The 108717-nt window shown below is 38.4% G+C and overlaps 4 protein-coding genes across 4 annotated transcripts; 2 read left to right on the forward strand and 2 right to left on the reverse strand.

Annotated features, from left to right (window-relative positions):
• Window positions 1-6267: 6267 nt before the first annotated feature.
• LOC138871789 (uncharacterized) lies at window positions 6268-8590 on the reverse strand. The gene is made up of 6 exons (XM_070149690.1): window positions 8428-8590; window positions 8310-8377; window positions 8064-8150; window positions 6995-7347; window positions 6751-6883; window positions 6268-6633 (listed from the first exon to the last, which is right to left on the reverse strand). The coding sequence occupies exons 1-6, from the start codon at window positions 8588-8590 to the stop codon at window positions 6268-6270; spliced, it is 1170 nt and encodes a 389-aa protein (XP_070005791.1).
• Window positions 8591-24759: 16169 nt separating this feature from the next.
• Window positions 24760-26903, forward strand: LOC138871790 (uncharacterized). Its single transcript, XM_070149691.1, has 5 exons — window positions 24760-24936; window positions 25032-25086; window positions 25235-25457; window positions 25542-25914; window positions 26424-26903. Exons 1-5 carry the CDS (start codon window positions 24760-24762, stop codon window positions 26901-26903), a joined length of 1308 nt encoding a protein of 435 aa, XP_070005792.1.
• A 6011-nt stretch (window positions 26904-32914) lies between these two features.
• On the reverse strand, window positions 32915-36057 carry LOC138871791 (uncharacterized). The gene is made up of 8 exons (XM_070149692.1): window positions 35368-36057; window positions 34983-35282; window positions 34750-34875; window positions 34088-34655; window positions 33549-33755; window positions 33346-33441; window positions 33192-33262; window positions 32915-33094 (listed from the first exon to the last, which is right to left on the reverse strand). The coding sequence occupies exons 1-8, from the start codon at window positions 36055-36057 to the stop codon at window positions 32915-32917; spliced, it is 2238 nt and encodes a 745-aa protein (XP_070005793.1).
• Window positions 36058-69463: 33406 nt separating this feature from the next.
• On the forward strand, window positions 69464-73250 carry LOC138871793 (uncharacterized). The gene is made up of 2 exons (XM_070149694.1): window positions 69464-70805; window positions 72718-73250. Exons 1-2 carry the CDS (start codon window positions 69464-69466, stop codon window positions 73248-73250), a joined length of 1875 nt encoding a protein of 624 aa, XP_070005795.1.
• Window positions 73251-108717: the final 35467 nt, after the last annotated feature.

Below are 108717 nucleotides of genomic sequence, written 5' to 3' on the forward strand. Positions count from 1 at the left end.
ATACCATGTTGTCATGACCCAAATTCCATATTAGGCCGTGATTGCGCCCAACACCGTTGTTAGGCAAGCCAACACTAATCAACTAGTGAATTCCCCTTTTTAATAATTAGCAAGTGATGACTTCTTCTTATTTGATGAAAATTCAGGAGTTTAAAATATAAGCATAAATAACTGGAATCAATAAATACGAATCGTAATCATGAAAGTAAACAAAAATCATAGGTCTACTAGCGTGTGTGCCAAGACCTGGTGTCACAAGTATGTGGGCAATCTAGTAGAATATACAAAACAATTATATCATACTGTCTGGAAAGGAATAGATAGGAAAATAAAGACATAAGAGAGAGACTCCAGCTACTGCAGAACGGCTCAAAAGGGCAGCTCATCGGGAAATCTCAAGCTGAGGAGTCAAGTTTACACGCCAGATTGATGGCCAGATGCACCTGCCTCAAATCATGTACAATCATATACAATCAAGTACAAAAGTATAGCGTGAGTACATAAAAATATGTACCCAGTAAGTATCTCGTCTAACCTCGAAGAAGTAGTGATGAGGGGTCGACTCCAACACTTACTAGGGCCAACAATATAATAATATGAAGTTCAAATTCTAAAATCATAATGTATGTAGATAACAAAAAGTTCAAACAAGGATAATAACTAAAAAATCCTTCCATCATATTTACGAAGTCAAGGCACTATCTTTATTTAAAACACGTGACTTCTCAAGCAACAATTCATACAAATTATAAAAAGTTCCAATTTTATTATCGCACACAAATACCACCGAGGACGTTCGGCCCGATCCAACATAAAAGTAAATTGTGCACTGCCGAGGGTCGAATGGCGCGAACCATAGATGCATTAATTCACCCCGCTCGCGAATCATATATGTGATGCGGTCAAAACATAATCCCCCATCGCGAATCATACATGCGACGCGGGCAAACATAATTTTATCATTTAAAACATAACCCTTTTCTTGATTATTTTTAAAATAAATGAAGACAATTCAACTTGAAGCCTTTAAATCATTGGGAATCCTCAACTTAAATCCTTTCGTTACAATTAGCACATATAATCATATAATGGTGTCCACAAAGCATGGTGTAAATCTAAAACTACCCGGACACAACAAAAATAGTAGCCACATACGGACTCTAGTCACTTCGTGCGTACGTAGACCCCCCCCCCCAACAAATAATCCATATATTAATTAAGTTCTCCTATGGGGAAATTTTCCTCTTACAAGGTAAGAAAAGAGATTTACATTGCTTCAAATCCTACTTCTAAACTCAAGAATGCGCTCAAACCCTCAAACCGGAGCCGAACAATCCAAAATAATAAAATAGTGTAAAAATCAATCATTATAGGTTCAAAAGTTTATATTCTAACTATTAAAGTGATTACCCAACCCCAAAGGCAAGATTCCTAAAATTCACCCCCAGGCCCATGTGCCTGGATTCCGAAAATTTTCAAAGGAAGTCGTTACTCATAACCTAAGGAACATAAATATATTATTATCTTTATGTTTCATGGTAAATTTTGTGGTAAAAATCTCATTGTTGTCAAACCCTAGGTTTTTCATCTAACCCGTGATTTTTACTAATTTTCATGTTGGAATCTACCGAAAATTTATGTATTGAACTCACAATAGGTAGGAATTACTTACCTCCAAAAGCTAGGTGGAAATCCCTCTCAAAATGCTCCATTAATCACCCAAAGAGTGAGAGAAAATGAGTGAAAAAGGCTTGAGTGCTGTATTAAATGAACTCACTGCCTTCTGCGATTTCTGCACCTGCGGTGCGTTGACCGCATCACAGGTATCCGCTTCTGCGGACGATTGTCTAATTCTGCGGAAATGGGCTGGGCTAGCTGGGGCCGCACCTGCGGACAGGTATCCGCTTCTGCGGTCCGCTTTTGCAGGAAAAAGGGCCGCATCTGCGAAGCCTGGCCTCTCTCCTTGGGCCGCATTTGCGAGGCTCCAACCGCACCTGCAAGCTCGCACCTACGGCTGACCAACCGCAGGTGCGGTTATGACAGCAGCTGGAGCTTCAGCTCTTGCTAAATTTTCCAACTTGATCCAAGCCTCATTTGATTGACACTCGGGGCCCCGTCCGAACATACCAACAAGTTTGGAACCATAAAACGAACCCTCTCGAACCCTCAGAATGCCCGAAACAACATTAAAACTAAGAATCACACCCTAAAACCAATTGAATCAAACTTATAAACTTCAAGTTCTTCAATCTACTTCCAATGTGCCGAAACATACTTATACCACTCGGAATAATACCAAATTTTGCGTGCTAGTCTTAAATGACATTGCAGAACTATTCCCAATCTTGGAATTCCATTTAGACCTCGATATCACAAAAACCCGCTCTAAACCAAATTTAAAGAACTTCTAAAAACCTTCAAGAACCAACTTTCACTATTAGGTGCAAATGCTCCTGGGTCATCCAAAATCCAATCCGAGCATACCCCCAAGTCCGAAATCATCATACAAACCTACTGGAACCATCAAATATTAATTTCGAGGTCGTTTACTCAAAATGTTGACTGAAGTCAAACTTGACCTTTAATCCAACCTTAAGGAACCAAGTGTTCTGATTTCAACCCAAACTCTTCCAAATCCCGAACCAACCATACCCGCAAGTCATAAATCAAAAAAAGCAAGTACGGGAAGTCTTATTTAGGGGAATGAGGTTCTAGAACGCAAAACGAACAGTCGGGTCGTTACAGGCACTTTTGAGGATGAATAAAGAGTTGAAACACTTTGGAATTAAGCTCGAGTACAATTCACTCTAGAATAGTCATACCCATGGAGGTTAAGGATATCTAACTTTTTGCGTTGTGAAGATCAGGTTTGAGGAAGAATCAATTGAAGATTGGGGGAAAGTTTGACATTAATGGATGAAAAGTTTCTTTCGACCACGACACATCATGATCCAACTGTTCAAATTGCATTAGACAAGACCAAGAAGGCAGACATGTTCATCAATGTTGTGATCGCAAAAGTATACTATGTTTGGTGTTCTCGAGGCTGGGAGGCCCTTTTTCGGCTATCCAACCACTTCATACCATTCGGTCCCCCTTTGGAGCCTGTGTTACTTTTTTTAACCACCCTCTTTTGGAATCAAGTTTTGAGTTAAAAGTCAAAAAATGATGAAATGAAAAAATTGAAAAGAAAAGTTCATGCCCAAAGAGTACAAACTGGGGAAACTCTTAGAAAGTTTAAGTGAAAAAAGAAGAAGAAAAGAACAGTCAAAAGTCCATGCCTCCAGAAAGTAAAAGCAGGGGCAACTTGTTTGGAGAAAAAAGAAAAATAAAGGAAAAAAAAAAGAAACAGAAAGAAAGATGTAAAAATAGTTAGGTCAGATGTTTGAACTACGTTTGATCTGATTCCTTTAAAAAGGGATACGTCGATAGGCTTACATGGTTCGGTCTGACCAAATAAGAATTAAAAAAAAAGCCCCAGTATCTAAAATTAGGGCAAAGATTTTATTTCACTTTTGTCACGACCCAATTCCATTATAGGCCGTGATAGCGCCCAATACCGTTGTTAGGTAAGCCAACACCGATCAACTAGTGGTTTCCCGTTTCAATAAATTATTAAGTAGTAACATTTCCTTATCTGTTAAAAAGATTAAGAAATTCGTGAATGTGACATAAATAAGCGGAAGCAATAAGTACTAATCAGAATCATGTAGCCAACCCAAAATCATAAGTCTACTAGTGAGTATGCAAAGACCTGGTGTCACAAGTGTGTGGGCAATATAGTAGAATATACGAAAGAATACTGCCAGCCTACTGTCTGAGAGGAAATAGACAGAAAGGTAAAACATAAGGAAGACTCCAGCTTCTACAGAAGGGCTCGGAAGGCAGCTCACCGTGAAGTCTCAATGTAGGGATCAACCACGTGCGCCAGACGGGTAACTAGTTGCACCTGCCTTAGATCGTTTATAATTAAGTACAGAAGTGTAGTATGAGTACATAAACAACATGTACCCAGTAAGTATCCAGTCTAACCTCGAAAAAGTAGTGACGAGGGGTCGACTTAGACACTTACTATGGACTATCAATAATATAATTAACGAGTTATGCTAAGCATGGATATCATGAATAATACTGAAAGCTCAATAACAGAAAGTGATAAGTTCTTCTTTCGCAATTATGATTTCAATTTTAGTCATATCATTTAACAGCTTACGCTTCAAGGCATTTAAGCAGCATAAATCATGGAGAGTACCAAATAATTATCATGCGCAAATTATGTCGAGGTCGTACGACTCGATCCAACATAATATTTAAACTCTGCACTGTCGGAGGGCCGAACGGCACGAACCATAGACGCATATATTTACTACCGAGGCACTCGGCCCGATCCACAAATAATAATTATTTTTAAGAAAACACAAATTTCTCATTTATAGTCAAGTATCTCATACAAACCCTCAAGTAGGTGAATTTAACCTTATACAATTCTTTTTATCAATTTCTAATAGGACTTAAGTGATTATATTAGCAAGTATGAACGCAAACATTTCAAAGATAGCATGATAACGCTCCTAAACAACACGGACAATAGCATAATAGTAGCTACGTACGGACTCTCGTCACCCCTTACGTATGTAACCCCCACAAATAGGTACAAACATTTATTTAATTCACCTATGGGGTTAAATCCCTCTTACAAGGTTAGAAAGGAGACTTACCTCGTCTCAACGCCTACTTCACAATTCACGAATGCGCTCAAACCTCCAAATTTGATGCCAAACGACTCGAAACTAGTCAAACATTTCATAAACTAATCAATTTATGCTCAAAAGTTCATATCTCCACTATTAAAGTAATTACCCACCCCAAATTGCAAGATTTCTAAAATTCACCCCTAGGCCCACGTACCCAGATTCCAAAAATCAATCCATAATCTATGTATTTAACTCATGTTGTGTACAAATTACTTACCTCAAAGTGCTAGGTGAAAACCCTCTTCCAAAAGCTCCAAAAATCGCCTAAGAGATGAAGTGAAATGAAATAAATGGCCTATGTCCCACAATAAAAGAGCAGGACACAGCCTTCTGATGTTGCATTTGCGACACCAGGTTCGCAAATGCGAAGCCTAGGCTTCAGCTACTGGGGTCGCAAATGGGACCAAAGTGTCGCAAATGCGACTTCTGCTAGGATCACAAATACGGCATAGGTGTCGCAAATGCGAACACTTCCTGGGTCGGACACCTTCAAAATTGCGAAGCCCTCATCGCAAATGCGAGGTTCGCATTTGCGAATAATCACTCGTATTTGTGAGACCTGCAGCTGTTCCCAAGAGCACCAGAAATCTGGTGTGTTTTCAACTCCTTCCACACGTCCCAAACTCACCCGAGCCCTGGAGGCTCCACACCATATATTCACACAAGTCTAACAACATCATACAAACTTAATCGCGCGATCGGAACACCGAAGTAACATCAAAAACCATGAATTGGATGCCAAAACACATGAATTTACTCATGAACTCTAAAAACTTCTAAAAAACTTCCGTGCGTATGATTCCTAGAGAATCAACTCGGAATGACGCCAAACTTAGCGTGCAAGTCTTAGATGATATTATGGACCTACTCCATCTTCCGCAACTGAAATCCGAACCCGATATCAAAATATCCGCTCTCGATCAAACTTTCCAAAAACTTCAAGTTCTAACTTTCGCCAAATGACTTTGAAATACCTACGGACCTCTGAATCCACTTTCGGATGCACTCCTAAGTCTAGAATCACCATACGGAGCTATTTCCGGGATCAGAATCCCAAACAGACACCTATAATGTAAAAATCCATTTTAACCCAAACTTATGAAATTTGCTCAAATTGCCATTTCACTATTAGGCGCCGAAACGCCCCCGGTTCATCCAAAATCCAATCCAAACATACACCCAAGTTTGAGATCATCATATGAACCTATTGGAACTGTCAGAACCGATTCTGAGGTCGTTTACTCAAAATGGTGACCGAAGTCAAACTTGGCCTTTTAAGCCATCCTTAAGGAACCAAGTGTTCTGATTTCAACCCAAACTCTTCCAAATTCCGAACTACCCATTCCCGCAAGTCATAAATTAGTAAAAGCAACTACGGGAGGTCTTATTTAGGGGAAAGGGTTCTAAAAAAGCGAAATGACCGGTCGGGTCGTTACGTTCTCCACCTCTTAAACAAATGTTCATCCTAAAAAGGGGTTAGATTCATACCTGAAGTGCTGAATAAGTGTGGATATCAGTTCCACAAGTCCTCCTCGGACTCCCATGTCGCCTCCTCGACTTGTTGGCCCCTCCATTGAACCTTTACCGTGAAAATCCTCTTGGACCTTAACTGGCGATCCTGCCTAGCAATAATGGCAATTGGCTCCTCCTCATAACCCAAGCTCTCATCTAGCTGAATAGTGCTAAAGTCTAGCATATGTGACAAGTCGGCGTGATACCTCCAGAACATAGATACGTGAAAAACCGGATGAACCCCTGATAGGCTGGGAGGTAAAGCAAGCTCATAAGAAACCTCCCAACTCGCCTCAACACAAAATGGGCATATGAACCTAGGGCTTAGCTTGCCCTTCTTCCCAAATCTCAAAATACCCTTTATCGTCTAGACTTTTAAGAGAACCTTCCCACCAACCATAAATGATACATCACGCACCTTCTAATCTACGTAACGCTTCTCTCTCGACTGTGCTATGCGAAGTCGCTCCTGGATCAACTTTACCCTTTCCAAGGCATCCTTCACCAAGTCAGTACCATAAAACTTAGCCTCACTAGGCTCAAACCATCCGATGGGAGAACGACATCGGCAACCATATAAATCCTCAAATGGAGCCATCTCAATATTGGACAGATAACTGTTATTGTAAGCAAACTCGGCCAAGGGTAAGAACTGATCCCACCATCCCCCAAAGTCAATCACACATGCTATGAGCATGTCCTCCAATATCTGAACTATCTGCTCTGACTATCCGTCGGTCTGTGGGTGGAATGTTGTGCTGAGCTCTACACAGGTCCCCAACTCACTTTGTACGGCTCTCCAGAAATGTGAAGTGAACAGAGGTCCTCTATTTGATATGATGGAAACAGGCACGCCGTGCAATCGAACTATCTCCTGAATATAAATCTGGGCCAACTTCTCTGAAGTATATGTAGTCACAACTAGAATGAAGTGTGCCGACTTGGTCAACCTGTCGACAATGACCCAAACTACATTAAACTTCTGTAAGGTCCGCGGCAACTTGACTACGAAATCCATAGTGATGCGGTCCCATTTCCACTCAGGTATAGTCATCTGCTGAAGTAGGTGCTCGTACTTAACCTGCTGGCAATTCAGGCACTTAGACACATACTCAACTATGCCTTTCTTCATTCGCCGCCACCAATAATTTTGTCTTAGGCCACCAAATGACTTTGAAACGACCTACGAACCTTCGAATCCACTTCTAGACGCACTCCTAAGTCCAGAATCACCATACGGAGCTCTTTTTGGGATCGGAATCCCAAACGGATGCCTAGAATGTAAAAATCCATTTTAACCCAAACTTATGGAATTTGCTCAAATTGCCAACTTTTGCTAGTAGGCGCCGAAACGCCCCCAGGTCATCCAAAACCCAATCTGAACATACATCCAAGTCTGAAATCATATTATGAACCTATTGGAATTGTCAATTCCCGATTCTAAGGTCGTTTACTCAAAATATTGAACGAAGTCAAACTTGGCCTTTTAAACCATCCTTAAGGAACCAAGTGTTCTGATTTCAACCCAAACTCTTCCAAATTTCGAACTACCTATCCCCACAAGTCATAAATCAATAAAAGCAAGTACGGGAGGTCTTATTTAGGGGAATAGAGTTCTAGAAAACGAAATGACCGGTCGGGTTGTTACGTTCTCCACCTCTTAAACAAACATTCGTCCGCGAAAGGGTTTAGATTCATACCTAAAGTGCTGAATAAGTGTGGATATCAGCTCCGCATGTCCTCCTCGGACTCCCAGGTCTCCTCCTTGACTGGTTGGCCCCTCTATTGAACCTTTACCGCGAAAATCCTCTTGGACCTCAACTGGAGGTCCTGTCTAGCAATAATGGCAACTAGCTCATCCTCATAACCCAAGCTCTCATCAAGCTAAATATTGATAAAGTCTATCATATGTGACAAGTCGACGTGATACCTCCAGAGTATAGATACATGAAAAAATGGATGAACCCCTTATAAGCTGGGAGGTAAAGCAAGCTTATAAGCAACCTCCCAACTTACCTCAACACCTCAAATGGGCCTATGAACCTGGGGCTTAGCTTTCCCTTCTTCCCGAATCTCATAATACCCTTCATCGGCTAGACGTTTAAGAGAACCTTCACACCGACCATAAATTATACATCATGCACTTTCAAATCCGCGTAACTCTTCTGTCTGGACTGTGTTGTGCGAAGTTGCTCCTGGTTCAACTTTACCTTTTCCATGGCATCCTTCACCAAGTCAGTAACATATAACTTAGCCTTGCCATGCTCAAACCATGCGATGGGAAAACGACATCGGCGACCATATACAGCCTCAAACGGAGCCATCTCAATATTGGACTGATAACTATTGTTGTAAGCAAACCCGGCCAAGGGTAAGAACTGATACCATTGTCCCCCGAAGTATGTCATACATGCTCTGAGCATGTCCTCCAATATCTGAACTGTCCGCTCTGATTGCCCGTCGGTCTGTGGGTGGAATGTTGTGCTGAGCTCTACATAGGTCCCCAACTTACTTTGTACGGCTCTCCAGAAATGTGAAGTGAACTAAGGTCTTCTATCTAATATGATAGAAACAGGCACGCCGTGCAAACGAACTATCTCCCCAATATAAATCTGGGCCAACTTCTCTGAAGTATATGTAGTCATAACTGGAATTAAGTATACTGACTTTGTCAACCTATCGACAATGACCCAAACTACATCAAACTTCCGCAAGGTCCACGGCAACCTGACTACGAAATCCATAGTGATGTGATCCCATTTCCACTCAGGTATAGTCATCTGCTGAAGTAGGCCACCTGGCCTATGGAGCTCGTACTTGACCTGCTGGTAATTCAGGCACTTAGCCACATACTCAACTATGTCTTTCTTCATTCGCCACCACCAATAATGTTTTCTTAGGTCACGATACATCTTTGTAGCACTTGGATGAATGGAATACTGAGAACTGTGTGTCTCCTCTAGAATTCTTTCCCTAAGCCATCAGCATTAGGAACACATAGAGGACCCTGGAGTCGCAGAACACCATCCTCGCCAATAAAAACCTCTTTGGCACCACTCTATAGTACCGTCTCTCTAAGGACTGCCAAATACGGATCATCAAACTGTCGAGCCTTAATCTACTCCGATAGTGAAGACTGGGCAACAACACATGCAAGAACTCAATTGGGCTCTGAAATAGTCTATTAGCCAAGGACTGAATGTCCAAAGCTAGAGGCCTCTCCTCTGCTGAAATGATTGCCAAGCTACCCATACTCTCTGCCTTCCTGCTTAAGGCATCCACGACCACATTTGCCTTGCCCGGATGATAAAGAATAGTGATGTCATAATCCTTTAGTAACTCAAGCCACCTACGCTGCCTCAGATTAAGATCCCTCTACTTGAACAAATGTTGTATGTTGTGATGATCAGTATAAACCTCACATGACACCCCATACAGATAATGCCTCCATATCTTAAGAGCATAAACAATTGCGACCAACTCTATATCGTATACAGGATAATTCTTCTCATGAATCTTCAGCTGAAGCAAAGCATAAGCAATAACTCGCCCCTCCTACATCAACAGATAACCCAAGCCTACGCGTGAAATGTCGCAATACACCGTATATATCCCAGAATCGGAAGGCAACAATAGAACCGGTGTTGTAGTCAAAGCTGTCTTAAGCTTTTGAAAGCTCGCCTCACAATCATCGGACCAATGGAATAAAGCACCCTTTTGGGTCAATCTAGTCAGAGGTGCTGCAATGGATGAAAAACCTGCACAAACCGGCGATAATAACCTGTTAACCCCAGGAAACTCCTGATCTCAGTCATCAAAGAGGGACGAGGCCAACTCTGAACTACCTCAATCTTCTTGGGATCTACCTTAATACCCTCACCTGGGATAACATGTCCCAAGAATGCCACAGACTCTAGCCAAAACTTACACTTGGAGAACTCAGCATTCAACTTCTCTTCCCTCAAAGTCTGAAGCATCACTCTCAAATGTTGTTCGTGCTCCCCCAAGCTACGTGAGTAAATCAAAATGTCATCAATGAAGATAATGATGAACGAATCAATATAAAGCCTAAACACCTTGTTCATCAAATCCATAGACGTCGATGGGGCATTAGTCACACCAAAGGACATCACCAGAAACTCATAATGGCCATATCTAGTATGGAAGGTAGTCTTAGGGACATCTGAGTCCTGACACCTGATGATACCATGATCTCAAGATGATCTTAGAGAACACTATAGCACCATGCAACTAGTCAAACAAATCATCAATACGCGGCATTGTGTACTTGTTCTTGATGGTATCTTTGTTCAACTAGCGGTAATCAATACACATCCGTATAGTGCCATCTTTCTTCTTCACAAATAACACTTGTGCACCTCAAGGTGATACACTTGGTTGCACAAACCCCTTTGCTAACAATTCCTCAAGCTACTCCTTCAACCCTTTCGGAGCCATGCGGTACAGTAGGATAGATATAGGCTGGGTACCTGGAGCTAAGTCAATATAGAAATTAATATCACAATCTGGTGGCATGCCTGAGAGGTCAGAAGTAAACACATCGGCAAATTCCCGAACTACTGCATTTAATCAATTATCGGAGTCTCTGCTGTAGTGTCCCGAACATAAGCTAGATAAGCCAAACAACCCTTCTTGACCATATGTCGAGCCTTTAGAAAAGAGATGACCTGATTCATTGTACTAACGGGAGAACCCTTACACTCCAATCTTGGCAACTATGGCATTGCTAAAGTAATAGTCTTGGTATGGCAATCGAGGATGGCGTGATATGGGGATAACCAGTCCATGCCCAGGATGACCTCAAAGTCAGTCATATCGAGTAACAGAAGGTTCGCTCTGGTCTCATAACCACAGAATGTGACCACATAGGACCGAGAGATCCAATCTACAACCACAGAATCGCCTACATGAGTGGACACATAAACAAGAGTATCTAAGGAATCACGAGGAATATCTAGGAAATGAGAAAACAAAGAGGATATATATTAATAGGTAGATCCTGGATCAAATTACACTGAAGCATCCCTACTGAAGGCAAAAATAATACCTGTGACCACGGCATCTGAGGCTAATGCATTTGGTTTGGCCGGAAAAGCATAGAATCTGGTTGGAGTGCCGGTTGGCTAGCCTGCCTGATTAAACAGTAGCTGGCTGAATCCCCCTGCCTGGCCTCCACCTCTAGTACAGCCCCTACCAGCCTGCCCTCCGCCTCTGGGCAGCCTGACAGTCAGTACCGTAATTATGGGTTGCTGGCCCTGCTGCACTGCCTTTCCCCGAAGTCTGGGACAGAATCTCCTCATGTGACTAACATCTCCGCACTCAAAATAGCCCCTCGCTACGGTGATCTGCTGCCCTGATGCTTGACCCTGATGGCTTGTAGACCCATTGGAAGAAGCTTGAATAGCCGATGGGCGGTATGAACTCTCCGGCATGGCATGGAAATAAGAGCTAGAAGAACTCAAGTAGTTTGAGTACCCACTGGAAGAACCCTGGATGGCTGGTGGGCGGTAAGAACTCTCTAGTATAACGCTAAAATAGGGTTGCTCTGGAACACCCTGAGGAGGTGGCTGTGCTGAATATATGGTCCTGCTAGGATGACCCCTCCCAAACTTATCTCTGCCCCTAGCCGGGGCAAACGAGCCCTCTTGTCCTGCTACATTTGCTCTCTACCCCTCTGATGATAACCTTTAATCGTCCGAGCTATCTCCACTACCAACTGATAAGAAGTCCCCATCTCAACCCCTCGGGCTATATTAGCCCTAATACCAGAGTGCAACCCCGCAACAAACCTCTGCACTCTCTACGTCAGTAGGAAGCATCATAAATGTATGGCGAGACAACTCAAAAAACCTCGCCTCATAATTGGTCATTGACATCTGACCCTACTCGAGCTGCTCAAACTGATACTACAACTCTTCTCTCTCGAAGGGTGGAACATACCTATCCAAGAAAAGCTGTGTGAACTAGCCCCAAGTCATGGGAGAAGAACATGCTGGTTTGCTAAGAAGATAAGACTACTACCATCTACGGGCCCTGCCCTCCAACTAGAAAGTAGTGAAATACACTCCATGAGACTCTAATATCCTCATGTTGTGCAGTTTGTCCCTACACCTATCAATGAAGTCCTAGGCATCCTCATGACAATCGCCTCCGAAGATAGGATGGTGTAGCCTAGTCCATCTGTTCAATAACTTCTATGGCTCGCCGTCCGCAGATGGTCTAGGCTCAGGCACAACCGCTACAACTGGCTGGGGCTCGTCTGCGGGTAGTGTACCCGGAGTCTGATACACTGAAGTTGCATGCCCAAGAGCCTGAGTAGTAGGGGTCTGTGTTCCCCCTCCCGCCTGGATGTGGTTGGTTCTACTGGAAATAAACTAGCGTGGGTCATAAAATCCATGAACCGCATCATATGGCCCATGAGCTCCTGAAAGCCTTGTGCTATCATGAAATCTACCGGGGAAGGCTCTGCTACGGGCACCTCGCCCTGCTCCTCATTGATGGGATCCTCTACTGGATCCGCTGGTGGTGCAACCGGGGCAACTCTGGAACGTCCTTGTCCCCTACCTCGGGCCAGTGCCATCCCCTGGCCTCTGCCTCAGCCTCTAGCAATGGGGGGAACTGCTCATCTTGGGTCCAGAACATCTATTGCACGTGTTCTCACCATCTGTTAGAGAATAAGAGAGAGTATTTAGTATATCATTAGCTGCACGATAGAAGATTAATAAAGAGTAGTTTCTTAATGCCGCATAGCCTCTCGAAGATAAGTACAGACGTCTCCGTATCGATCTCAAAGTTTCTATTAGCTCTGCCTATAACTTGTGAGACCTACGTGAACCTAGTTCTCTTATACCATGTTGTCACGACCCAAATCCATTATAGGCCGTGATGGCGCCCAACACCATTGTTAGGCAAGCCAACACCAATCAACTAGTGGTTTCCCATTTAAATAAATTATTAAGTAGTAACATTTCCTTATTTGTTGAAAAGATTAAGAAATTTGCAGATGTAACATAAATAAGCGGAAGCAATAAGTACTAATCAGAATCATTAGGCCAACCCAAAATCATAAGTCTACTAGTGAGTGTGCTAAGACCTGGTGTCACAAATGTATAGGAAATCTAGTAGAATATACAAAAGAATATTGCTAACCTACTGTCTGAGAGGAAATAGATAGAAAGGTAAAACATAAGGAAGATTTCATCTGCAATAGAACTGCTCGGAAGGCAACTCACCGTGAAGTCTCGATGTGGGGATCAACTACGCGCATCGGACGCATAACTAGATGCACCTGCCTCAGATCCTGTACAATTAAGTATAGAAGTATAGTATGAGTACATAAACAACATGTACCCAGTAAGTATCCAGTCTGACCTCAAAGAAGTAGTGACGAGGGGTCAACTTAGACACTTACTATGGGCTATCAATAATATAATTAAAGAGTTATGATAAGCATGGATATCATGAATAATACTGAAAGCTCAATAACAGAAAGTAATAAGTTCTTTCGCAATTATGATCTCAACTTCAGTCATATCATTTAACAGCTTACATTTCAAGGCATTTAAGCAGCATAAATCATCGAGACTTCCAAATAATTATCATGTGCATATTATGTCGAGGTTGTACGGCTAGATTCGACATAATATTTAAACTGTGCACTGGTCGAGGGTCAAACAGCGCGATTCATAGATGCATCTATTTATTACCGAGGCTCTCGGCCCGATCCATAAATAACTATTATTTTTAAGAAAACAAAAATTTCTCATTTACAGTCAAGTATCTCATATAAACCTTCAAGTAGGTGAATTTAACCTTATACAATTCTTTTTATCAATTTCTAACAGGACTTAAGTGATTATATTAGCAAGTAAGGACGCAAACATTTCAAAGATAGTATGATAACACTCCTAAACAACCTGGACAATAGCATAATAGTAGCTACGTACGGACTCTCGTCACCTCGTACGTATGTAGCCCCCACAAATAGGTACAAACACTTATATTATTCATCTATGGAGTTAATTCCCTCTTACAAGGTTAGAAAGGAGACTTACCTCATCTCAACGCCTACTTCCCAATTTACGAATGCGCTCAAACCTCCAAATTCGATGCCAAACGACTTGAAACTAGTCAAACATTTCATAAACTAATCAATTTATGCTCAAAAGTTCATATCTCCACTATTAAAGTAAGTACCCACCCCAAATTGCAAGATTTCTAAAATTCACCCCAGGCCCACATGCCCAGATTCCAAAAATCAATCCATAATCTATGTATTTAACTCATGTTGTGTACAAATTACTTACCTCAAAGTGCTAGGTGAAAATCCTCTTCCAAAAGCTCCAAAAATCGCCTAAGAGATGAAGTGAAATGAAATAAATGGCCTAAGTCCCGCATCACAAAAGCTGGACACAGTTCTCTGATGTCGCATTTGCAACACCAGGTTTGCAAATGCGAGGGTCACAAATTCGTAAAAACCTCGCAAATGCGAAGCCTGGGCTTCAGCTGTTGGGGTCGCAAATGCGACTTCTGCTAGGATCGCAGTTGCGGCATAAGTGTCACAAATGCGAACACTGTCTGGGTTGGGCTCCTTCAAAATTGCGAAGCCCTCGTGGCAAATGTGAGGTTCGTATTTGCGAACAATCACTCATATTTACGAGACCTGCAGTTGTTGCCAAGAACACCAGAAATCTGGTGTCTTTTCAACTTTTTCCACAGGTCTGAAACTCACCCGAGCCCTCAGGGCTCCGCACCAAATACTCACACAAGTCTAATCACATCATACAAACCTGCTTGCGCAATTGGAACACCGAAGTAACATCAAAAACCACAAATTTGACGCCAAAACCCATGAATTTACTCATGAACTCTAAAAACATCTAAAACACTTCAGCGGGTCCAATTCCTATCAAATCAACTCGTAACGACGCCAAACTTAGCATGCAAGTCTTAAAATGAACCTACTCCAATTTCCACAACTGAAATCCGAACCTGATATCAAAAAGTCCACCCTCGGTCAAACTTTTCAAAAACTTCAAGTTCTAACTTTCTCCAAATGACTCGAAACAACGTACGGACCTCCAAATCCACTTACGGATGCGATCCTAAGTCCAGAATCATCATACGGAGATATTTCCAGGATCAAAATCCCAAACGGATGCCTAAAATGTAAAAAATCTATTTTAACCCAAACTTATGGAATTTGCTCAAATTGCCAACTTTCACTATTAGGCGTCGAACCCCCCCCCCTCCCCAGGTCATCCAAAACCCAATCCGAACATACGCCCAAGTTTGAAATTATCATACAAACTTATTGGAACCTTCAAATTTCGATTCCTAGGTCGTTTACTCAAAATATTGACCGAAGTCAAACTTGGCCTTTTAAGTCATCCTTATAGAACCAAGTGTTCCGATTTCAACCCAAACTCTTCCAAATTCTGAACCACCCATCCCCGCAAGTCATAAATCAGTAAAAGAAAGTAGGGGAGGTCTTATTTAGGGGAACAAGGCTCTAGAAAGCAAAACGATCGGTCGGGTCGTTACAACTTTTGAAAGAGTCGATTCTAAGAGTTATAAGTCTACAACCCCCCTCAGTTTGAGTCTATTTTGAGCCTTCATGTCATCCCTTATTTCCAACCCTATCCAAAAACCTTCCAAATAAAGACCTCCCGGTATGCCTTCAAGAATGCCAAGAGAAAAGCATGCAATGAGAAACGATGTCACGTGACATAGAACACTATCAATTTTCTCACACAAGAAAGCAAAAGAAAAAGAAAATAAATGAAAAATGGAGATTCTAACTAGTGAAAACCCTCACGGGCACTGTAAGGAGACGGCAAATAGAGATAAATAAATGAGAGAGGTTTGTTGGTGAAAATCCTCGGGGCACCATTAGTCGAAAGTAAGTCGTGAGGCTGATGCAAAGAATTGGCATAAAAAAGCCCGACTTCAAAGGTCATAAGAATGGTAAAAGGGAAGATTGGATTAGTTTGATAGATCGGTTATTAAGTCTAAAATGCATGTCATGATCATTAAGGCTAGTTATTAAAACAAAAGGAGAAAAACTTTTCCCTCTTTCGTTCCCGACAGGGGCATTTCTTGTTGATACTGTTTCATAAACTAATCAATTTATGCTCAAAAGTTCATATCTCCACTATTAAAGTAAGTACCCACCCCAAATTGCAAGATTTCTAAAATTCACCCCAGGCCCACATGCCCAGATTCCAAAAATCAATCCATAATCTATGTATTTAACTCATGTTGTGTACAAATTACTTACCTCAAAGTGCTAGGTGAAAATCCTCTTCCAAAAGCTCCAAAACTCGCCTAAGAGATGAAGTGAAATGAAATAAATGGCCTAAGTCCCGCATCACAAAAGCTGGACACAGTTCTCTGATGTCGCATTTGCAACACCAGGTTTGCAAATGCGAGGGTCACAAATTCGTAAAAACCTCGCAAATGCGAAGCCTGGGCTTCAGCTGCTGGGGTCGCAAATGCGACTTCTGCTAGGATCGCAAATGCGGCATAAGTGTCACAAATGCGAACACTGTCTGGGTTGGGCTCCTTCAAAATTGCGAAGCCCTCGTGGCAAATGTGAGGTTCGTATTTGCGAACAATCACTCATATTTACGAGACCTGCAGTTGTTGCCAAGAACACCAGAAATCTGGTGTCTTTTCAACTTTTTCCACAGGTCTGAAACTCACCCGAGCCCTCAGGGCTCTGCACCAAATACTCACACAAGTCTAATCACATCATACAAACCTGCTTGCGCAATTGGAACACCGAAGTAACATCAAAAACCACAAATTTGACGCCAAAACCCATGAATTTACTCATGAACTCTAAAAACATCTAAAACACTTCAGCGGGTCCAATTCCTATCAAATCAACTCGGAACGACGCCAAACTTAGCATGCAAGTCTTAAAATGAACCTACTCCAATTTCCACAACTGAAATCCGAACCTGATATCAAAAAGTCCACCCTCGGTCAAACTTTTCAAAAACTTCAAGTTCTAACTTTCTCCAAATGACTCGAAACAACGTACGGACCTCCAAATCCACTTACGGATGCGATCCTAAGTCCAGAATCATCATACGGAGATATTTCTAGGATCAAAATCCCAAACGGATGCCTAAAATGTAAAAAATCTATTTTAACCCAAACTTATGGAATTTGCTCAAATTGCCAACTTTCACTATTAGGCGTCGAACCCCCCCCCCTCCCCAGGTCATCCAAAACCCAATCCGAACATACGCCCAAGTTTGAAATTATCATACGAACTTATTGGAACCTTCAAATTCCGATTCCTAGGTCGTTTACTCAAAATATTGACCGAAGTCAAACTTGGCCTTTTAAGTCATCCTTATAGAACCAAGTGTTCCGATTTCAACCCAAACTCTTCCAAATTCTGAACCACCCATCCCCGCAAGTCATAAATCAGTAAAAGCAAGTAGGGGAGGTCTTATTTAGGGGAACAAGGCTCTAGAAAGCAAAACGATCGGTCGGGTCGTTACAACTTTTGAAAGAGTCGATTCCAAGAGTTATAAGTCTACAACCCCCCTCAGTTTGAGTCTATTTTGAGCCTTCATGTCATCCCTTATTTCCAACCCTATCCAAAAACCTTCCAAATAAAGACCTCCCGGTATGCCTTCAAGAATGCCAAGAGAAAAGCATGCAATGAGAAACGATGTCATGTGACATAGAACACTGTCAATTTTCTCACACAAGAAAGCAAAAGAAAAAGAAAATAAATGAAAAATGGAGATTCTAACTAGTGAAAACCCTCACGGGCACTGTAAGGAGACGGCAAATAGAGATAAATAAATGAGAGAGGTTTGTTGGTGAAAATCCTCGGGGCACCATTAGTCGAAAGTAAGTCGTGAGGCTGATGCAAAGAATTGGCATAAAAAAGCCCGACTTCAAAGGTCATAAGAATGGTAAAAGGGAAGATTGGATTAGTTTGATAGATCGGTTATTAAGTCTAAAATGCATGTCATGATCATTAAGGCTAGTTATTAAAACAAAAGGAGAAAAACTTTTCCCTCTTTCGTTCCCGACAGGGGCATTTCTTGTTGATACTGTTTATTTTTTTGCATCATTGTGTCCCTTCACTCTGAGTCAGTCCTTGTCAAAACAAGCAAGAAAAGATTTCAAAACCTTCTACCAGCTTTTCAGTTGCACAAAGTAATTTGGCCAGCACATTTAGATGTTACAGTCAACATGCCTTGAGGATTCATGCGAAGGCTTCCCCCAAAAGACCCTTGTCAGCCTACTTGGCTAAAGCAAGCAAAGATAACCTCTATAGTACTAAACAGAGACTATAAAATGTACACATCATGCAAAAGGTGCATACCCAATTGTGACATCTCTCTGATAAATAAATTACTCAAAAAGCAAGAAACCACTTAAGATATCAGAAAAGGTTATCCAAGAAAAGAACTCTCTTTTTTGAGATAAAGCTGATTGAGCCATAAAAGACAAATGGAACCGTGAGCGAAACAATCAGGGTTGATACAGAAAGTAAAAGTCCCTTGAAATCAACAACAGAGTCTCCCAGCAGTGCAACCAACTACCAATATAGTCGGTCTTCCAAAGGCTGGATGATCACAGAACCAAGATGCCCAAGACTCAAGGCCACAAACCGACCACCACTTTTAAAAACTGACAAAATTTTCTTTGTTTGAAATAGGAAAAAAGCAATGCAAGGAAAATGGTTCAAAAAAAAAGAGAAAAAGAAGAGAAGGGAAAAGCCGACAAAGGGAAGTTTCTCGAATTTTTCCTATATTTGTCTTGCTAGTGTGCATAAAATATTGTCATTGCTCTTCACATTTTTTCCTCCTAGGGTAATACATCTTAGTGTGATGGATATTTCCTTCCAATAGAAGTCTTAGTCTAATAAATCTTTCTCCTAAGATAAAACAACCTAGTCTAATGAATTTTCTCCTAGGATACAAAGTCTTAGTCTGATGAATATTTCTCCTAAGATAAAAAATGTCTTAGTCTCATGAATCTTTCTCCTAAGATAAGAAAACCTAGTCTGATGAATTTTCTCCTAGGATAGAAATCTTAGTCTGGTGAATCTTTCTCCTAAGATAATGAAAAAAAACCTAGTCTGATGAATTTTCTCCTAGGATAGAAATCTTAGTCTGATGAATCTTTCTCCTAAGATAAAAAGCCCTAGTCTGACGAATTTTCGCACAAGATAAACTTCTTAGTCTGATGAATCTTTCAACTAAGATAAAAAGCCCTAGTCTGATAAATTTTCACCTAGGATAAACGTCTTAGTCTGACGAATATTTCTCCTAAGATGAAAAGCCCCAGTCTAACAAATTTTCTTCTAGGATAAATGTCTTAGTCTGGTGAATCTTTCTCCTAATATAAAAAGCCCTAGTTTGACGAACTTTCTCCTAGGATAAACGTCTTAGTCTAATGAATCTTTCTCCTAAGATAAAAAACCCTCGTCTGACGAATTTTCTTCTAGGATAGACGTCTTAGTCTGATGAATCTTTCTCCTAAGATAAAAATCTTAGTCTGATAAATTTTCTCCTATGATAATTTTAAAAAAAAAAGTCTAGAAAAAAATGGTCAGTTGTTAGTTTCCTTAAGTTTTTAATCTCTAGTTTTTCTTAAGTTCAGGGGTCACGCCGGGAAAATATTGTCAGTTTTAGTTTCCATAAGTCATTAATCTTTAGTTTTCCTTAAGTTCAAGGGTTCCCCCTAGAAAATAGGGTCAGTTTTAGTTTTCTTAAGTCGTTAATCTTTAGTTTTTCTTAAGTTCAGGGGTCCCACTTGAAAAATAGGGTCAGTTTTAGTTTCCTTAAGTCGTTAATCTTTAGTTTTCCTTAAGTTCAAGGGTCCCGCCTGGAAAATAGGGTAAATTTTAGTTTTCTCAAGTTGTTAGTCTACTGTGTTACTTAATTTCAAGGGTACCTCTTGGAGAATAGGGTCAATTTTTAGTTTAGACAAGTTCAGTTTATAGTTTTCCTTAGTCTTACTTAAGTTCAAGGGTCCCGTCTGGAGAATAGGGTCAATTTTTAGTTTAGAAAAGTTCTGTTTATAGTTTTCCTTAAGCTCAATCTCATAAAAGACGCACATCCTAGTCGAATCTTTAGTTTTACTCTCATTATTGCATAAGTAGCATAGGTGATCTATAATTTTGCTAATAACTCATGAAATTTTCCTAGTGAAAACTGTAGCAGAAAAATTTCGTTCGTTTGTTTTAGTGTCTGAGCAGGTTTTTACCTCGAGGCACAAGGTTCGAGATGACCAAAAAGAAGTCTCAATCCAGAATAAAAGAAAAGAAAAAAAGTGAATCCAAAATGCAGAAGCAGATGAAAGATGTGAACTACTCAAGACCTGGTTGAAGTCACGGGCACTACATTCCCCGTTTTTATCAAAAGAAGGCGTAGAAGAATAAACTACCACATGTGGCTAGCAAGCATCAAGGTTCAAATCAAAAGTCTGCATGAACAATCATTCAAGACTCAAGATCAAGCTTCAGAAGACTTATAGATAGGAATCAACTCATAGATGATAGGCTTGTTTAGTTCTTTTAGATTTTGATTTTGATGTAATAACAGGACCACAAACCGGAGCCTCGACGGTACCTCACTCGACTCTCTCGTCCTCTCTACATGCTCTATCACTTCATTCACTTCCGAACTACATGTGGCCCAAGGATATGTAGGCAGCACAGATACTAGGGCTCGGTCACAATTTTCTATCCATCTTTCTTTTCTATTGAATAAGTGTCAGGTCAGAAATCAATTACATCGCTTACTTGATTCTTTGCTCAAAAGCAGTTTGTGTTTTCAAGCAAAGAAGGGCAGCTATAAGCACGTAATTTTTGACCCATCATATTTTTTGGCTATTTTTAGTGTTTAAAATATTTATTTAACTTAACTTTAATTTTTATGGAGTTTTAGTCAATTTTTACTACAAATTACAATTTAAAAACACAAAAATATTTTCATCTTTAGTTTAAGGTCAATTAGTATATTTATGTCTATAGTACTTTAATTTTACCATGACTTTAACCTATTTTCTCTACTTTTTACTTTATTATAACATTTGAAAATAAAAAACTAGTTTCACTTTTAATATTTAGTTTTATTTTAGTAGTTTATTTTTAATTAATTAAGAGTGATTTTTATATTTTTATAGATACATTATATTATTTTAGTCTTCTTAGTCCAAATCTAAACCAAACAAGAAATGGACCCAACACAATTTTTCCTAAATCCAAACCCAAATCCCTTAACCCTAAAAATCTTATTTGGATAACTCTTTTGAAGTTTTGATTCCCTCATACACAAAAAAAGTAAGAGAGAACGGCAGACCACTCCCCTCTCAAAAAAAAGCCAGCAACACTCACAAGAGAAAACGGCAGACCCCTCATTTACTTTAACCTTCAACACACACAAGAGAACGGCGTTGTTACACGCCTAAACTCGTGCCAAGAACCCAGCTAAAAAAATAGCAAAAACGATGCTGAAAAGAGCTCCGATCGTCGATTTTGGTCAAATGCATCTTTGTCCATTATGCGAGCTTCAAAATAGTCTTATAAAGGTCCACTTCTCCCATTATTGTTTTTGTTAAGATATTATGATTGAATATATAATTTGATATATTCTGCTTCATGAAGATTGAAAATGTTTTTCCTGTATTAATTGTTAGGTCTCATTTAACTTTGTTAAATTTTGTTACTTTCTGATTAACATGAAGATTGAGGAAAACGTGATTTTTGGACACATAATGAATATTTGAACTTTGGGATAAAATCCATGCCTATTAGTTGAAATTGGAAAATGAGGTTTTGATTTAAAAAAATATTGGGATGGCTGTTGGGCTTCATCACGACTATGGGTACGGTTTTCGTGGCATAATCGTGATATATAATTCCTAATTCGGGTGTGCATTTTATGCGACTCGACCTTACAACTTCGAATGGTAATAATAAACATGTTGTAAATTGTAGGTGCATTTCACGTGATGCGATTAGCAATGTGTACAAAAACAATAACGAGCACGCGATATAGCGATATGTTCAAATAAATTTCATAAATGCTAAAAGGCGAATAATTAATTAAGAGCGGTTAGAATATAAAAATGAACAATATGTTTTAAATATGTAATTAATCAGATAATTAGGACAATTATTAATAGCTGAGCGACCGTGATAAAACCATGGAACTCGAGAGTGTCTCACACCTTCTCCCGAATTAACAAAATTCTTTACCCGGTCTTCTGTGTTCGTATACCATAAAAATGGAGTCAAATTTCCTCAATTTGGAATTTAAAATACATCGGTGACTTGGGACACCATTAATTCTTTCAAGTGGCGACACTGAATTAAATAAATAATCTTATTCGATTAATGTCAGTTTAATTGGAAAAATTCCAGATTCCTTCGAAAAAAGGAGGTGTGACAATGAGTTAAACTAAGGTCCATTTTTTTATCATGATACCAGAGGCCATTTCCAATTTATTGCTTATATAATGTAGGACCCCCATATTATATTGTTCATGTTCTAGATGTCCATTCTTGAGATTGGACTCCTTATATGATCTTACACAATTTTCATCATTTGAGTTAGTTTTTGGTGTATTAGGCAGAAAGTCCGATTTTTATCAAATGCTAGTGCTTGAGTAGTATAATAAAAAGTAGGCCAAATACCTAGATAGCCACTTCAACTTGGGCCGGTACCCATTAAAAACAGGCGATTTGCAGTCGTACCCTATTTTTATGCCACCTTTTAACATATACCCTATTTTTAAAAACTATTGATTTCGTAACCAACTAACAAAAAATACGTAATAATATGACCATTATACCCCTTCCAAAACATATAATAGTTGCATCAAGCATACCCAGATTCAAATTCCAGATCTCCTCCGTATCTCCTTCATCAGTCTGTCTCTCCTGAGATCGCCTCTCGCGACCAGATTCAAATTCCAAATTCAAATTCAAATACATTGTAAGTATTCAAATTCATCTCCAGAATTCAAAATAGTTTTTGAATTATATGTTTTCTGATTGATTGATTGAAGTTGTTTGACGAACTTCACGAATATGCTGAATTTGCATTCTAAATTTGTTTGACGATGAATTCTAACATTCTAATCCAACAAATATGCTAAAAATTATATTAAAACATTATATGAGTGTTTTAATATTTAAAACACCTATGCATAAAAAACTTAGGCATAGGTGCTGAAGTTTTTTTGTTATTATTTAAAAGCTGATGTTTTCCTATTACACTAGGTAAAAAAAATAAAACATCAATTAAAATTTTATATTCCACAAAAAACTTCGGCACAGGTGCTGAAGTTTTTTAGTTAATCTGTAAATACTTCGGCTAATGGAGCTGAAGTTTTTCTCATGCACTATATATTTTATTATTATTTTTTGGAAAAACTTCATACCAAAAAAATAAAACATCAATTAAAATTTCATAATGCACAAAAAACTTTGGCATAAGTGCTGAAGTTTTTTAGTTAATATTTAAAAACTTCAGCAAGAGGAGCTGAAGTTTTCCTCCTGCATTGTCTATTTTCCTCCTGCTGAAGTTATTTAGTACGTTTCTAAAATCTTCAGCACTTAAGAGCTGAAGTTGTTGTCCATGTATTCATGAATCCCTGTTATACAGCTTTTTCAAAAAAACTTCAGCTGATATGCTGAAGTTATTAAGCTTATTTCTAAAAATTTCTGCACTTAATAAGCTAAACTTTTTTGTGCAGCATTCATTAATTATGTCATACATCTTTTTCCAAAAAAATTCAGCAGAAGATGTCTAAGTGATTTAGTTCATTTGTAAAAACTTCAGCACAAACAACCTAAAAATTCTTCCGTTCACTTTCCTAATACTTGCCACTAAAAATGAATCTGCAGGATGAGTGCGATTTGCATTGTTATAACTTTCAATGGGAGTTGGACTCCTGATTTCAAATACTTGGATCATGATACAAAGCTTGTTCTACTTAATAAGTACATATCATTCAATACTTTCCTGAAGAAAATTAGTGAAGTTGCAAATATTGATTCAACCAGATATGCAATAAAAGTATGGTTTGATATCAAACTATATACAAGCAAAGGAATGCTTGTAACTTCAGATGAAGAACTCAGTACCTGTATACATTTGCTTACAACTGATTCACCCTACAAGAATTGCCATTTCATCATTGAAAAAATACAACCTTCAGAATCTGCAGCATTCAAACAATCTCTTGGATATGTGATAGATTCAGAACCTTTTGAACATGAAGTAGGATAGCCAATAATAGAAGTAGACAACGAGCTACAACCTTCTAACATTACAGCTGCTTCAGAATATATAATGCTGCAACAATTACCCCCTCCTCCAATAAATTCAAACCAGTTTGTCGATGACCAAGAAGAAGAAGGACAGCTAATAATGCAAATTGACAACCAACACACAATCCAACAAACCTTTTTGTTACCTTTGCAATGATAAGCAACAATGAAGATGAAGTAAACATGGAGAATATACCGATAACATCAGATAGAATTGAAGAAATTGCTGAAAGTTCTTGTGCTTCTCAGAAATCAAGAAAAAGAGTGAGGAAACAGCTGAAAGAATCTCCACCATGTAAAATACTTAGGCACGATGCGTTGCTTGAGAAAGTAAGAGTTGGATCAATTTTTGAGAACAAACAAAACATGACTAAATTTTTCTGCATCTTGGAGATAAACTAGAAAGTTGAATTCACTGTTGTTAGATCATGTTCAAAGAGATACGAGCTAAAATGCATCGTGGACAAATGTGGTTGGAATGTACGTGCTACCAGAATAAAAAATTCTACACTATTCAGGGTGATAAAATATCATAACATCCATGAATGCTCGGTTGATGCAAGAAAATCAAATCAGAAGCATGCTACATCAAATTTTATAAGTGAACAAATTATAGAACATGTTCAAGACAAAAAGATAGAGGTTACACCAGCCTTTGTAGAAAATGAAATGAAAAAGAAATTTGGAATTGACATTGGTTATCACAAGGCATGGCATGCTATTCAAAAAGTTGTTGCTTGCATAAGGGGGTCACCTGAAGAGAACTACCAGATTCTTCCTTCATACCTACACATGATGGTGTGCAAAAACCCAGGAACGTACACAAGCATAAAAAGAGATGCGCAGAATAGGTAACCATCAGCCTGAAGTTTCAAATGTTCCTATTTGAAAAACTTCACACCTTATGATTTGTTTTTTTGTGTTTCATTGTACAGATTTTCTTACATGTTCTTTGCTCATGCAACATCAGTAGCTGGTTGGTCCTACTGTAGACCCGCTATTGCAGTAGATGCAATGCTTTTAAAGTTTGAATATCGTGGTGTTCTATTTGTTGTTGAATCAAAGGATGCAAACAATCAAATCTTTCCTCTATGTTTTGGTGTAGCAGAATCAAAAAACAATGAGGCATATATTTGGTTCTTCGGGGAAATGATAAAAGCAATTCAAGTCCATCGTGAATTGGTTTTCTTGTCAGATAGAAACCAATCAATTGCAAATGGGATTAGAAAAGTTTTTTCTGAAGCTCACCATAGTTTCTGCCTCTATCACTTTGAGAAAAATTTAAAGCAAAGACATGCAAAACCCATGGTAATAAATCTTTTTTAAAGTATTGCAAGGTCATACAAACGTGAAGATTTTAATCAGTTAATGTTCCAACTCAAAAGTATTGACAAGAAAACATACAATTACATAATGGAAGAGCCTCCAGAGAGATGGGCTCGATCGTGGTTCCCACGGCGACGTTATGATATGCTAACAATAAACATGGTAGAATCAATGAATTCCATTTTACTAAAAGGGAGAGAAATGCCTATTTTAAGAATATTAGATTTCATCCAAGAAAAGTTAGGAGAGTGGTTTTACGAATGGAGAAAAAAGGCAAATGAAACTTTTCACAGAGTATCAGTATGGGCAGAATAAGAGATGACTAAGAAGATGGACTTGGCGTGTAAAATGTTTGTGAGTATATTTATTAACTTTAGCTTTTTATATCTATTGCAGTGATTTACTGCTTACATTTAAAAAATTTCATACTTTTTCTTTTTGAAACAACAATACATTAATATAGTTTGTCTTAATTTTTTATTCCTTGTTAGGTGTTCAACCTTGATTCAATGTTGTTTAGAATAAATAGTGAAGGAATCGAATTCATTGTGGACTTAAAGAAGAGAACTTGTGACTGCCTGGAATTCCAACTTGATGAATTGCCATGTCCACATGCAATTGCTGCTATTAATAAGAGATATCTGCAGAAATCTGATTACTGCTCAAATTGGTATTCAAAGGAAACATGGTTGAAAACATATGAAGGACATGTGAATACCGTGGGAGATCAAAAATTATGGGATATACCACAAAATGTACAATCTAAGATCACAAAACCACCCGATGTAGAGATTTTACAAGGAAGAAGACAAAAGAAGAGGCATATACCTATGACTGAATCAGTATCATTCAAGTCTACCAAATGCAGTCAATGTAAACAAGTTGGGCATAACAGAACAACTTGCTTGTCTTCTCCAGCACCTCGTCCATATTCAAAGAAACACACTGAAAAATACTCCAACCTTCAATAATCCTTGGTCTGAATTTAGACTTTCATTATTGTATGACATATTTGAAATGTAATTTTTTTCATAGGAATAAAAAAAAGCTCTTGGACTATTTTATATACTGCTAAAGTACAAATCACTCATTTTTGTTGCACATGCTTACAGGTTTGGTTGCATTTTAAAAAAGTACGCAATGACTTCTGCGAGAAAAAACTTCAGGTTACAGTATGTGAAATACATATCCTTAACACAAACACACACACATATACACACACTCACACACACACACATACACGTACAGCACACAAAAGAAAGGCATGTACAAACAAAATCTTCGGCATCTCTAAGCTGAAGTTATAGAAAATGAACTTAATAACTTCAGTGAATATGCTGAAGTAAACGAAAAAGCACAGCATAAAAACATAAAAAAAATACAAAAACTAAACATAAAAACCAACTAAGAAGTATAAAGCAAATACCAACAAATAACAAGAATAATGCAATAGAAAGCTAAGAAGAAAGAGGATGAGAATTACATTGATACAAAAAAAGATGAGAACAACACACAAAGTACAAACAAAAACATCAGCTCTCAGGGCTGAAGTTATACAAAATGAACTTAAAAACTTCAGCTCTCTAGGCTGAAGTAAACAAAAAAATACAGCATTAAAACATAAAAAGGGATTACAAACACTAACAATCATCACCACCATCATCATCATCATCACAATACTCCTCAATTTCTCTAAATATCTCATCATCATCAGTATCGGAGATAACTATAGGGTAGTCGGGCAAAAGACCACTGAATCCAAGGAGATCAATCTTTAACTTGTCGAATTCATCACGCAGCTGACTTTGTTCGATGATTACTCTGTCCATAAGAGAAAGAAGAGTTTTCAGGTTGTTTTGTAGCTTGGAATAGTCGTTCCAGCTGGGAAACTGAAAACTATCAAACTGTTGTACAACCTTGTCGAACGAGGTTGAATAACCTCCACAACTACATTCCAGGTTAAGCCTGTTCTGGAATGATTCATTGGCAAAGAACTGTGGCCTGATTCTCTCCCAATCAGCCTTTATTTGATCCCACAAAAGCATAAGATTAGCCATCAGTTTGTTATTGTACGACTCACACTTCAAAGTCTCCCACTTCTACATGATTTCATCAAAATTAGGCTTCCTACTTCTACTTCCACCAGACATTCTTTCTATAACAAAAGCTGAAAGACTAAGGATGAATATAAATTTAAAGAAATATGATGAAAGTTTATGAATGACTATGAAATTTTCAAGTGAATAGATTGTTAATATAGACAAAGAGTTCACCTAATCAATTTAATATCTATAAATATAAAAGTAACTTTTCAGGTGTTTTTACTATTTTACGTTCAGAGAAATTGAATGAAACAAGATAAGTAAGTGGTAAAATAAGTATGTGGTAAATGCAAAAAGAAATGTAACTTCAGCCCTAATAAGCACACAGTTTTTCTATAGTAAATAAATAACTTCAGCCTGAAAAATAACTTTTCGGATCATTTACTATATGGTCAAATAAATTTAAATGAAAGATGAAGTAGGTGACAAAAGACAAAAAGTATAGTAAATGCAAAAAAGATAAGTATCAACTTAAAAAAATGCCAAAACATGCTGAAGTTTTTGTCATAAGCTTTTTCAAAAACTTCAGCCCAATGTGCTGAAGTAATTTAGTTCATTTATAAAACTTCAGCACATAATAAGCTGAAGTTTTTCATTGTGCATTCAATAGTTTTGTTGTAAATGCTTTTTCAACAACTTCAGCTCAATGTGCTGAAGTTAGTTAGTTCATTTCTGAAAACTTCAGCACTTGATGAGCTGAAGTTTTTCTCCTGGACTCGATAGTTTTTGTCGTAAAGCTTTTTCAAATAACTTCAGCTCCATGTGTTGAAGTTATTTAGTTCATTTCTAAAACCTTCAGAACTTGATAAGCTGAATTTTTTATCCTGGACTCGATAATTTTTGTTGTAAAGCTTTTTCAAATAACTTACACAGAAAAAGCTTAAGTTTTTGTCCTACATTTGACATTTTTGTTATGACTTTTAACCAAAACTTCATCTTAAAAAGAAGAAGTTATTTACTTCATACTGAAGTTTAGCGTATTTGAATCAATCCAAGTATACTAAAAAACTAATTAGTGCGAATAGAACAAAAATTTAAAAGACATCACATAAATCACATAAAATAATGTATATTCACACAATCCAATTTTGTTTTCGCTTACATCCTTGAAAGAAAAAAAGAAAAAATTAGTTTTTTGTTTACAAGTTATTCTCTATTCAAAAAATTGAGAGAGTGTCTTCATATTCGCCATAGTCATGTCCTAATTGCTCTTATTGGGTTTCTTAACAAAATTCCATGAACCTTCACTATGTCTTCAACGGATTCACAAAAACGGCAATACGAGCACTTTTCTTTACCACCTTGTACGGACCTCTGAATCAAAATTGCCATATTATTGCATTTTCCACATATGTGCATTTGTGAGCGCTCACTAAGTGTGAAAAGTCGTTCATGCAAATTCGCTGCAGCACCATGAGCTATAAGACAGTCACCCTCCATTTCACCAAATTTAATTCCACCAAAGCATTTTCTGTCACACACAGGTTGACAAAGTTTAGTACTATGATTCTTTTAGCAACTCTCGTCTTCTTTCATAAGAAAAAAATAAGAAAATATTGGCAAAGACATGCTTACTAGTGTGCAGCTAGGAATTCGTGGGAAGCAAAGATAATGAAGGAGAAGTCCAAAAAACTTCATATGTGACGGAGAGTGGCCACATCAAATATTCGAGCCCCAGGACAATTTTACTAAAAGTTAGATTTATCAACTAGTGAAAAGAGCAAATTGTCCAGAAGCTCGAGTGTTTGATCTGGCCACTCTCCTTCACATATGAAGTATTTAGACTTTTCCTTCATTATCTTTGCTTCCCATGAATTCCCTGCTACACCCAATAAGCATGTCTCTGCCAACATTTTCTTGTTTTTCTTTGAATATAAATTTAAAGAAATATGATAGAAGTCTATAGATGACAATGAAAATTTTCAAGTGAAGAGATCATTAATATAGCCAAAGAGTGCACCTAATCAATTTAATATCTATAAATGCTGAAGATATTGTTAACTGTTTTTTGTTCAGAGAAATTGAATGTAACAATATAAATAGTTGGCAAAACAAGTAAGAGATAAATGCTAGTAGTTGGTAAATGCAATAAAAAAATAGTAAAAAATAAGGCCACAAAAAGTAGGTGATATAGGTGATAAATGACAAAAGGTAGCTAGAAAATGCAAAAAAGATAAGTATCAAGTTAAAAATATAGCAAAACAAGCTAAAGTCGTACAGCTTTTTCAAAACACTTCAGCCCAATGTGCTGAAGATTTTTAGTGTATTTCTAAAAACTTCAGCCCTTGATAAAGCTGAAGTTTTTGTATTTGATTCAATAGTTTTTGTCGTACAGCTTTTTCAAAACACTTTAGCCCTGAAGTTGTTTAGTGTATTTCTAAAAACTTCAGCTCTTGATAAAGCTGAAGTTTTTGTATTGGATTCAATAGTTTTTGTCGTACAGCTTTTTCAAAACACTTTAGCCCTGAAGTTGTTTAGTGTATTTCTAAAAACTTCAGCGCTGGAAAAAGCTGAAGTTTTTGTATTGGATTCAATGTCGTACAGCTTTTTCAAAACACTTCAGCCCAATGTGCTGAAGTTGTTTAGTGTATTTCTAAAAACTTCAGCGCTGGATAAAGCTGAAGTTTTTGTATTGGATTCAATAGTTTTTGTCGTACAGCTTTTTCAAAACACTTCAGCCCAATGTGCTGAAGTTGTTTAGTGTATTTCTAAAAACTTCAGCGCTGGATAAAGCTGAAGTTTTTGTATTTGATTCAATAGTTTTTGCCATACAACTTTTTCAAAAAACTTCAGCCCAATGTGCTAAACTTATTTATTGTATTTCTAAAAAACTTCAGCTCCCCTAAGCTGAAGTTTTTTGTTGGATTCAATAGTTTTTTCGTACAGCTTTTTTAAAAAAACTTTAGCTCAACGTGTTGAGGTTTTTTAGTGTATTTCTAAAAACATTAGCATTTGATAAGCGGAAGTTTTTGTCCTTCAGTCTACACTTTTGTTATGACTTTTAACCAAAACTTCAGCTTAAAAAGCAGAAGTCATTTACTTCATGCTTAAGTTTTTTCAACAAAAATGTACTTAAAATTCATAATAAAAGACGGAAACATATTTGTATGAACAAAAGTGAAATAAAAAAATACTTAATGTATATTCACAAAATATAAATTATGTGCAACCAATCCTCTAATCAAAAAATTCACACACAGTCTCTTCAAAATATCCATAATCATGTCCTTGTTGTTCTTCTGGAGTTTCATAGCCGCTATCTTTTTTCCACTTTCCATGAGCCCAAAGATTGGCAGCCAATTCTCTCCTGAAGGTCAATGACTGACTTTGATCGAAATTGAAGACATCTTCTTTATTCAACCGCATATCAATTAACTTAAGAGCAAATACAACACAATCAACACTACAAGAAGAACATGAAAAATAGTTAACACAACGGCAAAAAATAATAAACATAAGATGCATGGTAAAACATATGTGAAACACGTACTTGTTAGTCTGATGCGGTGAGCTCATCCACTTAATTTGAAATTTTTTCACGGGACTAGCCGCATAAAATTTATTGTGTGCCCCAAATTCCAAGCATTTGAGACAGTGTGGGATCAACCGGGCATAATTTCTGACATGTTAAACCGCACGCTTATATGTTACACTGCCCATGGAATCATACACATATATAATTTTATCTTTAAAGTCCAGAATTCCAAAAAAGTAGTGCGTAGATCTCTGGCCCGTCATTGGCTTAAGTCGAAATGGAAAGAATACTTTTTTGGCAAATGCCCATGAGATACCACAGGAAAGGTCGAGGCCTTTTACGTAGTTCGCCACCTTTTCATTCGTTTATTCTTCCTCAAACCAACTAAAGTCCGTAAGTGGCCGAATAACCGCTTCTTCTTCTTCTTCTTGAGCCTGTTGTTTGGATATCCTCTTTCTCTTTGATTTGCTCTTTTTTTATCCTCCATTCTCTTTTGCTTCCTTTTTCTAATTTTATCCATCTGTTCTTCTGAAGGATGAATACCAGCCAGCTTAGTCATATACTGATCAAAAATTAAATCAGTTACTGCAAATCTTGATTTTGGATAAGCTAGAAGGTGATAGCAATATTTTTGCGCAAGTAATATATGCCCACTTCCATATGCTGCAAATGAACAACAACAAATGATAACATATGAAAAAACTACAAACAGCATGACAAAAACTTAAGCATATTCAGTTTGAAGTGTTAGAAAATAATCTAAAAAATTTCAGCATGTTTGATTTAAAAGTTTTGAAAAAAACTAGAGAATGCATGTCAAAAACTTCAGCACGGATAGGCTGAAGTGTTAGCAAATAAGCTAAAAACTTCAGTATTTTAGTATGAATAAAGCTGAAGTTTTCCAAATTATAGTACAAAAACTTTACTATAAAAAATAAGCTAAAGTTTTGGGAAATACAGTTGAAAACCAATTCAAAAAACAAACTTAATAACTTACTTCATCCGCAAGATCAGAGTTAGGATCCATAAGCTCGGTAAAGAATGATTTTCGAATATCAATTCCAGCTAATCTGAATGGATTGGAATCATATTCACTGGCATCCATCTCCAACCACTCTGTAAATCTTTGCATCAATCCACTGTCTTGATTAACATAATGGAAGGGACACCATCGTATATTCTTTCCTACTTTCCAATCTTGCCCCCTTTCCTTTCGTTTATGAACTACGTAAGGAGATCTCAACCAAATACTCTCATATGAATCCTTTTCCCTTTTTTCTGGTTTTCCTTTTGCTTGCTCTTCCTGCTGTTCCATCACAACTAACTGTTGTTGTTCACCAGCACGGGGAGAAACCACAGCCATAGTGGCAGATACTTGACCAACTCCCTATTGTTCACGATGTTCTTATCTCTCTTCACGAACAACAATAGCAGCAGAATTACCTTCTGAATCAGTCCATTGTGTACTACCAAGTGAAAATGAACATAAATTGAAGTTGGAGATATCACTGGTGTCACACATAGGAGAACTGGAAATCTTCCTTCTCTGAGGATTTGGAAGAAGTTGTGATGCATCAGATGATATCTGCAAAAGCAAGGAAAATATAAACATAAATAAAACTGATACAAAACACACATTAGGCAAAACAATAGCTTGTAATCGAATTGCAAAAAATAACTACCTGGTCTAAGTGTTGAGACACAGATGGTGTTTGCATTCCAACAGATCCATTTCCTTTACCTTCAGATCTGCCTGTATCTTCATGCGAAAAAATAAAAAATATATATAAATAATACTGACTAAATTTTATAAAATAATACCAACACACTTCACACCTGTCTGTGAGCCAACATGTGTGAATAAATGTATTTCTTCTTTTTGATATAGCTGCATAAGCTCACCAAATTCTTTTTGAGCTGCCTCGAGTCTTTCTGAAAAATCATTCAAAAACATAACAAAGAAAATAAAATATGTAAAGTTTCAAACTGTAAAAAATATACTTCGATCAAATGTAATAAATTCATGATCTATAGAATACCTTGACGTTTGTCTTCCGCTGTGGTTTCCCCAGGCTGCATGCCTTTCTCGATATCAGCATTTCCAGCTTCATTCAATTGTGCATCAACATCGAGGAGCATTGGAGTATTCTCTGGAAGGTTTTTCTCAACTCTACCTTCATTTAATTTAGCATCATCATAGACTTTTTGAGTTGTGTCAATTGAAGCACAACTAGTTTCAACTTCCACTACATATTCATAAAGAGGGGGAATAGGTCAACTAGTTTTTCTATATATATAACATAGTAAAAATTTATACCTGTAGTGAAAATTTCACTACAGGACATTATCAAAAAGATCAGTTAAAACTTCAATCTCTAAGAAGGCTAAAGTTCGACAGTTACAAAAACAAAAACTTCAGCTCTAGAGCTGAAGTTCGACAGTTACAAAACAAAAACTTCAGCTCTAGAGCTGATGTTTGACAGGTATAAAACAAAATCTTCAGCTGAAGTTTTGTTTCATATTTTGTGTTTTTTTGTTATATATTTTTATGAACTATTATAAACTTCACACTTTATACCTGTAGTGACAATTTCCTGCGTATCACCACCTAAAATTTCCTTGCAAATAGCTAGTGCTCCATCAAACAAATTGCCCTGTACAATATCGCTTTCCAAAGAACAACTCGATGTATGTTTTTCAGTACCAACAACTTGATCATCTGCACCTTGTTGTTGAACAAGTTCATCGCATTCACCAGCCGCTTCCTTACGTGTAGCATTAGCATCTGCGACTTTACGTGATCTATCATGAGCAGCATGTTCTTCAACTTGATTATATGCACATTGCTTGCTACCAACATTCTCAGTTGCTAACTGTTCTTCATCATTTCCATCTCTGCTCAATATATCAGCACTGGAACGTTCCTCTTCAACTTGTTTCTGAACATGTTGATCGCCTTCAAAAGTCGCTTCCTCACATGTAGCATTTACATCTGTAACTTTATCTGATGAATCATCAACAGCATTAATATCCGATGGAAGTTCATAACAGTCGATCACCCTATCATATTCTCGATGGTTACTCAAATCAAAATTGCCATCGTCCATTTCATTTGATTTACTGACAATCTTAAAGAAATGTTCAAACTTCTCATCGAAATATTCATAGAAAAAAATTTACTAACAATGATTAATCTGAATAACATCAACAGAATAAAGATTTCTCTATTAATTAGATTACCTTCACTTTTTCAAAAACCGCATCAACAATAGCAGATCGCTCATCCTTTTTAAACTTATCGAAAACTTCATTCACGATCGTGCTTCTTTCTTTTTCTGCATGCCTTTGAACCACCGTCGTTAATCTCTAGAATAGATGTACAACAAAAATTCAGATATAGAAGAAAACTTCAACTCAGAAACATGTTGTACTTTTACAAAAACAAAACCAAAAAACTTCAGATCAAAACTTACAGAACATATTGTCTCAAGTAATTCATTGTCATCAAAGTCAGATGTAGAACGGGTAGAATGACTCTGGGTACGAGATGATTCGCCAATAAAAGTAGTTCGATTGGGTTCTTTTGATCGACTCCGACTACGTGGTGATTCACCAATTACAGGAATTCGATTCGCTTCTTTTGATCGACTCAGAGTACGTGGTGATTCACCAGTTGAAGGAACTGCATTAACTACCTTTGAATGAATTAAAGGCATTGAATTCAATTCTTCTTCTGTAGGAATTATATCCAATACCCTAAAGTCGCGATATCTCTGTTTAATACAAAAAAGTATATTATGAGGAGAAAAAAACTAATACATCAACATATTAACACAAAGACAAAAAAAAGTAACTTACTTCATGAGTATTGAATATATGATAAAGTTCAGGAAATTTAGGCTCTCCCACACATACATAACATAACATCCTGGGAACCTGAGGAGTATCAAGGTACTCATCCTCTCTTATACACCTCTCCCGAACATCTGGGAAGCGCTCATAGAACCAAGCACATAACGGATATGGAAATCCACCAATTTTATACTCAGTTGTATGTAATTTGTTCTGCTTGTCCAATGCATGTTTCAGTGAATAAATAAGCTTCTCATAAGCCACATTACCCCAAGGATATTCAGCACAATCCTTATCATCTTCAACAATAGATGCATACTCCTCCATCACACATGACTCGGTATTTTTCCCAAACAAAATAGAATCTACAACAAGAATTTCCATAAGCTTAACAGCATCATCATTACTCTCACATACGTGTACGTGATTCACAACATTCTTTGGAATTTCATTGCGAGTCATAAAACTTCGAATATCCTTCAAAGTCACACCCTTGGACTTACCAAAATACCGCTTCAGAAAATTGCTCTCTCGATTAATTGGTTTTTCAACATTATGTCTTGTGATCCGCAAACCACACATTATGTGAAAGTCTTCAAGGGTGAAGGAAACATCATGACCAAAAATCTTGAAACTAATGGAGTCTCGATCATTGGTGAATATTCGAGAAAGGCACAGACAATGAACCAACTTCATGCTGCATTGGAAATTCTCCACAGCCTTAATGTATCGAAATGTACCCGTTTTAAGCTTATCCCATTGTGTAGGAGTCAAGCAAGTTGCAATTAATTTCTTCAAATCGTGGTTCCCCTTCCAGTAACCCTTACAGTTAAATCAATCTCCAAACTCAAAATATCTTTGCCCTGGTCTTGTAGGTGGAGGAGCAGGGACATAAGGACCTGGGGGTATTATAGGTTGTCTAAGTGCTTTAGGTGCTTTGCCTACTTTAGCTGCATTAGGATCTTTAGGTGCTTTAGGAGCCATCTGTTCAAAAAAAGTAAAAGTTACAAAAAATAACATCAGGATATTATCAAAAAGATCAGTTAAAACTTCAATATCTAAGAAGGCTGAAGTTCAACAGTTACAAAGATAAAAACTTTAGCCCTAGAGCTGAAGTTCGCCAGTTATAAAACAAAAACTTCAGCTCTAGAGCTGAAGTTCACCAGTAACAAACACAAAAACTTCAGCTCTAGAGCTGAAGTTCGACAGTTATAAAACAAAAACTTCAGCTCTAGAGCTGAAATTCACCAGTAACAAACACAAAAACTTCAGCTCCTTAAGCTGGACTTCACCAGTTACAAACACAAAAACTTCAGCTCCTAAAGCTGAACTTCACCAGTTACAAACACAAAACATTCAGCAAAAAAACATGTTGTAGTTTTGACAAAAAACAAAACACAAATTCTGTTTATCTAAGGTATCATTTAACTATTTTAAAATAAATAATACTACAACCCCTATAAAGTATCATATATTTAACTCTCAAAAATTTTAAGTACTCGTTCAAAAAAACTAAATATAGAATTTTCATCAACAACATAAACACTCGCTCAAAAAACCTAAAAACACAATCGTAAAAGTAAAACTAATGCACTTATCAAACTAAACCCTAAGAAAATATTTTATCATAAATACATGACTATCAAAACCAAAATCAGAAATTAAATCGTAAAACAAAACCCAGAAAGTTATTGTAATGTACATGTGATTAAATCGTAATGTGGGAACAACGACGACTAGCAGTTGAAAAATCAAAACAACAACGAAAACCGTTTGATTTCAGAAAAGAACAAATCAACAAACGCGAATAACGGGAGTGAGAGACAGAGACAGTAGAGAACTAGCGTATACTTGGAGAGAAAGTAGTTTTTTAATAAAGAAGGGCAAAATAGTCTTTTCAAATGGCTTTTAACAAAAAAACGGGTATGGGTGCAAACAAAAAAATAAAACGGCTACAGATTAAAAAGGGGTGTCCAAATATGGCACCTCATATAATTTTTACATTAAAAACTTCAACTTCATCCCAAATGTGCCTATTAAATACACACAACTCTAAACATACACAAGTGTGTGGGTGCAACTTGTTGTTGACCCTGCTAATAAGCCCAATAAGAAAATGACAAGTCAGCAAAAGAAAAAAAGAAAAAAGAAAAACAGAGACAAACATTATTTTTCCTCCCAACAACCCTCCCCCCCCCCCCGGGTCTTCTTCCCTGATCTCTCTCCACCTTTCATCGTCTCCTTTTTCCCAAAAAAGTATCATATCAAATACTTCATAGTCAACGAACTAATATGTTAAGATTCCACTTCACTTATTATCCCCCCAATTTCTAAAGTCCTCCATTTCTTCTGCAATTCATCTTTAATGTCTACCCAATTTTATGGCCAGTAAAAATAACAAGAAAATTCATAACCTGCTATATCCACCGTTATGACACCACCGCAAGTCGATAAACATTTGATTACTTTTTTAAGGAGAAAACGAAAAAATATTGGAAGATAAATCTATTTTTTTTCGTTTCCAATCAATCGATCTCATTGGAGGAATAATGGAAAAAAGAAATGTTTTGAAACAAATTTTAAAAAAAATGATGAACATTATTTCACGCGTCTAATTTAGGTGCAGCTCACACAAATGTGCCATGTCATCATTTGTATTTAATAGATACACTTTTGTTTGAGTTAGAGTGTTTATTAGGCATTGCCGTTAGTTGAAGTATCTAAAAGAAAACTGAGACCAAATTTAAGGGGCCGCATAGGTATTTACTATAAAAACTCTATTATGACCTTACGGATCTAAATATCTTAAATGGAATAATGAGGGAGTAAATTTGATTGAATAAGTTTGTATAGTGGATACATTTGAAAGAGCAGCAGAGCCTATTATATTTGGCTTCTTTTGCCAAATAAGATGCAGCTCTTATCTGGTGGCTGGTAAAAGAGCTTTGTTGCTCTATATAGAGTCCGGAACCTAATTGTGGTTCTTTTGGACTCAAAATACACAAATAAGTGGGGGGGAAAAAGTTACATTTTTATATATAGCGCCACAATACCTGGCGCTATACATTAACAGTAACGGCACTGTTAATGTATAGCGCCAGGTATTGTGGCGCTATACTGTAAAATCTGACATGCCCAGGTATAGAGCCACAATACCTGACGCTATACATACATCATTAATGTATAGCGCCAGGTATTGTGGCGCTATACTCCTTTTTTTGGCCCCACCAACAATTCCTGACTTCAATCATTCAAAAGCATATAGTGCCAACTTTTTGGGCGCTATATATATATATATATAAATTCCGGCTGGCCATTTTCTATATAAAGAGGTTAAGATTGTATAGAAATTCATTCAAAAAAAATTTTAACTCTTGTTGAACGTTTATTATTGTTAAATTCTCCAACATTTTTTCATTATATCTGAAGAGCATAGAATAAGAGTTTCATTGTATTGGGGGGGTTAGGTTGTGATGGAGAATAACTCCGTGGGCTACAGTTTACCTGCTCAGTGTCATGTTAAATTGCCACTTACAATAGAGTACGATAAATTGATATCGTTGTTATGCAAAAAAATGAGTGTGAGGAAACGTTCAGTGATACTTAAAGTAACTGGAAGATATCCGTATTCCGTCACTCCGCAAGGGGTTGCTTTTTACTCGGAGTTTAACATCGACGATGATGAAACTTTGAGTGATTTTCTGGGGACTCTGGACGAATGCCAGGAATTTCTTGTAATCACAATGTTGGAGATGTACGTGAAGGTTGAAGCCGTTCCAAAAAATGAGGTTGTGCGTAGTAGAGATAACCCTCAGTCATCGGGTGGTTATTCTGGAGCAGTTTTTGCCGGACAGTTTCCAGATGAAAGAGTTTTCCTTGATTTAAACTTATCACCGTCGGCGAATGAGCAGCGAGAAAATAATTTATACCCTGCTTTCCATAATTCACAAGACGAGTGGTAAACTTCAATTTTCATTTGTGTTAATTATGTATATTTTTGGCGTATTGAATTTGTATTAACGCTCATATATTTAATAGGGGGTACCGGCCGGATATGAATTTTACAAGTGGCCCATCCGGTAGTCATCACCTAATTGAAAACGTCAATCATGGAATTTCATCACATTACGACTTGTAAGTGAAGTGATATAGCCATATGGAAAGCATTTATTAATTCAGTAGCTTATATTTTTGTTGGTTGTGCAGTGAAAACGAGCAAGTTGAACCACCCGTACTCACTCAATTGACCGAAAATGATGTATTATATCGGGATCTGGCAGATGCACAGAGTGAGGAACAGAACAGTGATTACGATAACAATGCCGATGAATTTGGAGACGAGACACCCTTTTTCGTGAGGATGGTGATGAGCAGGATGAGGAGGAAGGACCTGATTTGAAGAGAGACCCCCTAGACGAAGAGTGTACGAGTCCGAAGTGTCGTTTCATTCAAAGGAGATTCCTTACATTGATAACTTGCCAACCGTGCCGGATGTGGAAGCTCTCACAAGGGATTTTGATGAAATCCGAACAGCAATGTGGGATGAGTCTAGACCAACGGTGCTTGCAAAGAGGATGCTTTTCCCCGATAAAGCGCGCTTAAGCAGGGCTTGTAAAATGAACAACGTAAAAGAGTGTCGTGAGATGCAGGTATGGGAGTCAAGTCCGGTGGTATACAAAGTTGTTTTCCGCATGTGGTTTTGGCCATGTAATTGGATGTTGCGTGCGACCAAGAAGAAGACAGGTATGTGGAAAGTGGGTAAATACATTCTCACCCACACATGCGAAATGGACACATTCAACGGGAATCACTTTAACTTGGATATTGACTTGATTTCTCTTGTACTTATTCTGCACCTCGAAGCGTCCATAAGGTATACAATCAAAGAGTGCATTACATCAGTCCACCAGGAATATGGCCATACCATTACGAAAAGAAAGGCATTTCTCGGGCGCAAACGAGCGTTGAAATTGTGTACGGTAATTGGGATAAGTCATTTGCATCTTTGCCAAAGTACATGGCCGCACTGCAGCACTTGAACCCCGAGACAGTTGTTGAATGGAAGCTTGAGCAGAGTTCAGGAACACCATAATACATATTCAATTACGTGTTCTGGGCCTTTAAGCCAGCAATTGATGGTTTTTCGCATTGCCAACCCGTAATATCAATAGACGGAACTCATGTCTATGGAAAGTACGATATCAAGCTATTGATAGCCATGGCAGTGGATACTAATGGACAGATATTTCCTCTAGCTTTTGTTGTTTGTGCCAATGAAAGCACGGAGACATGGATGCTGTTTTTGAACCACCTGAAAGAGCACATTGTCAAACAGCGTTCAGGTATTTGTCTAATATCTGATCCGCACGGTGGTATATTAAGTTCTATGGAGAACTTGCCTGCATGGCAAGAACCTTATGCATACCATTATTACTGTGTGAGGCACTTTAAGGCCAATTCTAGAAGGCACATCCCAACAAGGATCTATATGATTTGATGTGGATGGAAGCAACAGACCACCAACAGCATAAATTCCGGAGGCATATGGATTCTATCAGGCAAGAAGATGAGGCAGCCTATCGTTGGTTAATGCGACATGACCCTGAAAAGTGGACGTTGCATGCGGATGGTGGCAGACGATGGGGAATTCTTACTACAAACGTGTCAGAGTCCTTCAACAGGTTGTTGAAGTCGGCAAGAGGATTGCCTGTCATAGCCATGGTGCGGATGTCGTTCAAGCAGATGGTAGAAAGGTTTGTTGAACGGTCTGCAGCTGCAACGGAATTGATGGAGAGGGGTGTTGAATTTATACCAGTGCCGATGCAGAGATTTGAGAAATATAGACGGCGAGCACATTGGCATTCATTTTTGCAGTATGATAACAAAAGAGGTTTTTTGAAGTTCGCACCGCTATCCATAATAATCGAGGTAATAATGTACATACCCTAAATAAATCATCAAGGTTATGCTCCTGTGGGTAATGGTCCATCTACCACATGCCTTGCTCACATGCCATCAAGTGTTTTCAACGTGTTGGTTATGCGGAGACCAACTATGTTGATCAACAATATAGTGTTTCCAAGTACCTAAACACATATAGTGGTCAGTTGCAGCCAGTGGGTGCTGAGCATTATTGGCCTCCGGAACCATTTAAAATGGTGTGTAACAAGTTCTATTTGCGTAAAAGACAGGTGCAGAAGAGAACGTGTATATGGAACCAAATGGATGTTAGTGATACCGTTTATGCGCGCAAATGTGGTATATGCTCGCAAACAGGACACGACCGTCGTAAATGTACTTCAGCTGGTTTGGGTGGCAAAACTAATCAAGCTCATGGTGGGTATTCTTCTAGTGTACCTAACTACCCATGAGTTGATGTTGTAATAATTAGTTGTTATGTCTATGTTGCAAGATTTATGAAATAAAATTATGCTTGTTAACTATGATTTGTACTTTCTCATTTTACCTATTTAAATAATAATTTAAAAAAATTATCTGTATATTTATTATGTGTGTTGTCTTGTCGAACTGAAAAAGCTGACCAGCTGACATAAAGTAGTCTTGTCAACATCATGATATTTAACACGCAAAGTATAGCGCCATTAGATAGTACGTTATGTGTGTGTTGTCTTGTCGAACTAAAAAAGTTGACCAGCTGACATAAAGTTGTCTTGTCAACATCATGATATTTAACACGCAAAATATAGCGCCATTAGATAGTACGTTATGTGTGTGTTGTCTTGTCGAACTGAAAAAGATGACCAACTGACATAAAGTTGTCTTGTCAACATCATGATATTTAACACGCAAAGTATAGCGCCATTAGATAGTACGTTATGTGTGTGTTGTCTCGCCTATAAATAATGGGCTCATTGTAGTTATGTTGTGTGCTCAAAATTTACTAAAAGCAAATATTTTATTAAAAGTAAGGTTTTTTTTACTAAAAGCAAATATTACACAAATGGCTCAACCTCTTCGTCCACCAAAGTGCAACTGTGGAAAAGCATGTTTGATGCAAAATATTTGGGACGGTGGTGAAGTTGGACGCCGCTACTGGCACTGTATGAACCAGTTTTACAAGGTTCCCGGCGAACCTATTTGTGATTTTAAGGAATGGGTTGATGAACCATGTTATCAGGAATGTTACAGAGAACAACTGCAGTTTCTTCATAATATGTGTTTAAGACAACGGGAACATGAAAAAGAAAGTCAAAAGAATTATTGCAGACTTGAGGGCGAACCTGAAGGAGGTGGGAGAAGAAAAATGGAAAACACAATGGAATTGTGAAGCACAAAAGGATCATAAAAAAATATAAACTGGAACTTGCAGAGGTGAAGGCGAAACTGAAAGAGGTAGAAGAAGAAAAAGAACAGCTGGAAGAACGATTTAAGTGGTTGGAGCGGAGAATAAATAGCAACCGGGACTAAACATTGGCATGTATGTGTTTGGTGTATTTTTCATATTTCATGTATTTTTATTATGTTGGCCTGCTATATTTGTGTTTGTGATTGTGTTTGTGTTGTAGTAATGTTTTCCTTGTTTGTTGTACTAAATTTTATTTTAATTGAAGTAGAAGTTAAGTTTAAGTGCTTGTGTTTTACTACATTTTATTATAATTGAAGTGGAAGTTAAGTTTAAGTGCTTGTGTTGTACTAAATTTTATTTTATGAAACTATCAAACGAATGGAGAACTAAAAAAAGTAATGCGCATATTCGATTAAATATTGTTGTTAATGTATACAAAAATATTATTTACACCATGTCAATGTGTCCCGCATCCGGTGCATCTCAATGCAGCCGCTGGCCTGAGGCGCATCCCCTTCCGCCCGGGTACGCTATCAGGATCATCATCATCAAGTTGTCTCCTTATAGTCGGATGCGGCGCATGATGACATGTATCGGTGGTGTTGTCAGCTCCAGTAGAAGGCTACATAATAATATGAAACTTAGTATAGAAAACTACATAACAATTCACAACAATTTATATTGTCTTACCATCATCGTCTCTAGATCCTGAATGTAGTCATCTGTCGCTACATCGCATGAAGCCTTAAAAAGGAAATTAATAAAGTTAAAGAAAATAAATAAGTTAAAGTTAAAACAAATTCAAATCAAATACTAATAAACTCATACCTGCACATGTGATGTGGAGCCATAACTCAGTCGGCGCCCACTATAAAAATCTCGGGTCGGTCGATCCTCAACAGTGGTAGACGGGCCTGGAAAGTATCTACCCCAATCCACTCCTTGAATATCCGAGCCCGTGATCAATAATTGACCCGATGGGGTCACCTGCGATGGCACTGGAGTGCGATAAATTCCATGGCTGTAAGACGGCATGTCCGTCTCATGCATGCCACCTGCCATATCAGCAGCAACATCATCAGCAGGAGCCTCAACGCCCCCTTGCTGGGGACCACCTCCTCTCCGCCCACGACCACGTCGTCCGGCACCACCAGCTTGTCGGCCACCACCAGCTCGTGGGATACCACGACCTCGATGGTACTACTCTGGGTCCATATAATCAGCCTCGTGTGCCAAACGCTAATCCGATCGGGCTCGCTGCAGTGTCTAGACAGCCACATCCATGAATCGACGACTATACTCTGCATCTGCTGCCCCATATGATAAACGGTATGCAATCCAATCGCTTGCACAAAGTAAAAAATATAAATTACATATTTGGCACTAAATTATAGGTATATAACTAATAATAACAGAAACTATACCAGGGTCTCGTGTCTCCCGGCGTATGGGACGTACCGACCGTGTGCCTGATGAATTGGGTTCCTGATAAAAAGTCAGAAAATAGTGCGGTACCATGCCATATAACGTTGAATAGGAAAGTGCTACGGAGGTAGGGTCAAGTCCCCTCGCCTGTCCCAAGTACCCAACTGCTCATTAAGCCATGCCATAAATGTGTCGTCCGCCCTGGACCAATCATCCCTCTCATAATGTAAAGCATGCCATGCAGGCGGAGTCAGTATAGGTTGCGGCAGGCCAAACTGACGAAATACCCGCTCGGAGGCATGGTGCTTGACAATATCGAGGCATATGAGCGGGACAGAAGCCCTCCAAATATGTCGGCCGAACGTGCAATACGCTGGCAAAGTACCTATCACCTCATCGTTGTACGGCGTCCAGATGAACTATCAAATAAGATCACAAACCGTTAGTATGCACAATACTAAGTTAATCTATAACAAGTAAGTTTAGTTAGATATTCACCTATGCGTCCTCCGGCAGATCCAACACATCCCTGCAAAGGGGGAGATTATGATGGGCATCATACTCTCATGCAAGAGTACGACGCATAACCCACCTACAGGCTAGAGGGAGTTGCGGAATTTCTATACTAGCCGGTAGCTGTGGTAGAGGTGGCTGAAACTGCAGAAATCGCTCCTAGACCCAAACCTAACATACAAAGTTGACGTAAAGTATAAGCTTAACTATAACTAGGTAGAATTGTAACTAATGGACATATTATTTGAATATGTTGTCATCTGTAGAAGCAGCAGAAAGCCACCAACGTCTCTGTGTGCCGATGCAAGCCCGGCACATCTGCCTGTACAGATATGAGATGACAGCACCACCTCAGTTGTAGATGGCTGTATCCTCGAACCAGGCAATATGATGCAGAAAACGGAGGCTCACTAGGTTCCCCGAAGTGTTCGGGAACAAGACCGCCCCCCCCTCCCAAATAGAAGAAGCAACAGCAGCCTCGTATATCGCTGTACATCCACATCCGCTGACTCATCGGTGATAGTATGGTGGATCTGCACCAGGTGGTCTCTAATGGGGACCAACTGTATACGACTGGACCCAGACGCTACCACCTCGTCCTCCGGCACGAAACCCGTGAGCATGTGCAGCATATCCCAATATGCCTGCCGCAAATAATATCTCATGGTCGCAGGTAGTAAAACTGGCAAGCCATCAGCGGACAGGTCATATAAAATCTCAGCGTCGTGGAGTGTGATGGTGGCCTCGCCGATAGGCAAATGGAAAGTGTGTGTCTCCGGTCGCCACCGCTCAATCAAGGCCGTGATCAAAGCATAGTCGAGTTGTATCCGACCAATCCTAATAATCCTATATAATCCCATCTCCTCCAGGTAATGGACCACGCGGGGATGTAGAACGCAGGGAGGACTCAAAAACTCCTACAATAGATCCACTCTCCTAGCCCGGAAAGTCTGCGTAAGCAACTGTCCGTCCCATATATACTCGGATCTATGCTGGGGCTGTAGGGTTAATAGATCCAACATCTGAGGGCCGGGATGTATAGTCGCGTCCATGTCGTCAACTGTAAATTCATATTTTTTAATAACTTAATTGTACAAATATATATATATATATATATGGGTTCAGGGCTCGATATTTTGAGGACCAGTGACACCAAACTATCATTAATAATTATGTGTTTTTATTATAATTTAAATTCATATTTTTTAATAACTTAATTGTACAAATTATATATATATATATATATATATATATATATAATTATTAACTTAATTGTACAAAGTTTGCATTTTCAACAATCAATATAAGATACTTAAACAAAAGGAATTCTAAGCTAAAATACTACACATTACTACGCTACAAGGCTCTAAATTTTACTACGCTAAAAGGGTCTACGTTTTACTACGCTTAAAAGGTCTAGATTTTACTACGCTACAAAATAATCTAAACTAACCATAAACAACAAATAAATTTAATTGCAAATAAAACACAAAACGGCATGAAAACACATATATATATATAAAATAGGATATTAACAGACAAATTTATTTTACAAATTTATATTTTATTAGAAAAACTAATATTAAATCCGGATAAATTTAACATGCTAGTTTCGAAAAAAACACAAACCGAAATAGAACACATACAAATCAAATAATATGCATTATTATAAATGTTTCAACTTAAAATAAATCGAAATACCTCGATTTAGAATTTTCGGAAAGCAAAAAGATTGAAATTTTGACTCCGGAAGTGTGAATCAACAATAACACGAAGCTCTCCTCGAATGTGGGACCTACGTTCTTCAAGTTTTATGTGTCGGGGGGACCCAAAAAAAATTTTAAAAAAAAAATGAAGGCAGAAGCGGGTATGGGGTGGGGGGCCGAGAAGAGAGGGGAAGGTTAAAATAATAGAGGAGGAGTCGACGAAGAAGACGGAGGGTTTAAAAAATGTATGTATAGCGCCACAATACCTGGCGCTATACATTAATGATGTATGTATAGCGCCAGGTATTGTGGCGCTATATCTGGGCGTGTTAGATTTTACAGTATAGCATTACAATACCTGGCGCTATACATTAACGGTGTCGTTACTGTTAATGTATAGCGCCAAGTATTGTGGCGCTATATATAAAAATATAACCTTTTTTACCACCTATTTGTGTACTTTGAGTCCAAAAGAACCACATTTTGGTTCCGGTCTCCTCTATATACCTACTGCTCAATATTCGACAATATATGGCAGGCAGAGTGATTAAAAGATAGCGCATCAAAAATAAGATCAGAGTGAAAATCAGTTAGATCAAAAGTCAAAACATTGAGATATTGTTTCCCATTTGGGACAAGCAAGGGTCAATTCTATTAGACAAGACATCTCAAAACTCCATTCTCACCTGCTTCGACTTGCTTTTACATCATCGTCTACTCCTATTACTAGTTAGCAAGTCGATCGATCAAACCAAAATTTCAAGCTTATAGGTTCATGATTCTAATCGTTTTAAATTATTGGGTTCTAAATTAATAATTTATATGTATTCAATTAAATTATTAAAGACAAATACAGGACTCGAACTAAAACTATTGGATTCGGCCGAACCCGCTTTCCGTACTCCAGCTCCACCCCTGCTAGTAGCATCAAAATAAAATCATCCAAAAAAATGATGGGACTGATAGTAGGAGTATTAAATGGGATAATTGGGAGGTTAAGATGAGTTGAATTAAACCCAAAAATCGCTTGAATCAAGATGAGCGAGTCAATTTGAGCTAAATAATAAAACTTAACCCTGCCAACTAAAAATCAATTTTCATTTAGTTATTAATTGTTCTTTTTATCATTGTTAATTACCAAATAAAGCAGCACAAACACAAAAAGAAAAAACTCTTTCCTTTATATATGACTATATTTAACCAACCAAATCAAAGCTTAAAAAAGTTAACGTAACTAACCAAATCCAAAAGGTTTAATGTTCCATTTTTTGGTGGCTCAAACTTTTAGATGGACTTGGATCATAATCAAATTATACGTTAATGAATATATGCTCCCTCTCACCTAGATCCTAGTTAAACTGGAGTATATTATATTTTTATGGGTTAAATTTGACACCTTTAATTAGACATCATGAGAAATTGTTTTGTTTTAATTAGTTTAGAGAAAGCAGAAGAGGTAGAAGAACTAGGATCAGATGAGATTTTCTTTAAATACAAAAAGAAGAGCCATACTGCAGGAGGTGGCCGGGGCGGATTTAGGGGTGGAAGGGTTTCCGAACCCCCTTCGCTAAAAAGTTATATTGTATATATAAGGTAAAATCTATTTTTTAGCCTTATATATTATATTTTGAATTTGCTTGACACGACCAAAGAACATAGCTTAATGGTCAAGGAGGTTTAAAATATTTATAAGGTTATTGGTTTAATTTTCACTAATTATAATTTTTTTGAACTCACTTAGCAAAAATCATGCCTCGGTCACTGTGAGGTGGAAGAAAGATTTAAAAGCATGAGAAAGCTCAATGTCAGAAAACAATTAACAGCTTGTTGGGATGGTTGTTACCTATTATATTGTATCATATTGTTACTTTAAATACAATGTTTGTTTTGATTGTTACTTAAATTTTATTGTATCGTATCGTTAAATCCATCGCTATGTAACAACGAAAAGTGCCACTTTATAGAACGACGGATTTGGTATGGCGGCATCGTTACCTAGCTTTTTTCTCTCATCTTGCCCTTCCTTATTATTAAATAATTATATTTTATCATTTACCATACTCTTTTATATAATAATTCCACTATGTATTCTATTTTTTCTTAGTAACATTGCAAGTTTATTTTTTGTATTGTTGGTGCATGACATCATGGAAATGACAACAAACGATACAATCTATCCAAACGTTGTATTTATCAAACAATACAATACAATATATTACAATATAATACGATACATTATGAAACGATACGTAACAACAATCCAAACAAGCATGAGAAAAAGTTCAAAAGGAAAAGCAAAGTGAATGGCCCTGCTTTTGTTTTGGAAGTTGTATGCAAACAGCAAACCCATTGTAGTAAAATCTTCTCCACCACAACTATATATATGATTGTCAGGTTCATATATATTCGAACGTGAAGTCACCTCTGAAACTAATGTCCATTAGAATTCTGTCGTCTAAATATGCACCCCACTTCCACTAATGGGAAAAGCAACTCAATTATATTCCTTAGCCTATTGCGGCCCTTTTGGTGTCTATTCAAAAGCTAGGGTGTTCAAACCGAATCGGTAAAATCGTACCAAATCGAAAAACCAAACCAAACTAATTAAAAAATTCGATTAGGTTTGGTTTGACTTGATTTGGTATTGAATAAAAAAATTCGAATCAAACCGACATATAAATATATAAATTTTATTTTATATTTTTAAGACTTTATAGTGAATTTTCTTTAGAAAATGTAGAAATATTTGGGATCCTCTCATGTATTAACCTTGAAAGCGTAAATTAACGAAAAATTATTGTTAGACGACTAAGAAAATAACTATCATGTGTTACTAAAAAAATTCTCCCATTAGAATATTTTAATAGATCATATGTTTGTCAATTTTTTCCATATTTACTAAACATATATTCACTTATCAAAGCTTTGTCTATAATTTTAACAAAGTAAGATTGAAATAATATTCATGTAACAAAAGATCCGAAAAACCCGACAAAACCGAAACAATCCAAACCGATATAATTGGTTTGGTTTGATTTTAATAAAATCGAACCAACCCGATTCATGTACACCCCTATCAAAGGCATTCAACATTTTAATCGGCGGTTACTTAAGTGTTATTGCATGTATTAGTACCACTACTTTGTGGTGATGGTGCAAAGCAGTGGTGGCAGAATGGATATAAAGAACAGCTAGGTTGGATAATAAACTTTTAAAAAATGGGTCAAGTATGAATAAGAACCATATTATTCACTTAGAAAATGGATAACTAATGATTTAACTTTTACATTTGTAGATTTAAATTGGGGGTTCCTCAAACTTGGGATACTAAGAATTTTCATAGAAGTGATCATATTCAAAAAGCCATAGATAATATGTTTACCTATATTATCCGTCAGTTAACTTATTTTCTATCAGAATTAAATATGGATCGAGTTGGATAATTTATTCTTTTTCGCATTACTCATTTTCGACTTGTCCATCGACCCGATAACCCGCCCGTTTGTCACCCCGGCACAATACTTAGTTAAGTATTCTTGTTAAAGGAAAAACTACTAGTACTATTCAAGTCAAGAGCAGCATGCTCATACACGTTTGTCCATTCATAAATCACTCTTACGATAAAGAATGTGATTTTCCTCTTTTGTCCACCGAAGAATGAGGAGAGAAAAAGAAAAGGATGAGGACTATGGAATTAGAGTACTACTTGCTAAAGAACATTTATCGAGAACCAAGCTGGACACGGGTGGGATAAAAAATAACAACATAAGGAAAATTGCTATAAATATATTGTATTGTGGATTAGTACTCCGTTGTAAATAAGTTTCTTGAAGAAACTTATCTATATTGAATTCCATCGTAAATATATTTATGTATTTAGTGTTTCATTTGAAATAAACCTCTTGAAAAAGCTTGTCATTTCGAAACTCCGTTGGGAATAAATATTACTCCTGTAGAAGATTATCTATAGTTGGTACCATAGCAACTTACAAGCAGTTTGCAGTAGCAGCATACAAGCAACTTACACAGCAGCTTACAGTAGCATAGCTTACACAACATCTTCCTTTCTTCTATAAATAGAAGAGATTTCAATTGATTTTGTACATCAGTTTGAAGTTGAATAATATATCAGTCTCTCTCTATACTTGTCTTTGGTTAATTTACTTTATATAGTCTTTATTTTATAACAAAAATAAAAATTAATGTATGAGCGAATGAATACCTAACTCGTATTAAAATATGATATATTTTCAGAAATTATCTTCTGTGTGGTTTGCGGGCTATTACATAGTGAGAGGTTTACCCAATGCGCAAGAGAGTGCTCACTCGAAAGACAGAGACGATAGCGGCTGCGAATTTTCCAAGTTCCAAAAAAAAAAAAGGAATAACATGTATGTTCCCTAATATTATATGAAACTAGAGTTCTTTAAACTTTATGCCGCAAAAGGCACCTTCCTTAACATGCAAAAATAGATAGAGCAGTCGACCAACAATAGTTTCTAAATACCAAAGACAATGAAGTCCTGCCATAAACTGGCCCTAACACACAAGATGCTCCTAAAGTCACAGCAAATATAAAGGTCTGAAATTCTTGCACTAATTGTTCCTCAATATCTAATGATTAATAAACCAAGAGGTCCAACTCAACAAACATATGTTTCCACATTTCGGTCCTCTTCAAGGGATAAGAGCCTTGACTCATCATCAAGAGATTTCAAACTAACATACCTCATCTCAAAAAGGCAGCGACGAAAGTAGAATTTTCATCAAAAAAATTTAAATAATAAAAAAATAAACGTTTGAAGAAGCTAACAGGATTTAACTATATATACACTGTATAATTTTTTTGTAAAAGGGGTCCTCCCCCTCCCCCCAGCTCCACCCTTGAGAAGGGGTAAGAACGGGACTCATGGAAGTAACATATACATGAGCCGATTCAAACTTACATCACCATACAAAGAATTTTTACACTATTAGTATAATTTAACATGTTATAACTGTTAGAACTCTGTATTCAAAAACCAGAAAACTAAAAACGTAGTTTAAAAAACGAAAGCAGAAAAAATTCCGAGGCCACAAGTTTCTTGTGTTTCCTTAAGGAATTTAATCCTCTCACAATGCCCAAGGTTGCGGATTAATTCCTCCCAGAATAGAACGGAATAACTATTCTGTGATAGCGGCACTTCAAATCACAGAATTTCGACGAACTCAAATGGCGGAAAAAATCACACAAAATGCTTACGTTTTGTTGTTGGAAAACAATGCAGAATGCAGAAGTTTGGGGGGAGTGATTTCAGATTTTTTCGGTAGTGGAAATTGAGGCTAAGCCCCTCTATTTATAGCCAGCAAGGTTGAGTCTCAACAGGTGCAAAGGTGCATGTTCAATGATAAGGTGTCTCTTCAGCTATTGAATGGAACGTTTCAACTGTTGATCGCGAAATAATTCCGCGATCTTCCAATGCGCGAAAATGATTCCACGATCTTCCAACGCAAAAAATATTAGAAAAGAAAATGTTAAATAACAGAATAGGAAATAAATTTGGTCCAAAAAATTATCAATTAAATCAATTGACCAAATTCGAAGCCGAAGCCGAGCGAGCGAGCGAGCGACGACGGCGCGAGGCACCACTTCTTCTTAACTCTTTAAGAGCTAGAAGATGAGCTTCTATATATATACACAAAGATTTTCTTTCCTTCTTCCAATGAGGGATAAAGTGCATTAGTAAAGTTTCTAATTCAAAATTTCACTTTCCTCCATTTTTTTCCCCACTATTTTCCATTCACACCTCTTTTGTTATTAATAACAAAACCCAACAATCCCCCACATGAATGAAGAATGGCTATCCGAAAAAATATGCATAAAAAATTGTGTGTGATTCGCAAGTAAGGATTAATCGCATTTGGATAAGTAGGTTTCCTTTTGAATTTTCCGTAGTGAACATATGTCAGATATACTCGATCAATCGGTAGATTTGATATCTTTGAACCGTCGAACTTTAGTGTATACCTAGACAGTCATATATCACACAATCAACCCTTGACCGTCTCTGGTTCTCATTGTTGTGTTCATTTCAGCCATGAACACCGCCTGATTTCTTAAGTGCGTAGAGAACTGGCCTTACAACATTCTCCTTGAAGCGGCTTACACTTCACACTTATATAGGTGATTTCTAAACGGGTTATCCCGTAGATACACTATTTGATATACCCCGTATCAAACTTAGAAACTATTTTAAAAGTCCTAACGCTTTATCCTTGGTACTGAACATTGTCTGCATCATGAGAATTGACCAAAATTTTATTTGACAATGTTGAACTGTCACTAATGACTTTGTTTGATCTCTTTGAACCTAGATCTTGGGATATCTAGTCTTCTAGGTAGAGTTACCGCCATAGTGACTTTTCCTCAGCCATAGTCCCATTCCCTTTGATGACTTCTCAACTGCCTCTCTAGGTAGGCCTTTTGTAAGCAGATCCGATACATTCTCTTTTGACTTTACATAGTCAATTGTGATAATTCTACTAGAGAGTCGTTGTCTAACGGTATTATGCCTTCGTCGAATGTGACGAGCTTTCCCGTTATACATAACGCTCCTAGCCCTTCCTATTGTTGCTTGACTGTCGCAATGTATGCATACAGGTGCCAAAGGTTTGGGCCAAAAAGGAATGTCTTCTAAGAAATTCCGGAGCCATTCAGCTTCTTCACTGGCCTTATCTAAAGCTATAAACTCAGACTCCATTGTAGAGCGAGCGATTCTTGTCTATTTGGACGACTTCCAAGACACTGCTCCTCCACCAATGGTAAAAATATATCCACTTGTGGATTTTATTTCCGTTGATCCAGTTATTCAATTTGCATCACTATATCCCTCAATAATGGTGGGATAATTATTGTAATGCAATGCATAGTCTTGAGTATATTTCAAATATCTCAAAACTTGTTTCATTGCTATCCAATGAGCTTGGCTGGGATTTGTGTATCGACTAAGCTTGCTTATTGCACAAGCTATATCAGGTCGTGTACAATTCATAATATACATCAAACTTTCCAACACTCAAGCATATTCCAATTGAGATTTACTTTGACTTTTATTCTTTACAAGAGTATGATTTAAATAAATTGGTGTTTTTGCTTCTTTAAAGTCCAAATAGTTGAACTTTTCAAGAACCATTTTAATATAATGAGATTGATACAAAGCTAGACCTTGAGGAGTCTGTAGGATCTTAATTCCCAAAATTAAATCGGCAACTCCTAAGTCTTTCATATCAAACTTACTAGTAAGCATGCGCTTAGTAGCATTTATGTTAGCAACGTCGTTACTCATTATCAGCATATCAACCACATATAAACAAACAATGACTATTTGATGTCACACTCATTGATCTTGAAACCATTTGACAACATTATTTGGTCAAATTTCGCATGTCATTGTTTTGGTGTTTGTTTTAGTCCGTAAAGTGACTTAACAAGTCAACACACTTTCTTTTCTTTTTCGGGAACTACAAACCCTTCAGGTTGTTCCATATAGATTTCTTCCTCTAAAACTCCATTTAAGAAGGTTGTCTTTACATCAATCTGATGGATTTGAAGGCCATACACGGCGGCTAACGCTATTAACACCCGGATAGATGTAATCCTTGTTACCGGCGAGTATGTGTCAAAGTAATCAAGACCGTCTTGTTGTTTAAATCCTTTAACAACTAATCTTGCCTTGTATTTGTCAATAGTACCATCGGCTTTCATTTTCCTTTTGAAAATCCATTTAGAGCCCAAAGGTTTATTTCCCGGAGGAAGATCAACCAATCCCCAGGTGTGATTACTTAATGTGAATTCTATCTCACTATTGACTGCCTCTTTCCAATATTGTGCTTCTGAGGAAGACATTGCTTCTTTGAACGTTTGAGGCTCATTTTCCAATAAGAATGCCAGAAAATCTGGTCCAAAGAAAGTGGTTGTCCTTTGACGTTTACTATGTCTTGGATTTTCCTCGTCAAACGTACTTTCCTTTGCTTCTTCTCGAGGTCGCTTAGATTTTTCATTAGACTACTCACATTCCATTTTATACGGATAAATATTCTCAAAGAATTCAGCATTATCCGATTCAATTACCGTATTAATATGAATGTCGGAATTTTGTGATTTATGAACCAGAAAATGATATGCCTTACTATTTGTTGCATATCCTACGAAAACGCAATCAACGGTTTTTGGTCCAATTTTTACCCTTTTGGGTTTAGGAACTTGTACTTTAGCCAAACACTCCCACACTTTAAAATATTTTAAGTTGGGTTTCCTTCCTTTCCATTTTTCATATGGAATGGATTGCATTTTGTTATGGGGAACTCGATTTAGTATTCGATTAGCTGTAAGAATAGCTTCCCCCCACAAGTTCTGAGGTAAACCAGAACTTATTAACAAGGCGTTCATCAGCTCCCTTAACGTTCTATTCTTTCTTTCCGCAACCATTAGATTGCGGTGAGTAAAGGGCAGTTGTTTGGTGAATAATGCCATTTTTCAAACATATTTCTTCAAAAGGAGATTCATATTCGCCGCCTCTATCACTTTTTATCATTTTGATCTTTTTGTTTAATTGCATTTCAACTTCATTTTTGTATTACTTGAATGCGTCTATTGCTTCATTTTTACTATTAAGTAAGTAAATATAGCAATATCTAGTACAGTCGTCAATGAAAGTTATGAAATACTTTTTCTCATCGCGAGATGGTATTGACTTCATGTTGCAAATATCCATGTGAATTAAGTCTAAAGGATTTGAATTCCTTTCAACTGACTTATAAGGATGCTTAACATACTTTGATTCCACATATATTTAACATTTCGAATTATTGCATTCAAACTTAGGCAATACTTCCAAATTAATCATTTTTCGCAAAGTTTTGAAGTTGACATGGCCTAAACGTTCATGCCATAAATTATTTGACTCAAGCAAGTAAGAAGAAGCTGAAATTTTATTCATATCAATGGCAATTACATTGAGTTTGAAAAGGCCCTCGGTCAGGTAACCTTTTCCTACATACATTTCATTCTTACTAACTACAACCTTGTCGGAAACAAAAATACACTTAAAGTCATTCTTGACTAGAAGTGATATCGAGACTAAATTCTTCTGCATTTCAGGAACATGAAGAACATCTTTTAGAGTCACAATCTTTCCAGAAGTCATCTTCAAAGCTATCTTGCTCGTTCCTTCAATTTTTGTAGCAGCGGAATTTTCCATAAACACTGTCTCGTTAGGTCCAACGGGAGCATAAGAAGTAAACAACTCCTTGTTAGCACAAACATGTCGAGTTGCTCCTGAATCAATCCACCATTCTCTAGGATTTCTGACTAGGTTGCATTGTGAAAGCATGGCACATAAGTCGTCTATCATTCTTCTCAATCATGTTTGCTTGACTTTTCTTCTTATCCTTCTTTGGTGCACGACATTCAGTAGCCTTGTGTCCAACCTTTCCACCATTGTGGCAATTACCTTTGAACTTCTTCTTGCTTGGATAATTCTTTGGTCCAGACGGCTTCTTTCTCTTTTTACTCGTTGAAGCTTCCTCAACAATATTTGCACTCATTATTGTTGAATTTCCACGATATTTCTTCTCAACAACCTTGTTGTCCTCTTCAATCCATAGACGAACACTAAGGTATTCAAGCGTCATCTCATTGCGCTTATGTTTCAAGTAATTCTTAAAGTCCTTCCACAGCAGAGGCAGTTTTTCAATAAATGCCGCAACTTGAAACGCTTCATATATGACCATACCTTCAATCATAAATTTATTATTAGTACAATAATCAATATCTTGAATAAAAATATTGACTCGTTTTATACCTTCAGCAAGGAGGTCATGAACAATTACTTGAAATTCTTGGACTTGCGTTATGACAGATTTACTGTCAACCATTTTGAAATCCAGAAATTTGGCAGCCACAAACTTCTTTAGTCCAGCATCTTCAGTCTTGTACTTCTTTTCAAGAGCATTCCATAATTCTCTTGATATTTTCATGACGCTATAAACATTGTACAAGCCGTCTTCCAAGCAACTTAAAATATAATTTTTGCGTAAAAAGTCAGAATGCTTCCATGCCTCAGTGACATCAAATCGTTCATTTTCAGGAGTTTCTTCTCCCAGAACTGGAATGTCTTCGCTGATAAAGCACTGTAAACTGAGTGTGGTCAGGCAGAAGAACATTTTATGTTGCCAACGCTTAAATTCCATACCGGAAAACTTTTTGTGTTTTTCTGCCGGTGCCATCGTCGGTGCAGGAGTTGTGCGACTTGAAGACGCATTTGTCATTGCAGCAATAGTCCCAACAGAACCATTCTGTTGTTCCGCACTCATTGTCATCTTTCTGTAAAAGAAAATGATAAACAGAATTAGTATCTCGGTAAAGTTTTTATATCTTCAAACCAAATACAAACAACCGAGTTTTTATATCTTGGATTGAGTAGAAAGTCACAAAGACTTTAATCTCAAATTGGAGTAGAAAATTAGAAGATTTTAATCACCAAAACAGGAGTAGAAAATCAATAAGATTTTAGTCTCCCAAAGCAGAAAGTAAGATTGAATACAGAAATAAAACGTTAAATTCCTTAAGCTTGTTAGAACTTTGTATTCAAAAACCAGAAAATTAGAAACGTTAGTTTAAAAAACGAAAGCAGAAAAAATTCCGAGCCCACAAGTTTCTTGTGTTTCCTTAAGGAATCTAATCCCCTCACAATGCCCAAGGTTGCGGATTAATTCCTCCCAGGATAGAATGAAATAACTATTCTGTGATAGCGGCACTTCAAATCACAGAATTTCGGCGAACTCAAATGGCGGAGAAAATCACACAAAATGCTTACGTTTTGGTGTTGGAAAACAATGCAGAATATAGAAGTTTGAGGGGAGTGATTTCAGATTTTTCGGGGGTGGAAATTGAGGCTAAGCCCCTCTATTTATAGCCAGCAAGGTTAAGTCTCAATAGGTGCAAAGGTGCATGTTCAATGATAAGGTGTCTCTTCAGCTATTGAATGGAATGTTTCAATTGTTGGTCACGAAATAATTCCGTGATCTTCCAATGCGCGAAAATGATTCCACGATCCTCCAACACAAAAAATATTTAGAAAAGAAAATGTTAAATGATGGAAATGGAAATAAATTTGGTCTAAAAAATTATCAATCAAATCAATTGACCAAATTCGAAGCCGAAGCTGAGCGAGCGAGCGACGACGACGGCGCGAGGCACCACTTCTTCTTAACTCTTTAAGAGCTAGAAGATGAGCTTCTATATATATACACACAAAGATTTTCTTTCCTTCTTCCAACGAAGGACAAAATGCATTAGTAAAGTGAACTAATTCAAAATTTCACTTTCCCCCATTTCTTTTCCCATCATTTTCCATTCACACCTCTTTTGTTATTAATAACAAAACCCAACAATAACAAGTTTTTTATTTTATTTTTTAGGTAACTAGTTAAACTCATACATTCAAGCTAATTTCGATCGTGCAACAGTTAACTGATCTGCCTAACTCAGCTTCTTGAAAGATTCTACACAACAATGGTTCATTTCCTCTCATACATCTGTACTGCTTCAGAATTTGATGATCTCACAAATAGGTGGAAAATTTGCTTGAAATGGGGTTTAGCATTTGGGCGAGAAAGCTTGTTGTTCCTACATTAACTTTTGAAATAAACACTTTCCTATTTTAGTAAATTTAACAGATGTAACTATATTTTGGACCTTTATGATGGTTGTATACGCCGACGTCCACCCAAATTGATGTATTAAAAACTAATCCAAGAATATCTTTTTCTGTTATAAAATAAAAACTATAAAGTAAATAAATTGAAGACAAGTATAGAGATTGATATGTTATTCAATATCAAACTGATATATATAATAAACTGAAATCTCCTCTATTTATAGAAGAAAGGAATCTTATGCGTAAGCTGCTACTGTAAGCTGTTGTGTAAGTTGGTTGTAAGTTGCTACAGCAAGCTGCTTGTAAGCTCCTACTGTAAGTTATTATTATACCAGAATATTTATCCATAACGGAATACCGAAATGATAAGATTTTTCAGAAGGCTTATTTCCAATAACACCAATTTATTTAAATCATACTCTTGTAAAGAATAAAAGTCAAAGCAAATCTCAATTGGAATATGCTTGAGTGTTGGAAAGTTTGATGTATATTATGAATTGTACACGACCTGATATAGCTTGTGCAATAAGCAAGCTTAGTCGATACACAAATCTCAGCCAAGCTCATTGGATAGCAATGAAACAAGTTTTGAGATATTTGAAATATACTCAAAACTATGCATTGCATTACAATAATTATCCCGCCATTATTGAGGGATATAGTGATGCAAATTAAATAACCGGATCAACGGAAATAAAATCCACAAGTGGATATATTTTTGCCATTGGTGGAGGAGCAGTGTCTTGGAAGTCGTCCAAATAGACAAGAATCGCTCGCTCTATAATGGAGTCTGAGTTTATAGCTTTAGACAAGGCCAGTGAAGAAGCTGAATGGCTCCGGAATTTCTTAGAAGACATTCCTTTTTGGCCCAAACCTTTGGCACATGTATGCATACATTGCGACAGTCAAGCAACAATAGGAAGGCTGTGAGCGTTATGTATAACGGGAAATCTCGTCACATTCGACGAAGGCATAATACTGTTAGACAACTACTCTCTAGTGAAATTATCACAATTGACTATGTAAAGTCAAAAGAGAATGTATCGGATCCGCTTACAAAAGGCCTACCTAGAGAGGCAGTTGAGAAGTCATCAAAGGGAATGGGACTATGGCTGAGGAAAAGTCACTATGGCGGTAACTCTACCTAGAAGACTAGATATCCCAAGATCTAGGTTCAAAGAGATCAAACAAAGTTATTAGTGACAGTTGAAATACAACAAAAACAGAGCAATTTGAATACATATATACATCTGAATACATAAATTATATTAATTAATAAAATATATGAATACATTCATGGAATAGAACGAGACAGTGAATACAATGAAATACATGGAATATAGCGAGATACATTGAAATACAATGAAAAAAAAGATAATAAATACAATGAAACACGTGGAAACACAGTGAGATACATTGAAATACATTGATATATATTAACAGAAAATTCAAGTTGCTCAGCCCCAAACTTCGTCGTCTTTGTTCAAGAACAACCCTAATGTCGTCTCGTCGGGAGGGCCGCGATTCTGACTTGAAACGCCATTGTTCCTGTTACCATAATACCCTCGCGTGCGCTTGAAAAAACCTATTCTTTACAATTGAATTTGAATGGCTCTTGTGGATTGGGACGGAAAACCCCGAATTGGGCAGAACCCTAGAACGACGAATAGAAGAGGAAGGCGGAGATTTATTTAGAGTTTTGTTTCTAAATTCCGGATTGGTAATATAATCTGAAGAGAAGGAAGACGTAGACCCTAGAACCCTCACGTTTCGATCTGAGCATCAAACAATTTTCTGGCATTACAATGCTTTCCTCAATTTTTCTCTCTCATTCCCGTTTCGATCTGTATTTGGGAGAATTGTGTTTGGGAGAATTATGGTTGTATTCATGGAGAAAGACTGGAGTTGAGAGAGAGGGTGGAGAAAAATCTAAAAGAATGAGAGAGAAAAATAATACAATACGTATTTTATGGCTTAAGAGTAGGAGGTGACCATAAATAGATATTTGGCTATAAAAATCAAAAGGTAGCTATGGAAAATAATTTTTTAAAATAAATAAGGTATCAACCTTTGCTATATGAGGTAAAAATTCTAAAAATTAACCCTAGTAGTCGTCCACCCAATCACTTAAAATAGAAATAGCCGATAGAGGTGTATGTGTGTGTGTGTGTATATATATATATATATATATATATATATTTGTATATAATCAATATTTAATCTATGAATATGATTAGAAAAAATAAAAAATGAATATAGCAAGCTATTTGCGTAAAGATCCTTAATAACATTGTGGACACTCATGGCTAGGCCCTATTTATCAGCTTTACAACTTTATTTCTCACAACGTAAAGCAAAAAGTGAATATTGGTTAAATTATATTTGAGAAATCATTTAATTACACTGTTTTAGTATTATGGATACATAAATGAATGACATAAAATAAGTGATCAATTTGTTTTTTTTTTTGTCCAAAATAAGTGTCCATTTATATAATCAAGAAAAAATTAAATTTGTTTTTTCAAAATTACCCCTATGTACGTATCTCTAAAAAGTCATTTACTCCTCACATTTGAGGAAAAAAAATAAGTGCTATTATAACTATGCTGCAATATTTAATTAAGGGTAGTTTAGTTACACTAACTATTTTTATCTAGAATTTAGTATTTCTTTAATGGATGTGCCGAAGGTAATTGATCACTTATTATGGACCGAAAAAAATACCATAATAAAAGCTAGTAATATAAGAGAACACAATTCTGATCTCAGAGTTATAAATTTAGATTTTTCTACTGTTATCTCTATTATTTATGCAAAAAGGTAAAAGACAAAAAGAGTTAAAACACTATCAAATCTACGCGTACACAATCTTATTTGAACAAAAATTCAAAAGGAGAAGGGATATAATATATGTACCAAACACTTAGAGAAATTGACCTTCTATAGCTCCTCAAAATTTTAACAGCACATATTTTCTCCATTGACACAAAATATAATTTTGGCCCAAACATATTACATTTAATAGTCCGAAATATCTATTTGTATTTTTTATATACTGACAGTCTATTTTGTATATTTTTTGTATAATGATAGTCTATTTTGTATATTGTTTGTATAGCGATAGTTTATTTTGTATATATTTTGTATTGTGACAGTCTATTTAGTATATTTTTTTATAGTGACAGTCTATTTTGTATATATTTTGTATAATGACAATCTATTGTATATAAATTGTATGGTGACAAGCTATTTAATATATTTTTTGTATAGTGCAGTCTATTTTGTATATATTTTGTACAGTAACAATCTATTTAATATTTTTTTTGTATAATGACTGTTTATTTTGTATATATTTTATATAGTGACAATCCATTGTATATATTTTGTATAGTGAAAAGAGAAATAAGTGTTACTATAACTATGCTGCAATATTTAATTAAGGGTAGTTTAGTCACACTAACTGTTTTTATCTAGAATTTAATATTTTCTTAATGGATGTGCCAAAGACAAATTGATCATTTATTATGGACCGGAGGAAGTACATAATAAAAGCTAGTAATATAAGAGAACACAATTCTGATCTCAAGAGTTATAAATTTAGATTTGTCTACTTTTATCTCTATTATTTATGCAAAAAGGTAAAAGACAAAAAGAGTAAAAACACTATCAAATCTACGCGTACACAATCTTATTTGAACAAAAATTCAAAAGGAGAAGGAATATAATATATGTACCAAACTATTTAGGGATGGCAATGAGGCGGTGCGGGTACGGGGCGGGACGGGTTGGAACCTATGCAGGGCAATGCGGGTTTTAATTTTTGCGGGTGCGGGGTGGGGCGGTTTGATTTTTTTTTTTTTTAAATATTCTTGCGGGTTGCGGGTCTTCACTCTCAAACATCGATTTATTAACTGTTAATGTATCCTCTCGGACACATATGATCACTACAATTGACATAAAGAAAGCACAGGTGATAAAGATATGAAGTAAGCCTCTTCGTAATGTGAGACAACAAAAGAAAGCAACAAACTACCCGTATATTATAATTTTTCCCTTCTTTATCTTTTCGAATTCCTTTTCTCGTTTTCAGAATAATTACAGTATATTAGACAAATAGAAATGTCTAGCATGAAAATTCAACAACTATCCTTCTTCTTGTAATTTAATTATAATACACGGTATTAAATTTGTAATAAACATTTTCTTTTGACTTCTACACCACCCATCGAATAAAAAAATTATTTTGTTTATAATATGTGACGGCAGTGGCTCATTATGGATTAAGCAAGCTTTTTCAACCATAACAGCTGCAATTATTAAGTGAAACCACCTAGGTTAGACATAAAATATTCCAGCAAAAAAAAAAAGTAATTTAAGTGAAACCACCCAGCTTTTTATAGTGATAGTCTATTGTTTATAAATTGTATATTGAAAATCTATTTAGTATTTTTTATATATATAGTGACAGTCTATTTTGTATATATTTTGTATAGTGACAGTCTATTTAGTATATTTTTTGTATAATGACAGTCTATTTTGTATATATTTTGTATAGTGACAATCCATTGTATATATTTTGTATAGTGACAGTATATTGTATATAAATTGTATAGTGACAGTCTATTTTATACATATTTTGTATAATGTAATCTATTTTGTATGTATTTTGTATCCCGAGCACTTTTATCTATCCAGCGTGTATAGATTGTATTTTGACGCCACTATGTGTGTTCTTAATGGTGGCAACATTTCTATCCTTTTCAGTTGCTAGCCCTTACTCTTGTTTTTAGGCTATGACTTGTATGGGGTCATTTTGTGATTATCGGGTGATATCAGTTTGGCCCGAGTGACTATATATGAATTTTGCTCAACTACTTATACACATGTCCGATTTTCATATTTCTCACTTACAACATTTAAAAATATGAATCTTTATCTCTAGCGTTTAATGTTCGTAACAAATATTCAATTAATTTAAATTTGCTTCACATAAAAGAAAAGCACTCCATAATAATAAAATAAATCTCACCGTAATAATTACTTCTTCCGTCTCAATTTAGATGGCACACTTTCTTTATTAGTCCGTTCCAAAAAGAATGTCTCATTTCTATAATTAAAAATAATTTAATTTATTTTACTTATTTACCCTTACTGATCTTTTATAACTGCATAAATGGCCTCACAAAACTTTTACCCATTAAGTTTTTAAGATCATAAATTTTAAAAGTCTTTCTCTTTTTTCTTAAACCTTGTATCGAGTCAAACTAGTTCATCTAATTTGAAACGTAATACTATTTTCAACATATTCGATTCTCTCAATTATTTATTCCATCATCACTAGGGATGTTCAAAATCGAACCAAAACTGAAAATCGAACCGAAACCGAAGATAATGGCTTATTGGTATGGGGTTAACGGTTTAACGGACGGGGAACAGATTGAAATTTTTTTATTAACGGCTTATCAGTTTGAGGACGGATTATTCAATTTTCTTAACGGATAATCTGTTAACCCGTTAGGAATATATATATATACATATAAAATTTATTTTATCCATATATATATTAAATAATCAAAAACTCTTCGTCCTCCGGTACTCTATCAAAGTGAATTAGAATAAAAGAAAGCCAAATAAAAGGAGTCACCTAACTGTGACAAAAGACAGAATTTGCTATCTGAAACAAGATAACAACACCAGTTACACCACTGCTTCATCAACTTTTCCTGGGTTTTAAGGCTGTGACGACCCGGCCAATCGTCTCATGAGTTACCGCTCCGTTTTTTTCCATTTCTGCTTCTTTATGCTTTGTTATCCGTGTTTTGTGGTATCGGATTGGTGAGATCGAATTCAGAATAATTTTTGGTAAGGTTTGAGACACTTAGTCTCTTTTAAGGAAGTTTAAGTTGAAAAGGTCAACCAGATGTTGACTTATATGTTAGAGGGCTCAGATGTGAGTTCTGATGGTTCGGGTATCCTCGGGAGGTGATTTGGAACTTAGGAGTGTGATCGGAATGAGTTTTGGAGGTTCAGAGTAGATTTAGGCTTGAATTGGCGAAGTTGATATTTTGGCGATTTCCGGTTGGTATGTGAGATTTTGATATAGGGGTTATAATGGAATTCCGGAAGTTACAATAGCTTCATTGTGTTATTTGTGATGTGTGTGCAAAATTTCAGGTCATTCGGACGTGGTTTGGTTGGGTTTTTTATCAAAAATGGAATTCGAAAGATTTTGGAAAGTTAGGCTTGAATCCGATGTATTTTTGGTTGATTTGGTGTTGTTTGAAGTATTTTGAAGATTGGAATAAGTTTGAATAAGTTTTAGGATATGTTGGTGCTTTTGGTTGAGGTTCTGGGGGCCTCGAGTGAGTTTCGGGTGGTTAAACGGATCAAATTTGCATATTAAAGGTTGCAGGTTTTAGCTTCAGATCTGTTGCAGGTTTTTTTTCATCGCGATCGCGTGAGGAGGCTCGCGATCGCGTAGAGCTGTCTCAGGGGGCATCCAGGTTATTCTTCGCGTTCGCGTATATAGGGTTGCGATCGCGTAAGTGTATGTTTCTATGAATCGTGGTCGCGTGGTCTCATTCGCGATCGTGTAGTTGTGAGACTTTGAGCATCGTGTTCGCGTGGGTATATACGTGATCGCGTAGAGTAAAATTTTGGGCCAGCGGTGTTTGTGCTTCGCGATCGCGATTAAGTAAAAATAAGAGCTGGGCAGAATATTTTAAAAGCTCATTTCCGCGAATTTGAGGCTAAGTTCCTCCATTATTGGTCGATTTCGAAGCTTTTTGAAGGGGATTGAAGAGGGATTCAAGGGGAATCACTTGGAGGAAATATTCTTGGACTTAAAACTCGATTCTAATGTGAATTCCATTTAAATAATCATGGAAATTAAGCCAAAAATTGAAGAACTAGGGCTTGGAAATTTAGACCTTTAATTGAGGATTTGAAGGACCATTAGGGGTCGGATTTGAGAACTTTTGATATGTATGAACTCGTGGGGAGATAAGAAATCTATTTATGTAAAAATTATTGAATTCTAAGATGTGGGCCCGAGGGTCGGGTTTTGGTAATTTCGGGATTTGTGTCATATTTTGATTGTTTTCGCTTGGGCTTCGTTCCCTTAGCATATTTTGACGTCCTCATTCTGATTTTGGTTAGATTTGACGCGAGTGGAGGCCGATTCGAGGGGCAAAGGCGTCGCGAGCTAGAGATTTGATCGGTTCGAGGTGAGTAATGATTGTAAATGATGTTCTGAGGTTTAAAACCCCGAATTGCACATTGTAGTGCTATATTAAGGTGAGGCACACGCTTGATGACGAGCGTGGGGACGTTCACTATTGGGGATTGTGACTTGGTCCGTCCCGATTGATGTTTTTACCGCATATTTAACTGAAATCTATTTGTTATCATCATTATTTGGGTTGAATGCCATATTTGGGCCTTGTGCCAACTATTTGAACCCTTCGAGGACTTTTACTGGTATATCCTCACTGTTTTGACTTTATACTTAAACTCAGTCATGTTATATTTCACGGTTTTTCGTACTCAGCCAGGTTTACTCTGTTTTAACACTTAAATGATCTTTTAAATGATATTTTGTGCTGAGAAACATGTTTTACTACTGCCTGATTGGCTTGTGAGGATTTTTGACTAAGTAAGGCCGAGGGCCTATGTTGTGAGGAAACATTTGATACTGATTATGAGGCCGAGGGCCTGAGATATGTACGCCACGAGGTGGCTTGATTGATATGAGGCCGAGGGTCTAGTGATGATGCCACGAAATGGTTTGATATTGCGCTTGGGCCGTAAGGGGCTCCTCCAGGAGTCTGTACACCCCCAGTGAGTGCGGGTACCCATTGTGATGTGAGATTGAGCCCGAGGGGCTGGTATTATTCTATGTGATTGCTCGAGGGACTGGTACTGTTCTAAGATGTTGCCCAAGAGGCGGATTTGTTGATACTGTGCCCGAGGGTCGAGCCTTTAGTGTGTACTTTTCATAATTTGACTGTCAATTACCTGCTTAAACATTTAAAAAGGCTTTTCATGAAACTACATTTGAGTTAAAGAATTCTACCTATCTTTCACTGATTTACTGTTTTTACATGGCTTTACTGCTTCATTATAGAATGTTTTGTGTCTTACGTATTTTCTTACTTTCAATCGTTATTTACATTTGTTAATCACTGAGTTGGAGTACTCACTTTACTCCTTGCACCCTCTATGCAGATTCAGGCGTAGCTGGTCCTGCTCCCGAGTGCTGATCATCTCCAGCTTCAGGCGGACATTCGGAGTTCACGAGGTAGTTGTTTGGCATCTGTAGCCCCGTGCATCTACTCCTTTATCACTTCTATTTCTTTTCAGACAGTTGTACTAGTTTATAGACTTAGTGGGTTTGTATTATGACTTATAGATGCTCATGACTAGTGACACCCTGGTTAGGGCTGTGTATGGGTGTTCTTCCGCGTATTTATGTTATCATCTGTTATTTCAAATTTATTTTATCATGTTTCGATAGTTCTTAATGCTTAACTGTAAAAAAAAATTGGGAAATGGGAAGTGTGGGTTGGCCTTGTCTTCAGGAGAGGCTCCATCACGACCGGGTCGGGGTTTAGGGTCATGACAAGTTGGTATCAAAGTCTAGGTTACATAGGTCTCATGAGTCATGAGCAGGTTTAGTAGAGTCTCGTGAATCGGTATGGAGACGTCTGTATTTATCCTCGAGAGGTTGCAAAACCTTTAGGAAAAACTTCATATTCTTGAAATTCTTGTCGTGCAAATTTGTTGATCTGAGTACTAAACTTCTCTTATTCTATTCTCTCACAGATGGTGAGAACACGCACTACTAGTCAGGATGGAAGACCACCAGTACCATCAGATATGGCCACCAGAGGCCGAGGACGCGGCCGTAGTCGTGGTAGGGATAGGGCAGCTAGGGCAACACCTGCAGATCCACCAGCTGCCCCAGTTCAGGATCAGGTCCCAGTTATGGACGCTCCAGCAGCATCAGCCCTGGCACCAGTTGTGCCCATTGTGATTCCGGGTCTTCAGGAGGCCTTGGCTCAGATCTTATCAGTTTGCACTGGCCTAGCTCAAGCGGTTTCAGCCACTACAGTCGCAGCTACTTCTCAGGCCAGGGGAGGCAATCAAACTCCCGCAGCTCGCACACCTGAGCAGGTCGTGCAGGGACTTCAGACACCGGGGGCACATCTAGTCCAGTTGGTTGCAGCTGCTCAAGACTATATAGTTCCTGCCATGCCGGAGGACGAGCAGCGTAGGTTGGAGAGATTTGGTAGAATTCAGCCTCCGACCTTCAGTGGAGCAGATAGTAAGGATGCCTAGGGCTTTTTGGACAAGTGTCAGAGGATGCTTCGTACAGCAGGTATTCTGGAGACCAGCGGGGTCGGTTTCACTACTTATCAATTTTCAGGAGTTGTTTTTACTTGGTGGGAGGATTTTGAGAGGCTTAGGCCTGTTGGTGCAGCACCCCTTTCTTGGCAGCAGTTCTCTGTTCTCTTTCTAGAGAAGTATGTGCTGCAGTCTTGTAGAGAGGAGCTGCGTAGGTAGTTTGAGTGGTTGCATCAGGGGGAGATGACCGTGTCGCAGTATGAGTTGAGGTTCTCTGAGTTGGCTCGTCATGCCATCTGGTTGGTTCCGACAGATAGAGAGAGGATTAAGAGGTTTGTTGATGGTCTCACTTATCTGCTCCGTATTCTCATGACCAGGGAGAGGGTGACTGGTGCTACTTTTAAAGAGGTTGTGGATATCTTCCGAGAGATTGAGTCTGTTCGTCGCTAGGAGCGAGAGGAGAGGAAGGCCAAGAGGCCTCGAGGATCTGGTAGTTATAGTGGTGCTCATTCGAGGGGTCAGTTTCATCACGGCAGGGGCCATCCATTCCGGTCTACTCAGCTAGGTCGCCCAGGTTATTGTGAGGCGTCTTCGGGTCATGGTCATCACAGTTTTCAGTAGGGCCAGTCATCACTTAGTGCCCTTCCAGCTCAAAGTTCGACCCGTGCTCCATCAGTTCAGTGCTCTTCCATGCCGAATGCATTTGCTAGTTACTCCGGTGCGAGTGGTTCCCTTCAGTCCCCTTCCCCAACACCTGGGAGTTGTTGTGAGTGTGAAGAGATGGGCCACATGTGGAGGCAGTGTCCTTGTCGTTTTGCTAGTTCATTCCAGCAGAGGGGTCAGTCATCGGCTTCAGCACCAGTTGCTTCATCACCACCCACCCAGCCATCTAGGGGTGGGGGTCAGTCAGCTAGAGGCCTTCCCAAAGGGGGAGGTCGATCAAGAGGCGGTCAGGCCCATTTCTATGCACTTCCAGGTAGAACCGATGTTATTGCTTCAGATGTTGTCATTACAGGTATTGTTTCACTCTGCCACAGAGATGCCTCTGTATTATTTGATCCCGGTTCCACCTTTTCTTATGTGTCATCATACTTTGCTCGTTATTTGGGTACGCCTCATGAGTTTCTTGCTTTACCTATTTATGTATCTACCCCAATGGGCGATACTGTTGTTGTAGACAGTGTGTACCGGTCGTATGTGGTGACTATTGGGGGTCTGGAGACCCGAGTGGATCTGTTATTATTGAGCATGGTGGATTTTGATGTCATTTTAGGCATGTATTGGTTATCTCCGTGTCGTGCTATTCTGGACTGTCATGCTAAGACAGTCATATTGGCTATACCGGGTGTGCCACGGATCGAGCGGTGAGGTGTGACTGATTATGTTCCTGTTGGCCCAAGTTCAAGTGAAGTTTTGAAGAATGACAAATGAACTCAGTCATGGACCAGGTTCATCATGTGAGGCATAGTATTTATCAACCTAGACATGTGAGATACACGTGAAGGAGATAAGTCTCAGTAATCAAGCAGCAATATCTCTTGAACTGATCAAAAAGGTTGCATATTGGATGAGGAGAGAAAGTCTCCTTATGGGAAGAGGACACAATCACACAATTCGGATAAATGATAGGGTTGGAGTTTGTATTGAACAAGGACTCAACTTCGATGGAAGATCAGCAATTGAGTCTCAATCAAACTCTGATTACTAACTTATTAAATAACAGTGATTGTTCTCTTTTACAAGTGTTGCACATACGCAGAAGTTAAACGTGAATAGGGAGCAAAATAGCAACGCTTTTTGTAAGCAGTTCGTGTGTAATTCAAGTGTGCAAACCTGAAGCTACTTGAACGAGATAGAAGAACCAGTTCTGTTGTGTTTATTCTTATTATAGTTCAATTGTAGTAGGTGGTTTAAAGTTGTACCTTTTCAGCTTTCATAGAAGTATTTGTAATGGGTACTTTGATTGTTCAAGTTATAGGCTAACTTGAAGGTGTCACAATAGTGCTATGTGCTACACAGGGATTAGAGTTAATCCTTAGGTTTACAAAGAGTTTTGTAAATGCTATTTTGGCTCAGTGATTTTAGTGGATGTTTGGGAAAAGATTAATATGAGTGCACCACCTGGGAACTGGGAAGGGCAATCCACTGCGAGGACACCACTGTTCAATGGACAGTACTACTCTTGGTGGAAGAACAGGATGAAGGATCACATCATAGGAGAAGACTATGAACTCTGGGACATAGTCACTGATGGTCCTTTGGCAACTACAATGAAAAATGAGGAAGGAGTGGTTGTGCCAAAGACAAGGGCTGACTGCACTGCTGAAGACCTAAAAAGGTGGGAGAAAAATGCTAAGGCCAAGAAATGTCTTGTGTGTGGACTAGGTCCAAATGCGTACAATAGGATCCAAAGTTGTACTACTGCCAAGGAGATATGGGACACTTTGCAAGTGGCTCATGGAGGAACACCTCAAGTGAAAAGATCCAAAGGAACACTGTTGTATTCTCAATATGAGAATTTTACTATGAAGGAAGGAGAAACTATCCAAGAGATGTATACTAGGTTCACTATACTGGCAAATGAACTTAAGTCCCTTGGAAGGATTATTCTTGAAGAAGACAAGGTTGAGAAAATCCTGACAAGGGTTCTGCCAGTCTCATGGGAAAGTAAAATCACGGCCATTCAGGAATCCAAGAATATTGCTACTCTCAGACTGGATGAACTGATTGGAAATCTTACTGCTTATGAACTGAGAAGGCAAACCGTGAAGATGGATACACCCAAGAAGGAGAGAAGCCTAGCTCTCAGAATTGCTGAAGGTTCATATCTGGAAGATGATGAGATGGCTATGATCACTAGAGAATTCAAAAAGTACCTGATAAGAGGAAAGGGTTCTTTAAGAGGTACAACTTTCAACAAGTCAAGAGCTCCTGAGAAACAGACTAATGAGGGTTGCTACAAGTGTGGTAAGACTGATCACATGATCAAGAACTGCCCTCAATGGAAAATTGAGTGGAAGAAAGAAAGGGCTGAACGAAGGAATAGGAAGAAGGAACAGGTTCAACCAAAAAGGAATAAAGGTTCAACCAAGGCTATGGTTGTTGCTTGGGGAGAAACTTCAGATGAAGATTCAGAAGATAAAGCAGAAGAAGAGCAAGCACTGATGGCCATCGGAGAATCAGATGATGAACAAGAGGTCCAAGTGAAAGGGAGGAGCCAAATATGGTATATGGATAGTGGCTGCTCAAAACATATGACTGGGAACAAGGACCAGTTCCTTTCACTTGAGGACTTAAAAGGAGGTAATGTCTCCTTTGGTAATGGAAAGAAAGGTGAGATCATTGGGGTTGGAAAGTTGGGCAAAACAGATTCTCATTCCATAGAGAATATCTACCTGATAGATGGCTTGAAATATAGCCTAATAAGTGTGTCACAATTGTGTGACAGAGGTAATCTTGTAGCTTTTACCTCTACCAAATGCTTTGTGATTAACCTTACCACTGACAAGATTGTTTTGCATGAAAAAATATTTAACAATATTTATATTGTAGATTGTCTACTCTCTCAGAAAATGAACTCACTTGCTTAAGTGTGTTGGCTAATGATCCCCTCCTGTGGCACAAAAGACTTGGTCATGCAAGTCTAAATCAGCTAAACAAATTAGTCTCTAAAGACTTGGTGATAGGGTTACCTAATATCAAGTTCAAGGAAGACAAAGTTTGTGAGGCAAGTGCAAGGGGGAAGCAGGTAAGATCATCCTTCAAAAGCATGAAAATGGTAACTACACCAAGTCGTTGGAACTGGTCCATATGGATCTATGTGGCCCAATGAGAACCATGAGCAGAGGTGGAAAGAAATATGTAATGGTGCTTGTCGATGATTATTCTAGATTTACCTGGGTTCTATTTCTAACCTCCAAAGATGAAACATTCGACATATTTATTGCATTTGTTAGAAAAACTCAGTAACAATTAGGAAATCAACTTACATCAATTAGGTCTGATCATGGAACTGAATTTGAAAATTCCAAGTTTGTTGAATTCTGTGATGAAAATGGTATAGATCATAATTTCTCTGCCCCTAGGACCCCTCAACAAAATGGATTAGTTGAAAAGAAGAATAGAACTCTGGAGGACATGGCTAGAACCATGCTGCATTCTAGTAAATTGCCCCACAGCTTCTGGGCAAAGGCCGTAAACACTGCATGTTACATAATTAATAGATGCATGAATAGACCTCTGGTAGAGAAGACTCCCTATGAGTTACTTAAAGGGAGAAAACCAAACATATCCCATCTTAGGGCATTTGGTTGCAAGTGCTATGTGCACAATAATGGAAAAGACTCCCTAGGTAAGTTTGATCCCAGAAGTGATGAGGGAGTATTCTTGGGATATTCTTCACATAGCAAAGCATATAAAGTGTTTAATAAAAGAACTCTGTGTGTAGAAGAAAGTGTACATGTAGTATTTGATGAAGCTAACATTCTTTCTGAGAGACATGAACATGAAGATGAAGCCATTGGATTGGTAAAGGAATTGACTGAATCCCCAGAACAAGTCAAAGTGGCATCAAAATAAGGAACAAGTAATGAAACAGATCCTTCAAATCAGGGCAACCTGATGGGGGAACTAATCAAGGAGAAATTGAATCAAACCCCCTAGAGGAACTTGTTCATGAAACCTGTTCCTTAGCAACATAACATGGGAGAGACATCTAGCAGAAACCAGTTGGTTGTGAAACCTCACAAGTATCAAAGTTCTTATCCCATTGAGAACATTATTACTGATCCAACATCTGGAGTCAAAACTAGATCACAGCTAAAGAATCTGTGTGCTTTTGATGCTTTCTTATCTCTTATTGAACCTAAAAATGTTGTTGAGGCTTTGCAGGATGCATATTGGGTGAATGCAATGCAATATGAACTCAACCAATTTGAAAGAAGTCAAGTTTGGCATCTAGTTTCGAGACCCAAGGACAGATCAGTCATTGGTACAAAATGGGTCTTCAGAAACAAACTTGATAAAGATGGAACAGTTACAAGAAACAAAGCAAGACTGGTGGTACAAGGATATAGCCAAGATGAGGGCATAGACTATGATGAGACATTTGCTCCAGTTGCAAGACTATAGGCAATCAGATTCCTCATAGCCTTTGCAGCACACATGGAATTCACTCTTCATCAGATAAATGTCAAAAGTGCCTTCCTGAATGGCTACCTAAAGGAAGAAGTGTTTGTGAAACAACCTCCAGGGTTTGAGAGCAAGGAATGTCCTGAGCATGTGTACAAGTTAGACAAGGCTCTCTATGGGCTCAAGCAGGCCCCAAGAGCTTGGTATGAACGACTATCCAAATTCCTACTAGAGCATGGTTACAAAAGAGGTAAAATTGACAGTACTTTATTTTTAAGGGAAAAAGGTAAAGATCTCCTTGTTGTGCAAATATATGTGGATGACATCATATTTGGGGCTACCACCGATTGGATGAGTAAGGACTTTGCAAAACTAATGGGCAGTGAGTTTGAAATGAGCATGATGGGTGAGCTTAACTTCTTTTTAGGCTTGCAGATCAAACAAAGTCCAAATGGAACCATGATCCATAACCAAAAGTATACAAAAGAGATAATCAAAAAGTTTAAAATGGAGGAATCTAAAGAAATAGACACACCCATTGCAACTGCCACCAAATTAGATATTGATGAACCTGGTTCATCAGTCGATCAAAAGTTGTATAGGGGTATGATTGGTTCACTCTTGTATCTTACTGCAAGCAGATCTGACATCATTTTCAGTGTAGGGCTTTGTGCTCGTTTTCAGGCAAATCCAAAAGAGTCCCCCTTGACTGTGGTAAAGAGGATACTGAGATATCTAAAAGGCACCACTGATCTGTGTCTCTAGTATCCTAAAGGTAGTAATTTTGATCTAGTTGGATATGCTGATGCTGATTATGCAAGTTTCTTAGTGGACAAAAAAAGCACCTCAGGTATGGCACATTTCCTTGGTTCATGTCTTGTGTCATGGGCTAACAAAAAGTAAAATTTTGTGGCCCTATCTACTACTGAAGTTGAGTATGTTGTTGTTGCTTCCTGTTGTGCTCATGTTATGGATCAAACAACAGCTGGTAGATTTTGGAATTGAAGTAGGATGTATTCCAATATTCTGTGATAACACTAGTGCTATAAGTATGACAAAGAACTATGTTCATCATAAGAGGACTAAGCACATAGATGTTAGACACCACTTCTTAAGAGATAACTATAAGAAAGGATTGATTTCAATAGAATTATGTGCTACTGATAAAAAAATAGCTGACATCTTCACTAAAGCACTGAGTAGAGAAAACTTTGAGAGGAACAGGTTGGAGTTAGGGATGATTAAGATCACCTAATAGGTCCAGTTCAGAATGCACAATGAGAAAAAAAAAGGAAAAATATATTTTTGGTTAGGAGTTCTAACTTTGTGTAAATATCTAGATCAATTCTTACTCAGTTTCATACTTTAATTAGTATACTCCTGTGACATGTGTATGACTCACTAATCTCTTACAAAGTTTCTTCTATTTTGGCATTTGAGGCATGTTCAAGAGAGTTCTATATAAAGAACTTGGTTCATCAGTATGTGTTCATATGAAAAGCTCAGGTATGTTTTCTATACTATGTACAATTAGAAAGATTATTTTTTCAATCATGAGCAGAAGTCCTACATTCATCAAATTCCCAGAAATTCTATCCGTTGAGCATTGAACCAGTTTCGTTCCCCTAGAACTCTAAAAACCGAGATTTTTGCCTAAAATCTAGCGATGCCTAATAATCACTAAGAGACCGGAATTACATCTTGATTAGACTTCTAATTGACCTCTGAAAAAGTTGTCGTTACTGCATTTAAGTCTAATCATCTTTAAATACACGCCACACCTCTTCATAATTAGTCCATAACCGTCAAAACTCTTCTCAAGTTCTGATCGCCCTTCTTCTCTCCAAAATTCCCAAATTTTTCTTAAGAAACAATCCACCATGACTAACCCCCAAGATAATCCCGGCACTCCCCCACCGGTATCCCATTTGAAAACATCCTCATGTACACCCCCTAGTGAAACCCCAAAACCTAGGTTTCGTAGGCAGAAAATGTTGGCCAGAAAAACTGTAGCTTCTGGAACTCTAAGAAAAGTTCTAAATGAGAAATTGAAGGCAAGCCATAGGAAGGAAAGTCCTACTCAAGAATCGGACTCAAGCTCTGAGTCTGAAGCTTTTATTTCTGCCAACGAAAGAGAAGAACATGGGTCTTCTGACACTGCCAAAATTTAAGAAACCCCTAGTGAGGTAAGTTCTTGTGTGGTACTCTCTACTGTGGTTGAAAATATAGAAAATAGGTTTGTCTTGGTTGGTCCTGTCAAAGATGTAAAGGGGGCTGTGTGAGCACGTGATTTTTGCCCTATATGAATTACTCCCGTAAATTCAAAACAAAGCAATTTCTTCCATTGTTTACAATTTTGTGGATTTTTGTGGCATTTTCTGTTAATTGTTTGCATATTGCCTGGGCATGTTTATTTTTATTTAATTATGAAAATACAAAAATAGGCTGCATTTGTATTTAGGATTTAACTTTGCATTTTAAGAATTAATTAGTAATTAAGTTACTTTACAAAAATGGAAAATCACAAAATAGTTTATTTTGCTCTTTAGTTTTGATTTTTGAATTTTGGTAGTTTTTCTTTAATTTGGTATTTAATTAGTCATGGTAATTATTATCTAGAGTTAGTTAATTCAATTTGACGGGATAATTTATTTAGGAATTAATTTAGGTTTATGTTTAATTTTCATTTTAATTTAAAAGGAATTAGAAAAAAAACTAAAACTAATTTGAAAAATAAAGAAAAAGAATTGAATAAGAAGCCTGGGTTTGGGCGATTCTTATTTAAAAATCCATAGGCCTAAATATTTTGCCCTGAAACCCGTCCCGTTTTTCAGCCCAGACCTGCCCCAATCCGGTCCGCCCCACCTCAAAATTAAAAAGACACCATTTAGTCAAGATAGATCTGAGCCGTCGAGGTTAACCGATCTAACGGCTCAGAAGTGAGAGATACTTAATATATAAAGGTCTGAACCAGCCACCCCCCCTCAGACCCCTACCCTCTCTAATCTCCTTCTCCGAACCCTCATCACCTCCGTCGAGAACATGTGACGGCCCAAATCCCGGTCGTGATGGTGCCCAGCACACTACTAGGCAAGCCCGACCATTATTCAACACTTAAGCCAATTTATCAAAAATAGCGGAAAGAATTATCAATTAAGCAAGACTAAAGTACTGAAGAATTTAACAAAATACACAATATAATCTCACTAGGACCCGGTGTCACGAATCTGAGCCTCTAGAATACAGAATATCATCCTAATACATGGTATATCCAAAGTCTGATAATGCGGAAATAAAGAGATAGGATAGGAGGGAGAAGATCAATGGTTGCGAACGCCGTGCAGCTACCTCGATACTCCCAGAGGCTGGATCTGCTGATCAACTGGATCTACTGAGCCTGAGACTGCCCTGGATCTGCACACAAGGTGCAGGGAGTAAAGTGAGTACTCCGACCCAGTGAGTAATAAAAGTAACTACAGTCCGAAGATAAGAAAATCCAGTAAATACACAAAGTAAGCTACAATCCGAATATACAGCAACATATGGAACTGAGCAGCTAAACACCAGTATAAATACAAATACATGAATGCAATGCAATGCATATGATGGTACATTCCAGTACCCACTGCGGCGTGCAGCCCGAGCCATCCATATTTATTTATCGTCGACGGCGCTCACTAGGGGTGTGTACAGACTCCGGAGGGGCTCCTACAGCCCAAGCGCAATATCTTGGTCAGTCATTGTTACCTGACCGGTCAGCCATTGTTACCTGACCAATTTATATCATACAATGTCATTGTTACCACTGTTCAAGTATATCATCCAGAGTCATTGTTACCACTACTTCAAGTATATCACAAAGTGTCATTGTTACTACCATTGTTTCAAGTATATCACACAGTGTCATTGTTACAACTGTTTCAAGTCACTTTATAATCAGTCCAGAAAATAATATAATAAGCCCCTTGGGCATTTACAAAATAGAAGTTCCCAGCCCGGAATACATTTAAAAATATCATTTATGTTTTCAACACTTAGAATTATGGCTGAGTTTGCAAAATAGCATTTAAAACCTTGGACTGAAATTAAATGATACGCAAATCATGCTAAGCAGTAATATCAATCCTCGAAGGATTTTACAAATCGGCACAAGTCCCCAAACATGGCATCAAGCCCAGTAATATCAATGAAGTATGTGTATCAATCACCAGTATAGTATAAACATCACACGGAATGGACCAAGTCACAATCCCCAATAGTATCTGACCCCGCACTCGCCATGGAGTGCGGGTCACGCCTCAATATAGCGTTACAATGTGAAAGTCCGGGGTTTCAAACCCTCAGAACAACATTTACAACTATTACTCACCTCAAGATGGCCAAAAGTCTACTCCGCGATGCCCTTTCCTTTCGAATCGACCTTCTCGCGTGTTGAATCTTGCCAAAACCACAAGGAATATATTACAATAGGCTAAGGGAATATAACTCAATCGAAAAGACTAGAAAAAATATCGAAAATCACGAAATTTGCAAAACCCGAGCCCCGGGCCCACTTCTCGAAAAATTACGAAAGTCACATCACCGAATTCCTCGTCTCTCCACGAGTCCGTACATATAAAATTTACCAAAATCGGAGTTCAAATGACCCCTCAAATCTTCATTTTAGAATTTCAATCTCAAGCCCTAATTTCTTATAATTTGGCTATATTTTCATGGATTTCAAGGATGATTCTTCAATAAAATCATGTATTTAACTTATAAAACTTACCTCCAATCGATCTCAGTTGAAACTCCCTTCAATCCCCGTCCAAAAGCTCTCAAAATGACTGAAAATGGTGGGAAAATGACCCAAAATCGGATATAAACTCACTACCTAGATTTTCGCAATTACTGTTCACCCGTGCGGTACTGTTCACGCGCGGGTTACTGTTCACTGCTGCTAAAAAAATGCACCAACAGCCAATTTAAATTGCAACATAGCCATTTTTCACTAAAATGGCTCTAACTACATCATACGAACTCGGAATTAGACGATTCTTATTCCTATGAGTCACAAATAATAATACAAACACAACCCTTCAATCGAAACTCAATTAGGAGCTCATTTGCCCAGTGCGATATCCATTTCGCTCGTTAAACAATTACTCATGTTTCGCGTTAAAAACATAATCGCGACTTGATGAAATTAGACCAAAATTTCCAGATCAGTCCTATAATTCATTATCAAAATTTCGGAAGTCTCATAATCAAATTTGGATCTCTAGAACTAAAAATGAACCTTTAGATCATTACATTTATGCTCAAAACGGCAAAAATCTTCCAAAATTTGTCCGAGCCTCATGGGATCCCAACAAAGTATACTAACAAGTCCCATAATATGACACAAACTTAGTTGTTCCTTCGAATCACCAAAAACAACGCAAAAATACTAAATTCACCACGGATTCAAGCCTATGAACTTTGAAACTTCAAATTTTCACATCCGATGTCGAAACACGTCAAAACTAGTCCGAATGATCTCAAATTTTGCAGACAAGTCCAAAATGACATAACGAAGCTACATCAACTCTCGGAATTCCATTCCGAGCCTCGGATCAAAATCTTACCTATCAACCGGAATTCGCCAAAATACTAACTTTGCCGATTCAAGCTTAATTCTACACCGGTCATCACAAAAATATTCCGGACACACTCCTAAGTCCCAAATCACCTAACAAAGCTATCCGAACCATAAAATTCACATTTCGAGCGCTCTAACACATAAGTCAATATCCGGTTGACTTTTCCAACTTAAGCTTCCTTAAAAGAGACTAAGTGTCTCAAACCTTACCAAAATCATTCAGGAATGACTTCAAATTTTGCACACAAGTTACATTCGACATTACGGACTTGCCCCAACTTTCGGAATCACATTCCGACCCCGATATCAAAATTTCCACTTTCGGTCGAATTTTCTCAAAAACCTTCAAATTTCTATATTTAGCCAAACGGCTCCAAAATGACCTACGGATCTCCGAATTCACTTCCGATCGCGCTCCCAAATCCAGAATCACCATACAGAGCTACTCCTAGTCTCGGAATTCCAAACGGACATCAATAACACTGAAATGCATTTTAAGCCAAACTGAAGCAATTTCTTCTAAAATTCTATCTTCCACAATAGGCGCCAAAACGCTCCCGGGTTATCCAAAATCCGATCCGAGCATACGCCCAAGTACGAAATCATCATACGAACCTGCTGGAACCTTCGGATCCCAATTCCGAGGTCTTTTACTCAAAATTCCAATCCTAGTTCATTTCTTCAATTTTAAGCTTTCAAAATGAGAATTTCCATTTAGATTTGACTCCAAACTTCCTGAATTTTAATTCTGACCATACACTCAAGTCAATATACCTGAGATGAAGTTGCTCATGGCCTCAAACTGCTGAATGACGCGCCGGAGCTCAAAACGACCGGTCGGGTCGTTACAATCTCCCCCCACTTAAACATACGTTCGCCCTCGAACCTGCTGAGAACTACACTAAAGTAGTCTAAAATCACTTGTTTAACACCTCATGCACCTTCCCGTGCTACCACCACTCAGTTGAGCACATTAGCTCGACAACTCTGTATGTATACTCCCTTATTCAAGCAAATAAGCCATTAAGTCCAATTCCAACATCCTGAATTTCCTACCAAGCCTGTTTCCATCATACGACCACCATATCAATCTCCACACGCTGTACCCAACATGGCTGCATAACTTTGTTGAATTCACACTTTGCATCACTTTACTCATAGGACCATAATAACATTCTTTAAACATAATAGTCGAAATTCCACAAATCTGATGCTCCCATTGCATCTCATGACCTACATAGGTCTTGCTCTAGTTTTTACAACACTGATACGACTGAAGAGATGTGCCGAAATTCATAATCAACTGTTGAATCAACAATTCATTGGATCTATACTCCTGACAAGTTCCATTACCTTGTCTCAAACCAAAGAATGATCTTTGCTCTATAATATACTTCATATAATCAGTTTGCACTGACCCCAAATCTAGTAACCTCGTCTCACCCAGTATGAACTGCTCAAGCAATAAGTCACCTCGGACATAATCAAAAATCCCACAAGATGCCACAATGTGCCAGTGGGCTACCAATTCAAACGCGATACAAAAGGAAGGCGAGCTCTGGGAGGAACTACTCAACTCGCACACTAACATGGACTTTCTCAGAAAATAGGGAAACAGAACACATAAAAGCAAATATGGGCAATGAACTGAACATCACACTATTACGGCGTGCAACCCGATCCAAACAACATACCCATGGCGGCGTGCCACCCAATCCACATATAGGACTCACATAAGGAGATATACGTCGAGCTGAATAGCTCATCACATCAAAATACCGAATATCGGTCATAAACACACTAAGGTGCATAATATCATTCCCAAGGAAACATATAGCGCTATAGGCTACAAACTCAAGCACAACTGAGGTGCGATACATGATCTAAGTCTCATCCTGCTCATATAACATCACCGCTGAGCGGAACCTCAACACATAAGGAATTTACCAAGCCGTCTCACAACTCATACGGTGCAATATATCTTTACATGAATTAACTGACCACGAAATAAGACTGCGACTATCCTTCCATAAAGAGCGCATTGCTGAAATAAACACAACTGGCCTGACGTAAGGCTCACTTCCACATTTAAATCTATCCACCGACCTCAAGTCGATCCTGATCGTGCCAAGCTAGGCCAATAATCTTTCACAGGTCCATAACCCAATAAACAGAGTGCCCTCCAGGCATAAATTCTCAAATGGATGATATTACCAAAATCCTCATACTTGGTTTAAATTTCTAATTAATCAAGTGACTACATGTCACACTTATACAATATTCCTGTGGGACAAGCTCCCACCATCTTCCGAAATAATTAACGGGTCTGCACATCCAAACCACCGGCTGCACTAACGCTGAAAAGCGATCAAGAATCCCTAACCAGGATGCAAAGCCTTTCTCACAGAACACCGACCTCAGGTGATACTGACGTCAATACCCATCTTACTCAAAACACTGAAACTCATATACTGCTCATCCGAGATCGTGACATCACAGTCATTGACCAAACTGCAACCTTGGTCCTTACTTCAAATTCCATACCACTCACTGCACCTCACGTGCCAATATACGATAGACGCGATTTCCATCACAACTCTGGAACCGCCGATAGGCTAATACTTCATCACATAAGACTTTCCATTTAACTCACTTCAGGAGAACTATAGCAGCATACAGGCGAATCCTCATAATCGTCGAATATGCCAATCTCTAAGTAGTTGTCCAAGCCACCATAACACTTTCTGGGATCCGCCTACTCATAATAGGCCCTAACAAAAGAATGCTTCAGAATAACATCAATCACTGCGGCCGACAAGCCTCACATGCATAACTCGATCACGCTGAACGAACCGATCACTGACACCAGTATACCAACTCAACTATGGCTAATCAATCTACTTCCTTCCAATTTATCCTTGATTGCCTTAGAAATAATAATATCTCCCTTTAACACCTAACTTATTTCAACCAAACTCACCCCGAGTGACCTTAAATCACGAGACCATGCTGTCTCAAATACCATGACCATTTCATGTCTCTCAAATGCTACACCGCAAGTCAAAACATCATAGAACATTCTGTGCCTTTCTTCATAAGCTGCTTCAAAAGCTTGACTCTTAACCGTACTTATAGACTCAAAATCATTAGGCACCACACTTTACCTCTTGAATTAACTAGGACCGCTATTGAGAGCCACCCAGCTCTGACTTGGCCCCGAATGCAACCAACTCTACTGAATTTTATAACATATGAATACCCTCTCGATAAAGCACCTAGAGGGATCACTTCCCTCGAAGCCTGCACCTATACGAGGCATAAATCATGAATCTTCCCTCAAGTCTGAACATGAGCCAATAAGGCTAACCATAGCATGCATCCAACAATTCATTTACTCAAATTACCACTCATGGTCCTTTTCCGTAGCTGCAATAACCCACCAATACGCCAATAACCAGAATTCACGCAGGTAATAAACCGTGCAATCAGCTAATCAACAGCAAGCTCCCCAACTTGGCTCGAAGCCATAGATCACAACACATATACTCTATTGCTGTCGTAATATCATGGTGAGATTAAACTCACTCCATCATAAGCTCGTGGAAACACGAATCATCTAGAATTTTAACTCTTCTGCAATTCTTGCATTTACTCACACAACAGTTAAGCCCACTCTCTAGGCGAGCAATTTTTTTTTTTACTAAGTCCTAAATTTTTCAAAAGTTTCGGCAGAGCCTCCTTTGTAATTGGTCCTATCCACCTGCCAGAGAATCACCAAAACCATCCTAACAACACATCCACAACTTGACAAAGCATCACAATGCATATCAATTACATAAATCTAAATTGATACATGGACATGCGTTGCACCTATTTGAATCATAACACATAGAAAATACCCTTCAACCCTCCATTATTGGGCTATTCAACCAAGTAGGAACATATTATTTCTTTAATATTTTCGACCTTCAAGGTGGTCTCCTTGACTCAATGATTTCATCATTATACATTTACGGAAGCGATCTCAGCTCCCAGACTTATCTAACTAGGAGACACGAAAAATATTCTTCATGCGCCCATAACTCGGGCTACTCAACAGATCACAATAAGAAACGAATCACTTAACAGTTCATCTACTATCCAGTAGGCTTCTTCGCCACTACCAAGTCGTACAAATACACCTCGCAACACTAACATACTCATCACGTGGATATCCAACTGCCATTCCAGCTAACAAGGACAATAATGAACATATGAGTTCAAAACACTTGCTCACAAAATTAGCACCTCGGTGCTCAAGCCATTGGCAAAGATTTGGCCTCAAGTCCTCCAGACTGGTCTAACTTCAAACTCACAGAGATTACACCTCGCCCCTCGATCAGGGAATCAAAGCCATCGAGACACATCTGATACTGAGCGCCCGTTGGTGCATACGATCACGCAGAAAGAATTTCAAAAGTTTCTTTTCAAGCTGAATCAAGGACGTACGATAAGAATTCAAGAATGTGAAGTTTTTCTAAAGGTTCGGCAGCCTCTCGAGGATAAATACAGACGTCTCCGTACCGATCCGCAAGACTCTACTAAAACTGCTCATGACTCGCGAGACCAAGTAACCTAGGCTCTGATACCAACTTGTCACGACCCAAATCCCGATCGTGATGGCGCCCAGCACACTACTAGGCAAGCCCGACCATTATTCAACACTTAACCTAATTTATCAAAAATAGCGGAAAGAATTATCAATTAAGCAAGACTAAAGTACTGAAGAATTTAACAAAATACACAATATATCTCACTAGGACCCGGTGTCACGAATCTGAGCCTCTAGAATACAGAATATCATCCTAATACATGGTATATCCAAAGTCTGATAATGCGGAAATAAAGAGATAGGATAGGAGGGAGAAGATCAATGGCTGTGAACGCCGTGCAGCTACCTCGATACTCCCAGAGGCTGGATCTGCTGATCAACTGGATCTACTGAGCCTGAGACTGCCCTGGATCTGCACACAAGGTGCAGGGAGTAAAGTGAGTACTCCGACCCAGTGAGTAATAAAAGTAACTACAGTCCGAAGATAAGAAAATCCAGTAAATACACAAAGTAAGCTACAATCCGAATATACAGCAACATATGGAACTGAGCAGCTAAACACCAGTATAAATACAAATACATGAATGCAATGCAATGCATATGATGGTACATTCCAGTACCCACTGCGGCGTGCAGCCCGAGCCATCCATATTTATTTATCGTCGACGGCGCTCACTAGGGGTGTGTACAGACTCCGGAGGGGCTCCTACAGCCCAAGCGCAATATCTTGGTCAGTCATTGTTACCTGACCGGTCAGCCATTATTACCTGACCAATTTATATCATGCAGTGTCATTGTTACCACTGTTCAAGTATATCATCCAGTGTCATTGTTACCACTACTTCAAGTATATCACACGGTGTCATTGTTACCACTGTTTCAAGTATATCACATAGTGTCATTGTTACCACTGTTTCAAGTACTTTATAATCAGTCCAGAAAATAATATAATAAGCCCCTTGGGCATTTACAAAACAGAAGTTCCCAGCCCGGAATACATTTAAAAATATCATTTAAGTTTTCAACACTTAGAATTATGGCTGAGTTTGCAAAACAGCATTTAAAACCTTGGACTGAAATTAAATGATATGCAAATCATGCTAAGCAGTAATATCAATCCTCGAAGGATTTTACAAATCGGCACAAGGCCCCAAACATGGCATCAAGCCCAGTAATATCAATGAAGTATGTGTATCAATCACCAGTATAGTATAAACATCACACGGGATGGACCAAGTCACAATCCCCAATAGTATCTGACCCCGCACTCGCCATGGAGTGCGTGTCACGCCTCAATATAGCGTTACGATGTGAAAGTCCGGGGTTTCAAACCCTCAGAACAACATTTACATCTATTACTCACCTCAAGACGGCCAAAAGTCTACTCCGCGATGCCCTTTCCTTTCGAATCGACCTCCTCGCGCGTCGAATCTTGCCAAAACCACAAGGAATATATTACAATAGGCTAAGGGAATATAACTCAATCGAAAAGACTCGAAAAAATATCGAAAATCACGAAATTTGCAAAACCCGAGCCCCGGGCCCACTTCTCGAAAAATTACAAAAGTCACATCACCAAATTCCTCGTCTCTCCACGAGTCCGTACATATAAAATTTACCAAAATCAGAGTTTAAATGACCCCTCAAATCTTCATTTTAGAATTTCAATCTCAAGCCCTAATTTCTTATAATTTGGCTATATTTTCATGGATTTCAAGGATGATTCTTCAATAAAATCATGTATTTAACTCATAAAACTTACCTCCAATCGATCTCAGTTGAAACTCAATTCAATCCCCGTCCAAAAGCTCTCAAAATGACTGAAAATGGTGGAAAAATGACTCAAAATCGGATATAAACTCACTGCCTAGATTTTTGCAATTACTGTTCACCCGTGCGGTACTGTTCATGCACGGGTTACTGTTCACTGCTGCTAAACAAATGCACCAGCAGCCAATTTAAATTGCAACATAGCCATTTTTCACTAAAATGGCTCTAACTACATCATACGAACTCGGAATTAGACGATTCTTATTCCTATGAGTCACAAATAATAATATGAACACAACCCTTCAATCGAAACTCAATTCGGAGCTTATTTGCCTAGTGCGATATCCATTTCGCTCGTTAAACAATTACTCATGTTTCGCGTCAAAAACCTAATCGCGACTTGATAAAATTAGACCAAAATTTCCAGATCAGTCCTATAATTCATTATCAAAATTTCGGAAGTCTCAGAATCAAATTTGGATCTCTAGAACTAAAAATGAACCTTTAGATCATTACATTTATGCTCAAAACGGCAAAAATCTTCCAAAATTTGTCCGAGCCTCATGGGATCCCAACAAAGTATACTAACAAGTCCCATAATATGACACAAACTTAGTTGTTCCTTCGAATCACCAAAAACAACGCAAAAATACTAAATTCACCACGGATTCAAGCCTATGAACTTTGAAACTTCAAATTTTCACATACGATGTCGAAACACGTCAAAACTAGTCCGAATGATCTCAAATTTTGCAGACAAGTCCAAAATGACATAACGAAGCTACAGCAACTCTCGTAATTCCATTCTGAACCTCGGATCAAAATCTTACCTATCAACCGGAATTCGCCAAAATACTAACTTTGCCGATTCAAGCTTAATTCCACACCGGTCATCACAAAAATATTCCGCACACACTCCAAAGTCCCAAATCACCTAACAAAGCTATCCGAACCATAAAATTCGTATTTCGAGCGCTCTAACACATAAGTCAATATCCGGTTGACTTTTCCAACTTAAGCTTCCTTAAAAGAGACTAAGTGTCTCAAACCTTACCAAAATCATTCAGGAATGACTTCAAATTTTGCACACAAGTCACATTCGACATTACGGACTTGCCCCAACTTTCGGAATCACATTCCGACCCCGATATCAAAATTTCCACTTCCACAATAGGCGCCAAAACGCTCCCGGGTTATCCAAAACCCGATCCGGGCATACGCCCATCTACGAAATCATCATACGAACCTGCTGGAACCTTCGGATCCCAATTCCAAGGTCTTTTACTCAAAATTCCAATCCTAGTTCATTTCTTCAATTTTAAGCTTTCAAAATGAGAATTTCCATTTAGATTTGACTCCAAACTTCCTGAATTTTAATTCTGACCATACACTCAAGTCAATATACCTGAGATGAAGCTGCTCATGGCCTCAAACTGCTGAATGATGCGCCGGAGCTCAAAACGACCGGTCGGGTCGTTACAGAACCGCCTGCCGGAAATCGTCTCTGCTGCCGGCGGTACTCCAATCGACCCCAAATTAACACTATAGATTCCTCTCCTTCTCCTCTTCCCAAATCTCCAAAACCACTCCCTCGAATCCTACTAGAACTCTTCGAATCTTGAATCGAAGAGAACGACCAAAACCTTAACTCGTCCAATCGGCCCCAAAATTACACCCTATAACCATCTCGTTCCCCTCATCTCAAATCCCCACTCCATTCCCCTCAAATACTGTCGGAGCGTCTCGAATCTTGAATCTGAAAATCGAATCCTAGAAGCCAAATCCCACACCTGTGCATGCAGGGTTATTGCCCCATTCCTCTGAGTTCTTTGGGTTGGTTTTGTCTCATAATAACGTTGTTCGCTTGTTCTTGACAAAGAACAAACGATTGACGTTATTTGGGGATGAAATCAGAAGGTCGAGTCCCGGTTTTACGCTTTTGATCGGTAAGTTCTCCTTTCTTTCTTCATTCATGTTTGGTGTCATTTTAATCTCCGTGCCTCCTCATCTCTTTTTCTTTTTTTTCTTCTTCTTCTTTTCTTTCTCTGGTCACTCCAACTGAAATTTGACCGAATCTTCTGGTTAAAGGATAAGTTATGCGCTCTTATTCCTCGTTTGCTTTATTGTCCCAAATTTGCTTCTCTGATTTCTGTAGTTTGTTAAGCGCGGCTTAATTTCTGGTTGTTATTCTGTTCAATCACCTAGTTTAATTAAATTAGGCCCATAACCTGGTTATTTTCCTTTTATGTAGCTAGGGTAATTGGTTTATTCACATTTGCCTTGGTTTGGGCTGCATTTTTCGGGTTTCTTTCTTTTGGGAAGACTGGGTCAGCTTCTTTAAATGTTGAATCTGTGGTTAACCTAAATTAGGCTATAAAAAGCCTAAGAGGGGAATTAATGGTAATCTGCAGACCTATGGGGCTTGGAACTAGGTAAATTTGACCCATGTATTGGTCTGGTTTTTTTATATAACAGAATTTTTAAAGGGTAGTGTAGGAATTGTAAATAAAGGAATCTGCAGTAACTGAATATAAAGCTTCTAGGAAACTGGGGTGGATGGGCTATCTTGAATTCTGAAAATTAAACTAAGGGCACCTAGGCTAAAATGGAAATTGGAGAAGGACCTAAGTGTAGAAATTATTTCCTTAAGGCTGCCTTACTTGCCTTGCCTATAAAGGCATCTTTTCTTGCCATTCAAGGCAGAGTTTGAGAGCTGGAAATCCAGAAAAATACAGAAGCTGCATAAATTTTACTATTTCATAGACTTCAAGAGCTAAAGTTCTGAGAAAAAAAGACAAAGGGCTGAAAAACTTTAGAACAACACTGTTTCATTTATTTCTTTTTAGTGATTTTTGAGGTTTTCTTGGTGCTAAAACAATTTTTTGGTTAGCTGGTTTTAAGATGGGTTAAAGTCGAGTTTGTCTTGAGGTTTTCTGGTTCATCGAGTGACTGAAATTAGTGTTTGGATTATTGTATCTAATCTACTGGTTTAAAAATTGGTCTGTTGGTTCACTTTCTGTTTTGATGGGCTCTACTGTTGTTGTTGTTGTCGATCCCTGTTGTTAACACTGCTGATCCCTCTTTATTTCTTTATTCTCTCAATCTCAGGTATACTTCTGCATTCCCTCTAAGTGTAAAGTTGATTTGGAATCAAGAAATGGAGATCTGGAACTTTGAGTCATATTCTTCAATAAGTTTGGTCGTAGATTAGCTTATTTGCCCGTTTTATTTTATTTAGAGAATTGCATTTACTGCCATTCAAACTATAATCTGTAATTCAAATCTGAGTTCTGAACATCATATGTTAGATAATGTCTGCCTTAGTTTGGCCGTCAAATGTAGTTGTTGATATTACTTGTTTGTTTTAAGGTTAGTATATGGGTTTGATTGAGTGTAGTGGATTCGATTTTGGGCCATATGCTAAAGAAAATTTCTGTAGCTTTTAAATGAATGACTCAATGTCATAGTTTTGCTGGATTGGGGTAGCAAGTCTCCATATTATTAATGTTTTGTTTGCCTTTGGCAATTGTTAAGATGTGATTTAGCTTAAATAGGTTTAATTTTAGCTTAGTTCTGCCTTCAAAATTTGAACATTTTGTCACAAACTCCTGGTGTTTTGTTTTGTGGAGTTCACGTGTGACATTTGCGTTTTTTTAAGAATTGTGATCTAAATGATGAGTATGGTTCAACAAATCACAAAGCTTGTGTAATGGTGTGAGGTTTTGTTATTAGCTCTGTTTAATTGTCATTGACTAAGTTTCATGTAATGCTAACAATTCAGTTTGTTCGAAAATGGGCTCAGACTCCTTCCATGATCAGGGTTTCGGTCTTTTAATTCAAAACAAGCATTTGTTTCAATTCAATCCTTTATTCCATGTTGTGTACATTAACTAGCACTCTTGGTCAGTAAGTAGGGGCATAAGATTGGGCCTAACGCAGGCCCAAACGAGAATGTGGTCACATCCCTACCTCTTTTCTCATCATGAATTAGGCTCTTTAAGCCTAAAGCCCGGGGACTTCCCAAGTTGGAATGCTCGTTTGTTTATTTTGAAGAGATGTTTTTGGGCTTGTGAATCTTTAGCACATTGTTCAGTCTATCTCGTAAGGCCAAGTCTTCAAATCAAAACAATTAGAATCCTTTTAACTTCCCTTAGTTAATTGTTGGTATGCCATGATATAGTACAAATAGGCTATGGCCCTCGCTTGGTTAATATTTAAATCCTTAGAATTTGAGGTGTGCCATTTAGTGGATTTTCCGTGGCCCTCGCAAAGCTGCAAATGCGTTAGTTTCTTTAGGCGCGCATTTTAATAATTTACCTTCCTAAACTCGAGTGTGCATTTCATGTGACCCAAATCAAATCTTAAAATGTTGAATAAATTATGTTTAGGATTGCGGGTGCATTTCATGTGGCGCGATCCAAAGACGTGTTTTAAACGACGTTCAATCTTCTTTAAAAATTGAATAAAAGCGGCTAAAAGTTAAAATTGCACATAGGTTAAAACATGTATTAAAATCATATGATAGGTCAATTTTAACAGTTGAGCGACCGTGCTAGAACTACGGAACACGGGAATGCCTAACACCTTCTCCCGGATTAACAGAATTTCTTACCTGGATTTCTGGTTCGCAGACTGTAATACAGAGTCACTCTTTTCCTTGATTTAGGATTTTAAACCGGTGACTTGGGAAACCATAAATCTCCCAAGTGGCGACTCTGAAACTCTTAATAATAAATGCCATTTCGATTGTCACTTTAAGTTGGAAAAAACTCCCTATATGCCCCTCTCGGGGTGTAGGTAAAAAGGAGGTGTGACAGCTCTGGCGACTCTGCTGGGGATCGAACCCAGAATCTCTGGTTTAGGGTTCAAGAATTCGATCTTAGAATAATTGTTATAGTTGGCTTTATCCATTATCTGATTTTGTTACATGATTTGGGCCTAATGTGCTAATTGATTGGTTTTACCGCTTTGATATTCCGTGAACTGTATATAAACTGTGGCGAAATCCCTCTTTTCTCTGAGTCTTCTAAATCATGAAGAAGTGTGCACTTTGTGTGACTTCTTTTCTGTTAGACTCATATTCCAAAATTAGAACGAGGTTCGGACAAGTTGCAAAGCCGATGAAGCTTCTGTATTCCCGGTACGCTGCCCCCCCCCTGCTCGAGCTGTCCGCTCGGGTAAGCCAAGTCTAGAACAAATAAACCCAGATTTTTAAACCTAGTATAACAATACCTCATGCCGGATCCCTAGTAGGAACGTTTGTTTGCATCATGTGCATTTTGACTTTGGAGACTCAACACAGGGGTTGGGTCTGTCTAGGACAGGTGCACCCGAAATAAAAAGACCATCCTGATGCATCTTACTTGCTACTTGTGCATTTATTTGCTTCGGATTTGCATGCTGACCGGCTTTTGAATAAAAGGAGAGAATTTGGAAAAGAAAATAGCAGTGTGAGGTAATTATGTTATACCCCAGGTTTTCGTGCGTGAAGTACGCCATAAGTAAAATGATGAAAGTATGAAAATGAGATATTATATGTCGCATTTTCGTACATTAAAGCGTCATCATACGATAAAGCTTCATCGTAAGATTAATCGACGCAAATTCGGGAATGAGATTTATTTTGGGATAAAATATGGGTCGAGCGATAATATCCGATAATTATAAACTAGTACCATGCAAGGTGCCATATGACCACGGTATTGTAATATATATAAAGTATACATGAAGTAATTTGTGATAATTTTAAAATTATGCGGGTAATTGGTTAATTACCGGGTAACCGGACATTACCCGGTCAACTAATAAGTGGAAGATAAAATCCCTTCTCCCAAGAAAAACGTGGCAAAAAGGCCATTACTTAAGCATGAGTCATATTAATTTGTATATAGGTAACATAAGCCAACTCTTATCAAAATTAGACTTAATATCATTTTAGTCTTGGGGTTCAAAAAGACATTTTTGTCTTTGACATCCATTATTAAAAGTCATTTTGGTCTTTTGGGTTCAAATAGAAAACGCTAAAGTTAGCTTCAGTCAGGGAATAATTCATCCATCAATTCAATTTTAGCCAATATTTTAATTTCAAAGAGCTATAAATTCTGTTTCTGAAATTCGAGAGCTTCAAAGCAGAATTTCGTCCATATTTCGCAAAAGCAGATTCGTTCAAATAATTTCGGGAACAGGTATGTTAAGGCTATCCCTTCTTTCTTTTGGCATGATCCATACGACACGAACGAAACGTGCAAATGCACAAATTCCATGAATGACTCCATTCATAGAAGTATTAGAGATATCTGTGTTCTTGAATTTCCGTGTGTTATAATATCTTATCATTTGTTCATGGGTCTCAGAAAAAAACGAAAGTTGAAAAGAGTTTACTTTATGATATTACTCAGAGGCAAAATGGTCTTATGCCATTCCGAATGATTTTATTGACGTACTTTTTATGCATTGCATTCATGTGCATTGACCCATGATCAGATGGCGTTATATACGCGTATATATGTAAATATATGTATATGGGATATGGGAAAAGGTTACGGCGTTATATACGCACCACCACCTAATCAGTCGGTATATGATGATGATGTTGCCCACAGTGGCTGAAATATGATTCAAACGGCGTTATATACGCGTATATATGTATGTATCCAAATGGCGTTATATACATATATATATGTATGTATTCAAACGGCGTTATATACGCGTATATATGTATATATATATATATATGTATATGGGATATAGGAAAGGTTATGGCGTTATATACGCACCACCACCTGATCAGCTGGTATACGATGATGATTTTGCCCACAGTGGCCGATATGATATGATGGGATGCCCTCAGAGGCTGATAATGTTGTGAAACATGTACATATGCACGACATGACATTCATACGCACATGCATGACGCTAAAAGTAATTTATGATTTACAAAGTTATTCAGACTTGCAGGTTGAGTCATGTACTTTATATTTCTTCCATGTCTCTGATGTACTTACTTATATGCCTTACATACTCGGTACATTATTCGTACTGACGTCCCTTTTACCTAGGGACGCTGCGTTTCATACCCGCAGGTCCCGATAGACAGGTCGAGAGCCCTCCAAGTAGGCTATCAGCTCAGCAGAAGATGTTGGTGCGCTCCATTTGCTTCGGAGTTGCTTGTTTGGTTAGTATAATTTAGACGTGTATTGTTTGATATAGCGGGACTCTATCCTGACCTCTATGACATTTATGTATTCTTAGAGGCTTGTAGATATATGTCGTATACGTGAAAGATTATACGACCTTGTCGGCCTATATTTGAGTTTATAAATGATTATGTTGGCCTACTAGGCCCGTATGTCACGTGTATATAATGATGTAATAAGAAAGATATGTTACGTTGGTACTCGGTTGAGTAAGGTACCGGGTGCCGATCGCAGCCCATCGGTTCGGGTCGTGACAAATTACCTGTGGTTAAAACCAATGTCCCTAAAGTATACTGAAACTCTGCCGAAATTTTGAAAAAAAAGGGGGAATTTTGTGGATTTTAAAGAAAAAAAAATATCTTTGTGTTTTTGGGAAAAGGAAAAAGAAGTTGGGTTTATTTTCTTAAAAAATTTTCCCCGAACTACGCCAGTTTGATTCTCACAGGGTGTGAGATACGTAGGCAACCCCCATCAGGTCCAACTTCCTTTTTGCAAAAATAACCCAAAAGAACAAAAAATTTACTTTAATTTGAAAATAATTAGGGTGATATAGCTGAATGTCCCTAAAAGGTCGCCGGAAGACTGTTTTTGCAAGAACAACCACTTTTAGTCACTTTTAAAGGTTTTGGCTAGTTAGCCGACATAACCTTAAAATCTTCGTTTTCGAAGTGCTGAAAGGCCGTATTGGCAAAGCCGGATATTTGTGTGAAAATTTTGGAAAAAAGATGGTCATTTTTCTTGAGTCAAAACGAGTCATAGTTTCCTTTTAATTAAAATTACCTTAATAAATGTGCAGGATGAGCACAATTCAAAATGAACCTTTCTCAGTCCGTGAAGAGATCCCTTTGGAGCTACATATGTGGTGGCATGATTTGGGGGAAGATAGCAGAAAGGTTGTGACAAAAGCATTGGGTGGTCTTATCGGGCTCTTGAAGGTTAAGCCAAGAAAATACGTGATTGAGGCCTTGATACCATTCTGGGACCCAGCGCATAATGTATTTCACTTTACTAATTTCGAGTTAACTCCTACACTGGAAGAGATAGCAGTCTATGCCGGTTTCGAAGGGAATCTTAGAAGTCAATACCCAGTGGCACCGAGAACAGTAACCCCTCATAAATTTTTGGACTTGTTAAGCATCAGTCGTGACATCCGAGATGGAAATTTGGCCAAAGGATTTTGTACCTTCTACTTTCTATATCGACATTACGGGAATCCTCGTGGCTTCGAAACGCCAGATACCAGTCTCACTCACACGGGAAACCAAGACAAGTGGGAAGCTCGGAGAGGATTAGCTTTCATAGCGGCGTTCTTGGGTATTTTGGTTTGCCCTAGAAAAGACGGGAACATAGAGTTGGGACTTGTAGGGATATCCGACTTTATGATGAAAAAGGCAAATGGGACTATAGTGCCACTGATCTTGGCGGAAATTTACCGAGCTCTGACCCATTGTCGAGAAGGAGGGAAGTTCTTTGAAGGGTGCAATGTGCTGTTACAACTATGGATGGAGGAACACCTTTGCCACCGTCCCAGATACTTGAATTGTGGTATGACTGGCCTTGAATGCATCGAAAAACATGAAAAAAGGGTAGAGAGTTATGGGTTCCCGGATGGTACAGAAGCATGGCATGCTCATTTGAGATCTCTGACTGCAAACGAGATCGAATGGATGATCAGGTGGCTCTCGATCAATGAAGTAATCTATATGTCGGCTGAGGCATGTTTTTTGCTATTGATGGGTCTTCGGAGTATCCAGCCTTATGCTCCACACAGAGCCCTACGTTAGTTAGGCCGATACCAGACCATCCCACACGATGAAGATTTAAGTCGGCAGGTCATTGAGTTAGAGCCAAAAGCTGCCTTCTCAGAAGAAAAAGTGCGTCAGATTTGGCATCAGTGCAGATTCTTAGGGCCTAATACTCAAGTACGAGATCTATTCAGAGGCGAGGTGGAGCCCAGTTATACTGCTTGGTATGGTAAAAGATCCCGAGTTCAACATGAGCCCGAAAGGCCCGCAAAGAGACCCCATGTCCAACAGTTCACCGACGGAGCACGGGTGCAATGGGATTGGTTGGCCAAAGAAAACGAATACAGGGCTACCATAAGCAAATTGGAAAAACAAGTCAGGGACCTTCAGTTTGAAAATAGCTTGCAAGCCGTGGCGGACGAAGGAGAAAAGAAAAATCTAGCCATAGAAAATGAGGCCCATCGAGCCCAGATTCAGAAAATGAAAATAGCGGCAGAAAACCCAGCCCCAAGTGCCAAAGATGAGAAACGCATAGCTAACTTGAGGCAGAAAGTGAGTGACTATAGTTTTGATTTAAACAAAGTAGAAAGTGAACTAGCCAAGGCTCGAAAACAGTTGGCTAAAAATGCAGATGAACGAGCACGCCTAGTTAAGCAGTTGAAAGAAAAGTACGATGGTGAGGTCGCGGGATTAAAGAAAGGGTCATCGCCACGGAAAACAAAATGATCAAACAGGCGAAAGACTTCAAGGTTGAAAGAGAACATTGTTATACATCATTGGCACAATTAGAAATAGATTTGCAACAACTTCAGGAGCAGAATCTTGTGGCCGAGCAAACTTTGGAAGCCAAGGCCCAGCAAATCGGGCGGTTGCTACAAGAAAAAGGTGTCATAAGAGAGAGAATTAGAAACATCGCTGATTACATCGTTATGAAGTGTCAAGTCTGTGAGGATATGACTCGCACTACCTTCTTCGCGACAGTGATGACATTCGTTAAGCAGATAATGAGTGACTTGGACCGACTTCAAAGGGATCTTGCATATAGGCCCGCGGCGAGACCGAATGATATCCCGCGGTCACCAGGAGCATTGATGTATTCATGATTTTTCATTTGAGTTTGTATTTTCTTTTTCGTCAGAGTCAGTTGTGTTGAGTCTGTATTTTCTTTCTGCTGGTGTCTGTCATTTGTTGTCGAGTCTACATTTTCTTCTGTCAGAGTATGATATTTTATTTTTGGAGTCTGTATTTCATCTTTTCATCAGCATCTGTTAGTTTCTCTTGGAGTCTGTTAGTGTCGAGTCTTTGTAATCAAAGCATTTGTTTTTTATGAAATTGAAAATCCCAAAAATTATTTTATTATTTACTTTCGTACTTATCTCCCAGAACTACGCTCGGTCTTATTCATGCGGGGTCATGATATGTAGGCAATCTCCATAGGATTCGAACATAACCAAAAGAGAAAAAAAGAAGAAGAAAAAAGAAGAAGTTGCAAACGGAAAAGTTGGGATGACGCAAGCAGCCGATCAAATGCATAATAGAAACGGTTAACTGCTTAGGTGCATTCATTCCTCAAAATGTGCAGTTACCAATTTGTTAAAATCCTAATCGCTAACAAGGTTGTTGCTGATGTATTGAGTTCAGGCAGGTGGTTAGTTGATTGGCATTCTGGCAACTCACTCATACAATACCCGATCAAAAGATAAGCTGAACATGGCCAACCAAGAATTGGAGGCAAGTATTGTCGACCCGTCAAAAGAGGTGGAAGAATTAAATGTTAATGCAATGAAGGAAGAGATGTATAAGTTAAAGTAGCAAATGGCTTAAATGTACCAGGCCTAGGCAAAGGGTCATCCACCACCGGTTTATCCCGCCAACCCTGCTTATATGCCACCATTGGCTCAACCTCAGGAATCTCCCACTGTGAACTCATCTCCAGCTTTTCCCCTCTACCAACAATGCCACGGCACCACTTCCCATACATCACAAGCTCCTCCACCCAGACAAGTCCCGCACCCTCCTCCACCAATCACATCTATTTTTGTGGCACCTCCACCTACTGCATTACACCGATCTTCCAGTGAACCTCTGTTCCAAACTCACGACAACCAGTATATCCCCCTGAACCCACCTTCAAAGTTCTGGAACCATATTCTTACACCCCTCATCTTGATCTCCCGGCAGAGACCGAGAAGCCACCCAAAAATCCCGAGCATGAAGAGATGATCAGAAAGGTCAAAATCTTAGAACAATCGTTCAAAGATATGAGGGGGTTGGGAGGTCAAGTAAGTGTGGCCTATAAAGATTTATGTTTGTTCCCAGATGTTCAGTTACCAGCAGGGTTCAAAATGCCCAAGTTTGATCTGTACGACGGGCATGGTGACCTAGTAGCACACTTAAGAGGATTTTGTAGCAAGATGAGAGGAGCAGGCGGAAGAGATGAATTGTTGATGGCATATTTCAGCCAAAGTTTGAGTGGATCGACATTAGAATGGTATACCAGACAAGATCACAGCAGGTGGTACACATGGGACGATTTGGCCCAAGCCTTCACATGCCATTTTCAGTACAATCTTGAAACTATCCTAGACTGTCTGTCATTAACAAAGATTGAGAAAAAGCCCGGTGAGAGTTTCAGAAAGTATGGATTCCGTTGGAGGGAACAAGCAGCGAGAGTTGACCCTCCGATGAAAGAAAGTGAGATGGTTGATTATTTCTTGCAGGCTTTGGAACCCACTTATTTTGGTTACTTGGTGTCAGCAGTGGGTAAGTCCTTTAATGAGGTTGTAAAAATGGGAGGCATGGTTGAGGAGGGACTCAAGTCCAACAAGATCATGAGTTATTTAGCAATCAAAGCGACCACCCAAGCCATTCAAAACGGTACTGGAGGTGTACTCGGGAAGAAGAAAAAAGAGGATGTTGCAACAATCGAGTCAGGAGCTTGGGTCGGGTCCAGGGGCCCTTCACGTTACTACAACTAGCCTCGACCCTATCATCAAACTTACCCCCACATTCCATATAGCCCACCACAACACTACTACCCACCGCCCGATCCCCATTTTTTCGTCCATCACGTACAAACCTATACCCAACCACCTACTCATACACAATGGCATGCACCAGCTCCACAAAATCCATACACAGCTCCCCAAAATACCTATCCACCCCCAAAAGCCTATAGAAATCCCCCTGGAATAGGTTTTCGGCCCAATCAAGCCTTTAAGAATGAGAGGTTGCAGAAACATAAGACTTTCTCTCCTTTGGGAGAATCATATACTAGCCTATTCCACAGATTGAGACAGTTGGGAATGTTGAATCTGATCGAGGCTAAACTGTCAAATCCCCCTCCCAGAAATCTTGACCGCTCGGTGAGTTGTGAGTATTGTTCAGGGACCCCGAGTGATGACACAGAGAAGTGCTAGAAATTGAAAACAGCTATTCAAGAGCTCATTGATACTAATCAGATTGAGGTCCAAGCCCCGGAGGCACCCAACATCAACCAGAACCCGTTGTCGGCCCATCATGAGACAAATATGATTAAGATAGTGCATAAGGGAGGGGAGCCTAAGAAGACTTCGCAAACCGTTATGATGATTCGGGCTAGTGAAGCCAAGCCGTTTGAAAAGTCAACAAGTGAGAAGTCTGTGATCAAGTTGAACGGGGCAAATAATGAACCATCTGTGGAGGTCAAGAAGGGGTCCTCAAGTGACATTGCAGGAAAACATGAAAGAGCAAAAGTGTTTGTGCCAGGAGTGACGAACAAGTCTGTGGTAATTATGAAGGGCGCCCACACATATCCTGTCATTATCAAACCGGTAACTCAATTACCGATAGTCAATAGCAAGGCAGTCCCATGGAATTATGAACGGGTGACAGTGACTTACAAGGGGAAAGAGGTTAAAGAAGAAGTGTGTGAGACCCAGGGTTTGACTCGATCGGGGAGTTGCTTTGCCCCCGAAGAGTTGAGGAAAGCTAAGACCTCCAAAGATAACCCAGTGTTGGTGAAGAAAGCTATGACCAGGAAGAAGCAGAGGAATTTTTGAGAAATATGAAAGTGCAGGACTATTCCATTGTGGAGCAGTTAAGGAAGACATCGGCTCAGATCTCGCTATTGTCATTATTGATCCATTCAGAAGAACACCGTCGGGCTTTGAAGAAGATCTTGAATGAAGCCCACGTTCCTGAAAAAATCTCAGTAAACCACTTGGAAAAGATAGCTAACAAGATATTTGAGGTAAATAGAGTCACTTTTTCTGATGATGAGTTGCCCGTGGAGGGAACTGAGCACAATAGAGACCTCTATCTGACGGTGAAATGTGAAGATTCCGTGGTTACTTGGGTACTAATTGACAATGGTTCCAGTGCAAATATTTGCCCTCATTCCACTCTGAACAAGTTGAAGGTGGATGATGAAAGAATTCACAAGAATAATATCTGCGTTCGGGGATTCGACGGTAGAGGGAAAAATCCAGTTGGGGACATAGTGCTCGAGCTTACAATAGGGCCAGTTGAATTTACTATGGAATTCCAGGTGCTCGATGTGGCTGTTTCTTACAATCTGTTGTTAGGTCGACCCTGGATTCATGCTGCCAAAGCGGTCCCGTCCACTCTGCATCAAATGGTTAAGTTTGAATGGGATAGACAGGAAATTGTTGTGCATGGCAAAGATAATTTGTGTGTTCCCAGTGATGCCATTATTCCATTCATAGAGTTTGAAGATGACAAGGGGCCATGGGTTTATCAGGTTTTTGACACGGTATCAGTAGAGAAATTTTCTGAAGGGAAGTGTGTGCCGACTCCAAGGGTAGTTGTTGCATCAGTCATGGTAACCTTTGAAATGTTGAAAAATGGTTTTGTACCGGGCAAGGTTTGGGTGCATCTCTGCAAGGTATCGTACAGCTAGTTTCTCTTCCTAAAAACTTGGATACATTTGGTCTGGGGTTCAAGCCCACATTCGTAGATGTGAGAAGAGCCAAAAAAATAAAACAGAGAGAATGGGCCCTTCCAAAGCCAGTCCCGCGTCTTTCCAGATCATTTGTCAGGCCCGGTACTAGAAAGCGCCCAGTGACGACGGTTCCCAGTTCGGTGGTTGATATGGATGGAGATTTGATGGAAAAGTTCGAGAGGATATTCGACGAAGTGAACACGGTGGAAGCTGGAGAGGGTTCTAGCAAGGCAGATATGCAATTTGTTGGGCCCAGTGCAAAGATTAACAATTGGGAAGCTACTCATCTCCCTACCAGGAAGGAGTTTTGGTAGTTTGCTTTGATTTTCTTTCAGTTTATCTAGATTATCCCAGGGTTGTAGTTCAGATTCTATGTTATCCCAGGGTTGTAGTTCAGATTCTATGTTCCGTCTGTTTGGATGTATAAGTCATGTTATCTCTAATTTCAATGAAATGGAATTTCCCTTTTTCTCCCTTCTTAATAGTTTTATTTTTGTTTTTCTTTTCTTCCTTGTACAGTTCTTTTTATGCTAGCTTCAATGATATGACATGCATGCAGAATCTCCGGCCCAGTCTTAAAAGCCAATCTAATTCTGAAATAGTAATTCAAGAAATAGAGTGTGATGTTGAATCGGAATATGACGAGGATAAAGCCTTTGAAGAGATTAGTAAAGAATTAAGCCATTTTGAAGAAAAACCCAAGCCTAACCTGAGTGATACATAAGTAATCAATTTAGGGGACCAAGGTAATGTCCGAAAAACTAAAATAAGTGTCCATCTTGAACCACAACTCAGAGAGGAGATAATTAAAACATTGTTCGAGTATAAAGATGCTTTTGCATGGTCCTATGACGACATGCCAAGTCTAAGCACTGGCTTGGTGGTTCACAAATTGCCCACTGATCCGGCATTCCCCCTGTCAAGCAGAAGCTGAGGAAATTTAAAACTGATATGAGTGTGAAAATTAAGGAAGAGGTCACCAAACAGTTTGAGGCCAAAGTCATTCGGGTCACCCGGTATCCCACCTGGTTAGCTAATATTGTGCCTGTACCGAAGAAGGATGGTAAGACCAGGGTGTGTGTTGATTATCGAGATTTCAACAAGGCAAGTCCCAAGGATAACTTCCCATTGCCGAACATCCATATATTGATCGACAATTGTGCCAAACATGAAATTGGTTCTTTTGTGGATTGTTATGCGGGTTACCACCAGATCTTAATGGATAAGGAGGATGCAAAAAAGACAGCATTCATCACATCATGGGGAACGTACTGCTATCGAGTCATGCCATTTGGTTTGAAAAATGCTGGGGAAACCTACATGAGGGAAATGACGACCATATTCCACGACATGATACACAGTGAGATCGAGGTTTATGTGGATGATGTGATTGTAAAGTCTAGAAAGCAGTTTGATCATGTCATAGATCTGAGAAAGTTCTTCCAAAGGCTTTGCAGGTACAATCTCAAGCTCAACCCTGCAAAATGCGCATTCGGTGTCCCGTCTGGAAAGTTGTTGGGATTCACAGTCAGCCGCTGAGGTATTGAATTAGACCCATCAAAGATCAAAGCTATCCATGAGCTGCCACCCAAAGAACAAGACTGAGGTGATGAGTCTGTTGGGGAGATTGAATTACATTAGCAGGTTTATTGCTCAGCTCACAACAACTTGTGAGCCCATCTTCAAACTGTTAAAGAAAGATGTTACGGTTAAGTGGACAGATGAATGTCAGGAAGCATTTGATAGGATAAAAGGGTACTTGTCAAACCCACCTGTGTTAGTCCCTCCAGAACCAGGGAGACCTTTGATTCTGTATTTGACAGTCTTGGACAATTCATTTGGATGTGTGTTGGGATAGCATGACATCACTGGCAGGAGGAGCAGGTCATATATTATCTCAGCAAGAAGTTCATATCTTACGAGGTTAAGTACACTCATCTTGAGAGGACGTGTTGCGCCGTAACTTGGGTAGCCCAGAAGCTGAAACATTATTTGTCATCTTATACTACTTACCTCATCTCTCGCTTGGATTTGTTGAAGTATATCTTCTAGAAGTCTATGCCCACGGGAAGGCTCACAAAGTGGCAGATCTTTCTCACATAATTTGACATTGTCTACGTGACCCGGACTGCGATGAAAGCACAAGCATTGGCCGACCATTTGGTTGAGAATCGGGTGGATGAAGAATACGAACCTTTGAAGACGTATTTCCCTGATGAAGAGGTAATGCACATTAAAGATTTGGAACAGAGTGAAAGGCCAGGATGGAAACTTTTCTTTGATGAGGCCGCCAATATGAAAGGCGTTGGGATAAGAGCGTTACTTGTTTCTGAAACAGGTCATCATTACCCTGTTACGGCTCAGCTTTGGTTCTACTATACTAACAACATGGCTGAGTACGAGGCATGCATTTTGGGTTTGAGAATGGTTGTGGATATGAGTGTCCAGGAAGTCTTGGTCTTGGGTGACTCGAACCTTCTGGTCCACCAGATTCAGGAAGAGTGGGAAACACGGGATTTAAAACTCATACCGTATCGACAATGTTTACATGATCTTTGTCAGCGATTCCAATCAATAGAGTTCAGGCATATTCCGAGGATTCATAATGAGGTCGTTGATGCTTTGGCTACTCTGGCGTCAATGTTATATCACCCAGATAAGACTTATATGGACCCTTTGCATATTCAAGTCCACGATCACCGTGCTTATTGTAATGTGGTAGAAGAAGATCTCGATGGGGAGCCTTGGTTTCACGACATCAAGGAGTACATCATAATGGGAGTGTATCCCATACAAACCACAGGTGATCAAAAGAGAACAATTTGGCGGCTGGCAAGTGGATTTTTCTTTAGTGGAGGAGTATTGTACAAAAGAACTCCAGATCTTGGATTGTTGAGATGCATAGATGCTAGGCAGACCACAACTATTATGACTGAAGTACATTCTGGAGTCTGTGGACCACACATGAGTGGGTATGTGCTGGCAAAGAAGATTCTCCTGGTAGGTTATTATTGGCTCACTATGGAGCGAGATTGTATCAGTTTCGTGCGTAAATGTCATCAGTGCCAAGTGCATGGAGATTTGATTCATTCTCCGCCATCTGAATTACACACGATGTCTGCACCGTGGTCTTTTGTTGCGTGGGGCATAGATGTCATTGGGCCAATTGAGCCGTCAGCATCAAATGGACACAGATTCATCCTAGTGGCCATAGATTATTTCACCAAGTGGGTTGAGGCTAAAACATTCAAGTCTATAACCAAGAAGGCGGTGGTTGATTTTGTGCACTCAAATATCATTTGCCGGTTCGGGATACCGAAGGTAATCATCACAGATAACGGTGCTAATCTCAATAGTCATCTGATGAAAGAGGTGTGTCAATAGTTTAAGATTACACATTGCAATTCCACCCCATACCGCCCCAAGGCGAATGGAGCAGTCGAGGCAGCCAACAAGAACATAAAGAAGATACTTCGAAAAATGGTGGAGGGTTCTAGGCAGTGGCATGAAAAGCTGTCATTTGCATTGATGGGTTATCGCACTACTATCCGTACTTTAGTAAGGGCGACTCCTTATTTGTTGGTGTATGGCACCGAAGCAGTGATACCCGCAGAAGTGAAAATTCCATCCCTTCGAATTGTCGCGGAGGTTGAGATCGATGATGATGAGTGGGTCAAAACCCGCTTAGAACAATTGAGTTTGATCAACGAGAAAAGATTAGCAGCAGTGTGTCATGGCCAGTTGTATCAATAGAGATGGCAAGATCATACAATAAGAAGGTACGTCCATGGAAGTTTGAAGTGGGTTAGTTAGTATTGAAACGCGTTCTTCCACATCAGGTTGAAGCAAAAGGCAAGTTTGCCCCAAACTGACAGGGGCCGTTCATTGTAACTAGAGTGTTGTCCAATGGTGCATTGTATTTGACAGATGTAGAAGGCAAATGTGTAGAAATGGCTATCAACTCTGATGCAGTCAAAAGATACTATGTATGATTCCTTTGTTTAATTGTACTTGTTTGTATTTGGCATGTTTTGAATATTGAAATGACGAAGGCATTTTGTTCTGCTATTTAAACACTTTATCCTTTGTTACCCCCTTTGAGCTTTATTTATTTTTCTTTCATATGCCTCTTTCGGAATCAGTAGAGAATATCGGGAACACAAGCGTGAAAGATAAGTAAAGGAAGAAGAGAAAAAGAGAAAGAAAAGAATGAAAAGAGAAAGAAAAAAATGAAAAGAGAAAAAAAAGAATGAAAAGAAAAGAAAGAGAAAATAGAAAATCACAACAACAAAGCAATTCCTATGTCATGAACTACGTTCGACCTGACTCCTCTTAAGGATACGTAGGCAGCCTCACGGTTCGGTCCCATCAAAGTAAAAATCCAAAAAGTCCCCAAACAAAAAATTGGGTCAAAAGTTGTGGTTGTTATCAGAAATCTAATTCCGAAAGTTGTAATTTTGAACCCATTCGAATTGTTTTGAGCTTTTTATACCCTTTCTTTCTAAACCCATCCAAAAGCCACATTACGGTCCAAAGAAGGACCTTCTGATCAGTCTTCGAGAAATGTCAAGTCAAGCAGGTAGAGGTGATTCATATCAGGGGCAACACTCTAGTCCAAATAGGGAAAAAGAAATAAAAAATGAGAGAGTCTTATTGGTTAAAACCCTCACGGGCACCGTAAGGCGACGGGAGCTGAGAGAAATAAAAATGAGAGAGTCTTATTGGTGAAAACCCTCATGGGCACTGTAAGGCGGCGGGAGCTGAGAGAAATAAAAATGAGAGTTTTATTGATAAAAACCCTCACGGGTACCTTAAGGCGAAAGTGAGTTGACGGATGGACGAGTGAGAGAGGTCTGCTGGTGAAAACCTTTCAAGGCACCGCAGGATGAACAAGGTCAGGATTTGGGTGAAGAAATCAGGTTATGGAAATTTTGGGGCAACAATGTATGGCAATTGAAAGTTGATTGGTTGGACAGATTGGGCCGATTAATCCGAAATGCATGTCATGATCATTGGTACCAGCTGCTCCACTCAGATAAGTTTCTTTTCTTTTTCCTCTTCAGATAGTCTTCCAGTTTTGGATTTTCTTATCCTTAACTCTGAAAGTCATTGCATTTCATTTCTTTTGGGTTTATTTCTCTAAGATGTTCCCAATGTCAGTTCTGTTTAAGCAAATAAGAAGGAATTTCAAAGCTCACTACCAGCTTCAAGATTGCAAAGCACAGTGCGGCCAGAGCACACCAAATATAGCATGATGTAAAGTGGGATAAAGTGCCAGCAAGAGTTTCATCGGCAAAATGATTTAGTAATTTCATGGGAGATGCAGAGGTTCCGTTAAAGGGGTCAGAGGTGTGAAACAACGGTTCAGGTATAGAACACTCGGGTCATTCAGGGTTATAGGGTTTTGAAAGTTAATCGGAAAGTCAAGCGGTACAAGGCCAGTTCGGGGAGCCATTCAAAACAAAACAATGCAGCGGAGAGACCTTCAACAAAGAATGCCATCAACTAACCGCCACATTTTAAACTGACGAATTTTATTTGATTAAATAGGGGCAGGAAATTTTGGTTGTTTCGGAGAAACCCTCCATTGAGAAAGGCGGTCACCAAATAGGTTTGATTTTTGTTTTTTCAGGACCCTCCTGGAAAATGGGATTTAGTTTAAAATTCAAAACAATTGTGAGTAGCAAGATCTAGCATAAGTGTGCCCCAAAGGAACTTAAGTAGGCTTCAAAGTTTACATGTTTGAGATAGGATTCAATTAGAAGTTTCCAGGACCCTCCTGAATAATGGGACTTAGCTTTAAGATTTCGATTAGATAACAACATTTAGCGTAAATTCTGCTGTAGGATAGTATAATTCAGCCATAAAAGTTGTCACTCTTAAGATAAAATTTGACCTTTGAGTTTAGGACCCTCTTGGATAATGGGGAGTAGTTTAAAGACCCTCTTAGATAACAAGATTTAGCAAAAGTCGTACCTTTAGAAGATATAACTTAGATTTAAAATTATCGTTTAGGTAAGAATTGTCAGGACCCCCATGGATAATGGGACCTAGCTTTCAAATTCTTAGTAATATTTGGTAATATAATTCAGTTTAACACTCACATATGTGCCCAGCTACCAAACTGGGGCAGAAAATTTTCTTTGTTTTGTCTATTTTTGTTGAAATTAGGTACCCACTTGGAGAACAGGGAGAAGCAGTTCAAATTTAGCAATCAGGAGCCCGCCTGGAAAGCAGGGAATACATTTCAAGTCAGCAGTCAGGAGCCCGCCTGGAGATCAGGGAATACATTCAAGTCAGCAGTCAGGAGCCCGCCTGGAGAGCAGGGAATACATTCAAGTTCAGCAGTCAGGAGACCGCCTGGAGAGCAGGGAATACATTTCAAGTCAGCAGTCAGGAGCCCACCTGGAGAACAAGGGAATACATTCAAGTTCAGCAGTCAGGAGCCCACCTGGAGAACAAGGGAATATAACTCAAGTTTTAGTTTTCAAGTTCTTATTGATATTTGGTAATGTGATTCGTTTTACACTTACATATGTTCCCAGATACCCAAACTGGGGCAGAAAATTTCCCTTATTTTTGTCATTTTGTTGAAGTCAGGAGCCCGCCTGAAGAGTAGAAAATACATTCAAGTCAGCAGTCAGGAGCCCGCCTGGAGAGCAGGAAATATATTTCAAGTTAGCAGTCAGGAGCCCGCCTGGAGAGCAGGGAATACATTTCAAGTTAGCAGTCAGAAGCCCACCTGGAGAGCAGGGAATACATTTCAAGTCTAGCAGTCAGGAGCCCGCCTGGAGATCAGGGAATACATTCAAGTTCAGCAGTCAGGCATCCACCTGGAGAAAAGGAAAAATATCTCAGATTACAAGTCAACAAGGCAACAAGAACCACATGAGCAAGTTTGAAGATATAGATAGGATTTTGTAATGCGTATATCATAGTCTAGTCTAACTTCTTTTTATTTTATCAGGGTGTAATAAGGGGATACAGTAAGCAGTAGCAGCAGCAGCAACAGTGAAATCACAGCTTCGTGGTAGTCCCAGCTACCAAAACTTCTCGAACTACACTGACCTGATTTCTTTATAGCCGAGGATATGTAGGCAACCTCGGAAGCAGGGTGCGGTCAGATCTTTCAAAAATGCTTCCCACGGAGTATTCAAGCGGGCAAAAATCGCTCGTATTCGCTCGCTTTGTCTTTGCACGAAAACTCTTCGTGTTTTCGAGCAAAGAGGGGCATCTGTGAGCACGTGATTTTTGCCCTATATGAATTACTCCCGTAAATTCAAAACAAAGCAATTTCTTCCATTGTTTACAATTTTGTGGATTTTTGTGGCATTTTCTGTTAATTGTTTGCATATTGCCTGGGCATGTTTATTTTTATTTAATTATGAAAATACAAAAATAGGCTGCATTTGCATTTAGGATTTAACTTTGTATTTTAAGAATAAATTAGTAATTAAGTTGCTTTACAAAAATGGAAAATCACAAAAATAGTTTATTTTGCTCTTTAGTTTTGATTTTTGAATTTTGGTAGTTTTTCTTTAATTTGGTATTTAATTAGTCGTGGTAATTATTATCTAGAGTTAGTTAATTCAATTTGACGGGATAATTTATTTAGGAATTAATTTAGGTTTATGTTTAATTTTAATTTTAATTTAAAAGGAATTGAAAAAAAAAACTAAAACTAATTTGAAAAGGAAAGAAAAAGAATTGAATAAGAAGCCTGGGTTTGGGCCATTCTTGTTTAAAAATCCATAGGCCCAAATATTTTGCCCTGAAACCTGTCCCGTTTTTCAGCCCAGACCCGCCCCAATCTGGTCCGCCCCACCTCAAAATTAAAACGACACCGTTTAGTCAAGATAGATCTGAGCCGTCGAGGTTAACCGATCTAACAGCTCAGAAGTGAGAGATACTTAATATATAAAGGTCTGAACCAGTCACCCCCCCAGACCCCTACCCCCTCTCATCTCCTTCTCCGAACCCTCATCACCTCCGTCGAGAACCGCCTGCCGAAAATCGTCTCCGCCGCCGGTGGTACTCCAATTGACCCCAAAGTAACACCATTGATTCCCCTCCTTCTCCTCTTCCCAAATCTCCAAAACCCCTCCCTCGAATCCTACTAGAACTCTTCCAATCTTGAATCGAAGAGAACGACCAAAACCCTAACTCGTCCAATCGGCCCCAAAATTACACCCTATAACCATCTCGTTCCCCTCATCTCAAATCCCCACTCCATTCCCCTCAAATACTATTGGAGCATCTTGAATCTTGAATCTGAAAATCGAATCCTAGAAGCCAAATCCTACACCTGTGCAAGTAGGGTTATTGCCCCATTCCTCTGAGTTCTTTGGGTTGGTTTTGTCTCATAATAACGTTGTTCGCTTGTTCTTGACAAAGAACAAATGATTGACGTTATTTGGGGATGAAATCAGAAGGTCGAGTCCCGGTTTCGCACTTTTGGTCGGTAAGTTCTCCTTTCCTTCTTCATTCATGTTTGGTGTCATTTTAATCTCCATGCCTCCTCATCTCTTTTTCTTTTTTTTTTTTTTTCTTCTTCTTTTTTTCTTTCTCTGGTCACTCCAACTGAAGTTTGACCGAATCTTCTGGTTAAAGGATAAGTTATGCGCTCTTATTCCTCGTTTGCTTTATTGTCCCAAATTCGCTTCTCTGATTTCTGTAGTTTGTTAAGCGCGGCTTAATTTCTGGTTGTTATTCTGTTCAATCACCTAGTTTAATTAAATTAGGCCCATAACCTGGTTATTTTCCTTTTATGTAGCTAGGGTAATTGGTTTATTCACGTTTGCCTTGGTTTGGGCTGCATTTTTCGGGTTTCTTTCATTTGGAAAGACTGGGTCAGCTTCTTTAAATGTTGAATCTGTGGTTAACCTAAATTGGGCTATAAAAAGCCCAAGAGGGGAATTAATGGTAATCTGCAGACCTATAGGGCTTGGAACTGGGTAAATTTGACCCATGTATTGGTCTGGTTTTTTTTTTATATAACAGAATTTTTAAAGGGTAGTGTAGGAATTGTAGATAAGGGAATTTGCAGTAAATGAATAGGGAAGCTTCTACGAAACTAGGGTGGGGGGGCTATCTTGAATTCTAAAAATTAAACTAAGGGCACCTATGCTAAAATGGAAATTGGAGAAGGGCCTAAGTGCAGAAATTATTTCCTTAAGGCTGCCCTACTTGCCTTGCCTATAAAGGCATCTTTTCTTGCCTTTCAAGGCAGAGTTTGAAAGCTGGAAATCCAGAAAAATACAGAAGCTGCATAAATTTTACTATTTCATAAACTTCAAGAGCTAAAGTTCTGAGAGAAAAAGACAAAGGGCTGAAAAACTTTAGAACAACACTGTTTCATTGATTTCTTTTTGGTGATTTTTGAGGTTTTCTTGGTGCTAAAACAATTTTCTGGTTAGCTGATTTTAAGATGGGTTAAAGTCGAGTTTGTCTTGAGGTCTGCTGGTCCATCGAGTGACTGAAATTAGTGTTTGGATTATTGTATCTTATCTACTGGTATAAAAATTGGTCTGTTAGTTCACTTTCTGTTTTGCTGGGCTCTACTGCTATTGCTGTTGTTGATCCTTGTTGTTAACACTGTTGATCCCTTTTTATTTCTTTATTCTCTCAATCTTAGGTACACTTGTGCATTCCTTCTAAGTGTAAAGTTGATTTGGAATCAAGAAATGGAGATCTGGAACTTTGAGTCATATTCTTCAATAAGTTTGATCGTAGATTAGCTTATTTGCCCGTTTCATTTTATTTAGAGAATTGCATTTACTGCCCTTCAAGCTATAATCTGTAATTCAAATTTGGGTTCTGAACATCATATGTTAGATAATGTCTGCCTTAGTTTGGCCGTCAAATGTAGTTGTTGATATTACTTGTTTGTTTTAAGGTTAGTATACGGGTTTGATTGAGTGCAGTGGATTCGATTTTTGGGCCATATGCTAAAGACAATTTCTGTAGCTTTTAAATGGATGGCTCAATGTCATAGTTTTGCTGGATTGGGGTAGCAAGTCTCCATATTATTAATGTTTTGTTTGCCTTTGGCAATTATTAAGATGTGATTTAGCTTAAATGGGTTTATTTTTAGCTTAGTTCTGCCTTCAGAATTTGAACATTGTGTCACGAACTCCTGGCATTTTGTTTTGTGGAGTTCACATGTGACATTTGCATTTTTTTGAGAATTGTGATCCAAATGATGAGTATGGTTCAACAAATCACAAAGCTTGTGTAATGGTGTGAGATTTTGTTATTAGCTCTGTTTCATTGTGATTGGCTAAGTTTCATGTAATGCTAATAATTCAGTTTGTTCGAAAATGGGCTCAGACTCCTTCCATGATCAGGGTTTCGGTCTTTTAATTCAAA

The sequence above is a fragment of the Nicotiana sylvestris genome, chromosome 6 (genome assembly GCF_000393655.2).
Source record: "Nicotiana sylvestris chromosome 6, ASM39365v2, whole genome shotgun sequence".
Taxonomy (NCBI): domain Eukaryota; kingdom Viridiplantae; phylum Streptophyta; class Magnoliopsida; order Solanales; family Solanaceae; genus Nicotiana; species Nicotiana sylvestris.

Coding starts and splice junctions, on each gene's coding strand:
- LOC138871789 (XM_070149690.1), bottom strand. CDS start 8,590: ATGGCTCCGTTTGAGGCTGTATATGGTCGCCGATGTCGTTTTCCCATC. Junction 7,348..8,063: donor GGTCCAAGAGGATTTTCGCG/GTAAAGGTTCAA, acceptor AATTGCCAGCAG/GTTAAGTACGAGCACCTACT. Junction 6,884..6,994: donor CACCCACAGACCGACGGATA/GTCAGAGCAGAT, acceptor TTACAATAACAG/TTATCTGTCCAATATTGAGA.
- LOC138871790 (XM_070149691.1), top strand. CDS start 24,760: ATGATAAGCAACAATGAAGATGAAGTAAACATGGAGAATATACCGATA. Junction 24,937..25,031: donor ACGATGCGTTGCTTGAGAAA/GTAAGAGTTGGA, acceptor CACTGTTGTTAG/ATCATGTTCAAAGAGATACG. Junction 25,458..25,541: donor AAAAGAGATGCGCAGAATAG/GTAACCATCAGC, acceptor TTCATTGTACAG/ATTTTCTTACATGTTCTTTG.
- LOC138871791 (XM_070149692.1), bottom strand. CDS start 36,057: ATGAAGTTGGTTCATTGTCTGTGCCTTTCTCGAATATTCACCAATGAT. Junction 34,656..34,749: donor CGGTTTTTGAAAAAGTGAAG/GTAATCTAATTA, acceptor TTCGATGAGAAG/TTTGAACATTTCTTTAAGAT. Junction 33,442..33,548: donor AGCGGAAGACAAACGTCAAG/GTATTCTATAGA, acceptor ATGATTTTTCAG/AAAGACTCGAGGCAGCTCAA.
- LOC138871793 (XM_070149694.1), top strand. CDS start 69,464: ATGAGTGCACCACCTGGGAACTGGGAAGGGCAATCCACTGCGAGGACA. Junction 70,806..72,717: donor GTCACAATTGTGTGACAGAG/GTAATCTTGTAG, acceptor AATTCCTACTAG/AGCATGGTTACAAAAGAGGT.